The 144,179-nt window shown below is 38.4% G+C and overlaps 4 protein-coding genes across 9 annotated transcripts; all 4 read right to left on the bottom strand.

Annotated features, from left to right (window-relative positions):
- Positions 1-61,705: 61,705 nt before the first annotated feature.
- LOC115785321 (ependymin-like) lies at positions 61,706-74,499 on the bottom strand. The gene is made up of 6 exons (XM_030736862.1): positions 74,343-74,499; positions 73,906-73,940; positions 68,944-69,078; positions 67,208-67,391; positions 66,176-66,263; positions 61,706-63,789 (listed from the first exon to the last, which is right to left on the bottom strand). Exons 1-6 carry the CDS (start codon positions 74,482-74,484, stop codon positions 63,639-63,641), a joined length of 735 nt encoding a protein of 244 aa, XP_030592722.1. The 5' UTR covers positions 74,485-74,499; the 3' UTR covers positions 61,706-63,638.
- Positions 74,500-76,704: 2,205 nt separating this feature from the next.
- Positions 76,705-107,899, bottom strand: pnpla6 (patatin-like phospholipase domain containing 6). Of its 6 annotated transcripts, none has more exons than XM_030741978.1 (36): positions 107,753-107,899; positions 103,714-103,802; positions 101,034-101,087; positions 100,569-100,656; positions 100,373-100,455; positions 100,147-100,238; positions 99,877-100,017; positions 99,197-99,356; positions 98,246-98,326; positions 97,150-97,278; positions 96,867-96,947; positions 96,253-96,388; positions 96,050-96,121; positions 95,264-95,364; positions 94,849-95,028; positions 94,315-94,392; positions 93,892-94,097; positions 93,483-93,614; positions 93,213-93,336; positions 92,828-92,941; positions 92,661-92,736; positions 91,772-91,921; positions 90,380-90,443; positions 89,713-89,881; positions 89,449-89,631; positions 87,688-87,806; positions 87,305-87,461; positions 87,065-87,181; positions 86,902-86,971; positions 84,046-84,162; positions 80,282-80,430; positions 79,808-79,960; positions 79,243-79,359; positions 79,022-79,103; positions 78,598-78,743; positions 76,705-78,385 (listed from the first exon to the last, which is right to left on the bottom strand). In XM_030741978.1, the coding sequence occupies exons 2-36, from the start codon at positions 103,759-103,761 to the stop codon at positions 78,311-78,313; spliced, it is 4,044 nt and encodes a 1,347-aa protein (XP_030597838.1). In that variant the 5' UTR covers positions 103,762-103,802; positions 107,753-107,899; the 3' UTR covers positions 76,705-78,310. The 6 variants fall into 6 exon arrangements, with proteins under 6 accessions (XP_030597838.1, XP_030597757.1, XP_030597872.1 ...); XM_030741897.1 differs by lacking the exon at positions 84,046-84,162 and adding an exon at positions 82,224-82,340; XM_030742012.1 differs by lacking the exon at positions 84,046-84,162 and adding an exon at positions 82,224-82,340 and having other exon boundaries at positions 78,598-78,740.
- Positions 107,900-108,471: 572 nt separating this feature from the next.
- LOC115789091 (ATP synthase subunit d, mitochondrial-like) lies at positions 108,472-115,862 on the bottom strand. The gene is made up of 6 exons (XM_030742329.1): positions 115,767-115,862; positions 113,612-113,742; positions 112,173-112,269; positions 109,078-109,149; positions 108,755-108,817; positions 108,472-108,656 (listed from the first exon to the last, which is right to left on the bottom strand). The coding sequence occupies exons 2-6, from the start codon at positions 113,731-113,733 to the stop codon at positions 108,525-108,527; spliced, it is 486 nt and encodes a 161-aa protein (XP_030598189.1). The 5' UTR covers positions 113,734-113,742; positions 115,767-115,862; the 3' UTR covers positions 108,472-108,524.
- A 1,248-nt stretch (positions 115,863-117,110) lies between these two features.
- LOC115785086 (homeobox protein MSH-C-like) lies at positions 117,111-119,547 on the bottom strand. Its single transcript, XM_030736545.1, has 2 exons — positions 119,048-119,547; positions 117,111-118,481 (listed from the first exon to the last, which is right to left on the bottom strand). Exons 1-2 carry the CDS (start codon positions 119,466-119,468, stop codon positions 118,069-118,071), a joined length of 834 nt encoding a protein of 277 aa, XP_030592405.1. The 5' UTR covers positions 119,469-119,547; the 3' UTR covers positions 117,111-118,068.
- Positions 119,548-144,179: the final 24,632 nt, after the last annotated feature.

Here is a 144,179-nt window from a genome sequence, read left to right as displayed (position 1 = left end):
AAATTAAGTGCGAACAGTGTTTGTTTGCTGAATGCTTGGCCGAGATTTGCTTTTATGACTTATTGCTCACTGCTCATCCATTAGACTTTGGTCTGAAGTGTATTGTCTTTGTAAAACACACAGTCACAAAGGTGGAGGTGGGTAAATATACCAAGGCAATAAACAGAGCTGAAATATCTGACCTCCACTAAATTTTATCAAAACACTAAGGACAACTTTTGTGTTAAAACAGATGCACCCCCCCCCCCCCCCCCCAAAAAAAAGGGAAAAAAATGCAAGCAAGCAAGAATGTATTTAGTGAAATGTTTGTGACTCTGCATTTCACATTTTAACATACAATACACTGATGTCTTTTTACCATTGGACTCAATGGAAAATGTTGGGTAAAATAGTTTTGTGGTTTCAGTGAGGAATAGCTCCTATTCCAAAGGGCAAGGAAAAGCCTTTTTTCCCACAATGTAACAAATGCTTGGTTAAAAAAAGAAAGAAAAAGTTCAAATGTCAAAATAGAAAATCAAATCAAATTCTCGTAAGATTCCTAAACTGCACCGTTCTTCTGAAACCCTTTTGGCTTTTTCCTGTATTTTTCTGTCTCTTCATGACCTGAGGGCCAACAAACATATTATAGCTGACAAATATAATCTTGATGATGATGATGATGATGAATTGTCTTTATTTTGGACATATAAAACAACAAACCAGTATATACATATACCGCCATATACGTATACACACAGACATGCCTATGTATACACATTCACACATACCCAGAAACGTGCACTTTTCCATCATGTCACAATAAAATCTCAGCCTTTCATCAATACGAGCACATAAGGGGGGGATGGTGGGGTTTCACCAAGCAGATGGATATGGCCTGTCAAACCTTGAGAATGAAGTAAAGCTAATGCTGCAACCCTATGTGTGCTCTGTGTGCCTCACAGCTGAAAGTGAAACTTTCTCCAAGCCAATGAAGAGACATTTAAAAAGGACTAAATGTAATAAAAACCTAAGCTGTGCAGACTGCTATTTGTCAGATGCAGAGTATTTCATTACCACAGGATGCTCTATCTGCCCTCGGCATCACTCATATGCATGTGAACCAAATCTGCCAGAGAAAGATGATCAGAGGAATGGAGATGAATGCTCAACGAGCATGGAGGGAACACCTTTTATTGACACATCAAGTGTTTTTTGGAAATTACTTATTTAAAGATATGATTGAACTCTTTAACATTCAGCCCTGCATGGTTTTATTGTGTTTCAATAATGACCTCTGAAACTGTCAGATTTGGTACAAATGAAAGAACTTTTTGAATAGAAGAGTAATATAAAAAAAAGTGGGATTTCTTTTAATTAATTAATTTGAATTAAATAAAGTTCACAAAGTTTATGCTTTCACCTTTCACTTTTTTCATCCATCAGCAGTTTTATAGGAACTTCACTGGCCTGTTTTGCATAAATATTCACATTTATTTTTCTTTTTTAAGCTTGCTAGATACCTCAGGCTTCAGCTGTATTCATCTCTCCTGCTCAGACAAGTCTTTGTTGTGATGCTCTCTCTTTCCTAACACTGCTCCACAGACCTGATAAATTCTGCAAGGCGGCCTCTTCCTTTGCCCATTGATTTTCTGCAGCAGCTTGTGGTCTAATTGCCCTTATCAAAATCATGACCTGCTAAATGATGAGCGCCTTTAATCGCCTGCACCCTTGCCAGCAGCTATCTGACATTTAGTACAATTAATTAATGCAAAGACAGCAGGGGGTTGGTAACTGGTCCACTTGGCTATGATGGTAGCTTTCTTTGTATAAAAAGGCTTCAGAATGGGGGGAAGTTAGTAGCTGATATCTTACTATTGGAAAGTCTGTTCTCACAGAGAAAAGATGCTCAATCAAATCCAACAAAATAATAAACATAAAAAAATTATAATAAGGAACAACAAGCTTGGGAGGTATTGGTAGAAAATTGAAAAAAGGAGAAATGCTGAAAACAATAAACCAACAAAAACTGAAAGAAGGTACACACACATACCAGGGAGAAAGGTAATAAGGCACAGATACAAAAAAGGATGGGATGAAGGCACAAATGCACTGGCTTCAAAATAAAACAGGTAGTAACCAGGGGTTAAAGTGGGCCCAAATGATCTGGAACATCATTCCAGCAGTCAATTAAGCAATTAAGCAGATATGTTAATGCATAATACTGTCGAATGAGTTAACTTTTTGTGTGCTGAGCCTGGCATTGCTTCCAGCTGACAGCATAGAGATACTTGCTGAGTAATAAGAAAATAATGACATCACCTGTTGAGTTCATCCCTTTCTCCTTGTCATCACTGTGATGAGTTCATGGTGCAGATGTCAGTAAAGTTCCAGTTGTGGCATCTCGCTAGCTCTACAGATGAGGAGCAAGCACAGATGGAGTGACAGTTTTTAAAAAGTGGCTGGTAACACTTCTTTCACCACCACTTCCAAATGCAGCTTTTCAAACAGCTCAACAAATATCACCAAACACACAAGTTATTTCTGTGCAGTTTGCCACACAACACTAGCCAAGAGTACAATAGTTTTATTTTCAAGTGAGAGAAAAAAGTGTGCAAGATGAGGGATTCTTCTTAAAGGCAAGACCTGCCCAGCAAGTGACATTTTATAAACTGGAATTTTAAGGCTTTCTTCTAATGACCTCATTCTTTTTTCTTTTTTTTTTGTAATTTCATAGTAGAGTTATACATGATGAGTTGCTGAAGTTATGTTTTTTCATATTGTGAAAACAAATTGATGTATGGCAGTGGCAGTGGCGCAGTGGGTAGGCGCTCACCTTGCAGCTGGAAAGTTGCAGGTTGTCAAACAAAAGAAATTGAAGTATAATAATTTTGTGTTATTTAAATTGCATGACAACACTACCCTGTTTGGTAGTTTAGTCCTGGCTAAACTGGTCAGTTTGCAGTATTTTGGTGAAGTCTACAGTAATGGACTATGTTGGACTGGTGCATATCAGGTTGTGGTGTTCATGGTCAATATTAAGTTACATCAAGGATAGCAGACAACAAATTATATTTAATGCTGATTAGGTTCACTCACTGAATTCTATCATTTATTCTAGCTTTATATAACACAGGGGCTGGGAAGCAGCCTTGACAACATTTGTAACATTTGCTTACAGATTGTTTAATTCAGTTGGTTCAATCCACAAAGACCAGTAAATCTCAGAGCAGCAGCAGCAGCACAAATTAGCTGATCACAGCCTGTACTCAAAGAAAACTCTGCTATTGCTCACAATATAGTTTTTCACGTGTCTTAATTCACTCTTTTTCTGATGCTGCCCTACAACACCTGATCTCAGGGTTTCCCCACCTGACAAATCCCACTCCAACCACTGGTAGTAACCAGAAAGAATAAACTAATGCAGACAAACAACAGTACACAGACAGAGAACAAACATAAGGGACGTGAAAAAGAAAAAGGGATAAGCCAATTAAATTAAAGTTACAAGAGAAAGATGATGGTGACTAGCAAATAATATTCAATCACAGCAAAGCAACTAGAAGACCAAGCTTTGAGTTTTTTTGGGTTTTTTTGGATGCCAAAGTGGTGTACTGTAGGACCTACAATGAAACAAAAATGTAATCTAACTGCACTGCATGTCCATATTTCTTTTTCCAACATTTAAAGGTTCATCTATCCATCGTCTTCTGCTGCTTATTCGATGGGAGTGCTTAAGCCTGTCATGGGGCGAGAGGCAGGGTACACCCTGGACAGGTTGCCAATCTGTCTGTAACACATAGAGACAGACAACCATTCATACTCAGATTCACACCTGCAGTCAATTTAGAATCACCAGTTAACCAAACACCATGCATATCTCTGGATTATAGGAGGAAGCTGGAGTAACTGGAGAGAACCCGTGCAGATACTGAGGGAGAGGGGATGCAAACTCCACAAGGCCCTGAGAACTGAGGACCTTCTTGTTGTGAGGTGACAGTGCTAACCATGTCATACCTTTCTCAATCCTCTCCTGCACATACAAGCACAAAGAAAAACACTTACTGTATTGGAAATGAGACATGGCCTGAATTTAAATTATAAGGTCATAACAAATGGGAAGGATGAGAAAGGAAATACACTTAGACCACAGAGATAAACACATTATGTTTTAACAGATAAAGATTCAGATTTGAAAAATGGACTGCCCCCTCATATTCCTCAGAGTGGTTTGGTTCACTGCCTACTGTTTTCTAACAGCTCAAAGATAAACTTACTCACTGTTCATACTCATACTACAATGCAAGCACCATATTTTTACTGGACTTGATAAATGTTTTTGTCATTAGCAGTGTTCTAAGTTAGTACCCGAATGCAGGACACAGAGGTAGAGTTCAAAAGAAAGGGCGATTCTTTATTATGGCTGCTAAACCAAAAAACAGAGTGGCAGGAAACCCAAGGAAGCATATAGTAGAAAAAGGTAGATATGACAAGGAAATACAGGCAAAATGAGATTACTCATAAACACACACAAGGTAATGAGGGAAGTGGAAACAGCTGGGGCAAATGAGCACAGGTGTAGACAATGAAGACAATGAGGCAGGGGTGGAAGTAAAACACATCAGACAAGACACAAATGGTTATTAAAATAAAACAAGAAGTAAAAACTAAACAGGGAAATACAGATACAGAACTAAACTAAACATAAAGGAATGAAAAGGCAGATGAAAAGGCAGGAAACACTGAGGGAATACATAAGGTGAAAACCTAAACAATAAGCAAACTAGGACTCAAACACAGGATATTAAACAATAAACCAACATTGTAAGTCCAAGAATACAAAACACTGGGTCAACGACCCAGGACCATGACAGTTTTTGGAGGAAGGCCATCAGTCCACAAAAAAAGTCAATAAAACGTCTTGAGTTTTCAAGTAATTTAGTTTGGAATTTTTCTCTAATACTTCTAATTTCCCATTTCGTGTGACCCCTCCACCCCCTACCCTGCCCTCCGTGCTGTGCACTAAACTATGCATGACTGCTGTGCACGTGTAACAATACAAGGTCAACAAAGGGTCTCACCTCACATTGTGCAATGCAGTGGGTCTACATGCGTCTTTAAATTGTCATTGCTGTCACTTTGATCGGCGTTGTTTCATCATTACTGGTGTTGTAATATCCTGCAATGTTTCCATGTTGTTCACGTTCCCATGTTATTCCTTAATTAATCATCCAACAGAATTATTACAACATGAGTGATACTGTTTGCGCAGTTATTGACATTGTCATCACTGACATTTATCTGATGACTTGATGCAAATGACAATATTTCTGTGAAAAACTACTCATATGTTATTCTTACAGCCACTGCACATGGTGGTGCATTAATTACCAAATGTTATATTTGTCAGATAATAAATAATCCCATTTCTAGACACAAAGATTAATTAACCCTTTCATTCATTCATGCATTAATTATGACCACCAGAGGCAGTTGTGCATGTGTCTATGTATATGTAACTGTGAAAATGTAAATTCTTTAATACTCACATATTTGATATATTTCATAGCAACAACAGAGAATACAGAAGAACTGATAAATTATTACTATAGGTGAGGTGAGTAAAGTTTTTAGTTTAACAGAAGGGTGGACAGGCATCACTGGCCCCCATCCATCTCCTAAATCTCTCATATGTGGCTCCAAGCGCCACACCCCGATACACCATCTCAGCTGGCGGGCTAAACCATAAGAAGGGGTGATGTTTAAACTGCATCATTAAAGGACAAATCATCTACAACACTTCTTTCACCACCACTTCCAAGCTCTGTAGTGATGGGAATGGTGCAAAATCAGAAGGTGAAAGATGTCACTGGAAACCACGGTCTTGATCCTCAGGACCATGGGTCATCTGGCGCTGACCTGGAGATTACAGCATCATCCGGCAGGGTTCTAAGTGTTCAAGCAGCCCACTTTAGGGAGAGCACTGCTTGCCCCACATGAGAAGGAACTTTGAAAAGGTGATCTAACTAAAGCTCATCTCCCACCAACCCATTTGACTTTCCACTGTCAACGATCATCTTCCAAACATGGTCAAAGAACAATGAGAAAAAGGTGCTCCACACTCTTCTATGAAAGTGGGAACAGAATGAAACTTGCATATTGGATTGTGCTTTTCAGAGGAAGGCACTCTGAGGGAATGTGGTGCAGGATACACACTCTAATGGTCGGGCAGGCCGAAAACAAAGAGGTGACAGTGTCATGATCCGGGAGTTCAGTTCCTCCAAACTCTCAGAGCTACCTACTGGTCACTCTATCTAAATGTGCCGTCTGCTACAAGGGAAACAGCATGCAAGAACACCCTGAGGAAGAAATTTAAGGTTGCCAGTTGGCAACCTTACATGAAGTAAAAGTAAAAGTCATCAGGCCCAAATAGTTCAACCTACAAGTCTGCAGAGGAAGGCAGACTTCTGTCTCACATGCAGCAAGCTTCACAAGATCCAGAACAAGTGGTGGACAGATCTTGCACACAGGAGTCAGACTTAGGTAGACCCTGATGACTACAGGGGTTTCTATAAAGTCTTGAAAGCCATTGATGGCCTGTCTTGTCAAGCCCACAGCCTGCTTTCTATCTTGTCTATTTATATATTGTTTTTAATTTTTCCATATTTTTGTCCTCTATACTTTCTACCTCTTAATTTTGTATATAGTTTCAACAGTTGTTTGATATTCTGCTATTGAGATTTGTAATTTCTATATTGTCTATTTCTATATTTTATATTTCTATATTTTTGTTCTATATTTTATACTTATTGCTCTATTTTTATGTTTGACTACGAGAGAGCCCTGTGCAAAAAAATTCCAATGTGCCTAGAGTAGACCTTGGTTCATGCACAAATGGCAAATAAAAAACCTTGAATCCTTGAATCCTGCATAATGCAGATGGAAAGTCCTCACAGATAAAGCCTCTATTCTGAATAGATGGACAGACCATTCTGAGACCCTCCTCAGTACTGAGTGCTCAGTCCAGGATTTGGCTGTAATCTGTAAAGACTGAACTAAATAATAAAAAAAAAAAAAAACTGAACCACCACAGGAAACCATCAAAGCCATCTCCCAACTCAAATCGGGCAAAGCAGCAGAACTAGATGGCATACGTTTTGAAATGTGGAAGGAATGCAGGCCAGTGCGCCACTCAAAGCTACACAAGCTCTTCTCTCTCTTTCTGCTTGGGAACAAGGTAAGCTACTGCAAGACCTACATGACACAGTCATCATCACCCTGTACAACAACAAAGGGGAGAAATCTGACTGCTCCACCTATAGGGGAATCACCTTGCTCTCCATTGCTAGCAAGATTCTGGCACTTGCAGCTATCACTGAGATGTCAATCGTCACTTGTTTTGCAGAGTCAGTACAGCTCTTTGCTATTGAGATCAGCCTGAAAAAGACAGTTCTGCCTGACCCTGCACCTCATGCTCATTACCACCCTCCTTATATCTTCATTAACCAGACTGATCTGAAAACTGTCAACCAGTATTCATACCTGGGTTGCACCATCTCCTCTGATGCCAACAATGACAAGGAGATAGACAATAGGCTGGCTAAAACAAACAGCTCTTTCGGCAAACTGTACAGGAGAGTGTGGAATAACAAGGACCTCAGGACAGATACAAAAATCAGTGGTTACAGAGCTCTCATGCTGACCACCCTCCTGTATGGCTCTGAATACTGCATCACCTACCACCGTCACCTGCAACTTCTTGAGCATTTTCATAAGCACTATTTTTGCTCCATCCTTAACATACACAGGAGCGACTTTGTCACCAATGTGGAGGTCCTCAGATGCACACTAATTACTAGCAGTGACACCATGCTGACGAGAAACCAATTTTATTGGGCTGGGTACATCTCCAGAATGGAGGATTACCACCTGCCAAAAATCTTTTTTTTATGGCAAGTTCTCCTCCAAACACTGCAACAGAGGGGCACCCAGGAAGAGGTACAGGGACCTCTTGAAATGCTCACTAAATGCCTGTGACATTGATTCCCAACACTGGTCAGTTTTGGCTGCTGATTGTGATCGCTGGTGGAGCACTGTGCAGAGTCACTACCTTTGAGAGCATGAGGACAGCCAACCTGGAGGAGAAGCTCAGAAAGTGGAAGAAAAGAGAAGCAACCCTCCAATCATTCTTTCATCTGCAGACTCAGTGGCTGGGCCCGCCATCATAGGGCCTGCAGCACAAATGGAAAACACCCTTCCTAATCTTTGTTTGTGAAGCCAAGCCAGAGGGAGAGACAGCTGAAGTATGCAAAATGCACACCTGTTTGTCATTTTGTACTAATTACACAAAAACACAAAAATCTTTATTTGGTACTTCTGGATGTCATCCATTTAAAAACCAAGCAAACAAACAAAAAATCCAACAAAACAATAATGCTTTTAATTTTAATTCTAAAGATCTGTATTTTTTTTTCACGTTTTTTCTTTAGAAGTGCTTAACCAGCTTCTTCTCATTCACGTGCTGCACAGTACCACAGTATGGCATCACAGACCCACTTAATTTATGCCAATAGTGAAATAGATCTAATTTCCAACTGGTTACTTCTGGATGGTTTTTAAGATCTTCTGAACATCATATTTAAACAAAATATTTGTCTGTAGTGGGTTAATGTTGTGAAGAGACATCTTTTTCATATATAGGGGGACATATATTTTCAACCAATCCTATGTTATTTCCTAAATCTGACCAAATATTTTTTTGTGCCTAAGACTAACCAAGTGAGTGATAGTAAAAAGCCATTGAAAATAAAACTAATAATAGAGTAAAAACAAAGAGAAATAAAGTGCAGAACAAAAAACTCCTCACTTCAACAACAAAGAGGATTATTAAAAGAGGTTAACAGGTGAAGTTTAAATCAAAGGACACAGAAATAGCTTTGGCTCAAACAAATCTACTTTTAAACCTGTACTAACCTAAACAGGTCAGCTGAGCAAGAGCAACAGCTCTGAATATTTTTGATGAATGACATGTAAACATAACTTCCTTATTTACAAGAAAACTCCACAGGGACTCATTTACATTTTATAATGAGTTAGAATTAATCACTCTTTCAGTCTATATTGCACTACTTCTCCTTTGTTTCATGTATTATCACATCTCTCTGCAAGTATACATTTGAAATACTTTCACTCAAAATGAGCTGGATAAATACAAAAAATAAATACTGGAAATATTACTTTGAACTAAGTCACATACTTTCTGCTTGTACCTTTAAGGAAAAAAAGGGGAAACCTCCGTTATCAATCAAAATTCCTTTGATATGAAATTTAAGAGAGGAATGTGAGGCAACGCAATTAAAACAGCCGCAGAGCAGAAGCACAGACAGTATTCTTTTTTTAAAACCAAGATTAGATTGGTTCATATTGGTTACATGAGAACAGATATGAGCTAATAGAAATGACTCACTGGGGAAATTAATATGACTGTTCCATCCTAATATTACAGACAGGCTTGACACTGATGCGGTGCACACGTTTGTTCAGAAAACTAGACAACATTTGAAAACTCTAAAAAATCCCATCAAATTGTTATAGATTGTTAAAAATGTTGAACAGGTGTACGAAGCAATTAATGCTTCATTACTTGTGTGGTTGTTTCATTGTGTTCTGGCTGTGGCTGCTTCTGCCGCTGTCCATCTGTCATAAACAAACATGTTTTCCCTCAGGTGTGAGTGGCCTCTTGAGTTATCTCTGTTTGTGGTATCATCAGGTGCTTCGTTTATTCTCCTATTTGTTCTTTTGATCTCTTTTTACTGTTTTTCTACTGTTTGCTAGCTGCATGACTTCATTATGCAGTCTGTCTGTCCCACTCTCCCTCTGCTAAGTGTTTAATTGGTCTTTTATATGAATCCCAACATGTTTCTCCAAAATGAAGAGAGCATCTTACTCCTCTGGGCATGGCAGTTTGTTTTTTAATCCAGTACCCTGTGTGCTTACAAGTTTTTGAGCATTAGCATTTGTTTTATGATGAAAACAAATGCTAAATTCACATCTGACACTTGTCTCAAGACAGGTGCTGTAACGAACACAAATGCACTGTCACAGCAGCTTGCAGCTACAAACTCAACACAGATGCTGGCATAGCTTGCCAAATTCAACACAGATGCTGTTAAAGTTTGATTGCCTGCTGAAAGATGTAATCATACGGCGTGCTGCATCTCGTTCCTCTCTGAGCAATTTTAGTCTTGCACCACTAACCAAGGAAGAAGCAACCCGCCTTACTCCCAATCTTTGTTTAAATGTTTCAAACTTCTAGAAACACTCATTGCAGAAAATAAATGGAAAAATAGTCCCCATTGTGCACAGTAATAATACAGCAAGCATGGAGAGATGGATAGTTGCAGGATACAGTTAAACAGCCAGCAAAAAGCTAAAAACAAACCACATCAAAGCATAGGTAAGCTTTATGTATATAGCTTTTATTTGTTTTGTCATATATATATTTAAATATATATATGACAAAACAAATAAAAGATTAAACTAAAAACCCTGCTAATTTCCTCTAAAAGCTAAAATTGCTACATTTGAGGACAATCTGCCAAACAACAGAAAGTTAAAGATGTAGTAATCAGTTCTATATCAGCAAAACATCATGTTAGTGTATATAAACGGGGTCTCTTGTTTGTTATCAGTTTTCATCTAGACATAAATAAGTATTTTATATTGCTGTGTATTTTATTTGATCTGGATCAAATGTAGGCTATTTAAGTCTATTTATTGTTGATTGAACTGACTACTTCTAAAAAACAATATTAATGGAGATTCTGGGTTGTGAACATCTAACAGACTCTTTTAGTGTCTTTTACCACTTTTGCTGTTTTCATAACTTAACTGTTTTAATCACTGATTATTGTTTTCTGTGTCAAAGCAGTGGCTGCTGCTGTCAGTGATAAAATATTGAAACCTCCTGTACATAATATCAACCAACCAACAAATGGCAAAAAGACAAAGTTATTATTGGGTCCAGGGGAGCATTTGGCAGCCAAAAGATTTACCTCAGAGACTGGTGGAGACCAAAACCAGAGCTAAAGAAGAGGAAATACAAGACTGTTCAGAAATACAACTCCAAAACATAGGGACACCCAGAGAGCCCATCCTCCAAGATCAGCGTCAGTGACTGGTATTACAATTTTAAAGAAAGTGATCAAGATCTCTTGTCTTCATACAGAAAGACAAACTTATAATTAAAATAATAAGCTCAAAATAATTAACTTTTTTGCCAACATGGTTGTCATGATAAATTAGGAATCACATGACAATGTTGACTTTAGGGGTTAATATCAGTATAAAGTACCTTTTGGTGTCCTCATCAGAATCAATAAATTATTGTTAACATGTTTCAAAATAATGAAAATTTTAGGTGTTATTATAAATGTGGATACACTGACACATGCATCAGTACAAGAACAAGTTTCTTAAAATGAATTTCACTAATTTTATACCATTTTCTTTGGTTGGGTGTATTTGTTTTTGCTATGTCCCACACGCTGTCTGCTCCTTTCAAGCAGTGTAATAAGGCAGTAAATGGCACAACATGAAAATACTTTTTAAATGTTCTTATTACTCTTACCAAATTCTTGGGTAAAACAAACCATTTAGATTTTTTTGTCTCCATTTTTATTATTTTATTTAACATTTTGTGCACGTCCCTAAAACTACTGTCCACCCTGTCATCGTACTGTCCACCCTGCAATTTTTCATTTTTTTGAAAATAATCAAGTTGTCGTCACAAGTTAGTAAAAGTTTTTCATGTTTTCTTAATTAACTAATCACTGCCAAATAATATTGTTTGAAAAAGTGATCAGATTGCAGTTTTTAGAGATTTTATTTAAAAAGGAAAACACAACTATCACAGATTCTTTGAAGACACAAGCAATTTGCAATTATTTCACTATTTTCAAAAAGCCTTATTTTACCAAATAAATATTATTGAACAAGGGACAAACTAGCAATCTGAAAATATGCATTGTATAATCACATTGATATGAAAATGTATATATTTTCATTTGACTTTGTCCATGACAGGGTGGACATATTTTACAATGTACTCATTCTTTATTTGCTTGCAGTAAATTCATAAAAAGTGTGGGAGCTTGACCAACATTCATTTACAACAGCCTAAGGTCAACTTGATACAATAGATATGAAATTAGTTGGGAAATTGAAACTTTTTTTCGGACGATTTACAAAGTCCCAAAAGCACTTTTTGGTGATATTGACCCTTAGAGCTTGTTCTGGTGCCTCCAAGCTTGTTATACAAATTAAGTAAAAACACATTTGGACTTTTCAGTGTTTTCCTCACTGAGAGTATATTATATTGCCTCTCTGCTCCAAGGGTTGGAAGTGGGAGATTTATTAATGCCAGAGGAGCAACCAAAACCAATTGTTTCTTACCTGCATTGGGACCTAGCCTGCATGAGTATACTAACAATGAGGAAGCATGCCCATAATGCCACAGAAACAATAATAGTTTTTACTTTTTAGCATGCAAAACTTCATGTCATTCAGCAGCAGCAGCAGCAATTATTACATTACCTGGGGAAACAACACCCTGGTATTCAGAAATAATCTTGAATTTAAAATAATTTCAGTCAGTAAAGTCTGCATTAACACCTCCAAAAGGCTAACTATTAATTTACACACACAATGAGTGCTAAATGATTTTATATCCACTATATGTGGCAGAAATTCACGTGCTCAATTTGTATTGAATCAGATTAATGGCGCTAGTGGAGCTCAATATTTCTAATATGGCCTTGCTGTGGAGTGCTGGAAAAACAGAGGAAACATCCAAATGCCTTTTAATTATGTCAATACATTTGTCTTTGTACTTTGGCCGGAACTTCTTCTCTTTCCTTTCATCGCTATGTTGACTAACGTCTGCCTCTTTTTCTGCCTCTCTGCCTCTTTTTCTGTTTCAAAAATTCAATTGCTTGTAAAATATGAAAATTTCTTATTAAATGTTCATCCTTTGACCTGAAGTCACTTTGAAAAGTATTCAGTTCCTTTCACTTCACCTGCACATTTAGTGAATGCCCCATAGTTTTGCAAATATGAATTTAAAATAATAAATACTGAAAAAGTTAGCATTTCCCCCATCAAAATATACTCACAAACATAATGACAGAAAAACATGTTGTTAGTAATTTGTTAAAATTCAAAACTAAAACATCTCATTAACAAAATTTTTCAGATCCTCTACTCCCAATTTCTAGATGCATCCATTTTGCTTTACTAAGCACTGAGATGGACTAAATAGATTAGACAGAGTTTGGAAAGAGTTACATCTGTGTCCACAAGTTCCCACGAGTCAAGCTGCATGTCAGGATAAATCTCAAGACATGAATTTCAAGGAATTCTTTGTTGATGATGACAATGTGGGGAGACACAAATCAGGAAAAAGGTGTAAAACAATTTCTAAAGCATTGAGTTTGCTTAGGAGAACATATCCCTTAATAATTGTGATACAGAAAAAAAAACAAGAACCACCAGAAATCTTCCCAAGGTTGGTCTTTCAGCCAAAGAGCTAACTGGGGTTACCAATAACATAGCTGTCACTCTGTCCATGGCAGAGATTGGAGAAACTGCCAGAAAAGCATCTGTCTCAAAAAAAAAAAAAAAAAAAATTAAATTAATCAAACTTTTATGGCAGAGTAGCAGGAAGAAGAAACTAAAAGTGAAAGACTCATGACAGCCTGCTGGAAGGTACCCAAGCTTAACTATGCAAAACTCAGAGCACTAGCATGGCAGCAGCAGCATCATGCAAGCAGGTGGTCCCCAGTGGTAAGAACCAAGAGACTGGTCACAATCCAAGGGGTTATGCTGTAAATGCAGCCAAACACAGAAAGATCTTTGAATAAAATTTGCCCCAGATGACAAAATCTGAGACTGGGACTAGGGCTCATCTTTCATCATACAGTCATGTGAAAAAAAAAAAAAAAATCACAGACGGCATTGATTCGACCATGAACTCCTCTGTATACCAAAGTATTCTTGAGTCAAATGTGTTCAGCTAAAGGTTGACCAAAAGTGAATAATTTAACATGACATCTGATATAAAGCACACCAGATCTATAACAGAATGGCTGAAAAAGCAAAAAGTCATCAAGTCCAGACCTCAACTTGAATGAAATCCTGTGATGTTTATGTGATATTTATGCTTTGCATAAATTCAATGAACTGAAGCTGTTGTACAGAAGAGTGGGCCAAAATTCCTTCACAAAGATATGAGAGACTGATAAATACATGCAGAAGACAATGACTTATGATTACTTCAAGTTATTGTGGTAAAACTGATTCTATAAGCTATTAAATGAAAGGGTCCTGCAGAGTCCTGTGAAAACTTTCTTTTTCGCATGAGTGTAACAGTGAACCAAAGTACACAGCCAAGACAAAACTGGTGTGGCTTCAAGACAAGACAAGCCAGTCAAAACCAAACCCCATATATACCGTATTTTCCGGAGTATAAGTCGCACTTTTTTTCATAGTTTGGCTGGGGGTGCGACCTATACTCCGGAGCGACGTATATGTGACATTTATAACACATGAACCAAAATACTCCAGCCACTTGACATCTCCGTGAACTGCAGCTTTAAGGCAGTCTTGCGTAACCTGTGGGCGCAGTGGATGATGGATGGAGAGCACAGCTTAACGGCAACTGGGAGAATGCGCCACCCAACTTTCCTGGAAGTCATTGGATGGATCAAGAAAACATGGGCTTCAGTGACAAACCATCCTGTTGGGATTCAGAAAGGCTGGAATAATTGGAACTGCAGCTGACGACGAGTCTGACTAACGCGACACAGAAGAGGAAGCGGCGCTTCGTCTACGGAGTGTACGGAGTTGTTTAGAAGTGACACCGAGGATGAAGAATTCAATGGATTGATGGTTTGGTTAACTTGTTAGTATGTTCTTTCTGCTATGGTTATCTGAATAACTTAATGTTACGTTAACATACTGAACACGTGTTTGTTGTGCGTCATGTAGCTGAATGTGCTACGTTAGCATAACGTAGGCGTAACCGTGTTCGTCCTGTTCTTTAATCCATTATTATTTTAAATTGCCGTTCAAGATGGAATTTCTGCTCTGGGTCTCGGATTCTATCAAACCCTTCCCCCCCAAAAAAGTGCGACTTATAGTCCAGTGCGACCTATATATGTTTTTTTCTTCTTTATTATGCATTTTTTGGCTGGTGCGACCTATACTCCGGAGCGACGTATAGTCCGAAAAATACGGTAATCTGTGAGATCTGACCCTGGCAGTTTGCAGACACTTCTAATCCAATCTGATGAACTGACAGTAAGAATGTGATAGAGTGCCCAAACACATCCTGTAAACTTACCCAAGGAGACTTGAAGTTGTTGCCAAAGAATTGATTAAAGGTCTAAATACTCAACCAAATGAGAGAACTTATCGTTTGATTTTTAATATATTTGCTAAAATGATTAAACTTATGTTTTAGCATGATTTTATGGCTTACTGGTTGATGGGTAAAATTGTTATTCGTGGCGTCAATAGAATTTATGGCACTATAAGTTGTGCAAAAAATGTAGATCTGAATACTTTTAAAGCACTACAGAGACCCGTTGAAATGTCAGTAGACATTGCATGACACTCAAGACAAAAATACAACATTGTAAGTAAAAGTTCATTTTTTCTAAATCAATATAAGTCTTTGGAAAAAGAAAAAAGATGGAAAGAACTGTTCTGCCAGCTCAATAGTGAATTCATGTCAGGGAAGGTTTATCTTTCTTAGGAATGAAACATGAAAATACAGAACTGTCAAACTCCAAACCAACATAATAGCTCATGGAAAACACCTGAGCAAAAAAGTTTGCTTCTTTTCAAGGCATGTCAAGGCAACACTTTGCTTTTGTAGCAGAGAGAATCTGTTGAAACAGTCACTTTAAATACACTTGAAAATAATAATATGGAAACCACAGAAACCTATAATGATATAGAGCATAAAGGGCAGATATACCATTTCTAATCAGAACCCCCAAGTGACCAATGTGTTGGTCACCACCACAAGTCTGAAGAGAAAAGGTTTTTCCCAGAACGCCTCAAATCAGTCTCAGAGGAAAGGGGAGGGGGAGAAGGGGATCAGTGGAGTGGAGGAATCACAGAGAAAGCAAGTGGGGTGAGGTGTTTACAATGGTTTCATAAACCAAGCTAGAAAGTAATCTTGAGAATGCTCCACACATATAGAAAGGTGCCTCTGTTTTCACTCTGCTGGCTCTGCACAACACCAAATGGGCTGATTGCTGTGTTATGAGGTTGTTGTGGTCAGACAAGCCTTGTACCTCACCAAGGTGAAGATCAGAAGAGAGGTAGTTAAACAATACAGGGTCAGCGTGAGCTGTGGGAACGTGTTACAGTGTAAGATTAAAGAGAACGTGTCTGGACTATCGATAGTGCAGATGAACTAATGGGTGTCTGTGACTGAAGAAAGAAAAAAAAAAAATAAGACCACTAGTAATTATTTTCTGCATCACACAGCCTTTACATTTTAAAACCAAGGAAGGCAGTTTTGATGTTTATTCACTTTCTTTCTAAGAGTCAGATTTGAAGATGGAGTTTACTATGTTAATATTCATGTATGAAATATAATACTAAAGTCAATAGCTCATTATCTTAGCTCAGCATAAAGACTAGTAGCTGTAACATATTCCATGGTTGCTTAAAATGTACTTGTTTTCATTGGGAAAGTGACACCTGTTACTATTCAATTCATTTGGCATGAAACGTTGACAGCTAGGGGATAGTGGTGGGCAGGTTGGTTGGGGTCACAAGAGACTTCAAGAGAGAAGACATTACACTTATGAGCAGAGGCAGGAGATTTAGCTAATTGTGCAATCCAATAAGATCATCAACGTTATTAAATGGAAGAAATTTTAAATTTGGCACAGGCAGCTATAATAACCAGATGGGTTATTTGACTCATTCAGTGGTTGTGATCACACATATTCAATCCTTGAAAAAAGACTAACATCAGGTGTAGATTTAAAGAAAGATCCATCAGGTTTTTGCCACCTATTTACGCAAATAATATATCTCATTGCATGTAGCATGGTTAACTTACTTGTACTGGCCTTTGGAGTGTCACAGTGCAAATCTTTCACTTCTCTCACTTCTTGTGTTAGTTAAATCTGTGGTGTTAGCTTAATGATGCGTTAGTCCCTTAGATCAGGAGAATAAGCTGTGGCACTCAAAGTGAGAGGTCATCAGTGTCTGTGGTACTCTTGGCACAAGCTACATTTTTTGTGTGTGTTTGTTTCAATTCATAAAAGAATTAGTTGCACATTTTTGTACCAAAAGAAAAACAAGGATTCTGAGCAGACAGCCATCTAATACAAAGTCAGAACATGTGCAAGATTTTCATGGAACTATTTTTCAATCTACACTATCTATCTAGAAGTGACAGTCACCGATTGGTTATGCAATGTTAAACCAGAACGTGCTTAAGTTGAGGCTTGGAGTAGCCTCCAGAGCAGCCAGTCCACTTTTTTTTCCGACAAAACAAGTGTACAAAAATGTTTTCTTTTACTTTGTGTGACTTTACCATTAGTAATGTTCAGGTGACAGCTTTGGAGACAAGAAAGCCATGGTATAATTGTATGATTCATAGTCAAGCCCATTCACAGACTGCAACAGAAACAAAGGAACAAGACACAGCAGAAACCAAACCATTCACTTTTACAGACTTGCTGTTCTTCTACAGTGTTGGAACTTATAAGCTAAGTCATCATCATATCTTGAGAAAGCGCTGGTTTTGGCATCACTAAGATCTCCCTAAGGCCCTTGAGCAAAACTACGAAGAATATGCTCCATTGTTTGAGTTAGTTGCCATAGGAGCATTTGGTGTTTGTTGTTAGGTCCCACTTGTAGATATTATTCTTGGTTTTGCCCACTTGAAGCTGTGGTGGGATTGCAGTCGAGGCTCCATTTGATGGTGATTAAACAGTGGATATCATATGTCATTCAGTTATTTGTACTTTTCAGTTCTTGACAATGTTTCTCGTCACAAATTGGGAGATGCAATACCAGAGAGTCAGTGTAAAGCAGAAAGGGGTGTTGCATGAAGTATGCCAATGATGACTCAGCATGCAATATTCAACTCCGGGTCGAGCTTGCTGGCATGGACTGATCTACTCCATACCAGAGCACAGTATTCTGCAGTGGAACAGCTTAGTGCAAGCATCGTTGATCATCATTAGGGTCTTTGGATCTGCTCCCCACGAGGAGTTAAACACTTTGCAGAATGTTGTCCCTGCTATTCATTTTCAGTTTCATTATGTGTTCCTTGAATGAGAGAGTTCTATCCAGAGTCACACCTAGGTACACAGGATGCCTGTTGTTCTTGAGCTTTTTGCTGTTCCATCTGATTTCTCGCATATAGTTTGCATGTCTGTTGTGGAAGCTGCATCTTACCAGAGTTAGGTCGAGAGACCACTTAGTGTAATACTCTGAGAGCAAGTCTGAACTGTCACATAGTCTCTCCTGAATGGTATAAAGCGATTCTGCTTGGGTTGCTAAGCAAAGATCATTGGCATAAATCAACCTTTTGATGTTGACAAAGGTCGGCTGGTTGTTTGTGTATATATTGAAAAGAATTGGAGCCAAAATACTCCCTTGGGGAAGCCCATTCTTTTGGTCTCACCAGCAACTCTGTTTCCTGTCCATCTCAACAAAGAATCATCTGTTAACAAGTAGGGATTCAATTACCGTATTTTCCGGACTATAGAGCGCACCATACTATAAGCCGCACCTACAAATTTTTTGGAAAAAACTGGAAACGTACATATATAAGCCGCACCGGGCTATAAGCCGCTGGTATCTCCGCCGCTCTCGGTTTTCCACAATTACTCGGCACTCAGCAGAGGGGGACAGACAACCCCAAATTTGAGTTATAACAAGTCAATTCACCATTGATTCGTTCACGCCGAGCTTACGTGCAGCGGCTCTATTTCCCTCCTGTAGTGCCAGGTCGATAGCCCTCAACTTAAAAGCGGCATCATAGGAAGTTCTTTTTGTGGTTTCCATGATGAGGGAGTTTGAAAAAAATCTCTTTTGTGCCTGCTGCTAGCACTTGTTGGCGCTTTCTTCTTTGATTTCCAACTTTGACGTCCCATGATTCATATCCTGCTAAAGAGCCCCCTGGTGGTTAAAGAAAAATCCACAGAAACGCCGCACCGGGCTATAAGCCGCATGGTTCAAAACGTGGGAAAAAAGTAGCGGCTTATAGTCCGAAAAATACGGTATATGGATCATTGAGATGTTTTGGATGGTTTTTGTGACTTTGAGTAGAACTGCTGTGGTTTACATCGTTGTGGGCTGCAGTAAGGTGTACAAACACTGGTCCTGTGAACTTCTTTATCTTGAACCTATCCTCACTATATTGAGTATGATTCAGGACCTGACCGCAGAATGATCTGATGAAAGCCTGCTTGATCAGATCACATTTGATCTTCTACTTGTGTAGAAATTGAGCTAAAATCATCCTTTCATTTACCTTGCAAAGTATGCACAGGAATGAGATGGAACGTAGCTCTTCGGATCTTCAGGATTCTTGTCCAGCTTCAGCAGTACCACAACTCCAGCTTCTCTCCAGATCTTCAGGCATGTTGTGGCACAGTCACTGGAGAGGGACAAAAGCCATGGCACAAACAAGCACAGAAACCTTGCCATCTGAAATTATGTTCATACAATATTTTTTTTTTTTTATGTAGGCTCATATTGGGCAAAAATCTCTAGTCAAGGCCAGTATTTAACTGCTATAGTAAAAATACAAACGTATGTTGAAATGCATTTATGAAGGTCTAACTCTATGCATGTGACTATTGTGTAGGAAAAACTACACGAGCAGATTGGTGACATGCAGCTGCTGTGATAGGTCTGCCCCAACTTGCACTGGAATAAAAGCCCTAAAATACGGTACTATCCGAGGTGTGATACCTCTGTATCCGTCACAGATACGGACAATTTCCCGATGAATGTGCACCGGATCTTTGATGGATAAGTTTTGAGATTTCTCCGTTAAACGGACAAGATTGGAAAATCCAAACTCTGAATGAATTTCTGATACATATCCATATAATATCCAGATAATATCAATTTAAACATCTGCAACAGATCAGATCTTCCCGTATTCCAGAAACATTATAGATACATGGCAGATCCATAAAGTTGGATCTGCCACGGAACATTCCAGAGCGTTCCGTTTCCCTATACAGGCCGTCTTTGTCCAGTGTTGTTTAAATAAACATCTGCCACCACCACGCAAAAGATTCAGAGCAGCTTTTTAATAAAATGAGTTTAAGTACATGGGATAATAATTTGCTTTGTATCGAATTAGGTATTGAGAATTGTGTAATTCTACTATACTGGTAACGACTACTAATGTGACTACTGACTAATGGTATCATGAGATCCCTAATATCAGCTCACTCTGAGTATCATGAGTGTTGAGGTCATTTAACAACATTTAGTCTTTTGACATTGTGAACCACATTAGCCTAAATTAATTACTGTGACAATGTGTGTGGAAGACAGGAGAATGTGACTGGAGCTTTTGAACTGCTAAGTTATTATATTCTTCAAAGTTAGCCCCAGTTGTAACTACCATAATTGCATAGTAACTACCATATTTACTAGGACATACAATTAGAAGCCATTAAAATATCTCACAATACTACAGGACATCACATTTAAAACTCGTTAAGCTTCATTCACATCTTAAATGTTTCATAGCCCATGAAGACGTGTTTTTTTTTCCATCTGTTCTCTGGCTTAAAAAAGCTTAGACACATAGATTAAAAAAAAGAATATGAAACATATTAAAAAATAATAGTCAACTTCCAATTCTCAAAAAGCAATATTTTAAAATGAAATGAAAAATGAAATGAAAAAATCAGTATGAGCTGAACAGAAAATGTCTTCAGGTATTTTCATGTATTGAGAGGGTGATCAGTAATTTAGCTGAGTGAGTTTGTCTCTCATAGGCTGAAGGATGTTAAAAAGCAGGATTCACATCTTGGAACTGTCCACAGTCTCTAGAGTCTGTGAGGTGGGCTGCTTCGCTTTGCTGGCATGCCTCTGTGAATTTAAAAAACATATTTTTCATGCAGAAAGAAAATAGATTATAGAAGCATATTTGAGAATGTGGTGGGAGATGATTTCGAATAAGATATTATTCACTCACTCCTCACATGGCTTCCACGGCTAACAATACACAACTTTTTCCTCTTTGCACATTTGCATAATGACATGCAGACAGCAGATAATGCCGCATAAATTTTAAAAGCTCCTCTTTTGCTACGATGTATTAATCCCAGGCCGCTTCAGGATGGCATGATGATTGAGTATAAACTGTTTTACTGCTTTTTTGAAAATTTGTCTCTGTCATCTCATTCAGTTTTCAGGGCTGCTGAGTACACTGAAACAGTTTGTTTTCAGCTCATGAATGTTTTATTCACCCATGGTCAATTTCACCCTGGGGAAAATGACTGAATTACTACGTGTACAAAAGCGGGTCACCAGAACAGTTTTCTGACATACACTGGACAAAACCTGTGAAATTCATGACTTCATGTTCTCATTTAAATGAAGTATTAATGAGTTTTGTGGTAGCACTGCAGATGCCATCTCTTTTCAGCAGATGACACCTTGGTGCTGCAGTCAATATTCAGATTTAACTGAGGTCAGATGATTTTCAATTTAATCTCAAAACATCAGTGAAAAAAACAAAAAATCCCCCTGTTTACGTAACACCTTTTCTGATATCACATTTCTTGTTTGGTAAATGGATTGATGAAGCAATGCTAACTATGTAGCAAAGCAGAGTGAACATTATGACTGCTGAACATGACTGATGAAAGGCCGTAAAACTCACATTTGTAGTCCTTGATGTCTTCATCCCATTGCAATTTTTGAGACCTTCCTAAACACCCCTGAATAATGTTACTCTACTTTGATTAAATGTAGTAATCTAAAATCTTCCAGTATTATTTCTTTATTGTATATTTATTCTTAGGGATACAAGTTTCACATTCCTGTATAATCAAAGACCACATTACTATGTGTGACATATGATGACTCATATTTTTGAACCCAAAGAGATTTACAAAGACTGCAGATTCACTCAGTTATAAAGAGTCTTTCAGCCAGTGGCTGTGTTTTACAGCTCACAACTTTACTGTTTACTTGCTGTCTCCAAGAGGCCAGAAATGATGCTGCTTTACACATACAAAGCACTCAGAAAGTTTTCAATGTCCTGTACACTCATGTTTAAATAGTTTTAATTAGTTTTCACACAGGATCTGCATCCATCTTTCTCTGGATGCCAGGGCCATGTAACTGAGGGCCACACAGAAGAAATACACGCATCAAACACTTTTGTAATGTATCTTGTCAGAGGATGATGGTTTATGTTGGTAGTTTATTTATAATTTATAATCGGTAGTGAGATGATTTTTTTCTAACACCAGACTGATTTGTCATTTTTATGAAGATTTAGTCTACAATCACTCCAAGAATAGATGAGTTGGAATTGAAGAGAAATGCTCCTTGCTGTTATTCTGCAATGGCTACATTATTGTATGATGTGAAAATACATCATGCATGTGGGCCACAGAAAATATCATCAAGGACCACAATCTGAGAACCCTGCCTCTCTGTATACTGTGCCTGATGTATAAAAACATCCCCCAGCATGATGCTGTCTGCAATTTCTATGTTTGATAGTATTATATCATAAAGACAGTACCTGGTTTCCCCCAAATATGGTTTTGGGAATTGCGGTCAAATAGCTCAATCTTTATTTCATCAGACCAGAGGATTTTGCTTGTCATACTCTGAGAGTCTTTAGCTGCCTATTGGCAAACTCCCAGCAGGCTGTCATGTTCCTTTTAGTGAGGAATAGTTTCTGCCTGGCCACTCAACCATGAAGCGCTGATTTGTGGAGTGCTTCACTAGTGGTTGTCTTTCTGTAAGTATCTCCCACCTCTACAAGTGAACTTTGTATGTCAGTCACCATGACTGTTGGATTCATGTTACCACATCCTTGGAACTTTTGTGACCTGACACCATCCTGCCGCTTAGTTTTTATTCCACGTACACCACCAATGGTAAGGCCTGGTGCAGACAGGTTTGTGTTTTTCCCAGTTCCAAATTACTTCAGTAGGCACATGTGGCCTAAATTAAAATTGTAACGGTATTTCAAGGACCACTGATAAAAGTGGGAGACACCAGAGCTCTAGCACAATTGATCATGTGAAAAAAGTGAATTGAGTCGATATTAATATGATTCTGAAAGATACCAAAATGTGGAAACCTTGAAATGCTTGTCCTTTTTGTCAAGCACCTTTTATGCAAGTACCATCCTATGGTACTGTTGTACAATCAAGAAAACATTGTAATTATAGTTACCATTGCGCAAGAATCAGAATCAGAATCAGAATCAGAAGGTTTTTATTGCCATATGGGTGAACAGGTTCACAGCATTAGGAAATTGCTGCGGTACTTCGTGCTTACAGAAAAAAACAAATAAGTATAAAAACTATAAGACAATATACAAGTATACAAATTGCAAATATACAGAGATATTAGAGCTATAACTATAGCACAATATTACAAAATTACAAAATATACAGTGCAGAGACTAATTAAAAGATAGAAGAATGTAGACTATATTCCACTAATATGTACATCAGTGCAGTCAGACAGGTGCATAGACATAGGGTCATCAGCGTTTGTGGAGGGTGGTGGTAACAGTCTTAGGGTAATTGTTCATGAGTCCAACAGCAGAGGGGAAGAAACTGTTCTTATGGCGGGAGGTTCTGGTCCGTATGGACCGTAGCCTCCTGCCTGAGGGGAGAGGGTCAAAAAGTCTGTGCCCAGGGTGAGAGTGGTCGGCTGTGATCCGACCTGCACGCCCCAGTGTCCTGGAGGTGTACAGGTCCTGGAGAGATGGGAGGTTACAGCCAATCACCTTCTCAGCAGAGTGCACAACGCGCTGTAGTCTCTGTGTGTTACGAACAGAGATTTTCTGAGTTTACCATAATTAATTATTAAATACTTTTTTAATATGATCATCTTAGCTTCCATTTAGTACGTTTTCAGGAATGTATTTTTATTTTAACCCCAGAACAGCCTATTCTCACTGCTGGGGCAAAAATAATGCAGTTTCGTCAAAGTCACTGGGAGTGTCTCAGTCACTCCCAATTTTCATTTTTCATTGTGCAGGATTATTGTTATGAAGGAGCATACTTTAATTCAAACACTGGTCTTTTCCTAACCCAAACCCAGCAGTCTTTAATACCTGAATTTAACCAAGCAGTTTTAGGTGCCTACATGTGAACAGTGAATGAAAGTCAATGTAAAAATCAAGTGATAATTAAAAAAAAATCAGCAAGTGAAAAAAGAGTAAAAGCAGTGAGGTGGATAATCTGGTGGTGGAGTCTGGTGTCTGTAAGATGTCAGAGGGCATGGATGACACATTCTCTTTAAAAGGAGCACACATGTGCTTTGACTGGTATGTCACCTCTGTCAGAATACACTATATGTTAAAAACCAATTGTCTTTAGGAAAAAATAGAAACCATGTACTCTCAAAGTCAAAGATGAGACAACGTTATAAAAACAAAGAGACACCATACGTGGTTGTATTAAAGCTTTCAAAGGCTCCTGTGATAAACTGACAGTAGAATATGTCCATTCTCTGAAGTTCTGAACCAATAAGTTCTCAGACACAGTGCGGTGGAGGTCAGCAGTTTAATAAAGGTGCCAGTCATGGTGGGTGCATACAAAGTTTCAAATCACGAGTTCAGCATATGTAAAAGAAATCCATACGGCATGAGTCAAAAGCTCAGGCTTCAGACTGGTCTAAAGGCTCTGTTTCTGACAGTTTTTTCACCTCTTGCTATCATCACACACAGAGCCACGAATAAAAAAATCTATCCCCACAATGATAGGGGATATCTTTGAAATTGTCCTCTTAGACAATCAGCTCTGGCTGTGGGTAGCTCCATGCACTTTTTCAAACCTTCTGTTTGCGAGGGCTGCCAGTCAGTAGGTAGTTGGACTAAAGTGATAGTGTCCTTAGAGGAAAAAGAGCTAAAATGACTTGTAAAATGAACTGATGGGCTGCATATATTCACAGTATAAGATGAATAAGGATTTTTTTTGAACTGTGGATAATTCCAGCCCAATAAGTCCGGCCCTCCTGTGACCTTGAAAAGGATAAGCAGAAGATGGATGAATGGATGGATGGATGGATGGATCTTATGATCAGTGCTTTGTCTTGTTTGGTGTTTGTCATCTCTCTGTGCTTTTCTTTTTTCATTTTCTCCTCCTCCTAACTGGTCTGATGAGGGGAAAGGCATCCCTGACCCTGGCCATGCTGGAGGTTTTCTTGTTGTTAAAAGGGAGCTGTTTTGCTTTCTCTCCATTGCTCAACGGGACAGTGCATGCTCACTGGGGCTTTTCATCTTATCTTATACTGGAGCTTTTTATCTATCTTATATTTTCTATATATTTTATAGTTCCTGGAGATTTTTTTGGTGATTTGACACTATATAAATGAAATTCAATAAATCACAGATTTTTCTGGCCCTACACTTTATTTTTTAATGCCCTGTGGAGATCTATATTGGCCTTTAAAAAATACCAGGAGGCGAATACTAGAAAGCAATTACAAGAAAGCAGCGGGAAGGCAGCAGTGATTTTAAGTGTTGATAATCTTGTGGAATCCTCCCGTGTCAGTTCCTCTGAAGGCATATTAATGATGGTGATATGTCACACAGCATGTTCACATATTCCGTCTAATCCATGCTTATTAGTTCATCAAGCTCTCTCTCTCTCTCTCACACACACACAGATACAGACACACACACACACACACACACACACACACACACACACACACACACACACACACACACACACACACACACACACACACACACACACACACACACACACACACACACACACACTTACCTGTTATAGATGCCTTGGAGGACCATGCATTTGTCATATTGATGCTTCCATATAGGCATTAGCTCTAACTTTAACAGTTCTCAAATCCTGAACAACTTTTACTTAATGCTTTAAATGGTGACATAATCTGTGCATGATAGATTAAATTAAATTAATCAAATTAATCTCAGCTGTAAAACACTGACTTGGTTGCAATGCATGAAAGGGAAAACTATTACAGCTCCCCAATAAGGAAGTTCTCAAGGTAAAAATTTATTTCCAAGCTTGGCCTTGCCTGCTGTGATGAATACACGGGTTTCTAAGCATAATTTTGAAGATTCTTTGAAAAAGTACAAAGAGCATTTGAATGGAATTAATCAAGCTCTTTTTTCCCATCATATCTCTAAATTTAATAGGCCTTTGATGGCGAATATGAGTACACAACTTGATGAGTGACTCTGTAATAGCGTTGTAGTCAAGAGCACCTAACCCGAGATCGAGACAAGACCAAGACTTTTAGGGTCCAAGACCAGTAGAGACCAAGACCGAGACAAGACCAAGACCAGTGCCTGATGCTACATGACCCAATAAAATGTGAAACATGATCAAAATCACTTCTCAAATTGATCTGAAAGATCCACATTCCCATAAAATCATCCTGATATTAAACACTCACAGCTCAAATAAATATAACCATCTTTATTTAATACTCCTGGGTGACTTCTATCATTTATCACAGATTGTAAAACAGTTATTCATAGTTCATCACAATAGTCTTAACTTTTCTCTGATTTTCATAAAAAATGCATAAAGTTGTGTTGTTTTTAAACCAACAATATTTGTAAAAATGGGTGCTTTTTCCAAACCACATAGCTAAATGTGTAAAACTGAAAAAAAATGGCAAACACTCATCGACAGTAAGAACTAAAGCCTTTAATCTTATACAGATTAAAGCTGCAGTATGTAACTTTTATAAAAAAATCTGTTTTTTACATATTTGTTAAAACTGTCACCATGTCACGACAGTATGAGACCGATAATCTGCGAAAAAAAATGGAGCTCCTCCACCTCCTCCTTGAACCGCTCCCAGTCAAAAACAACCAATCAGAGCCAGGAGGAGGGTTTTAGCACTGTCAGTCACTCCTGGTGTATGCTGCTCAATGTAGTTGTGTGCAAAACTTCAAGATTTGTTATCGATCCTATGCCAAGTAAACACAGGGCCATTATCACCGATATTGATACCAATACTTTTTAATAATTATGAAGAATTTCCATGAAGTTTAACTGGTTTGAGATTTTTTTTCCTTTGGATCATTAATTAGTTAAAACCCAGGATAGAACTGGGCAAAGCTTATATGTAAGTAGAAAATACTTTATCAAAATAAAAGTTATTGTTCTGAAACAATAGAATATTAACAAAACAATTTTCCCCATACATTGATGTCTGGAATTTTTTTTTTCATAAATTAAGTGTACAAAATCATCACTCAAGAACAAATACAAACTTTTTTCCAGGTAGATTTTTCAGAAAGTATAATAAAAAAATGTAATAAAAAATGTCCCTTCATTCACTAATTTTCTACAAATTTAAATTTAAATTTGCTTTAAATGTTTCATAGCAAAATCCTTTTTTTTTCCCAAATAAAATATGTTATGCATCACATGACAGTATAACAAAACACTGTGGGGAGGGGAGGAGCAAAGTGCTCTGTGCTGTGACAGGAGCGATACTTAGTCAGACCGCATCTTTGATGAAACCGCAGCACTGCATACAGGAGAGAAACTGAAGCCAAAGTATCGATCTCATTACACTGATATTGATCAATACCAATACCAACGTTGGCATCCATATTATCGATATTAGGATCGATCTGCCCACCACTAGCTCAATGTACTAATGGCGGAGAAACAAATTACTTACTTCTCTGCCGTTACCATTGGTGGTGGCCATTCAGGGTTCTAGCAAGAAATATTTCTCACCCCAGCGCTAACGCTAATGCTAATTAGTAAGCTAATGCTAACCGCTAAACGCCGCTCCCACTTGTTAATTGAGTAATGGGGCCTAAGATGTAACTAGAAAGCAGTAATCAGTTTTTTTGGACGTGTAGTTTTAATTTCTCGAGGTGCATGTCAGGTTTGGTTCAGAGAGGATTTTCAGTTATACACAAAGGATCAATGCAGAACTCTAAATCAGGCCTTATTAGATCGATAGAATGATAATTTTTGCATATAATCCAGAAAAGTTACATTAATATATATGGCTTTTAATGTGTCCCAGAGTGCCGTTTCCTTCCACTGTGTTTGCAGAAATCACATAAAAAAACATACACAACAAAAACATGATCCAGATTCCTCAGCTGCTAAAAGCATTTCCTATATTTGAATATCAGCCACCATGTTGTGAGCATAAACTATCACGTTTTTAATGCAACAATAGGAAGTGACATCATCTTGCTGGGAACTGTAGTTATTTTATTCTTGAAGGCCTCTCATAGCTCTACTGGTGCTGAAAACTAATGTTTGAATATGGCTTTCTGAATACAAGTAGGGCTGCAACTATCAATTATTTTAGTAATCAAGTATTCAATTGATTACTCCATCAATTAATCAAGTAATTGGATAAGAAATAATTTTTCATTTTAACAATTCATCAGCATATCAAAGCAACAAATTTGTGTCGAGGATTTTTATTAATCGAATTGCGTTACTCCAAGAATCGTTGCACCCCTAAAACTTGCATTTAATTTGATACAAAGTTTGTGTATCAAATACATGAAGGTTGGTATTTACCTTTCATGCTGGGATTTTTTTTGTTGAATCAGAAGCCTGAAATTTTCCTTTGATATTCATTTTCCCTCTTACTTCTCTTCGTGTTCATGCCGGTTGTTATTTCGATTTATGCAGCACACGCATGACCATAGTGAGACCAAACGTGCACATTGTGAATGAAACTGTCCGTGCTCTGTGGTAGATTGCAAACTGCGGTGAAATGATACAGGGGTAAGCAGCGAAAATAGCAGCGACCTAGCCGGGGCGGAGTCAGCGAGGTGCGCTCCTTTGAGAGGCAGAGGAGCGCAATCTTTGTTGGCCAGCAAAGCAAAAATGTTAACAAATAAATTGAACAGTAATCTGGCAATTTAGTGATATTTCCAGAGCTGTGGTCTTGACTGGTCTTGAAATAAAATCCCGAGTCCATGACAAGACCGAGACCATCAAAAAGCGGTCTCGAGACCGGTCTCGAGACCAAGACTACAACACTATTCTGTAGGTGAATGAATGCACTTACAGTGAGATCTTGATTATGTTGTTCACAACTTGAATTTACAAGCATCTTGTGCCTGGATAAAAAGATAAACATTAGGACAATAAACTGTGAAACACTGGAAGACTAAGGCTGCAAAGAAATGGTTCGTGCAACATGTTGTGCAACCACATAAAAAAAAAAAAAGATAAAAAATAGATAATAAAAAATCATAATAAAAAATGATGGTTCCACATCTTGGGTGCCATGCTCAAAGGTAGACTGAAAAACTGTCCATATATTGTTAAAATACGGAGCACACTTTAAGAAGGTCTTCTGTGGGGTGTATTAATAGTGATTATTTATGCTGAAAGGTGACAGAGAGACAAATGAGCAGGATTAATATTCTTGGTCTGTGAATGTTAAGTCTGGTTTGGCCCTGCAGCAGTGGTTAAATAACATGCTACAACATGCATCTCGACTCCTGGTAGATCTCTCTCCAACACATTTCTTCCTTGTGTCTCTACAGCAACTTGCAACATATGCTCTGAGTCTGGATCAAAGTGGCATACCAACCAGCCAACTGCCACTGCAATCCTAATAGCCGTATCCACCTCCTCAGATATAAGATGCTGGAATTCTTTTTTCTCTTTTGCTGCAACTTAGAGGGGAAGATGTGACCCCTTTGCTATTTTTATCTGACATTCACATGTTAAAACGTCTTGCTCTGGGAATAATAGTGACAACTTTGTGCACGTTTGAAATGCTGATGTATGTTTCAAGCCTAATGTTTCTTCTCACACACACTGGATTTCTCATCATTTTCAGACCTGTAACAGTAATATATACTACATATAACTACTTCTGGAAAGTATGAAACTATGTTAAGCTGCAAGTCATTTGTGATCTTTAACTATAACCTAAAGCCAAGCCTCCTCCCAGGCCACTTAAGTGCTCTAGTAGATACACTTGTCCTGGATATGCTTGGAATAAAATTGTTAATTAATTTGTCCCTAAGCTTTATATAAAACAATGTGAAACAAGAATCAGTTTTAAATTTGGCTAATATGGAACAAACTGGCACTCTTGCATTGATGTATACTGCACAGAGAGACAAATCACACAGAGAAGACACTTCAGAGATAACGTAATTCAGAAAACTGCTTCATTAACTTTTTGAAAACAAATTATTAAGATTATAGTGACAATTTGTCTCCCACTGAATCATTTTGAAATATAAAGATAGTATTGTCAAGGTCATTAAATTAAGCAATTACATGGTATATAAAGCAATTTCTGGTATATGCACCCTTTGTGACACAAATGTCAAAATGTGAACTTCCAAAAAAAAAAATGCAACTGTTGAGGGAAGCTTATGTACATCCACCAGACACTTTATTAGGTACACTTTGCATATACTGGCTTGGGCCCTCTTTTGCCTTTCAGAACTGCCTTAATTCTTTGTGGCATAGATTTAGCAAGGTGCTGGAAGCATTCATCAGAGATCACACAGTTGCTGCAGATTTCTTGACCGCACATCCATGTAGAGAAACTTATGTTCCACCACATCCCAAAGGTGCTCTACTAGATTGAAATCCAGTGACTGTGGAGGCCATTTGAGTAGAGTGAACTCATTGTGATGTTCAGGAAATTAGTTTGAGATTATTTGCTTTGCTTTGTGACATGATGCATTATTCTGCTAAAAGCAGCCACCAGAAGATGGGTGCACTGTAGTCCTGGGATTTAAACATTCTGTCCAGAAACAGAACAGGTTCAGCAAAAAAAAAAAAAAAACCTCCTACAAATATACAGAAGATATCTCACCTATCAACATGTAGTTGAACATGAAACAGTGGAACACCAAGTGCTGACCAATTTGGGTAGTTTGATAAGTCACACACTGAAGAAAGATACACAAGCTCATGTGCAAGATAATACAACACAAACATGAAGTATATAAGTTTACACTGTCATTTTCTGACATTTTTTGTTTATTGCAAAATACACTCTGAAAAGTGGCTATAGGCTTAATCTTCAAAATGTAAGTATGAAGGTATTGTATTTTTGTGTGTTAGAAAAACAAAGCAGCAGACCCTGAAATCTCATGCCCCCCAGAAGAGGTGTGGTTGAAGCGCCTCCTCAGTTAACCGGCTGTAAATATGGCATATTACCGAGATTCCATTTCTCGTTGCAGCACTGATATGTACATGCTTACATATGAGCTCATGCCAAGCTTATCTACATTTTTGTTAACCTCTAGATACCAATGCTGAAATCTTCTGAAAAACTTCCCAGCTCTGAGCTGATTTATCTCAGATACTTTAATAATAAAATCCTATCATATGCTGCAGGCAAATCTATCGCACAGGCTGTCCCTCTTCTATTTTCTGCTTCCTGTTTAAATGGGGTTCAGGTGAGACTTGCCTCTTGCTCTCGCTCTGTCTTGCTCACAGTAGGAAAATTGAATTTGGAGAAATAAAGAATGGCATTAACACACTGATGAATCAAAGTTAGTCTCAAAGTGTGTTCACAAAGCGGTAACCAGAGAGTGTTACGGCATGATGCTGCCTGGAGGAGTGCTTTCATACCTCTCTAGCTACAATAATGGGAGATGGTTTCCATGACAATGATGCAGGTTTGAGGGGTAAATGAGAAGGAGCTTGAATATGAACTTTCAAATACCCAACCCCCCCCACCCCAACCCCTACCGCCCCTCCTGCCTCTAGGCAATGAGCTCCTCTTGATTGCTTTTGTCATTGTGTGAGGAGGAAAAGAAATGTAATTTGCAATCGTGATGACATACTGTACCATTAGATGAATCTGTGCACAGAGACACATTTTCAAGATTGCTTTTCATTTGAGTTTACTTTGTATCCAGTCTCAGTGATCAAGTGTATCAGTTTTCTATTCCCACCTCAATGTTTTAATGAAGCAAAATTAAAGTGATTTTCAACTGTTTGTATATTACAAGTGGAAACAAAACTGCTGCACCAATCAGTAATTTCATAATAGCAATAGGTTAAGTAATGATTAAAAAAAAACACCCCACCCCACTCAAGTTGTGGTTCTGTCCTCTTTTAATGCATTTTACCTAACTGTTTTGGGATTCAGTTCACAAAATTTGGGCTCAAATTTGACCCAAAAGGCAGACCCTGAAAACCAACTACAGAGTAAAAGTTTTTATTGAAAAGCAAAAATGAGTTAAATGAATTCAATTCAGTTTATTTATATAGTGCCAAATCAAAACAATCACCTCAAGGTGTTTTGTATTGTAAAGTATAGACCATACAATAATTACAGAGAAAAGGATGAAGATGAGTGGCTCAGGAGAGAAGTCTCACCAAAGGAGAATGACCAGGAGCGCTGCCAGAGTAAAGCGAATATGCTAGGGGTGGCCAAGGTGAGTAAGAAAGGATCTTGTAACATTTTTGATTTGATTCTGAGACTTTAGGCCAGCAGATGAGTCACAAGTAAGTACTTTCCTTTGCAGGTGCTGAGATCAGCTAGAAAGTTCAGGTAAGAGTAGCTGGCAGTGTTTGTAAAACTCCTCAGGTCAACTGGGATTCAAGACAACAGGTTTGACAAACTAGCTTCAGGCAGGCAACTGGGAAACAGATGGAGAAGCAGGGTTACAGTACAAAAAGCACAACAACTAGAAGGTTCCAAAGAAGGCCTGACCACCACCATACTTGTGACAACTACCTGGCAGAGAATCATCCAGCCCTTAAATATTATGCGCCAGATGAGTAAACCTCAGGTGGGCCAGCCAGCCTACAACTCCATCTGAGACTTTCAGAGATGGACTTGAGAGAGAGAGAGAGAGAGAGAGAGAGAGTTTCTTCCCTCCATCCATGAAGCCTCTAGCCTGCCAGGAACTTACAGATACTGACTTGAAATTAATAATGTTACTCTATGGGGTCTGAATGAAAAAAAGAACAACTTTGCAAAGAGCCATAGCACTTTTTTAATGTGACCATGTTAGAGTTGTGAATATACTTTCTTGCAAACTTACCAAATTAACTTTAGCTGGTCTGCAACATCCACTTTAACAAAAGAAAACTCCTTGCTATTCAACACTTCTCAGTTCTCATTCCAGCAAGAAGTGTGCTTAGCTACCCACTGCTCGCTAACAATCTCTGGAGAGAGTGAAGGCTCCTTGAGGACTTAGAGAAATGAAACACAGGGATAGGAAAGCTATCTACCAGGAGGAAGACAAGTGAAGCAAGCCAATGAAAAACAAGTGGAGAGAAGCAGGATGAAAAGAGGAGCAAAAGAAAGAAGAGCAAGAGAAAAGCATCTTCACTGCGTAATGCCGAATTTCTGTACTCATGGCAAAAGTGCAGGCAAGATGAATAGTTGTATCCCATATGTGCAAGTGGTTGATGGGTTTGTCCTGCTTGTACATCAGAAAGGAGAAGCTGCCCGAAGAATAAAAAAACTGTACACAAAACGAAATGGCACACAGAATCTGAATGTGTGGGAGGAAAAGTGAAGGAAAATCCTTTGGGCTAATAGTGACCACATTAGCTGACTGCCATCCACCTTGGCTGACCACAAGTCTCTCCACGGGAACTATCATTAAACCCTCCCAACAGGTGCCTGGGTGAGTGATTTTAACTTGAGTAAACAGAACAAGATTAATGGTGTGAAATAACACACAAGAGCTAGAAAGACAGTGATACAAGGGTGACTGTGTCAATGAAAAGGTTATTAATGTTTGGAAAGGTGCAGACAATATTGCTGTCACTCTGCTTCTCATTGTTTTGTTTTTTTCTGCTGTAATGTTTGGTGCCCTGGATAAACAAAGTAATTGTGTTCATGTAATGAATGACTAATAAGGAATATATTAGAAAAATGGACTTGAAGCAACATGTAGTTACATGATTTACAAAACATGCCATGTAAACATCTCGTTCAAGCATGTATTATTCTATAAGTTTTGCCCCAGCCTATCAAAGCAGGAGTCAAAGAGAATGAGACCATCATTTTCATAGCAAACTTAATCAAAATACTTTATCATTGTTCCCTTTCTTGAACCTCTAGATGCGACAGCAGCTGTTCAGCTCAGGCTGGTGCATCCAAATCAATAGCAAATTTAGGATGTCAGCGCTGAACCGGCAGCTTATTACACGAGGCAGTGTTATTTACTAGCTTTGGGCTGCCTACTCCTCCTCGTCCCTCCCTCTGTCTCACTCCTCTTCTCCTTCCTCTTCATGTTCCCAGATAGCAGTATACATACTCCACCACAGTAAAACCTCCACCCACTCAATGTCACCAGGGGATGCTTCAGAGAGATTTCCATCGCAACACTTTAATATTAGTGCTTCAACCCAGGTTTCAGATCTTACTTAATACAACATGATGTTCATTTAGTAAATTATTGTCCATGTTAGAGTCAAAACAAATGATAAAGCAGGGTACACATTAGAAATGGCATAACTTGTGTTTGATAAGGTGCTGACGTCTAAACGTGCAATGCCGCTTAGCTTCTCAGCCAGCCATTCCTTGCTCATCGGTTTCAAAAAGCTGGATGACAATGGCCAAAATGGCCACCTTGAAACATCACAGAGGAACTCACAAACAAGTGGGTGAGGTCATAGTGGCTACGTCCACCAATTATATATAGTCTATGGGCAGTAGGTATGAAAGGTCAGTACAAGGCCATACACTATGACCCGGTATGTTCTGATCCATTAGCTCATAATGTGTTTTGAGTATGAATTCACACCTACAAGGCATGTAGTAGTGGCAGATATTACTAGAGTCTATGAACTCAGTGTTCTCAGAAGACTAAAACTAGGAATATGTAGTACTTTCTGTCTTAGTATTTTTTATTTTTCAAATAACCCATGAGATGGAAATAAAATGATTCTGTAGTAGAAAAAGAGACATGACTGTTAAAACCAACAATGTCACAAACAAAAGCTCTACAGCATAGTAGTAGCTCAAGCAAAATGCAATTTTAAATGAGTTACAGGAAGGAAGACTGTAGTCAACATGTAATATTGTCCTCAGAGAAGCAGTTGTCTGAATGCAGCAGGACTGGGAGCCAAGCATCTCTGTCTCTAATCTCTGTCTTTACTGAGTAAAAACCTCAATTTATTTCATGGCATTTTAATAAATGGCTTTTTCAAATTTACTATACTCAAGTACTGGTACATGTACCCTAATTCAAATTATGTGACTGCAGAGCCGCTGTGTCATGTGCCAGAGAGTGTCAGCTTAAAGCTTGACTGAGTCCACCTCACTGCTATCCCCAGTGTTGCTAAATATAAACGGTAAATGCACTAGTTCTTATATACCACTTTTCTATACTATTTGAGCACTTAAAGCGCTTTATGCCAGTGTTATGTATGTCAACCAACCTAGATCATTAGACAGGAAAGGGAACAAGTAAAAATTGTGGGCTTAATTTACGTATACATATAATTTACGTGAGTTTAGTAACATATCGTAACTGAGAAAAGCATCTGGACACATGTCAAAAGTGAGTCATAGATGCATGTACCAGAGAGAATCTGTCCATTTTTCAAAATAAAACATTGTTTAGACTCAGATAATAAATTAAACGGAAATAATGTAAGTTATTTATTATTTCAGTGCGGCCTGGTACCAAATGACCCGTGGACTGGTACTGGTCTGTGCCCCAGGGGTTGGGGACCTCTGCTTTACAGGATGAATGCAAACGAGCAATAAGGACATCCTTTGCCAGACTGGACACTGTAAGGCAAAAGATCTTTTTGTTTTAACTGATGTCTGTTTTTGGATTTCACTGGTCAGGCTGCTATGTCTGTCCTGACTTAATACCCAGTCTTTGCTAGTCTTTAAACACATATTGATATAAGCCCATATTATAATGTTATAACAGTTTAAACTTCTCTATAGTACATAAAGAAATTATAATTAGCTGCAACAACAAACTGCTGAATTTCCATGCATCAGAAATATTAATATAACCAACTGTACATTGATAGGAGTGTTTTTGCTGCATAATGAGCAATATGCTTTTGAGGTTTTATGTATGTTTGTAAGATATGTGTCATTAGATTTGAATGAGTATCTCATTTTCATTCAGCTTTGTAGCATCACTTAAAAAGCAGTTTATGCATTTTGATTGTTTTAATTTAGTATCCCTTTTAAGTGACATCCAGTAATTTAATCAAACAAACTTCATGACTTAAAAGAAATCATTGATTAGAGACCATAGTGGATTCGTGCCAAATTGCAGTCCTACAATCTGTTTTATAGCAGACATATTCAGAAATAAAATGAGTCATCAATAGTTGCATGTTTCTTTTGGCTGTGTTACCTGAGCAGCTGGGCCTGCTGTGTACTGATCATCCAAATGTTACTGAAAGAGGAGGCGGCTGTGATTCTGCCTCTTCGATGTTTACACACAGCTGTTTAACCAGGGAACTTTAGCCCACAGAATGGCTTGCCAGCAGCATGGCAAAGGTAAGATTATACCTCCAAATGAGGCAGAACAGGCTAATTCTATTTGAGCTTGCTTGAGTCAACTTTACGGCCCAATTAGCCCCATGTAGGAGGGTGATGGGGACAGGAAACATCAATGTTCCCTTTTCCAGGCATAAATAAGAGATATTAAATAATGCTCTTGGTTTTTGCAATGGCTGGGTTTATCTTTGCATACTGGCCATATATGTTTATGGTCATTAAAGAGGAAATAATATCCTTATTTCCAGCTCTTTATTTTGATTTTAGTGCTCCAGTGGAGAAGCTGATTTATTAATTTATTTCATACTGCCAGTTTACTGTCCTTGTTTGTTTTAATGTTTAGTATTTTTGTCCCACTCAATTTTTTTGCAACCTTCTAATGGTGTGCTTTTGTAGTCATATCACCCTTGCTGGTTAAATAAAGTTCAGATAAAAACAAACTAACAAATAAATATATTAAAGGCTCTCATTTGAGAATCTGTCTGAAAAATGGAATAAGCCACCTTAATTTCACTGCTTGGTTTTAAGCCTCAGTGTTAGCATTTGGGCATTTAAATCAGAAGGGACATATTTTTACACAAGGGTTGCTTTATTTTGTTATCAGCAGCCTCTACCAGACTGAGTAACATACAATAAAAAATATATATTTTCAGGAACACCAAGTTTTACGAGGAGCAGTTTGTACAATTATTCAGACAGCAAGCCATATTACTTCTCAATATTCTCTAGATGCTCTAAAAGGCACCAACACCACAAGCACAGTCAAGATGACAAGGTGAATTCTCACAGACTGCTAATGACTGAAGCTGTGTCTATGTTAGCATCGGTCAAAGCCTAACTGTAATCTGTGGAGCTGTTATGAAGGGGTTTTATGAAGCTCTTTTATGAACCAGGCTGTAAATGTGCTTATTTCTTTTGTAAAGTTTGGTGTTTCACCATAGGAGTCTATGTACTGTACATGCTTTTGGAGCGAGCCATAAGTAGCCACTCAGTACTTCTGTATTTGCTTCATCTTCAGACCCAAAAGCAGGTATTATTAAAGCTAGACTCTTTAAGATACCCCTTCTTAAAACCTACTTTCATCTGATTGACCAACTTCTTGATGGCTGCCCAGCGGTAGCAGCCCAAGCCCATAAGCACAGACATGTCTTCTTCTCAGTGTTAAGTTCCTAATCACAGACTGAAACTCTACTCTAGGTAACATTTGGGTTTTTGTTGGACATGTTGAAATGTTTCAAACTCTAATCTAATCCGGAATATGAGAGTGAAAAATGCAAACATCTACAGCAACAAAGAATACAGGAAGATGTGTCTGTTTGGTAACTATTACTCTAATTACCTGCCTATTTTGTAACATAAAGGCAGATTAAGTCTTTCAGTCAGAAGTCATAAAGTATATCAAATTTTCTTCTTCTACTTCTTTTGGTCACCAAAGCAGCTTATCTGCCTCCATCTCACCCTGTCCCTAGCATCTTCCTCTGTCACATCAACCCTCTGCATATCCTCCTTCACTACATCCAAGAATCTTCTCTGTGCTTTTCCTCCTCCTTCCTGCTCCATATTCAACATCCTTTGTCCAGTAAATCCACTATCCCTCCTCTGCACATGTCCAAATCATCTCAGGCTTGTGTCTCAACCTGCTCTGTCCCTCTGATCTAAAAATGAGTACACTTCTTGTCCATTTTGGTCACTACAAATGAAAATCTACCATTTTTTAAACTCATCCCTGACACTTGTCTTCACCCACTCCACCCTGCCTGCACTCTCTTCTTCATCTCTCTTGTGCACTGTTTGTTGCTTTGGATGGTTGACCCCAGGTATTTGACCTCATCTGCCATCACTATCTGTACTCTTTGCAGCTTCCCTGTCTCTCACACACACACACACACACACACACACACACACACACACACACACACACACACACACACACACACACACACACACACACACACACACACACACACACACACTCTGTCTAGCTGGTTTTCATTCCTCTTTTCTCCAGAGCATACCTCCACCTTTCCAGACTCTCTTCTACTTGCTCACTACTCTCACTACAGCTCACAGTGTCATCTGCATACTTCACAGTCCACAGAGACTCCTGCTTCACCTCATTCATCAACCTGTCCATCACCACTGCAAACAGAGCAGATATCTGATGTATTAGATTTTCCTAAATATGTCAATTTTATGTAAAATTTCTTTGTAGGAAAACCTTAACATGCCTTCTTTTAGCATTAGGACAGCTGAAATTTACAAATAGAAATAGTTTAAAGGCTGTCTCTAAAGGTTTGGTATAAAGTTTAAGAGAATATAAAAAAATACTTAAAAACTTTTGAAGATTTGACGAGTAACAAACGAGTTTATCATTTTTTGTTTTTCAGATCAAATAACTACAGCCATTTTATTTTCCCAGCACGCCTTTTAATTTGCTTTAAACAAAGACACTTTTCTAATAATTGTATCAAAAGTCTAGCTGCACACAGAGCCTCTGCCTTTTCAAGTGCGGCAGAGGCTGTAGACACTTCTCTGAGCCAAAAGACCATGTTAGCAGCCAGTTGGAGGGTGTGGGCGACACACTGTTGGCTAGGAAGTCCAGCATCACTCATGATCCTTTTTTTGGCATTTTCTTGGTGTGAACAGAACTTTTCATGACAGCCATCATCTGAAGCATATCATCACATGCATTGCTTGGCTAGTGAACAATCTCCCCCCTCAACTTCTTTCCAAGCAGAATAGTTCAACAGAATAAAATTCTCATTGTTCCACTGCACAGTTAAACTGATGAGAGGTGACACTGCTAGTCCAAACATCAATGGTGAAGCTAAAGGCCCAAATTTCATGTAACAGGCTGTTGGTGCACATCTTCACAAAGGCATGAAATTTTGGTTGTATGAATTAATACAGATGGAGCCCAAATATGATATTTGGGCTCTAGTTCTCTGAGAAAACAGTAAGGAATTTAGCAGGTAAATTAATAGCTTGATCTGAGGTGTATAATAAAGATATATCGTGAGGGTAAATAGCATTTAAAGGGTGAAAAAAAAAACAATGGAATAAAAAAAAAGAAAATCTGTAAAAGCTAAAAGGCACTTACCATAAATCTAGAAGAGAGACTGACATGCTGATTTGTAAATGTTTAAGGAACAGTCATCTAAGAGCCTCCTTAAGTATGTTGTTTTTATCTCAATATACTTGAGGAGGCAAAAGACAACTGTGAAAGGATCTTGGAAAAGCATACTGTAAATACTCTCATGTGGAGAGAGTGCAGTGAGAGTACATTACATTTCTATTGGTAGCATCTTTAGAGTCTGTAGAAAAAGAAGGAAAAATGTACAAAGTACCAGATGGAATATATTATTATTGACATAATAAAATATTTCACTTCAATTTTATTTATATAGCACCAAATCACAACAGTCACCTCAAGGCACTTTAAATTGCAAGGTAAAGCCCTTACAATAATTACAGAGAAAATCCAACAGTCAATACGACTGACGGTGGGAAGGAAAAACTCCCTTTTAACAGGAAGAAACCTCCAGCAGAACCAGGCTCAGGGAGGGGCGGCCATCTGCCTCGACCGGTTGGGGCTGAGGGGAGAGAGACAGGACAAAAGACATGCTGTGGAAGAGAGCCAAAGATTAATAATAACTCGTGATTAAATGCAGAGTGGTGTATAAACAGAGTGAAAAGAAGTGAATTAAAAACAAATACTCAGTGCGTCATGGGAATCACCCAGCAGCCTAGGCCTATAGCAGCATAACTAAGGGATAGTTCAGGGTCACCTGATCCAGCTCTAACTATAAGCTTGATCAAAAAGGAAAGTTTTAAGCCTAATCTTAAAAATAGAGAGGGTGTTTGTCTCCCAAATCTAATTTGGGAGTTGGTTCCGCAGAAGAGGGGACAAGAAGCTGAAGGCTCTGCCTCCCAGTCTACTTTAAGTGTCTTAAGAACCACAAGTAAGCCAGCAGTCTTACCGATAACCCATTCCTGGACAGGTTTTCAATGTGGTATAGAATAATGACTCAAGTATATAAAATCTGCTTTTTAACAAGCTCTTTACATCAAGATGGTCACTAATTTCCAAATTAATAACATGTTTTTTTAAAAGTCACATGACGATATTTTAACTTAAACTACTCATTACTTGTCCTGTAAATACGAACAGTATTTACAGGACTGAGGATTGAAAATGTGCCACTACCAAACCCTTTAAATCTGGAAACAGCCTTAAAGCATCAATGTGCTTAAAAATTGCCAAGTGAGTTGCCATTGGAAAACTAAGCACAGCCATAAAAACAAGCAATTTTTACTTAGTTCGGCTTTCATTGTGTGTGAAGCGTGTGAGTCTGATAGACGTGGATACAAACAGCAACTTGAATGGCTTACAGAGGCCATTCCAAACAGTGGAAAAAAAAAATCAAATTAAACACTGGCACACATGGTAAAACAGACATTGTGGATTTCATCACAGTGCGCTTCAACATGTTTTCTTTTTAGCATTTTATATTCAAGTGTCCTTAATTAGATCAACAAAAAAAAAAAAAAAAATACTGATGGATTCAAGGACAGTAGTAGTAGTAGCAGCTTCTTGCAACTGTGGTGCTAAAATAAAGGCCCTGAGCTCATATGTGTGATGGAGTATTTGTCTCATACAAGATTAAAAAAGACTTATTCATGTAGCACAGTCTTGTGTTTCAACTGCTCTACATTTGCCACACAATGTAGCAGTAAATAATAAAGAAATCTTATGCAACTTTCAAGTCATTGCACAGTGATTTTCACTGCAAATTGAAACTGGTGAAATGAAAACAGGTCCCTGTAAGGAAATCAATTTGGTGTCTACTGTCTGCTCTGGGAGATGGTGAGCAATACTGTAAAATATGTAGGTTATATAAATGTAAATGGTATATAAATAAATAGATGTAAACAGGCAAAATGCCTACACTAATGGAAAAAGATTTTTGTGCAAGCATAGATATACAAACAGTAATCAGAGAATGCATTTAAATGATACTGTAGTGTGTTGGAGAGAATATAAAATATTTTAAAAGAATTGGAGCAATTTACTCACAGTGCGGTTTGGTAAACAGGTATTAATTTTATCATTAGATGAATAAATATCTGCTACCAGCACAAGTGAAAATTAGAAAAGGTCAAAGAGTCATGGCTAAATAATGGATCAATACATATTACAAAGATTCAGTGCCACAAAATATTGCAGTGTAATGTGGATGTACTATTGTCCTGTTTGCTGTTCAAATTGAATCCATGTCCCAGTTTGCTATATACAAGAAAAAAATCAACGCCTTTATGGAAAAAAGGTGTAGAATTGTATTTACCATCCTGTTTGTATCCTGTTCATTGCACCAATACTCCCAGCCCCTGCTGTTCACCCTAAACATTTATGTTTCGAAACTGGGCCGGGTGGGGCAGCAAGGAAAATAGTTTTGCTGTAAAAATAAGTGGTTTGCCACATGAATGATAATCATGGTGCCGTTTGTTGCTTGGTTACCGTCACTTGAAATCAGAGGTTGTGGAAGGACAGGAAAGGGCTTTTTTATCCTCGTGGGGGTTTGTGCGTTTCAGAGCCCAATGTCCAATGTGCTTCGGATAATGACAGTCATGTATAGGCTGAGAATTTTTGGAAATTTTGAACAAATTTATAACAAATAACCTTGTGCCCCTGAAAACACTTCATCATTAATATACATCACTTCATCACTCATTAATATTTACATTCCTTTGAAGAGCCAATATGTTCTCTTTTCTAAATGACTGATTAAAATTAAATTTCATTCATTAAGCTTTAATGACAAGCAAGCCTCTATATATTGCTCTTGCCCCTCTAAAGCATGAGCAGTGTGAGAAATCATCAACCAGCTGTAAAGGGTAAAATCAATCACTGTTTTTCATTTAAATGCCAAGCAAAGAAGCATAAAACCATAGCGAGTGGGTTGATTACACAGCCTTTGACTAACCATCTTTCAGGGGAAAGAAATCGTCCAACACAGTTCATTTCTCAACACCAATCAAACTTTTCAAGGGCTGCAGACTTTCAGTCACTTTTGACCTTGAAGGCGCTACCACCGATTAAGTGTAACAAACCGATGTACGGGGCTGCAAGGACAGCCTGCGACATATACGCTCTAAGAAGTTTAGTCTGAGAGTCTGTTGACTCAAAATTCTGCTCTCAGATCACAGAACTATGCAGAAATTTGCAAATATCTGGACAGGTCTAGGGGCGGGGGTTCAGAGAGTCGTACTGTGTTACGACAAATAGAGATTGAATCAGTGCAACAATTACTAATGGGATGATGACCTCTAATTGATAAATTCCAGTTTGAGTAACAGATCCAAGAACTGAAAACTTATCTGGCAGTAAAAAGTCCAAATAAGCTTACATTAATGTATGTTTCGGAGCAAAAATTGTGTTTTTGCTGTAGCCCTGCATCTGTACGTCCCACAGAGCCAATGCAGTGTCATTAAAATGAATGAGAGGCCTCTGCTTTTTCATGTAGAGCTAATGCTGGTTTCTGTGTAGCATTAGAGCAGGAGTATGCCCGGAAATAGTTTTGCATGACATGTTGTCTGACAACTGAAGGCAAATACATTTATAACATTTCTGAAGGGCTACACTGAAAAGTGAGGCGATACTGTCAATGCTGACATATTTTTTTTCTATCCAAAGCCATTCTTGGTGTCCTACTTAGTTGTTCCCATAAAAGTGGTGATCTCTGTACGATGGGGCAGTCTCTGGGTTTGAATGTTGGTTGGATGTGGAAACTTAAATAACTTTGGAGAGTAAAAATTTTATGATACAGTCTCAGACATTCTGTAGGGGTGGTGAAAAGGAAGGTTGAAGGTAGTGAGCCTGAGATTCTCACTCTCTATCTCTTTCACTCACTTTCTATGGCTATGGACATTAGCTTGATATTAGCTACAAACTGGAAAGCTTGGAAATTCATGTGCAGGGGCACCCTTGTCTACTTTACTTACTTTGTGAATCTTTTTATGAATATTGTTTTCCTTAAAGAGCAGTTCATCAGCAGTTACAAGGGGAATTACAAAATGGATGCAGTGAATCTATCCCTCATTAAAAACATGAATGCAAATTTGAAATCAGTGATGCAAAAAAATATAAAATAACTAATTACTTATTCCTTCCACACTAGTTGGAGGCACAAAGAGCTGAACACATAATACCTGTAGCCAAATTTAAATTCACATCAATTTAAATGTTTATCTGAGCTTCGTGAAGTCTGAGCTTAGTCTAAGCTCAGTGAAGAAAACAATAAAAAATTATGTAAAATTATGTAATTCTGTGTACTGCCACAGTTCAATAACATCAAAACAACCACATATAGATCTTGGCACATCGTGACTGTCAGTCTGTCACTACATTTGTAACTTTGGCAGCAAGCTTGTGTTAAGTAATGTCTTTTCTAACATGAAACCAGTTTGGCAATGATGAGATAAAATTTGCCAGTGTGTGCCAAAATCCACTTAACGGTGTACCTGACTGCTGCAAAGATTTTTGCCACTTAAACTAATTTCACAGTAACTTCTATTCTTAGTTTTCTTTTTGAAATTGAGCTTATGCAGCCGTCAGTGTAAGTGGGCATCTATAGAGTCTTCCTGAAAATGAAAAGATTTTTTTGTGGCATCACCCTCTTCCTTTGCCTCCATTATATCACCTGAAACACCTTGACAGCAAACAATTCAAAGGCTCTGGTGGCCCTGAGATGAAAACAGCCTCTGCGGTCCTCTGTCACCTCCGACTGTCTTTTCCCTGTGTCTATAAACAAACACAAGGCTGCTGACAGAATTTGTGGTCACATTCTTTCTGCTTTCCCTGAGCCGAAACTCAGCACCATCTGTGGCTGGATTGTGAGTGCAGGTGGGTGATTTCCCTGTAAATGTTAGTCAGTTGGCTGCAGACCTTCAGCAGTCTGCCAGGTCTCAGTGTAGAGGATTTGGCTGAGTTATAACCTGCATATGTATGCTGCTTTGCGAGACTGGACACCATCTGCAGAGGGTTAGCTGTCCCTCCGTGTGTGTGTGTGTGTGCACGCGCACTGTAATAAGACTTTGTGAAGGAGCTGGATTTGCATGGACTGGAAAATTATATTTAATTGAATGCATTTTTTGTCATTTTAAGTAGAGACCTGAATCACTTTTGTTTATTATACTCATAGAGGTAATTTTACAGAGGTAAATTAATATACAATTTTTATTCGTTCTCCTGAAAAATGTTTTTGGCCGCATCAATATTTTGTTATTATTTTCCTTCTAATCACATGTCATAATGATGACACCTGGTGAGAAAACACACAGCTTGTTGCTCAGTGCTTTTCAGCCTAATTTCAAGAAGCCACACTGGTACAATTAAAACTATTATACTGTGGATTCCCACAGAATGCAAAGTAAATTCTAGAGGTGGCGTGGATGTGTGTCAATGATTATATGCAAATATATACTTGGCAACTTGAAAGATTTGTCCATCTAAACTGAAAATGTTCCCACTTGAACAAAAAGATGTATGGGCTTTGTGAATCTGTGTCATACATATACAGTGGAAGGAATTAAAAAGAAAAGAAACTACAGGGAAATAAATGTTGTACAGATGACACACTGGCATTTGGGGTAACTTGACCTTGACTGAGCAGTCAAAATGCTGCAAATGATGTAAAAGTAGGGTTTGATGCCATAATTTGATGCGAACAATATGGGAACATCAAAACACAGAGAGACAGCAACAGGCTGGCGACCTGTACAGGGTGTACCCTGCCTCTCGCCCTATGTTAGGTGGGATAGGCTCCAGCTCCCCCGCAACCCTGAAAAGGATAAGCGGAAGCGAATGGATGGATGGATGGATGGTAACATCAAAACAATTCATTGCACCATACTGTGCAAAAGTCTTGAGCCACCCCTCAGACTTGTTATTTTTTTCCATTTTCTTAAGCAATAGTTGTCCAGGATTTCTGGTAGCCTTTCAAAGTTTTTCTTTGTTCATTGGCTGATTTTTCTCTCACTTTCAGCCCAGATCTTGTACCTGACCATTTGGGACCATTTGTTCCAGTTTCTTTAGTTGAACCTTTGAAAAATGCCAAAGACAATAGAGTTTGACAGGCATGATTTTTGCACCAATAAAGTGATTCCCAAAGATCTTTTAGCTGAAAACATGGCATGTCTCAGCATGGTATGCAGTGTGTCCTTAAAAAATTGAAGGAAACTGGACAAGTGGAGGAAAAAAGAACTAGTGTAAGGTCTATAAAAACAAAACAAAAAACTATATACAGCAGATGACCAACCTCTGAAAATCACATCATTGAAAAACAGAAAAAACAAAAATCCAGCAAGGACGTGACACTGGACCTGAGAGATACAGCTGGCCCTTCATAGGACATCTGGATGGAAGAACACACAGTGGAACACTATCAGTCATGGATTGGCCTCCCCAGAGTCCAGAAACTGGACTCTGAACATTACTGAAGCAGTGTGGAATCATCTCGACAGTGAATGGAACAAAAGGCAGCCAACATCCAAAGAAGAGCTTGGAATGCCTATAGTGAGAAAGCCTGGAGAACTATTCCTGAAGACTGCATAAAGAAATGAGAAGAAAGCTGTTTGAGAGAATTCAGGTTATGTTGAAGAATAAAGATAGTTATAGCAAATACTGACTTTTAAGCTTGTTAGAATTGTACAGGTTCTGTGTTTGTCTTATATACTGTATTTTCATTTATATTTCAATAAACCTATCTCAAAAAATATAAAGAAATGTGTGGTGGCTCAGGTCTTTTGCACAGTACTATATATTGATCCCCTAAATGTACGCCTTTGGAAAACCCCAAGACTACAAAAATTGTAATTGATAATTTATTTATTTTTGTGAAAAACACTAGGATCCTTTAAAGTATTTGTCTTTAACAGTGATTGGTGTCAGTGTTTTAAGAATTACTTTTTGCTGTTTTTATGTAAAAATTGTGCTTAATAACTATGCAGGGTGAGAATTATAAAAGGAAATGTTGCATTTTATGGATTTACTAAATGGTAGTTATGATGCCTAAACATAAATGCACCAGTACACACCAGTCATTTTCTGTCACTCTAACAGTAACGTAGTTCCACTGATTATGGGTTTGGTTCAGATATCTTGTTTTCTTCCTTGTTAAATTTTATTATTAAGTTTTGATGACAGTGGCTCTGCAATAAAGACACTACTGATGATGAAGAATTAGTTTTGGTGCCAATCATGAATCAGAACATTTTAAAGCCTCAACCACAGCAAGGAAAATTGCAACAATTCAAAAATGAAGGATGCTCTAACAGTCTATATTGTGTTCCACATGAAAAATAACTGTGATTTGTGATTATCACGCTGTATAATTTGGGTTTGCTGGGTGAAGAAGTTACAAAGTCAATATAAACATGAAATATTGAATCTACAGAGCAGACATGTTTTCCTTTCTGATATACGTAAAGGATTTTTTTATAAAGCAGTTTAATGCTTAATCCACTTTCAATTTTCAGAATGCAACAGGGAAGGCAAACTAAACAATGTGCGTTAAATAAACATACACTATGCACAGCAACAATAAAATTCAACAATGCACTAGAATATGTGCAAGTTCACAAACCTTTACTGGTTTATTCACCGCTGTACAGGAAAGAAGCAATTTTTGTTGCACAAATGTCCAGGTTTTGGCTCGTGTGCCAAGAGTATACATGAAAACACTGTCTGTCCACAAATTGCTTCTACGCAATCAGCAGTTGAACATCCATTCATTTTAAACCACTGAAGGTTAAGCTGCTCAAATCACTGCATTATTGAAAGTTATTCAAGTGGCCAGTCTGCATATCTTACCAGCTGCTGGACTTCTGGGAGAGGAATGTTGTCCTGTTCTTGTCTGATGTAGGATTGTAGCTGTTCAGCAATCTTTTGTCATATTTTTTGTTTGATAATGTACCACACGTTGTTACTTGGTGAAAAGTTTGAACTGAAAATAGGCCAGTTCAACATCTGGACTCTTCTATTGTACTATGAAACCCTGCTGTTGTAATGTAGCCGGGTGGTCTCTTTCCTCTTTAGTCCTGAGAATGCAGTGTCCATATTTTCCACAGGATGGTTTTCCATTTTCCCTCAGTCCATTTTAAATTACCTTTGACCCAGAGAGCATGTTCACTTCATATCTTCTTCTCTGCATGATAGAGCTTTAACCTGCATTTGTGGAATGAACTTGTTCACAGACAATGATTTCTGGTATATAAGTATTCCTCAGTCCATGCAATATTTTCTATGACAAAATAATGCTGGTTTTTAACATAGTGCTGCCTGAGGGCCCTAATAACCAGAACTATGGGCATCAGTACTGACCTTCAGCCTTCAAAGTCTTAGCAAGTCTTAGCAAGTTTACATTGAGGAACATTATTCTGAAAATTTTCCACAATTTGCAGATGCAGTTTTTGGCAGACTGGTGAACCATTACTACTCTAAGATGTTCTTTTTTATAATGAATCATGTTACTGACCTGTTGCCAATTAACATAAGTGCAAAATGTTCCTCCAGCTGTTTCTTTTTAATACCGCTTAGTTTTCCAACCTATAGTTGGCCCTCTCCCATTTTTTTGGAGACATGTTCTTGCCGTCAAAATAAGCTAATATTTTTCATGAAATACAAAAATGTTTCAGTTTAAACATTTGATTTGTTTTCTATGAGAATAAAATCTGGATTTATGAGATTTGCAAATAATTGCATTCTGTTTCCATTTGTATTTTACACGGCATCCAAACTTTTTAAAAATTGGACTTGTATGATTTTCCTTCTAAGTATAGTATAGAAAGTGTGATATACTTTTTGGTGATACAGCGATGAATCATGCAAACTAATGCACACATGAAATGGGCATTGTCACTGTTGATGTCACAAACAAAACGTGAGATGACCTTTGCAACATTATTAGAGAAAGGTGGAGAAAGGCAGTGAACACACAACTTCTGCAAACCAGGTTATAGAAAGTCTGATCCATTCCTCACCTCCTTCAGTCACAGCACATAATGGCCATAAACAATCTGACAGATCAGTGTAGAACATCTGAACAAAACTGGTTGCGAATAGAAGCGATGCATGTAATGGAGGTCAGCCATTCTTAACCTCAGCTCCCCATTACACATCCACTCAGTGAGCTATTTCTGCAGCAGTAGGTATGGGGACAAACACATACACACAAAAACAGAACTTAAAACGGATATGACAGGATTAACGGGTACATAATGGCAGGTGGTTGATAGCCTGGTTCCATTATTTCTTCCATCAACAGCTGCTTGGTGTTTGTATAACAGTCACAGTAATAGCAGGTGTTTTTATTCTAAACCACAGGCCTTTGAGGTACATCTTATTTGGCTGCGATAACATCCTGATATTCTTGTGATATTCATTAAAATAACAAAAAATAATAACAACTCTTGTTATTGGATATAGAATATCACATTACAATGTCAATAATTCAGTTCAATTTTATTTATACAGGGAAAGCCCCTGTATAAATAAGCCCCCCCTCCCCCTATGAGCAAGCACCTGGCAAAAGTAGGAAGGAAAAACTCCCTTTTAACAGGAAGAAACCTCTGGTAGAACCATGCTGCAACTGGTTGGGGGTGAGGAAAGGAAGACAGGACAAAAGACATGCTATGGAAGAGAGCCAGAGATTAATAATAATGATTAAATGTAGAATGGTGTATGAACAAAGAAAGAGTGAAAAGAGGTGAGGGAAGAATAAATGCTCAGTGTCTCAGCTGGAACATTTAATGTCATGGTACAGGTCCCTCAACCTATTCCTTAACATAGAAAAAACAAAAGAGATGGTGATGGATTTCAGAAAACCCGGCAGACAGGCATACAGTCCTCTGACCATCAATGGGGAGTAGGCCAGCACTGTCAGGTTTTTTGGAGTCCACCTGGTGGAGGACATGACCTTCACTACCAATACTGCAGCCATCGTCAAAAAGGTCCACCGCTTAGGAGACTCGTGAAGGCAGGTCTTCTCATCGTCTACTTGTCCATTTTCTACAGGGACACCATTGAGAGTATTATGACCTACAGCCTCACCTTCTGGTTTGGCAGCTGTAACAACTATGAGAAACATCAGCTGAAAAGGTTGTAGAAGACAGCCAGAAGGATTATAGGTGATCCCCTCCCATCGCTGCTGGACATCTACAGTGTGTCAGATATCCTAAAAGACCCCTACCACCCATCGCACAGCCTGTTCTCCCTTCTACCATCTGGGAGAAGGTTCAGGAGTAGATCCAGACTACTTTTCAACAGCTTCTTCCAACAGTCTGTGACAACACTAAAACTGTGACCAGGAACCTTCTTTGAACATTTGCACAATTCTTGTTTTGCACAATCCTATAATTGCACAGTATGTGCACTTCAACACTTAGGCTCTCACTACTCAGTATGAATAACTGCTGGCCTTATTGCTGTTTTTAAGATCTTAGTATATTTATGTTTTAGTTAGATGTCTTTAACTTTATTTGCACTGCTTCATTCCAGGCAAAACACCATTTTGTTTCTGTTGTTAGAGGCCATCCAGTCCCTGTACAACTGCCAGGGTTGCCCTTTGTCACAGATTCTGTTCATAATTTTTATGGACAAAATTTCTAGACATAGCCATGTCACAGAAGACTTTTACCTTTGTTGCCCCAGAATCTTATCTCTGCATTTTTGTGGATGATGTGGTCCTGGTTTCATCAGATAGTCACCCCCAGCTCACACTGAAGTTGTTTGCAGCTGAGTGCGAAGCGGCTGGTATGAGAATTATAAGTCTGAGGCCATGGTCCTCAGCTGGAAAAGGGTGGAGTGCCCACTTTGGGTCACAGACAAGTTGCTGCCCCAAGTAGGGGAGTTTAAGAATCTCAGGGTCTTGTTCACAGGTGGGAGGAAGGGAGAGCGGGAGATTGATAGACGAATTGGGACCATGGCTGAGTGATGCGGATGCTGCACCGGTCCATCGTGATGAAGAGAGAGCTGAGTGTAAAAGCGAAGCTGTCAATTTACTGGTCAATCTACGTCCCTACCCTCACCCATGATCACAAGCTCCGGGTAGTGAACGAAAAATCAAGACCGCAGATGCAAGTGGTGGAAATGAGCTTCTTCTGAAGTTAGCTGGCCTCTCCCTTAGAGATAGGGTAAAGAGGGCAGTCATTTGAGAGGGACTCAGAGTAGACGTGCTACTCCTCCACATCGTGGAACCACCTCACAGTTGAGGTGGTTCAGACATCTGACTAGGATGCCTCCTGGGCACTTCTTGGATGAGGTGTTCCGGCCATTTCCTACAAGGAGAAGCCCCCGGGGCAGACCCAGGACATGCCTGAGAGATTATATCTCTCAGCTGGCCTGGGAACACCTCAGTGTTCCTCTCGATAAGCTGGAGGAGGTGCCTGGGGAAGTCTGGGTTTTATTTTCTACTGCATGTGGAAGATTTGAGAAGCTGGAAAATGTATTTTTTTGGAATTCGTGCTTTAAAAATTAGTAAGGTGAAGTGATGGGCTGAGAAGATGTCTTATATTTTTACTTATATTTTGACTGTCGCAAAAAAACAAACAAAAAAACACCCAATCCTTTGAGCTGCAAAAACAGCCTTGCTTTCCTGCGATATTAGGGGTAAAAAATTTAAAAACCCAACTCATTTTACTGTTCATTATTGTGTTATTGATCAGACTTTATTGGAAGTAACCAGATTACTCATCCAAGAATTTTGATTCAACAGATGATAATGATCTTTTTGCTTAGAAAGATGCAATATCAACGTTTTCTTTTTTTTGGCCCACATCCACATGAAACCAGTGACAGAAACACATAAAGGCAGAAATCTTTTTTAATTTAAGTAAATAATAAATTGTTCAACTTTGATAGAAAATGTTTTGTTCACTCACAGTAAAAAATATTGCAGGTTTAGGACAAAGGCCTATGCAAGGGTTTCAATAATGACAGTTTGGTTTCTCATCACATAGAAGAAATTTGTTATTTTCTTCATGCATGCAAAGCAGAAAAGCGCATGTAGAAATTCTCTGTGGGAAATATTTATCACTAATCCTTAACTATTCACATGTAAGTATTTGAGTTTAAAACAATATCACTTTGTCCCCCATGAACCTAAATTTAGTTCATACTCAACAATGGTAATTTTACAGTGGCTAGAAAGATACAACACATGCACAAAATGTTAGACATAACTATCCAGCAAAATACTTGACTTTTTTTTTTTTTTAATGAACATGTATCTTGTGTGTAACAGTCTCCAGCAACTTAATATCACTTGTAAGTATCACTGAATCCCGTGCAGAAACTCTCAGTGCAGGTAACACCTTTATCATATAGCATGCATCCATACTTTAGTGTTTTTAAGAAAACTAAAGCAAAAAGGATAAACCCACAACATAACCATATATGGACACAACCTGGAATTTTCTACAGCATGGTTTGTGTTGCGATTAGGTACTAATCACTAATTAGATACTAAAAATAATTTTTAAGTGTTGAAAACAATGCCAGTATGCTTTGTTTGTCCATCCATCCATTTTCTTCCACTTATCTGGGGCTGGGTCACAGGGACAGCAGCATAAGCAGAGGAGCCCAGAAGCCCAGACCTCTCTCTCCTCAGCCACCTCCTTCAGCTCATCCAGGGGGACACTGAGGGGTTCCCAGCATGTCCTGGGTTTGCCACTGGTTTCCTCCTGGTTATTAACCTTCCTCAGGTAGCGCATCTCACCTGTATGATCAGGCAAGTTACCAAATTCAGAAGCTATTTCCTGCAGCAAAGACTGAAACTGCTGGTGACTAAAACCTTTGCCTCTTATAAAGTTCAGTGTCTGTGTTACAGTGTGTATGATGCATTCTGTCTTTAGGACTTTGTTGCACAGTGTTTCCTGGTGTGTGAGACGCAGTGATGCACTGTCAGCTCACCTGAGCAGGTCTCCCTCTGCATCTTCTCCTGGATCTGTCCCACCGATCTGCTCTTTTCCACACCATAGCCATATGAAATCATCTCGCAGGCCATATAAAATTAGATCGCAGGCCGGATGTGGCCCGCGGATCTTGAGTCTGACACGTGTCGTAGGTGGTGAAAAAAAATTCAAATAAGTATTCAAGAAAAATGCACATATAGTGTATTTTAGAACATTACAATAACAAATAAAAGTAGTCACTTGCCCTATAAAGGTTTAAGTAATCTTCTCATCTGCATTGAAATCTATGGCAGACTTTTCTAAATAATTAAAATGTTAAAAGTTGCATTTTAAAAGACACTTTTAATCTTTCACTCGCTGACTGACTTCGTACATGGTGTAAAAAATTTAGACACAGTTATCACAAGGATGTTTGTATTGTTAAAACAGAAACCTCCCACATGAACAAACAAGAACAATCATGATCAAATACACTCTTTCAATGCAAATATAAAGTGAAACCCAGTGCTGAACACATATGCACGCAAATGCAAACTCAGGTCTCCATGAAGATTGTTATCCAGCTTTGACATAATGAGTGATGAGACCTCAATGACGAATGTTGAACCGGATCTTTCATCACCAATTTGTGATACTGCTGTCTGCAGAGTAAATGTACATAAAACAAACTCCACAGTGTGTGAATTACAGTGACCACACAGGTTAATGGTGAGCTGCAGACAAAAGTATGCAGGATCACAGTGTCTGCACTCTGTGTTCATTTATCTAACAGGATCATCTGAGGGACAGTCAACAGTGAGCACCACAATAAATACTCTATATACACAATTCTCTCTCTTGTCCTTGTTACTATGTGTAGTCCATCTGAAGATGGAAATCTGGAAGAACAAGAAAGAGAAGTTGATAGTGTGTAGTCCCCTAATTTTAATCAGCACTTGACAATGAGCATTTTCTCTTATTGTTATTTGAAATGTATCCTTGATGACTCAACCTGCCCCGAATGCTGCTGTAACCTTTAAAACTGGTTTGAAAGTGAGTTTTAATGTGAGTTTCCTTTATATGACTTTCCATAGACAAGATTAAAAATTTGAGCCCTTTGGGGTTTGGGAAAAAAATATTCAGCAGCTTAAACTTGGTAAGTGGATCTTTTAAATACGTAAACCAAAAGGAAAAATTCTGTGGAATGACCTATTTTTGAAGGGGAAAATGTTATTTCTGTGATGAAGGCCCAAAATAATAACTCCAAATAATTAACTAATCATTAATATCCCAAAGTTTTTTACAAGTTCAAAGACACTTAACTTCTGTCCATGCGTATATGTAATGTCATTTATGCACACATTACTGTGCAGGGGAAATTTCATTGTTACTAGGATGCCTCTTGTTATATTTTGTTAGTTGGAAAGGTTACCTCCTTTAACTTTTGCATGCACCCATGCTCATAATAATGACACAAAATCCACCACTGGAAACACTGACTTTGAATATAATTTATAAAGATTAGACCTTTACCAGCAGTAAAATAAAAAAAGGCTCTAATGGAGAAACTGTGATTCTGTGTGTCACAGCTCAGCTGTCAGAGGTGGTGAAAAGAACAGATTGTGAGTTAGTGTTAGGTCCTCCCGAGTCCTGTCTTTCTGTTGCAACTATCTGTTATCTTTGTTCCATGTGCATAAACGTGCACATCAGTCACGTTTTGTGGATGCACTTCTTTTCTTTCCTGCTGCTGTGGGTATCTCTATAAAGTTGCATGAACAAAAGACCTGCAAACACCAGTAAGCAACAACTTAAACAACTTTTAAAGGTTCGCAAATGTGGATTAAATTCATTAATCTTGCTAATAATCTTTTACAAACAGGCCTCTGTTCACTGACATGATAGCAGGCAGCAGGGTGGAGGGGGGCAACATAAATCATCATTATTTCAAGGAAAAATTCATATCTCATATTGCTCATAATGGTCTAATGACTGCTTACTCTTAAAGATAGATAATCAATCCTTGTAATTCTTATGGTCTTATTTCAATGCTTTGGTGCACCTTCTGGTACTTAGTGCCCTGAAGACAGTGCATAATGTGCATGTATGTATTAGTGGTGCTGGGTATATAGTTGAATCTGTAAGCTTTTAAAATCATTGCCAAAAAGGGACTCTCTACTGCAATAACTTACAGTCATATGAAAAAGAAGGTACACCCTCTTTCAATTCTGAGGTTTTTACATGTAAGATCATAATAAAAAAAAATCTGGTCCTTAACAGGTTCTAAAATTAATTGAATACAGCCTCAGATGAACAAGAACACTTGACATATCACACCGTGTCTTTATTTATTTAACACGAACACGAACTAAGCCAAAACGGTGATGAAGCAGTGATCTTAGAGAAGCAATTGCTGTTACCCACACAATCTGGGTAGGGTTATAAATCTATTTCCAAATAATTGAAAGTCCATCATTCTACAGTGAGAAAGATTAGCCACAAGCGGAAAACCTTCAAGACAGGTGCCAAAATTCATGTTGAATGTCAAATTTTATGACAGTACAATTAGAAAAAGAACAGTACTGTACTTGGTTCACACTCTGCTTCTGCGGTTTGTTTTAGTTTTTGTTAAATCAATAATGACATGGTGTGATGTGTTGTGTTGTTGTTCATCTGAGGCATTATTTACTTATAACCTGGTAAGGGCCAGATAGTTGTTTTTATCATGTTCTGATATGTAAAACCTTAGAATTGAAAGAGGGTGTCCTGGAGCCTATCCCAGCTGCCATAGGGCAAGAGGCAGGGTACACCCTGGGCAGGTTGCCAGTCTGTTGAAGGGCTAATGCAGAGAGACAGACAACCATTCACACTGACACCTATGTTCAATTTAGAATCACCAATTAACCTAACCTCACTAACTGCATGTCCTTGGACTGTGGAAGAAAACCCACACAAACAGGAGAACATGCCAACTCCACACAGAAAGGCCCCAGCCAACGTGGACTCGAACCCAGAATCTTCTTGCTGTGAGATAACAGTGCTAACCACCGTGCTGCCCTCTTATGTTTATATCAGGAGCTAAAAAGGAGCATTATATATCATGCATAGTTTTGCATTAATGTTGGGTGGGTGTTTTCATTACCCTGGTTTCTACACTTACACATGCACAACCTGTGCTACACAAGTGTGAGCATCAATAATTACACATATGCCTCTCTTTTTTATACCTACAGCTAATGAAAACCCTGCTCAGACTCAAAAACCACACAAATTAAATACACCTTGTATGCCTGGGTCCTTCTTTGTAACTGATGACAGTGGAAGCATGTCCATCTGAAACAAGGTCAGTGCCAGCAGCCCATAAAGTGGTTTAATCAGATTCAGGTTGTGAAAGAGGTTTAGCCTTATGAACATTATATCTGTCTATAATCACTGTAGCTTTCAAATGCTGGTATGGAATTTTTTATGTGGGAAAAAGCTCATTGAATAGTTTAATAGTAATGTTTCAGGTTGAAATTAATTGTTTTAAGTCTAATCAAAAATGCTCTTAGAGAATTTTTTGTATCTAATACACTTATTCACAAACTAACAAACCTAGCTCTTTAAGAAAAAGCTAGTTTCAGGATGTCATATTTTTTTCTAAAACAAAACAAAAACAGAACTGGCTACAAAGTGGTTCAGTTTTTTTGGTTTGTTTTCTTTTAGTTTTTGTGTGTGTGTCTTTTTCTGTGCTTTGAGTGATTACAAGTAACATTAAAATGTACCTTCAAACTGCAAACAGAATAAAATTTTGCGACACTTTCAAACAATAAGTGAGCGCATACAGTGAGCAATCCAATATTTCAACTAATATAAACTGAAAGATAGATACTCACGAAATGGGAATCCCAGTACTGTATTAAAATGGACCACAGGAAAAAAACAAAAAAAACTCAACAGTAATTCTTTGTTTAAACCTTTTGAGCTTTCAGGTTGTTGTGTATAACTCCAGTTTGAAACAGAACTCTGTTTCTGTCACCACCCCACAGGAGGAAGTACCATTTTCAAATTTTGAAGCTTAAAAGAATCGATCATGGGCAAATTAGCTGAAATAGCCATGAATGCTTCTTACTTTGCTTTCATCAGGACTCCTGAATTTCAATTCCAGCTTAGTTTTGATTATAAATGCTATTTCACATGCATTTTTCTATAAATAGACAACACTTTTTGGTCCTATGAGAAACTCTTGCTGTGGCCTTGACATGTAAAGGAATTCATAATGCCTTCATGGGTGTAACAGAAGCATAAAAGCCATAAAAACGAGAGACCCCAAAACAGGTATGTACTGAGATTAACGCCCTCTATCAACAGGTTTTGCCAGTGGCTGAATTTAATTATACACTTTGGGAAAAGCTGTTTTAATCCTGTTTAACTTTGTGCTAAAAGTCACCCTCTGTGAAAAGTCAGTGAGCTCAGATGGGGTACACATGTGTGGAGATTTTCTTGGATAATGGTTAAAAAAAAAAAAAAAAGGGTGACAATATGTTTACTCCAGAGGACTGTCTGGACATTTTGTCAGCCAGTGAGACCAATTCTATTAAGTGCAACAGATCTCAAACAGACTTATGGCATGGTTTCCTCTATTTGTGGCGTCTTCAGCTATGGCTTTCATCCCTCATGTCCAATTACTAGTGGTGCATACAACCTCCACATCAGGTGTCTGTTTCACAGGCTCCTGAAGAAGAATTCATGTCATGCAAACTGAACACCAAGACTTTTGTTTATTTATGATGGCAGATTGTGTTTAAAAAGGTTGTTGTAAATGTCTGGGATCTTGCTTGTATATGTATATAAATATGTTCATGGACATATGTTATGCCTGTGTGTTTGAGCCAGTGTAGCCCTTTCATGCATGAATTATGAGAACCTTAGTCAAGATTTTTTTTTTTCTGAATGTTTTTTTTTTTCTTTAGGCAAGAAAAAAAATCCAATTAAAATTTTGTTTATGAACCTATTTTTCATGGAGTTACAAATATATCCACTCAGCTGGACACCATGCATTTGACTTTTCAACTAACAAAATGTGTATTTAACACACCAGTAACAGAAAATGATATTGCATCCTCAGATCGACTATCAATACTGCTAATATTCACTAATCCTGATTCTGTTAATTACATTCAAATAACAAATTAAAAAAAAAAAAAAAAAAAAAAAAGCAACTCCCCATGACTGGCCAATCGGTAGCAGTGGATGATGCACAAGCATCCACTGTGTTGACTGATATGCAACTATAACAACAAAACGCAGGCATATACAAGAGGACAGCTTTGAACAGCTGTCCACTGTAGTGACCACTATGCATGAAAGGGTTTAAACAAGCTGTGCCACAGACCTACTTAGTAAAGTCATAAAATGTGTTATCACAAATTATCTTCTGCTTTTTTTCCCATCACTTTGAAAAACAGTTTCATAACATTTAATGGACTAGCACTCAAGGGGTGTTAATAAGCACAAGTGTAGTGTATTTGAAAATGCTAGGAGAATAAAAAAACTCAATATCACTGTAAAAATCTTGTAGGCATATTCACCCACTGATGATGACAGAAATCCCTGACTTAAAATACTTTAAATTTAAAGTTAGACAACTGTGGGAAATGTGCATATTTGCTTTCTTGCAGAGAGTTAAGTAATTTTTACACCCTAGTCCTGCGCTTTTCTAATTCAGCCTAACTCTACATGAGAATGCTAATGTCTCATTTAGTGGGATCAGCCATTAAAAGGTCTTTACCCAGCCAGCTCCCTACTATCAAGTCTGGGTAATGTCTCATGTGAGAATTTCACAGGCAATTGTTTGTTACCATCCTTTGTCTATCCAAACGGAATATTTCCAGTGAGTGAGTGAGAACACTTCTGAAGCAGAATATTTCCTGTTGTGTCCTACATGTGGGAAAAGGAAACTCTGGAGAATGTCCCGACCTGATTCTTCAACAAGCTTTACATCTGAAACTTTACTTGTTTGCCACACACAGCAGATAATTTAATGACTGAAAAGGAGGATAAAAATCTACCCTTTAAAAGTTCCAGTAATCAAAACAACCAACCGGCACCTTTAAAGCTCAGTAATGTGGCACATGCATAAAACATTAAATTGTTGAGTTTTTTTTACCCTTTGGTTTCATAGAGGTTTAGAAAAAATAATGTTGAGCAGTACTGGGTGTAATGTGTTTAATTTACAACAGGTAACAAAAAGCAGTGATGCAGTCAGGTTTTTAGCATTGCAGCCTCCATTTCTACACCTGCACCTGTTTCCACAGTAGAATAACTCTGACCTTAGCATTATTCTGTGATGTCTTTGGGCTAGTTTTCAACTAGATAGGATTTGTGCTAAGGTTCATACTGTTAACTAGTACTTACAGTATGTGCCAATGCATTAAGACTATGTCACAGAATAATGCAAAAGTAGAACATCTTCCTCTTCAGTACCTCTGCAATCTCCTCAGACAACCTGCAGATTCAAAATCAGATCCTTCTTGCTGTGAGGTCACATTGCTAATCACAGCGCTGCCATGCCTTTCCAGCATCAGGGAACAATACATTTTGATTGCTCAGAGGCTCTTTCATTCAAATAAGCTTATAGTGTAAGACCCAATGGAGCATAACCTCATGAAAAATGTAATTTTCATGTAGATAAATACAGGTTTTTTGTTTGTTTTTTTATTATTTGAATGATTACTCATCTGTGTACTTGTCAGTGTATGTGGAATAGACAAGTTGACTGTCTGATGACAACCAAGTAAAATGTTAATAACATGTAGCATTAAAATACAAAGACATGTTTGCATTTTTATACCATTTATGTAACAGTGTCTATTCAATTTTGTAGTAAATTGAAAAGATATCTTTTCAACTTTCACTTTTCAAACAAATGTAGATGTAAAGGGGTGTCTTTTTAAAGGCTGTCACTGCCGGATCAGAATTACCCCAAAAACCAATGTCCATGAAGTTGTTTTTTTTTTTTTTTTGGAAGATATACATTAGTTGCAACAGTAAAATCTCCTGTATTATTAATATTATGTTGCTTGTCCTAACAAATAAACACACTAGGAAGCAGATAGAACATTACTGATAAAGAAAGAGAGAAAGCAGAGGAGAGATAGAGAAGTATCTAGAGGAGGAATAGCCTCTCTCATTTGCGTAAAGAGGATAATTGGTGGCTGACCCTCTGATGTCCATCAACCTCAGCTGAATAGCGAGGTGAGAATGACTAACAATGTTCTACTGCATCACAAGCTATAAAGCGCACTGCAGTTCACACTCACACTCCCACAAATTCTCATACACACACATTAAAACCTGTAACCTTGCATACAGAGTCTTATTTGTATGTGTAGTACCCACTCACTGGAGTCATCACTCACTAATGCCTGTAATTAGGGCTCTTTGATCAGGCTGGATGAGTACTCAATAAGTACACTGAGTAGTAATAAAAGAGGTGTTGTAGCCATTTGTCGTGTGTGGGGGGTGAAAGAGGGTTAAAGCATTTTATTTACTGATATATTTTTTTCTTTGTGGTACATGCTGTAAAAAAAGTTAAACTGTCAGAATTTATAAACTACATGCTTTTCTGCAATCAATTTTAATATGCAGTGACTGGATCACCTGGGAGTGTTTTATAATGTGAGGTGATTTTCTAAAGTCATGGAAATCTTCCTGGTATATAATTGAATAATGCGTGTTTGTGTATGAATCAGAGGGGAAAATCTGGTACATTTTGAGAAAAACAACAAAAAACAAACAAAACAAAAAACAGCCATCATAATGCAGCATGTTTTGTATTTTTAAATGTCTTTCTCCTGGATAACAAGTCCAACAGGAAGCAATATTACACCAAGACATTTTTTTTTTCCCTGTACTGTATGTGCATTGTGGGTGTTGGCATGAAATAGCAAGAGCTTCTGTGTAAACATCATGCAGATGACATATAGGCCTGATCAAACATTCTCCAATGGGAAAAAAAATTATGCTAGCAACATACTATAATTCCAAAGTAAACCAAAAGCTAAACCCAACTATCCCCATGAGCTGACTCTTCTCTGTGTTGACTTCTTTGTCTCACTGAGACAGATGAAATCCTAACTGAGAAAAAGAACTGGCTGCTCTGTAAGTCGGGTAAAATTCTCCAGATGACCAATTTGTCTCTGGACATATCTGATGAAGCATCAGTTGTGGATGGGAAAGCCGATAATCCCTGGAACTGCTTGGATTTACAACCAGACACCAAAACGTCATCTTGATTTGCAAGATAAGATAGAGAAGAAAATTCTGCTAAGTTTCAACAGTCTAGGTTAGAAATTACATGTTTTATACGTGCTTTTTTCAATAAAATAATAATTTATCACAGTGATAAATGTGGTCAAATTTAGAATATGTGCCCTTGACTCCCCTAACACTTTCATCTAACCTGATTTTCAGGTCAGAATTTAACCTGCCAAACAATATGGCATGGTTTGACCAAATGCCTGCAAAAGATCCCAATCAATTGCCTCAATTGTGCTTTGGTCAGCAATCATTAGCAGGGTAACACAACTATACCAGTTGGAAAGATAGACATAACCTTCTGGGCCCAATATCATTATGCTACCATTTAGGCTGGAAGTTGGTGCAATGATGAAAGACTGGTTACTGCTGCAGGGCAGATGTTAGAAAAAACTGCATGAAGCACAGGTAGACACACCTGCAGAGGATTGTCAGAACTGTTACCTGTGCTCCTATAGTGCCTCAGCAGTTTTTTTGTTTTTTTTAACATCTTGGTCAGTTCTTGTTGAGATTTTTATTAGCTTTGGCCATATTATTGGACCGTCGGCCTAAGTGACTGCCATTACTGCAGGATTAATAGTATAGTTAAAATGTATCTCTGTGTTGCAGCAGTTTAATACATTCATTACAATAAAAAAAAAAAAGTCACTTTAAACAAAAAACATGCTGCAAATCAAATATTTACCTTTGAGTTAGTTGGGATTTCATTGTGTTCAGCTTTTTTATTTTTTGTTTTAATTTAGGCCTTTTCATTTGACACTGCTGAGAGTTTTAAGGCAACAGGGTTTGAAATTGCCTCTACTTTCCAGTGACTTTGTCACTGACTGGCAGTCAGGCACAAAATTAACAAATCTGCATACAGCACCTCCTACATTAACATTTCGGCTCAACTGAATCTGTTAGACAAAATAAATAAATAAAACAATGTATTTTTTTTTTTTTTTTATCATCACAACAGGGACTTTAAACTCAGCCTCCTGCAAATTTCTAAGCCAAAGTCCCAGCATGCTTAGAGAATCATTAGACTGTTAATGCTTCCATAGCAGGTTGTCAACTCTTAAATCACAATGGACAGATGACTAATTTTTCACATTGGGGTTAGGTGGCCACTGGTGTTGATTATTAGACGGTGACTCACAGTTCTCTGAGGTGAAATAAGTGTGATGTGCCTCTAATAATAAAAACAAATTCTGTTATTATTGATGTTCACTGTGTAGACAGGTATTACTGTAAGAGGACACAGAGGAGTTATACAGTCATTCAAGAAAAGCAGATCAAAAGATATCTTTTAAAAAGATACATTATTTTTTATGTATGAGATACAAACTCATCAGCACTGGATGCTGTGCTGGTGTCACTTTAGCTATTTACCTTGGGTACCAGTCATATATTATATTATGCATCAGAGATAACCTTAACAAAAGGACATTTAAAGTGTTTAGTGCCGTACTTGTCAAAAAATACAACTTCTCCTGTGAAACACTGGTAGTGTATATAAAGCTGCATGGTTGATAATACATTACATGTGTCATATACAATGATACTGGATCACACCTGAACAAATGTGTGACATAATGACCTCAGAAAAAGAAGTTTGTCAAAAACCACTTAGATACATCTCATAGCTTTCACCATCCATTGGGTTTCTTCTGTTTTTATATTGGTTGAAGAATTAAAAAACAATAATTAATCATTTGTATTCAAATATGAGTATATATTGTAGAAATAAGGCCCTTAATATGCATATGCAATTACACTGAAATATAAACAATAAAGAAGCTAATGGAGGTTTACCGCCTATATTACTCAAGTAACTGATCACAGCCCATATGGTTTAATGAACATTTACTAGTAGGAAAAGGCATAAATGAAAGCAGTATCTGCTAAGCTAGAGAGGAACGCTGCCTCCATCTGCTGAAGGATGATTAGTACTACAGTTTCCTAAATGAGGAGTTAAACGCGAGCATGAGAAAAAAATGTGAAGAAAAATAACTGCAGCTCTTCTGTAGATCTTGATTCATTTTAAAATCAGCTCTCCTGGGTATATTTTGAAAAAAAAAAGGTAAAAAGTTGAAACATGACAGGTTTGTCACCTAAACTATACAGAGTATGTTTTCATTATAGAAAACTATTTCATTTTGACAGTTCTGTTTTATCCTTGTGTATCATTTAATTTCTGCTCTTAGGCACTCACCAATTTAAACCTCCACAAGTCCAAGAAAGAATGGATTGAATTTCTTTTATTGGGGAAAATAAAAGGATATAATGCAAAATTGTATTCCTGTTGGTTTTTTTAGTCTTAGTTTAGATTAATCCTTACTTCTCCAGAAGTTTGATGGAGAACAATGCAAATGGCAGCCTCATTCTTTTATAATTTTACTAACTTACCCAAAACTACACATTTTGTGCAAATCTATAATTAATTCTTTATGTTTGAAAGTGTGTTGTGTATGGAGAAAATATATAATTTTGCTACAGAATGTCTAATTGCCATAATTTTCTGGGAGAAATACTTCCTTTTCTAGAAAAATTTCAAGGGTGCCAACATTTTCAGCCAAGACTGTAAGCTCTGTGCATTGCTGGTGAAAATTCTTTTGGTCATGTTAAATATGTCTAAATCTCATAATTACTGGATCATTTGGGTCAAATTTGGATCTGCTGATCCAATCTTGCTGAGATGCTTAAGATGTTTACTCTTCTCTCTTGGTCTTCATGGCCAGAGACTCCATGACAGTGAAGAAGTTATGTGGTGTTTCCGTTTCCTCCAGTTTAGAGTTGGCACAGAAGGGTGGGGGTAAGTAGTCCATAGGGTTTGCCATGCCAATTACCCAGTTGAAGGTGCTGAAATAGAAGAAAAAATTATAAAACATACTGTTTGTGTTGGTAACCTAGTCAAGTGTACAGACAGATGAAAAGCAAAGAATAGGACATCTTGCCACCAGTGTCTTAGCTTGTTTGTGGCCCAAAATACTGTATAGTTTGTCTTTAAAATTAGTTATGACTCCAATTGTCTCAAGATTGAATATGTCTCTTTTAATAGGGTTTATACTTGATAACTGATTTTAGAGTTATTTGAGGAACTGTTCATTACGATTTTGGAGTTCAAAACTTTTAACTTGCTTTTCAACCTCTGAAACCCAAGTGACAGCAAAGCAGCCATTGCAGATTCATTACGTGTATCGCTTTTAAAACTCTGAAATTTATTTTACAAATTATGGACAGTGAAGAATCCACCAGTTTTTTTTGTTTGTGAATTCCAATCAAATCTGTTTGTACTGTAGACCTGTAAGTGACACTATGTTCAGATAGTGTCACAGTGTGTGACCGGGCTGTGTGGCTGTGTATGGAGGTGAGGACCCAATTGCAGGACGCAGGAGACGGCAGGTAAGAATGATGGTAAGTGAATGTTTATTGAGGTAGAAAGTGCAGCAGTAAAATGAACCAAGATACAAAGCAAACTGACAAAATAAACCTGAACTGGGAATAAAACTAGAAACACCAGGGAAACAAGGAGCAGAACACAGCCATGAGACAACAACGATCTGACAAGAGACAAGGGGAAGACTGAGACAAATACACAGAAGGGTAATTATGGAACAGGCAACAGGTGAGGGGCACAGCTGAAACTAATTAGAGACAAGGGGAAGCAAAACTAGACACAAAGCACCTGGGACAAGGGACTGTCAAAGTAAAACAGGAAACAATTCGACGAAGACAGAAACGCAGACTTGACACACTGCACAAGAAATAACACAACAAAACACATTAGACCAGAGACATGACAGAGGGACAGGAGAGACACAGGGGTACCACCCAGGGAACAGAGAAACACTATGAATAACTAAAACTAACAAATATGGAACATTGAACAAACTAAGACTCTAAGTTAATAAACTAAGAAACACAATGAAACCAAATCATAAGAATGAAAACATTACTGCAAACAGTGTGTGTATGTGTGTATATGTATATGCATTTGTATAGACATGTGAATGTGTGTATGTATGTATATCTGAGTATTTTTATTTCCTTTCTCTCCTTTCTCTCTTTTGTCCCCCCCCCCCCCCCCTCATTTTTTTGTTTGTTTTTGTTTTTTTCCTTTCTCCCCTTTTCTCTATCCCTTTCCTTATTGCCTGTCAGGCCTGGCATGAATAACTAAATAAAAAATAAAAATACAAACATTAACAAGAATAGCCTATAAAAAACTTATAGAGCTGTTTTTGTAAAAGCAAATATGTTTGGTAGATCATTGCATTCGGATCACAGCTAGACATGACAGGCTTTAAAATAAAAAAAAAAAGAATGAAAACCTAAAATGCTGGGCATAAGGCCCAGAACCATGACAGATAGTTCTGATGCTGTTGTAAAATTATGATATAGTATGTATTTGCATCATATTGTTAGAGTTTGTAATCCAGTATTTTTTTCCTCAAACCTAAAACGGTTGGCTGTTTTTTAATATTGATCTGACATTAGCATTGCTTTGTTCTCACAACTTTTCTCACGCCTGTTAATTTTACACACCACAGTATTTTGTTTTTTGGCATATGTTTATTTGCTGTGGTTTGTCATTACTAAGGTAACATTGCTTCTCTTACTATCCTGGGTTTGTTTGTGTTAGTTATTTGGTAGTTAACATCAAAACAAGTGCGCAGGTAAAAGCAGAGAGCAGAGTCATAAGCATCATGAGTTGGCCTCTTTTATTATGTTGCAGGTTTAAATATTGTTTGGTTCTTCTGAGCTTCCATGTATGTCAAGTGTTTGGGTGCCTGTTCAGCAGTTCCTGACTTTTTTGTGCTGGCGATGTCATGCTTGACATCACTGGGCTAAACCAAGTGGAGGTTTTTGAATCTATTGAGAGCCATTTAGCCTTGAGCTAATGATGGGTTAGTTGGTGAGTTTTAGGTGATGCTCATGTGGATGTTGATTTCTAGGTTTACTGGCTTGACCTACTGGTACTGGCTAAACTAACTGGATGTGAACTGACAGCCCTATATATAGTCAGTCAGAGGGCTGACTACAGATAAGGTGAGGTGTATTGCCTAGGTTGTGTTTCTTTTGTGCTGGTTATTATGAGTTAATTTTGGGGAATTTTTATTTAGGTCTTATTTTCATATGTCATGGAGAAAACTAAATAATCTACTCATCTCTCATAACTCAACATGTTTGCTCAATCTGACTACTTACCACCTCCTTTGACATTTGAATCCAGCTATCTTACAGTTACCTGACAGTGATCCACCCAGATTGTGGCGTATAGCTTGTGAAGGACACAGGTATACAACCGATCTCAGTAAAGACAGTTGTGTAAAGGCCTGAAAACACAAAATACAAGTTATACATAAACAGACTGTCTGAGCAGCACAAAATAGTCAGAATCTAGCCAAATTAGTCCAAATTTACTACTATTCATTTTTATTTTCCCATAAATAGGAATTTGCACTTCTTGTCACTGTGCTCCACATGTATGCACACCGAAAAGTTCATTTAGTTATTCAGTAGCACTTTGACCTAATCTAATAACATGTAGGATAGAAAGGTTTATTATGAGATACTACCAACCAAATACAAGTGAGGTGACAAAAAAAGGCAACAAAAAAAGTTGGTTGGTTAAGTTGAGGAAAAGATCATGGTTGTTGTACAAGTATTGTTGCTGACCATGTCCACCCCTTTATGAACACAGTGTCCCCATCTTCTGATGGCTGCTTCTCGCAGGATGACACACCATGTCACAAAACTCAGATCATCTTAAACTGGTTTCCTGAAAGGGTAAATGAGTTCACTGGACTCCAATGGCTTCCACAGGGAAGCCCTTGGAGTCATTATGGATGTGCAGCTAATAAATCTGCAGCAACTATGTGATGCTATCATATCATATAGACCAAACTCTGAGGAATGTTTCCAGCATCTTTTTGAATCTATATCACAAAGAATTTCTGAAGGCAAGAGTGGGTTCAACCCAGTACGAACAAAGTGTACCTAAAAAATGGCTGGGGAGTGTAGGATGTGGGGATAATTTGCTTTTAGGTGCATAGTCACTGACCAAAGGCCCATTCTAAACCAGAAAAAACCCTGTGCATAACCCATGCAGTCTAAAATAATTTTTTTATTTATACATGCAACTTTGAGTAGGAGCCACTTTGGGTGAACAGGTTAAATCACTGGTTGTATTTTTTGCAAGTTGTCAACTGCGGCCAGCAGTTTTGTCCTTTCAGCTTTAGCATTAGTATAGCACACATTTATTTCTACTTCTTCTTACCATTTTCTGAAAGACTTCCATACCAGGTGTTGGTTAGCACACCCATTCCCCAAGAGGAGGAGGATCCCATGATCACCTGAGCCAACAGTTTAGCATCAGAGGGTACTTGCATGGGAATGAAGGAGGTATCCAGCTTCATCTTCTTGCAAGAGAGTGTCTTCCAGTTGGTCTCATAATAGATTCCCTGAAAGGATGAACAAAGAGATTGAATGTCCTTTTCCCACCGTGCACATTCTTGACTGTAGCATTGTAGCCTTTTGATGGCAGCAACATGCCTCAAAAAAGTTTGGACGGGGGGTACCAAAAAGGCTGGAAATGTAAGTGATTTTTTTTTTTTTTTAAACAGCTGAAGTAACAGTTTAAAACTAAACTAAATAATTGGCAACAGGTCAGTACAGTAACATGATTGGTTATAAAAATACCATCTTAGTGAAGCAGATTTTCTCTAGAGGTTCACTAAAGTGTAAAAAACTGCATCTATAACATTGTGGAATAATTTCAGATTCAATAACGTCCCTCAACATAAAGTTCTTAAGACTCTGAATACCTTATCATCTACAGTATGCATTATCAAAACATACAGAGAACCTGGAGAAATTGCTGTGCACAAAGGACAAATCAGTACTGGATGCCCATGATTTGGCAGCTTGCACATTTGGAAAGGTACTATCAGTGCTGAAAGGTATATACAGGTTTTAGAGCAACATATGCTCCCATCCTTGCTTTTTTTTCAGCAAGACACTGCTAAATCACACACCAAATCTATTACAACAGCATGGATTCATTGTAGAATAGTTCAGATACTGAACTGGCCATCAAGATGTTTTTTTTGGCAAATGTGAGATGAACCTTTGTGTTCTTTTTGGTCAGCAGTGGGTTTCACCTTGGAACTTTCCCATGGATGCCATTTTTGTCCAGTCTCTTTCTTATTGTTGAATCATGAACACTGACCTTAACTGAAGCAAGTGAGGCCTGCAGTTCTTTAGATGTTGGTCTAGGCTCATTTGTGACTTCCTTGATGAGTCATCAATGTGCACTTGAAGTAATTTTGGTAGGTTGGCCACTCCTGGGAAAGTTCACCACTTTTTCAAATCTTCTGATTTACTGGTTTGTGGTTTGCTAGAATCCAACAGCCTTAAAAATAGCTTTGTACAGTATGTTCTTCTTGTGTTTCTTTAGATTGTGGCATGATGTGTTGCATTTTGAGATCTTCCTTCACTTTGTCAGACAGGTTCTGTTTACATGATTTCTTTGATTTAACAGGTCTCTCGGTAATCAGGCCTGGGTATGGCTAGTGAAATTGAAATCGGCTTTACAAAAAATGTGCTTCATCACAGTTAATTCATGATTTTAACAAGAGGGCCAATTACTTTTTCACATGGGCCCAGGGAGGATCTATTCTTTCCCTTAATAAAATGAAATCATCATTTAAAACTTGCATTTTGTATTTTATCAGGGTTATATTTATTTAATATTAAAACATTTTTTAATGATCTGAAAAAACTGTGTGATAAATGTGCAGAAAAAGAAAAAACAAAACAAAGAAAAACCTAAAAAATCAGAAAAGGGGCACTGTACATAATCTATTTGGTTTTAAGTGTTGGATAATTCAAACAAAACAAACAACTTGAGTGATATTTAGATCTTTTTTGCAGAATTTTTTGCTAAAACAAAGAGGAATTTTAAAAAAAAGAAAAAAAAACAGAAAAGTAAACAGCTTAATGAGGATTTATTACCTCGCCAAAAAGCATTAGCTGGTCCAGAGCAAAGGTCTCATTGCCACTAACTCCAAAGTTTTTAACTCGCATCCTCTGTCCAAAAGCATCATAGGTTATTAATCCTGTTGAGGTGATGAGTCCATTGCCAGTCATCTGAAAAGGAGAGATAAAAGCCATTGTCACACATGGTCTTGTTGGGCTAATTGAATTTAATCTGTCTTACATCAACTACTAACAGTCTGCTTTCTATTTAAAAACTGACACAATCTTTCATATATATTTTTTAAAGTAGTCTTTACTACTTAAAGTTCCAGCAGTGATTATTTCACTGTAAAATTCATCTTTTTTTCTATGGGCTACAATGACTACTGAATCCACAAACAAAATCAAGGACAATTTTCTAAATACAGATCTAATCTAGTCCAGGTGACCTCACATCCCTTAACTGAGACTGGATTTCACAGAGGTGCATGAATGTGCAACTCTTTGGTTTCACTTTGGAGAATGGCAGTGTTGTATAGCCAAACAAATTCGTCAGTTAGTCATGTACTGCATGCATGTATGTATATGTGGCTTTGTATTCTTGACATTATAATAGACGCTGCACTTATTCAGCATTCACCTAAAAAATATAGCCTTGACCTGGAAAAGCATCAGGAGACCCAGCATCACCCAGTAGTTCAAAGCATGCCTCTTGGAAGAATAACATATATTCATAATTCTAGTCAATAATTGTTTGATATGATTTGGAGACCTTTTATTAATTTTATAAGGGATGTGGGCCTATGAGACGGTGGACTACTGAGAATGTACACCCTGTGGTTCCATGTTTTAAATAAATCTATATTACTCAGGGGACCCCAAGAGTGTGTGAGTGTGTGTGAGTGTGTGAGCACATGATCAATAGAGGGTCATAACCACCTCCATGGGACTACGCCCACAGGGGTTTAAATACCTGGGTCTCTCCACCATTTGGTTGAGAACTGAAGAAGCCTTTCGGATGAGAGGTGAAACGTCTTCAAGAAACAAAAAGAAGTCCAGTCGCCTTTTTCAAGCTCCAGAGACTGTGTGAGAGACTGAGAAAGAGAGAGAGAGGATGAGTGTGAATCTGTAAGCCCTCACTGATATTTTAGGGGTGAAAAAGGTCACCTTTGAAGGAAGTGTTTCATGTGTCTTTGAGAAGAGGTGCTTGAGTAAAATTATGGCCTCCTGCCATTGATGTAATAAAAAAATATGTGAACGCAGCCAGGTGCATAAACAGCCAAAGATAAACATGCAGCTTGGCTGAGGGGTCATTTCATTAGTGAGCAAAGAAGGACAAGGATCTGGAGGAATAATGAAGAGACATTTCAGTACAGAGGAAACATTAGAAATGGTCAAGCAGCCTTTATCTACCACCGAGCTGCAGGACTCATCTGAAGAAGACACAAACTTTGATGGGGAGTCTGACACAGAATGGTCACAGGAGTCCTCCACTGCTGAGAGTGCCCCTGACCTTTCCTCTGAAACTGAAGAGGACACGGAGGATCCTGTGTAACAATGCCAATTCCTTGTTAATAGTGTTTACAGTTTACAGTTGTCTCTACCTATTATTTTCATGTTTATTTATGTAGAATTCCACAAAAGTTGTTTATTTGGTTTACCTGAGGTGTTTGGATAGCTCCGGTTGGTGTGCAGAACCTTTCATTTGTTATTGTCTTCGGTACCCCTACGTTTGGTTTTCTGGAACAACTCCTTCATATGGAGCCGTTTCGTGCATCACCCTCCCCCTTTTCCTGTGGAATTCGGTGGGAGCGTTGAGTGAAAGTTCATAAAGTTTAGTAATCGTAAACCAACTGTAACAGACAATAATGTCTTTGTGTGTTTGCTTTGTGTAGGGGCTTATAGATCGCTAACCAGAATGCTGTTTTATCACTACTTTGTGAGGTTTTGTATTTTTATTTGTTTTGTATTAGTGATTGTTGTATTCAATTTATTACTGCTGCACACCCCTTTCTTGTGGCATTTGGCGGGAGCAGGACTTAACCAGAATGTTGGTTTATTACTACTTTGTCTGTGAATAAATGGAGATTCCCTCCAATTTACACACACACACACACACACACACACACACACACACACACACACACACACACACACACACACACACACACACACACACACACACACACACACACACACACCAGAAAAAACGGGGCCTGAATGCACTGCTGGGCCTCAATCGTCCATCACTTCGTTACATTTTAGTGCTATTTTTTTATTATTAATCACTTGTTTTTACAGCAGCATTTTGAGGAACCTCAGGTGCAGTTCTTTGGACAACACAAACTCTCAGTGATGTGGAAAAATCAGCAGACTGAATTCAGGATGTAAACTCTCTTTGGTCAGATGAGTCTACTGCTTCACTGCACTGCTCGACTACTCAACCAGACATTTAGGATGTCAGGAGCATGAAATGAGCCATTTGAGGTGAGGAGAGGTATTTCAGGCATGTGGGGAGAGAATTTACAAAACATGATGCATTTACTGAACTTAAAAATCTTTACAGGGAATGTCCCTAGTCTTTAAATATACTTTTTCTTGTTTGTTTTTTTAATAGATAACTGGGGTGGGGGTGGAGAACACTCTGTTAGGTACTAGGAGGACCACCGTGAGGTGTAGATTGTGCAAAGTCATTAGTAATTAAAGTAATTCATTTTACAGTTAATTTTTAAATAGAATTTGAGGAGCCATTTGGGAGCGGAAAGATAATACCAGTCTAATGATATCGATACTTTAGCTTCAGTTTTTCTCTTGTATGCAGTGCTGCAGTTTCATCAAAGATGCGAGCTGACTGTCTAAGTGCCGCTCCTGTCACAGCACACTTTGCTCCGCCCCTCTCCACAGTGTTTTGATGGTATACCATCACGTGACACATAATATATTTTACTTGGGGGGAAAAATGCAATTTGCTTTAAATGTTTTAAAACGTGGAGTGATAATTCTGTACAGCTTGTTTATTTAGGAAAAAAATCCAGAAAATTAGTGAATGAAGGGATATTTTTTATTACACTTCTGTATTATATTTTCTGAACACTACCTGAATTTTTTTTTTATTTGTTGAGTGATTATTTTGTACACTTGTACTCATTTAAGAAAAAAAAAATCCAGACATCACAATGTATGGGTAAAATTGTTTTGTTACTGTTCTATTGTTTCAGAACAAAAACCTTTATTTTGATAAAGTATTTTCTATTTACCTATAAACTTTGCCCAATTCTATCCTGGGTTATGACTAATTAATGATCCAAAGGAAAAAAAAAATCACAAAACACTTAAACTTCATGAAAATTCTTCATAATTATTGAAAAGCATCGGTATCTGTATCAGTATCGGCAATACTGGCCCTGTATTTACTTGGTATTGGATCAATACCAAATCTTGCAGTATCGCACACCACTACTGATCACTATTACCCACAGCAAGAACCAATTCACTTACAAGAACAGTTTTATACAGGGCTAAAGAGGAATGGAATTCTTTGCCTATAAAAAAATTGCAAGAAACTAGTGTAATCAGATTTAAATAACTTTTAAAACAAAACTTATTTGGCATGGCTTTTGACTACAATTAAAAAAAGGTTAATGTCATGTCAAGCAGCAGGAGAAGAAGGAGACAGATTTTGTGCTAACTTTGCAATTCCTATGCTCCACTCTACTGCTCATTTATGGGGAATAGCAGCTTAATAACATAAAACTAAAAACACCCACAAACAGGAACAGTGGCCCGAGGCCATTAGCTGCCATGGCCATCTCAGTCATGGTGGCCCATTACTAGCCACCCTCAATACCGGACAACATGTGTAACATGTAATAGTGAGAGACCACCACAACATAACTGGAATAACTGATAACACTGTAACTAAACACATAAACATCAGCATGAACAGTCCCATGAGTCTCTGGTGGCACCTCCCTTTTGGCTGCCACAATATGATATGATAATATAATAATAATAGATAATTAAATATTATGTAAATGTGTTATCGATTCTTATTTTGATATGAGGCATATTTTGCATGGAAAGGAGCTGTTTTGTTGTGTCTGTGTGTTTTGTTTTAAAAGTAAATTGCAGGAAATCAATTAATAGGTAGTGACTGAAGCAAATAATAGGTAATTAAATAAATACATTAGACAGAGAGCAGACAGATGGTGGACCAGTAGTCAACAGACTAACTTCGCGGCCTTTGGGAGATATGTGTCACTTATTTATGGCCTTCCCAGTCTCGGAGAAAAATATGTTTATCTTATCCTTGAAGGTTTACCCAAAACACGTACGTCTGTGTCTAAGGAGTGTGTGTATAGGTCATTGCGCCTGTTGCTAGGTAGAATAAAACTGCTATGTCATGATTAGGGATGTGAGAGGGCAGGAAGGCATGTGTTTCTTTTACAGAGGTTTTATTGCTGATTGGAGGAAGCTGTGGCATGAGGATGATTATAGTATTATAATTAACCCAAAATGAGAAGGCCACGTCTAAACCATGGCTCTCTCCATCTGTTCTGGATTGATAGTGCTTGTAGATAGTGGTAGTATAAAGTGTTATGTTTAGCCTAGAATCTGCGCCCTTTCTGCTTGGATGGTCTGTGATTTCCTAAACTGAGAACTGATGTCTGATTGCACTCATGTGAGAATGGTACAGGCAACTGTCTAATTTATTCATAGCAAGCAAGTGGATGCCATGTGTCCATCCAGGCAATTCGACCGTTGTCTAAATTAAAGGGAGTATTTCCAGTTGTAAGAACTCATCTGAAGCGGATTATAGCTTCTTTTGTGCTTTGTGTTGTGAACATGTCAGAAAGTGCAAATTCAGACAATGTCTCAAAGACATTTTCCTTACATTGTTCCTGGTTGATGTGTAAAACCAGCTAGAGTCAAAAATAGCACAAGAAAAGGTTACTTAAATTAATATAGATTCTCTGCACACCAAGTCAATGAACTCACCACAGTGAGGCCTCCACTCAACAGCTCTGGAACGACTGTGGACCAGAAAGTCAAATTTCATTTTCATATTTTATTATAATGATCTAAAATTTAATACATAAGAATACTCACAGGAAAACCTTAGCATACTTACAGGTGTTCTTACAGATAAATAACCTTAATAACATTCTGAATTCAGTTTTGTCAAATTCCTGCTTCAGACACATAAAGCAGCTTTCTTAATACATGTACAGATATCAGGTTCACAGTGTTTTTTCATTTAAATATGGAAAAGACACTGAAACAACAGAGACAATTGAAACAACTATTGCTTGTACAGTTCATGTATTTTCTTTTCTGATGCTCCAATAGGCATTTTTTAAATTTCTGTCATGCATAATCAGGATGTATTTATAATTTCTACAGTAACATCTCTTTGGTTCTATCAACATACTCACCACAGGGTTTAGGACGCTGGGTGACACCCACTGCCAGCAAGATGCTGAGGCAGGACAGCACACTGAAGAAGTTCATGGTGAGGAAGTTGCAGAGCCAGACCAGGAGAACCTGTGAGCACTCTGGTTGAGGGAACACCTCCATATAAACAGGTGGCTATGCTAACGTCATGTTGACCTCCCCGTGCATTTTCTGGACTGCCCACTTTACCAAACAATGAACAGATTTCCTTTATAGCCGTTTGTATGACATGCCTGGTTTTTTTTTTGGTTTTTTTGATGACACATAAAGCTCATCATGAGCTACTATTTTTAGATGCAAGTATTCTAATATTCCATATATTTATCTTATATTTACTTAGCTTTAGCAAAGTATGGGAATAAATGCAGTTAGTAATAAAGTCTTATATATTAATGCTAAAAATTAATAATAAAATGATTCATTCTTAAACTATGTTTGATTTGCTTTGCATATGGAATTTCCCTGTTAAAAATATTTTACAATTTGTGCAATTCAAATCTGAAGATTTTGTGCCATTTTCAAAAACATATTTAACCTGTAAATCATTAGTTAATGGGTTAAATCCCTCCGGTCTTTGGACCACATATGGAAACATTCCCATGTTATGTAAAATAACTCCATCTGCTTCTTTCTCAGCCTTGATGTCAACTGCTTATCTCATGGTGGGAAAAATAAACTAGTGCCAAAACCAAACTGATTTTCAGATGATTTTAAAGAAGAAAAAAAAGAGTAAACCTTTGCAAAGAGATCAATACAGAAGTTTTGAACTAGTTTGAATTTAATATTAACCCAAATAATATATTTTATTAGCATTGTGGCAGCTTGGGTGTGTGTTGGTTGAATATTTTGTTCCAAATTCACTCTCTCCAATTAACAGTGGTAACTAATACAAACTACCCAAGCATAATTTTTGAGGCTGTTGTACTTTACTTGATTCTCTACTTTTCTACAACTACAACAGAAGGAAATATTGCACTTCCCTACATTTATCTGACAACTGCAGTTAAAGAACACACAAAAAGTGACATGCATAAAAAATAATGATTAGCCAATTAATAAATCTTCCATACAGTTTATAGAAACATAACTTTAACAATTGACTGATTAATAATTAACCTTCAGAATAAACAATATCTATTTTAATAGATGAATTAAGAACTTGATGGAGAAATAATGATAAATTTGATTTCCACCTTAAATACTGGAACAGTAAAAAGCTGTTTTTACATTATTGCCAGAGTAAATATTACTAACAGTCAGAGGTTACATTCTTCTTTTACTTAAAACACTTCAAATACTGTACATCTTTGTGATAATCCATGTTTTTAATCTAACATTTTCAGTATATTGGTCTTATTTGTACCTGGGCACTTTAACAAGTGATTTTACTGAAAACCTGACTTAAATCCATTAAGGTCTCATCTAGCACCAAAATTAGGGTAAAAACCAAACTTTTAAATAACAAGCAAACTCTAAACTGCTGCTAAGACAGTATAGCTGGTAGGAGCTTAAGTGGATTCAATTAGCCTACAGCTTTTCCAGTTATAGCTTTCACAAGATTTTCAGAACATTTGACTTCTGACCTTTACCTTCAGGTCAAGGTTGTCGAGATTCAAACTCCTACAAGATTTTTAATACATGAATCTCTGGTGTGAATTTGAAGATGCAAGGTCACATCATTCTCAGGTTATGAGCAAAAACTTGGCTATTTCAAATTATTATAAGAAAAAGTATGAACCCTATCTCTACATTACAAAGTATAATAAATGTAGTCATCTTTTCCCCCTCTTTTTGCCCCAGTCTGATTGTTTTAATTTTTTTTTTTATTTACTCATTCTTTCTTTTGTATTTTAACAGTAAAATAATCTACAAATTTGTCAGTTTTCAACATTAAATGCTCCTCTACCTGGAGAGGCTTCATATGCCTGTGTGGGGAAAAAAAAACACCTGCGCTGTGAACAAACCTCTGGTGTAGCCCAAAATCAACCACCTTTCAAAATAGGCTGATGATCAATTGATATGCTCATTATTTAAAGGAATTGGTTGAGCTTGCATATAAAAAAAAATAGAAGTAAATGTCATAAAATCCAGTCGTTTGAGTGATTTAAAAAACTATTCAGATTACACACAATGGGATGCATATTATATTTATTCTTCAATATGCATATTAAATAATAACCTCTTTTTATTCCTTAGATTCCCTTGGCATATCAAGGTTCATGGCAATCATTAAACCAAGCATCTTCTTAGAAAAGGAATAAACTCAAACATTTCAGTGCAAAGAGCTAAAGCCAAGTTAATTAAAGTAAAACATGACCCCCCCCCCCCCCCCCCCCCCCCCAACTACTACTTCCCAGTTTAAAAAGCAATTAGTTAACATGTATAAATAATAAGAAAAAACAAACAAACAAACAAACCAAAAATAAGTCTGGCAACCGTCCATAACAACTGAACCGATGTTAGGAGAACAACCCTTTTTTTTTTTTTGTTTAGGTGTTAGTTCCCTTGCTTTGCAGCAAAGCTTCAACTTACAAATTCTCACCTCATATACATATATGAATATTAACATTGTGTGTATTTTAATATAATCTTGTTACAGTTTCTACAAGAGGTCCATATAAATTAAATATTAAGTAAATTTCTGTCCATTAGAGGTTTAGGATTACTCGGGATTTCTGCGTATTATTCACATATAACTTGATTTCTTTTTTCTGGGTTTTTGTTGATAATGCTAGTGGCTTGTTTTGGAGATTATCGTAACTTAACAATCGGTAATGCACTCACGTGTACACCTTTGTTATTGCCAGAGGACACTATTGGCATAAATGTCAAGTCATACGCAGGAACCCTGAGTACTGTGCGTGTGACCTTGCGCAAGCAGAGGCAGACGCACACTTGTTTGTTGTGTAGTGTCAGTCAAATGATTGCTCTACAGTCTTGCTCATTCTAAGTGTGTTGAACACGGGTTGAAAAGGCATCGTCTTTACCTGGCATCATCCCAAACAAAACAGCTGAAACACCAAAAAGTGTCGTGCACACACATTCATCCCTAACTTCCACCGCACAGTCTTCCGATCGTCTGTTGGTTTAGTCTATCTACATTCATTCTACTCTAATGTGCACTGATTATAAATTAATTAAATTAAAATATCACATTGCTCACTGGTCCATCTCTTTGCCCATCTACCCACCTTTATGCCATTGTTTTAATTTTTGAAACCTGTTCACAGCATTAATTCACACATATTTCTCATTCAACAACTCCCCTTTGGTGATTACATAAACAGCCATTCTTCCTGTAGCTTTCCCTATCTGACTCTCTACAAGATATCTAGGATAAACTTAACATAACTAATTAGTAATTACAGATCTGTTTATATTCCTTACTTTTCTTTTTCTGTGACCATTTCAAGAAATCACCATCAGTACCAGTCACTCACACACAGGTAACACACACACACACACACACACACACATCAGAACAAGCGCCCATGAAACATGAAGACCATGCAATACATCAACTCATCAGTGACGGCGTATAAGGAAGGTGTACTGACATTAAAGATGTATATAAAGATTCAGACAAACAAAAGGGACATGCAGGTGATTTTATATGATGAAATGAAAGTTCAGAATCTCAGTTTTCATTATGGTAGGTATGGTGGTGGTGGGGGGGTTTGATGGGGAGTATGGTAAAATTGATGTGTCTGTGAAGAGATGAATTCTGGGTGGGGTAAACTTTCAAAGTCTGTTCTCAAACCACATAAATCAGTAGAAAGCCACTTAATGCAAAGAAGATTCAACAGTTCAGTGAATAAGTGACTACCCTCAAGACAGAAAACTTTCTGAGTTTTTAGAAGTTGCGAGGGCTGAGTGTGACATCCACATCTCTAACTCTCAAGATTTATGGACCCTCAGTCTGATCCTCCTACTCCTCCGTGGCCCACTGTCAGCAGTCTGAGACTTCAGAGGTGTTGGAGTCACTGGCAAGTTTCCGACGTTGCCTCACAGATTTCTCCTCATCCTGCAGAGAAGAGAGTGTTTTCACCATTTAGTACAAATAAGAAGAAAGGTGATTTCACTAAAACAGTTCCTTAATGTTAGGCAAAGTGAAGGAACAGAGGTATGCAAAACTCAGACTGAATTATGTTTTCATTTAGGTTTATTTAAACTGAATATTTTAGGGGCAAATCCTCATTATCATTCTTGTAAAGTATTGTTTTTGTATGTAGTTACTGTCTGAAAGACTCCATTCTGTGCCCACTCCCCAGGAGAGTGGTCTTCAGGGTACTCTGCTTCATCTTCCTCTTCCTCCCCTTCTTCCTCTCTCACTGTGTCCATCCCATCTTCCTCATACTCTGTCAGACAGTCTGACTCCTCTGCTGAACAGAAAGATTTAGATTTAGATATTATAGAAAGAATTTATTGAGACTGACCCATCCACTTAAGGTGGCACTCATAAAATATCAGGAACATCCCCTGCTCTATGTCAAGAAAAGAGACAAGGATACAATTCCTTACATATTACATTTACTGCATCTGACATGGTCACAAAGGGGAACAGCACATGGAGTGGATGAGACTGCTGTAAGTTCTGTTTATGATTAGAAATCAGAAGGAAAATATATTCCAACATTAACATTAGCAAGTGATTATTTACCTTCTGCAGCTAGGTAGCTTTGGACTGGCTCTATCCTTGATACAATCTCTGCAAGATCAGTGAAGTCAGCTCCGGTGCAGGACTAATGGACAACATGTTATTGTTATTATTATTATTATTATTATACATGGAAGTTCTACCTTTTGAAGGTGAATGGGTAAGTTGCATAAGCCATATAACATATGATTAATGGCTTAAGTGTGTGTATGCGTCCTTCTCACATCTGTTCTCTTGCTGTCATTGTAGTCGGCTGAGCGGTGGTCCTTTAGCATGTTCTCAATGATGTCACCCCGAGCCCAGCCAGTGAACAATAACTTGCCATGCTGATAGCCCACATCCTGAAATGCACAGTAGTTTAAACAAAAGCACTGAGTCTTTGTAAACAAGCTAAGTAGGTACATGAGTAACTGCTTTAAACTCTGACTGAAACACCGATGATTCCTGTGGTGTATTTGGAAAAATAATCAACATTTATATTTGTTTTCCAACTTGTAAAGCCTACGTTAGTTTCTGCTCACGATGGAAAATAAACTAGTACTTTTCTCTCTTTCGCCCAACAGCGAGATGACAGACACATGAATTTTAAGGCTAATCAATATTATGAGACCTAAAGGTTTACTTATTTGTAATTATTTTATCATTTCTCATTACAAGAAAAATGGTAGATTCACAGAGATATTTAAGTGAATAAGAGAGAAAAGTGATTTTGGAAATAGCCTGAATTCATGTTCATAATGAGCCAAATTTTTAAGTAATTAAAAACCCCATATTGGGGAAACAACTCACATAGATCTCGTCAAACTTCCCAAAGTCCATGGTCTTGAAGCGGTCAATAGGTGGTCTGATGTACTCACAATAGGCACTCTTCTTAACCACTTCTAGCTGCCGCACGCATGACACGTAGGCCAACCGTGACTGGATCTCTGCCATGTCTGGCACCTAAGGAAGGGGATATCATATCTTATTTAGACAACACACTACCAGAATTCACCACTAATATTGCAGTAAATTAAGATCAAGCTGATGATCCCATAGCAGAATTTTGTATGCTACACACTGATCAGATGGATTTAGGCTTGCCGAGTTATCAAAAGCTACCACTGCCTCATGCTGCCAACCAATAGGAGGGTTTTTCCTTCATAGAAATTTTTGAAAAGGTTTTAGCTCAAGCCAATAAATATTTGTAACCAGTACTGTTGGGCTCCACTTAATGAAATACATAAAGCATTTATGTTATGCCAATCTGAACCAATCCAGTACCTTTACTTTCTCTGCCCAGGGGTTGATCCTTTTCCACAGCAACCACCAGCCAGACAGGCAGTCGCCATAGTTACACAGGTCTGTCTCATCTTGACTACCCACGTCAATGGCAATGACTGTTCTGGCACCCGTGTTCCTTGCAATGTCCGCTGTTAGATGTGTAACACCAGTTTTCACACACAAGCACACAGTCACGCAGACGAACGAACATAGCATCCCAAAATCCAGCAGCAGAGATGGTAAGACAATAAATGAGGTGTTATTAAGCTCGTTACAGGACAATCTCAGTTGTGCCTCTATAAAGCATCATTTTTGAGGCACAGTGTTCTAACAGACCCACACCACAAAAACAAAAATCTTTCAAGCTGCGAGGCACGCTCCAAAGAATTTACGGCCAATTAATGAGATGTATCACTTAAAAGAAGCAAGAAAACTATATATAAACTATTTCCTGGCCAACTGTCTGGCCTAAGGTCACAACCTTTCTCATCAACTCATTAATAGTGAACAATAGTGAGCATTTTTGTGGTAATGAGTCTGTGGAAGACATCCCAAAAGCCTGAAGCACTGATCCAACATCCCAAGGGCAACTACAGAAGCAGCTACACAGAGGGAGAAGGCAGAGTAAAACGAAACACAAATACAGGATGTTAATTTGACAAAGTTCCCTTTCGCTGGATCAATCTTTCAGGCCCATAAAGCACCATATTTCACAAAGCATCAGCTGGGACATGAAGAGAAATGATGTAAATACTGAATAGAAAACTGCAATAGGCCAGTCTCTTTGTGAAATATGGCTTAGTTTCTTCAGTACGAAGTATAGTCTTTATTATAAGTACACATACACAGACTCAGGGGAATTTTTATCTCCATATCAAAATGAAAGCTCAAAGCAGTATGCATCTCAATTGAGTTTTACCTTGCATAAACAGTTGTGTGACTTTGGCTTTTTTGCCATTTTAAATGCTTTCAGGTAATGATGATCTATTTAAACAGCTCTTCCCCTGAGTCTAAACACAGACCACTCACTTTTCCTCTGGTTGAAAGCACATGATAAAAAACTTTTATGCTTTATTCTTACAGCTTAAATAGAAACCTTACCAGACAATTTTTAATGACAATTTGCCCGAAGCAATTAATTTGGAGGAAATGTGTAGAATGATAGTTGTATGATTATAATACCAAATATAATTTTGCTGAAGGTCAATTTAAATGAGTATCGCCCAGCCATACAAAAGCACATTTTCAACATGAGAGGAATCAGACTGTAGCTTCAAAGCAGACTGGTGTCTTTTGTCATAAAAAATGCATAATCTGGATTTGTTTTGTCTTCCCCAAATGTTAGATTAGTAGAAACTTCTCCCTGATATTTTAAAATTTATATCCATCTTATCCAACACCAGGCTGCTTGACATACAAATACACCCCCACCGCTCAATGCAATATTTCTTAGTTGTAGAAATACCCTCAATTTTATATAAAATTGAAATAACAGACTTTAAATGTTGCATTCTTCCCCCATCTGGTAAACCAGATTTCTTCAGAGTTTGATCTAAAGTATGGTTTGTTTCAATTTGGGCTTTTTTCTAAATTTTCTCATGATATAAATTACATTAATGATCTTAACTGGCTTAATATTCAGATGGGGAAAGCTCAGCACTACCACAGGACTTTCCTTCATAAAATTAAGCACTCATCCACTTAGGCAAGGCATAAATTCTAAATATTGCTAACTTGTTTAAAAAAAATCACCTTATAAAATAAATAAACAAAAGAAAAAATATTCAAAAATAAAACCACCATACAAAGCATCCCCATTACCATTCCACCTTCCCCCTCCACTGGGAGACAGGAGTTGGATAAACATTAAGGACTGTACAATATGTTGGTTGGGGGTGAGGTGGGGGGGGTGGGGGGGGCAGGGGTTACCACCTGTACTTGCCTGGCAGGTTGTTGATGTAGCCACCGTCCATTAGCAAGTTGCCATCTTTGGGGTCGCAGAGAGGCGGCAGGTACCCTGAGAGGGTCATGCTCGCACGTACATAGCGCCACAGTGAGCCTGACACCAAGGAGGGAAGGAGGGAGGAGGAAGGGGGGATAACATCTCAATAATGTGTGCTACATGTTTCAGATTAGTGTCGACACAGACCGCAATCCAAACACCAGAGCGAGGTCGGACAAAAGAAAGTAGTCGATCCCTGCAAAGGCTGGGACTGTAGTTCTGCCCACCTTTAGACTCTGTTGTACACCACTGCAAACCTCATTACCTTGCACAGAGACCCTGTGTGACTTGTGCCAAAGGTAAAAAAGTAAATGGCAACCATCACAGAGAACCAAGGCTGTTTAGTCTCCAAACTATGTCCCAATAACAGTGCTTCACTGCATATTATCCTTCTTTATACGTTCCTCCATAATCTGCAGAGGTATTGAAAAGTCAATATTACTTATTAACTAAATTGAAGCAGTAGAATATATTTTTAATTTTATTACCAATGTGTGTAGAGAAGGAGCAGTAGCAGATGCTGATGTGACAGTGTTTGGAGATTTTTCTCAGTGAATATTGCAGGGAGGCAACCAGCCTACTCTGTCCTGCAGTACAGTTCAGTGTCAGCAGGGGGCAGGAGCAGGCGAAGTGCAGCATGGGTTGGAAGGATAAGGAGCACCATAGCGAAAAGTGAAGGGTGCTACTAGAATATGTGAAGGCTTAAGCAGAATTATATTACTGAAACATGCCTTTAGAGAAATCACCAATAGATTTATTCACTGTAGATTACAGGAGGTTAAAATGTGCAACAGCAGGATCCAGAACACATATTTTCAAATAATATGTCATTTATATATATATATATATATATATATATATATATATATATATATATATATATAAAAAAAATTCCTGAAAAATACATAGGTAGGATGGCTGTAACAAACATACTGGCTGGCCTATAAAAGGAAGTAAAGCCAGGGGAGAAGTCAGCAGCTGGGTGGGAGAGACTGAACATGCTTCTGTAGGCAGACATTACTGAAATAAAATAGAAGCAGGGAATCAAGTTTCATTTCAGTCCATCTGACAGACACTTAGGTCCACTGGAACGCACAGTGATCTACATGTGATGTTAACAATCACATATAGATCACAGCCCTTCACTTACTCCAATAGAGCACATTCAAAATAGAGTACTGTCTTTTCTCTACACCTGATCCCCAGCTGAAAATCTATTAACATCAAGCTAAGGCTAAGCTGAGCTACATGCAAGGGATAGTTTTTGGGAAAAAAACAAAGGAGGAAGGAAAAAGCCGAGTACAGTGGTGCATGAAGACATGCCACATCCTGAATGTTAGAGGAGAAAGGAGAGTTTTAGCAAATAGATGGGGTCAGAGGAAGCCTGATCATGCATCTCTCTATGACCCACAGATGCCCAAACATGCATGGACAAAACCTGAGATCAAATAAACAGTGGAGTTCAGTGGGGTTTGTGATTTTTCAGGTGGCACTAAGCTAAGTGGATAAAATGTGTCCTCTATGTGAATATCAAATTCTATGGGAGAGACAATAAGATGCACTCTGGGCTTTAAGATGTATGTTGGATGTAGTTTTTCCTTCCAAACCATGGGCTCCCAATATCCACCAAGTCAAGGTGGGGTTAGTTAGATTGAGAACTTGAGAGGGTGGCGAAAGAAGAGGAGGGTAGCCAGGTGGTTGATTGTCAACTTGGGGATTGGAGGGAGGGGAGGTTTTGGTGAGCGGGTGTTTAAAATCTGACCTGGGACATTGTTAACATAGCAACCATCCACAAGCAAGTGGCCATCCTTGGGGTCGCACAGGGGAGGTAAATAGGGGGTGTAGGAGGCGCTGGCTCTAACATAGCGCCAGACACAACCTGTCAGGAAATGGAGATGGAGAAGGAGCAACACATCAAATATGGGCCGGACTCCACGTCACAGATGGGGGAAAAGAAATGCAAAGAATAGAGAGACGAATAGAGAAAACTACAGGAACATGAAGAAAGAAATGCCTGCGAGATAGTGAAGAAATGGTAAGAAGCTGCAGGGAGCTAAAAAGAGAAATGGGAGTATAATCTCATCAAAATAACACTGTGATTTTAAGAAAATGTCAATTCTAATGTGACCCCAATTTTATATACAAACAAAACTGCAGAAGTACTCAATAACCATTACAACCATTTTTTTGACATCAATGAAAACAGATGAAGGAGGAAAAAAAACAGAATGTGAGTGGAAATTTGAATGGAAAAAAAAAAAGAACATTGATGCTATCTGATGTGTTCATTAAGCATATAAGAAAAAAATAATATTAGCACTGTTAGGTGGCTGGTTCATCCAGCAAGATGCAATAAAGACAAGCAGACGGGATAACTGTAAGAGATATGCAAGATGAACAGACAGAAAGAGAGAGACAGAGACTCTTAGGCCTCAATTAAATCCTCTAAAAAGGAGGAAGAAAATATCTTAGGTAAATTAGTTTTTTCAAAAAAGATTTGCAATTTCTGTATAGCTTCACACAATTTTCTAATTTCTGTCTTGGCAGCGTTCCTCGCTGGATAAAACCAGAGCAAGTAATTCAAACGCTCTGCCTTATGATCATCAAAATGACATTCAATTCTGATTTCCTTTCAACGACTCAAGTCAAAGTGAAATATTCATGATAGCACCAAGCTAGGAATGCTGGACAAAAGCAAACCAAAAAAAATAAATAAATAAATCATACTACAGAAAGCACAAAATGGAAGTGAAGAAGTGATGGCTGCAGCATGGGATGGGGTCACTAAATGACAAGATAAGTTGTTCTGGAACCTACATGTTGACATGGGAGAAGATTCAGTATTTTGGGGTGAGTGACTACAGAGGTTATTTTGTCTTCGTTGTAAATTATAAATGGGTACATCTGTGATGTCTCTGCATGTTCAGAAAGACCAGACATATAGCTTATATCTAGGGCTTAATCAACGAGTTTTAAACATCTGATGAACATAAAATGATGAAAAAGCTACATGTTTATTAAATTAGCACATGGAGAATAGGAAGAAAAGAAAATCCAGATGCAAAGAAAGAAAGAAACTTAAGCAGGCACAAGAGGCAAATGATGGGAACAATGAAACCGAGTGAGGAGGCGTAGCTCTAGCGGTTAGTTCATCCACATGCCAAAGATGCAAACATGAGCATTCAGCGTGTTTTAGCTGCAGGACTCAGACCTGAAAACTTACAATTTCCTCAAATCCAGCAATCAGCCAATTTATTTAAAATACTGACATTGTCAAAACTAACCTAAATTAATGTAAAATTTCTAATTGAATATTAGAAATTAGCATTACACTGACTTTACAGGGCACAGAAAATGGTAAACTGGATTTAAGGGGGTTTTCACGGTCAGTCATTTCAGATTGCAGAGATATTCTTTGGCTGCTGTTAGCGATGGTGCATTTTTTGAGCAAGTCAAACAGAACACATTTTCAGATTTCAGCAAAATCTCATTGTTACCCTTTAACTGAGGCGTACTCCAAACAAGGTTGAAACTGGCATGGTTTTGCAGGAAAAATAATGCCTTTGCAAATAAATGAGGTTACATAGTATTTACCTTTAACAACTGCAACGTAATCACACATTCAGACATTTAGTTTCCTTATGTTTTTTTTATGAACTTAAACCTGCTTCCAGAATGACTTCAAGCATCCTCCAATAGGTAGTGGACATAGTTAAAGGGGACCTGTTTTGTTCATTTTCAGATCCATGCCTTTATTCTTGGATGCTACTTAAGTATTTTTGCATGATTTACATTACAAAATAACCCTTATTCATCATTTACTGGAAAAACAGTCTGAAACTAAGCATTCAGAGCAGCCTGAAGGCTGAGCTTTTGGCTCACAGGGATTACTTGTACATATGGTGACCTCATTATTTGAAAATTTGCCCTTGTATATATGATAGGAAGTAAGGACAAGTATCCTAGGTCCCCTTTAAACAAATAGAAATCTTGCCATTTTAGTCATATTATCAACCATATTAGCATTTGTTTAGGTGGAGTTTAAGAACACGCCAGCTTCAGTTTAGTTTGGAGTATACCCATCTCCAACCTCATTTCTGAGAACATGCAGAAGTGCCACTCTCATAATCCATTAGCCAGTTAAATGTTTGTGTTGTGCTTCAGGTCAAGCCTATACATATAAGATTTACAGATTTGCCATTTAGAAAAAAAGAGAAATTAAAATGCCTTTAGTAACTCCTGACGCTTTATTGAGTGGAACAACATGCTGATATATTCACTTAGATAACAGCTTTGATCACTGTACCATTTTATTCCTGACTGCTGCAAGCATTTAATTATATATGAACTCAATTTCACACATTAGTTTGCTTTCATTCAGGGCAGTAAAAATGGATTAAGTTGGGTTAAATTTAGAAAGAAGCAACTGTTCATTCCCACTTAAATGTATGTATGAATGCAAGCTATTACATAATCCTAGTAAATGCCCTCTATGTAAACATAATGTAAATGTAAAATACAAACACGCTGTAGTGAGCTCGACTAAATCTTAAAACATTTAAGCTATTAACACAGTAGAGGGCTAACGGCCCCTGCAGTCAGATCAGCTGTCACTTACCATCCTGATGAACACGCATGGCTGAGGCCGTGATGTCAGTGGTGACATTGAAGTATGGCAGCCACAGGTCCTAGGAAAGCATTAGTTTTTACCAGTAAATGACTAAAAAAAGAAAACATGATGCTTTTGTCATATGGCAAAGCTTGCTGTACCACATTCTCACCTCTATTTGCTTGTCCTGGAACACTTTATAGATGCTGGTGTTAAACGCAGAGCCAGAGAACATGGAGGTGATGGGATAGGTAAGGTCCAGGACTGTTTTAAACACTGAATTCATCGCCTGTTAAATAATGAGTTGCAGAGAATTAGTAGATATTTTCCTAATTTTCAGAACAAACTTAAATGTCAGCAGAGATGAGCGATAAAATTAATGTGTTGATAGTGGTACATATGTGTACTCTACCTTAGACCACTCTCTGGCTCTTTGTTTGGTTCTAACAGCACTTCTTTCTTCAGCATAAAGTGCACCAATGAATGAACCTATGGAGGTCCCACCCACTATGTCAATAGGAATCCCTGCTTCCTCCATAGCTTTAATTACACCCACATGAGAGCAGCCCCTACAAGAGGGAGACAACTTGTCTAAGAACAAGCAAGTACACAAGACGCTGAGGACTACAACATAAGTATTTAAAATGGGTTTCAAACTGGAAGATGCAGACACATTTTCCTAATGCTGCTTTACTTTGTATACAGGCATGTGTTCCCACATTATAAATCCTTCCATACATTACCACACAATGATTAACTGCACATTTTTTTAAAAATCTCACCAACTTTGCTCACCTAGCACCACCTCCTCCAAGCACAAGAGCAATGCTGTTTCCAGTCAAGACTCGGGCCAGCCGAGAGAAGTCACTGTGTCTGTCTGCCGTTTTCTCAAAGACCTTCTCATATACCTCCCTCTGCACAAACACAGAAAACAAAACACAAAACACATGGAAATACAACACAGGAGTTAAATGTTATGTGTAGCAACGTTAAACCTGCATTATACAGTTATGGAGAACAGCAAATAGGGTTCAATGACATGTCTAAAAAATAAATAAATAAAAATCCCAGCTTGCCCTGCGGGCAGTCTTTTGTCCACCAAGCTTGGGTCCTCTACCAGAGGCCTGGGAGCTTGAGGATCCCATGCAGTATCTTAGCTGTTTCCAGGACTGTGCTATTCTGGACAGAGATCTTGGATGAAATTATTCATGGAATCTGCTGGAGCCATTCTCCCAGTTTGGAGGTCACTGCTCCAAGTGTTCCAATTACCACAGGGACCACTGTTACCTTCACCTTCCACATCCTTTCTAGCACTTGTCTGAACTCTTGGTATTCATCAAGCTTCTTGTGTTCCTTCTTCTTGATGTTGCCATCACTTGGTATTGCAATATCTATCACTATGGCTTTCTTTCTTTCTTTGTCCATCACTATGATGTCCGGTTGGTTAGCCATTACAAGTTTGTCTGTCTGTATCTGGAAGTCCCACAGGATCTTAGTTCTGCTGTTCTCAACCAACCTTGGAGGTGTTTCCCATTTTGACCTCGAGACTTCCAGGTCATACTCGCCACAGATGTTCCTGTATACTATGCCGGCCACTTGGTTATGGCATTCCATGTATGCCCTGCCAGCTAGCATCTTGCACCCTGCTGTTATGCGTTGGCTTGTCTCAGGAGCATCTTTGCACAGCCTGCACCTGGGGTCTTGCTTGGTGTGGTAGACCCCAGCCTCTATTGATCTTGTGCTCAAAGCTGGTTCCTGTGCTGCCATGATTAGTGCCTCTGTGCTGTCTGTCAGTCCAGCTTTGTCCAGCTATATCTATATCAGCCACTTCTTCTATCTGCTGGTGCTACATGCCATACAGAGGCCTGTCCTTCCATGATGGTTCCTGTTCGTGCTCTTCTTCTTTTTCAGGTTTCTGTGGTACTCACTAAGCACATGATCCTTTCTGACCATCTTCCTGATGTATTCATGGATGTGACACGGTCCTTGTTAATCCGGGCAATGTCTGAGCTGTCATGTTTGGTTAGTATTGGGGGTCTAGCCTGGGGACCCATACTGGATGGATGCCCTGGCCAGGATTCAACCCCCAACCTCTTGTTCCAAAGATGGCAGTGTTACATCTATATATATATATATATATATATATATATATATATATATATATATATATCCTTAAGTGATATTGTAGTAAATTATGTGATGTAATTTAAAAAGAATAATGTTATAAAATCAGTATTTCAGATTGCAGAGATCTACTTTGGCTGCTGTTAGCGATGGTGCAAGTAACATGTTAGCACATGTCCTAATTAGCAAAAACTAAGACAGCTGTGATATTGTTTACTGTTAAAATGTACTTGCTCAAACCCATGTGGATGGTAACCTTGTTAGTCAATATCAATCAAGCATACTCAATATGCCAAATATGGCAGCTTATTTTGTTCTCCTTATATTATTCTACCTTCTAGAAATTGATATACTGATATTTGGAATTCTGCTCACCACTAACAGTAAATTAACAGAAAGCATCTAGAAATTATATAAAAGTTGGGTTTGTACCAGTTTGCTGGGACTTCTTCTGGAGAAGACCCTCCGAGGACACTTGAGATGAAGATGCCCTGAGCACCAGCTGCGCATGTTTAGCCATTCGACTGTCCTGGAAGGTCCAGGTCCATCTTCTCTGTGCAACAGGATCAGCTGTTTCAAAGCTCGGACTGCTGTGTTTTCCAGCATTTGCTCCAACTGGAGGAAGACAAGAGAGTTAAAGTTTAACTATTGCCATTAGATTTCTCTCTTCCCAGCTCTTTACTCGCACATACATACTTCTCCTAGTGTAGGTTCCTGGTCCCCAAGGCCAACAATGAGGATGCAGTCAGCCTGTCGGATGCAGCGCTGTGTCCATGGGGTCATGCTGTTGTCTGTCTGGTACAGGACGATCCGATTGATATCCTCCTGCTGGGCCAGCCAGCCGGAGAGACGATACTCATGGATACTGATGGATAGAGAGAAAAGAAAAGATGAGTGTGGTGTGGTACAACATTTTGATTGAATTGACTGGGAGGTATATACGCGTATATATATATATATATATATATATATATATATATATATATATATATATATATATATATATATATATATATATATATATATATATATATATATATGCACAAACATAAGTACGTAACATGAACCATGCCTACAGCATTTATAGCATTCATTTGTAATGGCTGTCGCTAGAAAACATAAAACTCAGTAACACCTAGGCATGAGTTAGAAAAAAAAAACACACACAAGATAAATGCATAAATAAATAAAAAACAAACAAACAAAAAAACAAAAAACAAAAGCCCAAATATACAGTACCAGTTAAAAGTTTGGACACACTCATAAGTGTGTCCAAACTTTTGACTGGTACTGTATATAACAAGAAAAAGGCCTCTGATAATGACAAAATTGGGTGAGATGATTCTCTGATTATTAGACTGACCTGTCCAAAGCAGAAGCACCCAGGCGCTCTCTGATTATGTCGCTGGTTAATAGTAGCGTAGGACCTACAAATGTCAAACAGATTGTATATCATGTAAAGCAAGACCCATCACAGATAGGGATATCCTCCTGCAATTAATGAAAATATAAAATAAATGTAGAAGTCAGGATAACATTACAGCCCCATTTCATAATAGAAACCCCTCCAGCAGACATCTTATTACCTTCTGTAAAACTATTTTACCCTAATTTGCAGGCCTTGCCCTAAAATTTTATCCAAATACTTTTAGTCACCCCTGGGTTAGTAAAGATACAAATAAATAGATACAAGTAAAATACATATTTCAGCAAAAAAATAGTTTTCAATATTAACAGTACTCATTAAATCAAATCAATTTTAAGCATTCTAAGAGACTGATATTCTGTGATTATCTTTAACATTTCTACAAATACTTATTGGTAACCATATCCTAGAATAGACACAAAAAATTTCCATGGTAAACAAATTAGAGAAAGTACATACTGCACTCTTGTACAAGGTTGTATACTACATAATGTCTTTCTATTTATATAATATATAACAATAAGCCAGATATACCCCTAACCCCCATCCGGTTGTCCAATCCTCCAATACTGCCGGGCTATGAATTTTTGCTGGCTAGAACCCTGATTATACTCATTTGTGTACAGGAATATTACTCCATAATGCACCCATACTACATAATCTGCTGATATCAATGCATTATGTATAACATCAATATAATCATGAGGCAACCATGATGTATAAACCATAATGTAACCATGCTGTTTACATTTGAGCAATATTGCTGAGGAGTAGGTATGTCTTTAATATTGCTCAATGATGAGTCATAGTACTATTTATGGCCAAGAGTCATCCCTGACCAACATTTTAGACAATGCAGAAGTTGACATCACAGGCTAATCAATCATTAAGGCTGATTCCCAGTTTCTCATTATCTAGCTACTGCCAGCTGTTCAGTAACCGAGGTCAGTTTCTAGATATGGGGAATCCCCATGTTCTCCATTTCAGTCAATAATGGTCAAGTAGGTATAGCTAATCAGCACAATATGATCACATGATTAGGCTAAGCCAATCAGACATGAGAAAGCTGCTGCATGCCATTAGCATATTATCATAGCATTATCAGCCTTAAATCCTACAAGTTGTTACTCTCCACTTTAAATAAATATAGCCAAATTGTACAAAGTGTACTAAGCAGCCAGGAATATGAATTGTGTTGCCCAGCTTTAAACAGTTATGCCAAATTTCATGGCTCTACTCCTTGTGGTTTTGGAGTCTATAGACCCTAAAGGTAAAACCTCGCAGACAGACGTCTGGACGATGGGCAGATGGGGGGGGGGGGGTGTTTACCAATGGCACTAAGGGCATGGCTGAGCTCCAGGTTGAATGCGTTGATCGGCACTTCATCACAAACAGGCAGCACAGCGACAGTAGAGAGGTTGCTAGCCGGGTTGGTGACATCAGCACTTGTTGTCATACTGGGCAGACTGAGGGCTGAACCTGGAAAATAGAGAACACATTCAAATGGAGTAAATAAGAAAAGCTAAAGGCTGTAAGAGCACAGCTGGATTGTGAGGAAGCACAGTGTGAAAAGGGATATGTGTATTGCTGCCCTCACTACTCAGGAACAGAAACAACAATTGGTTAAATTATTTAAATAGTGTTAATTACAACACCAGGAATCTGTTAGTTATAAGATGCTACAAAGCAATGCATCACTACCAGGGACTGCAGCCCAAGCAGACAGAAGCACCTCGCCCTCTCTGTGACATGAATGTTGATACAAACAAGGTAGAATGTAAAACAGATGACAGCCCCAGCAGAACCAGTGTGGTTCTGCAGTATTTTTATCTACAAAATCAACAGCTCTTTGTAAGCTGTGTCAAGGCAAATTAGCATACAACTACTCCTGCATAGGTGTGGGGACACTCAGCTGAAAAGAATAGAACACTGCTAACATTAGAAACACTAACCAAACTAATATAACTAACTAATCTGTGTGTGTCACACCCACAATGTGCAATAGTAGTCTGTGTGTGTGGGTCTGCAATGTATGCAACATTTAGAATACCATTCAATTTTTTGAATAACGTGATTAACAGCCTCAAATGACTCTGCTTTAGTTATATGAACCTTGTTCATTAGCTCATGCTCACTTTATGTCTGTTTTCCAAGTGTTTTCTTATATTTAGACTGATTGACCAATCAGATATTTTCCTGTTAAACTGACTTGACTCACCTGAGAATGGCCCACGACCCTGCTGCAGATTTCCCAGAATCTTCTGACCCAACAAGTGGATCAACCTCGTCACCACCTAAACACAAAAGTACAGAAAATAGAAAAGAAACTATGTTATTACGCAGTACATAGTACTTTAATAAGGTTTCAAGGACAAAGTCACAGACCTGTGGATATCGTCGTTTGATATTGTTTAGTGTTCCCTCGGGCAGTTTAACCAGCTCAGTGTCTCTCACAGCATGGACCGTCGTAGCTCTTGGCTGTTTGGTCAAGGCCTCCACCTGATACATGATTGGATTAATCAGTCACTCAAAACTGAGAAAATAAAAAAAATGTAATTTAAATTGTCCAGATGTGGTAAAAAATGCTGCCATCTCTCACCACAAGCAATGTTAAACAAAAACACTACTCTACTCCCAGTCCTAGCTCAAGACCTCAGCAAAACAGCTGTTTTTTGAACTTAATCATTTTAAGCTTATATTTATAGCAGGTATCCTTTCACACACAGGTAGGGTGAGACTTTGACTGACACTAAAAGTGCCTTGTTCTTACCACTCCAATAAGTTCTCCTCTACCATATTCCCCCACCAGTTCTTTCTTGCCATTTGCCTTGCGGATGACTGAACGCAGACGTCCATTCAGAACAATGTAGGTGCAGTCTGACTTGTCATCCTGTCTGTTGATGTGAGGATAAAAAAACAAAACAAACATATTTTACATTTACTATACGAATATTTTTAAGCAAATAATCCAAGCACTGTTTGCACATAGATGGGAAAAAAATTCACATCTTTGTCCTAGAAAAAAATAAGAGCAGAGTACCTGTACAAGGCTCTGCCAGCTTCTACAGCCATCCAATCAATAGCAAAGTCCATCTGCCTGACAAAAGGAGACATGCGGATGGCCACCGTGTGGGCTGCACTGAGCACCACACTGGGCTGCTCCCTCATGATCCTGCAGGGGGCAGCACGTAACAGTAAGAGAGAGAACTGAATAGATACACTCTGAAATATGGCCAAAGTAAAGAGATAACTAAAAACTGGAAGATTACTTAAGAAAAAAATACTGAACGTTTCATTTTTCTAAGTTTTAAGCTTTTATAGCCTCTGGATGCATATACGAATTGCATGATTGACTTTTGTCCTTTCATTCTGTTTGATATAATGTGAAATAACCTTATTTGCATCTCTTGCACTTTAAAGTTTACCCACGCTAAAGCCGAAAGACTCACTCATAGAACTCGGACTTTGAGATCTTCAGATAAGTACAGTCTCGGACAGCCTTGATGGTAAATATAAGAGGCTCTCCAGTGAGAACAGCAAGCTGCCCCACCATCTCTCCCGGGTGGGTGACAAACAAACAGACATCTTCCTGCTTGTTGATCATCCGCTGGTAGACATGCAGACAACCAGAAAGGACAAAGTGCAAACTCACGTCCTTTAGAAGTGAAAACAGGTGGGGGAAAAAAAAGCAAAAACAGAAAGACAAAAATAACTTTTACTTTATTATCCAACACATTAAACATTTTCATTGCAGTAATTTTGTTTCTTTTCTTTACTACATCTGATCTGCTTCTGCTTTACTAATACAATTAAGAGAGTAAGTTATAAAAAAGGTGAGGGGCGGGAGGTTCAGAATGTCTTGTATAAAGTACCTGGTCTCCCTGTCTTGCTAACACAGCTCCAGCTTTTGCCTGGTGCAGAGTCACTCTGCCATTTAACAGGGATGGGTCCTGGATAAAGAAAGACAGAAAGCAAAAGTCAAAAAAACATATCAAGCAGTGATAAATGATAGAGCTAAGTGGAAGAACAGCGTGGACGAAATGCTTTCATTCCACTTTGTTGAGCCTTGGAGGAAGATCATCCTGCAGGCAATGACAATTTCATCATACTTTGATCTAGTTACTCAAAGATATTTTGATTAAGTGTAGCAACCCCTGCTCAGGGGCACACATTGCTTCAACTTCCTGGAACAGCACAGAACTTTTGAGAGTTTATTTTTATCACTACAGACTCAATAACTTTGATTTTCTAAAGGATTAGTCAAGCATATGAAAGCTTATTAGCTTGCATCATTTGTCAAAACGAATTGTACTATGATCACAGCCTGTAAGATTCATTGTTTGGACTGGCATAGAACTACAGAAAAATACTAGCAAATACTGAACAATCAAAAAAGTGAAACAAACCTCGATCCTCATAAGTTTGAGGATCTCCTTCTGAGCTTCCTCAAAGAGAGCAGCACTGGGTCGATTTGACACAGGTGTGAAAATATTGTCCACAGCTGTTTCTTCCTCCGGATACAGATAGATCCCCGATGGAACTTCATCTACTGTCACCCTCCTCTCACGCTGCTCCTGTGATACAGACTGTAATAATATAATATACACATTTGGTCAATTTAAAACAGGCCTTCTTGCTGTTAAAACCAGGAATTCTGATTCCAAAAAATCAGTGAGATAACAGTGAGATATACTGCATAACTTTTTTTCCCCACTCTCAAATATTTCATATTTAGCTTAACTTATCTTTAAATGTTTTTTTCTGATTCGTTCAGTAATTATCAGTTTTATGTATACTTATATGTATACGCAGTGTACTGACCCGAGTATAAGTGGGGGGAGTGTTGCTTTCCTCTGCCGAGACAGAAATCCGTCCCCTTTCATACGCCATGTCAAAGTCTGATCTTAGACTTTTCTGTACACCTGTATAAACAGATCAACATTTAGGTGCTTTTATGATTAAAATAATTAATCTGAGGTTGATATGTTGATAAAGAACAATCCAAACAAGAGGCAAAATGTATTGTACATTTAAAAACTAAGTCACTGACCTACAGTGTACAGCTGTTTCCTTAATCAGATGAATATTTGTTTACATGTGAGTCCAAAAGCACAAAAATAAACACATCTTTCTTTAAGACATCTTACAAGCCTTTTTGTAAGCAAAAATAAGTGAAAGTATATAATTACTTACGGTTACAATTTGTTCTTAGAATTACAATATTTTGAGCACAAACAATAGCAGCAAAAGTTAAGATAGTTTTGCCTGCCTATTTAACTGCACTGTTTCTGACAAACACAAGTGTTTCTAAAACAGCAATTCTAACATGTCAAAAGGAGCCCATAGCATCAACAAACCTTTTAATATGACAAGTATAATAGTGCCCAAATATTAGGTGCATGTAGCATATTGGAGATGGATATAACATCAGAAGTGTTTACAGTAGCTTCGTGGTGTCACTGTCACATAACTCAGCTATTCATTCTCTGCAGGGTTCTCAGAAATCATTCTACATTCATTCTAGACTAGAAGGTTTCCTACTATCAGCAAAAAAATAAAGAACAGTAAGAAAATATAATCTCTCCGAACAAATGAAAGATCCCTCACCGGCAATGTCCACAGGCATTGAGATTGTCCTGCTAAGAGTTGAAGCTGCTCCATCCTTCCCTTGTTCTCCTGCTGTGAAAAATAAATATAGTTTGAAGCATTTATCTGTCACTCTGGTAAAAGAAAACTGAAGCTTTAAAAGAAACCTATATATGACTAAGATTCAGCTTTTCTAATACTTCAGCTGTTTGCTAACACCCTACCTGGAGTTTCTCCCTTAACAGCTGCTTCTCGGTGCTCCTCAGGTACCGTCAGGCTGCCAAAGCGTTTGCCATGGCGTACAGGACTGGTGCGAGTAGGATGTGGTGACTGTGGTGGCAGACGTGAGGGATGCATTTCCTATAAAAACAGGTGTAAGTAGTGAATGGTTGATGAGAGTGAGGAAGACCATTCAGCTGAGTGTGTGTACACAAGGTGGAAGGCACAACATAATATTAGCATTTAGTTCTCTCATATGTCTATAACCCCTGATACCCACATCACATCAAATAAGTTAGCTGAGCATACTACCAGATCACTACTACAGCCACACAGAAGCAATTCAGATTAATTGTCCTGCACAATTAAATTAAACAATAAAACTAATTAAACAAATTTCTAATTAAAATACAGTTTTGTGAAGTATTTTATTTTGCTTAATCAGGCATTTTTGCAAATTCACTGAACACTGCAGTTTGTAAGCTCCTGCTAAAGAAAGGCAGTTTAAAGTCTAGCACCAGCACATCAAAGACTTCTTAGCACATTCCTCCTATTCTTAAATCTTTACCCTGGCTAACATTTGATGAATATTCTTAGGAATAATACATTCTGAACTCACATGACTGAAGAGCTCATTGGTTAGCCCCAGATAGTTGTGCAGGGCTAGGACTGTTACTCTTTGGAGACGAACCATGATAATCTGAAAAGACACAACAAAGAGGCAGTCATTTCAAGTATGAAAGAAGCGTAGAGATGTCTTTCCTGCAAAACAACACTGTACGTGGAACTCAAATCCATAAATATGACTCTAAATTTAACCACATCCACAAAGTGACAAACAGAATAAACAATGGGCAATAAACACAAAAACACTGGGAAATGATCAGCATTATATAACTCACCTGTACTACTCGCACTAGACTCTCGGGATACTTCTCAAATATAGACAGGAAGGCTTCTACAGGCAAACGGAGAACAGTGGAAACCTCTGCAGCCCGTGCTGACACTGTTCTGTAAGGCTTCTGGTGGCCCTGCACACAAATATCCGAAAAAATACTTTGCATTTTCTCAATGTACCTGTATTTACAGAAGCTCTGGAGTGGGATTTTGCTGCTTTTATATATATATATATATATATATATATATATATATACATATATATATATATATATATATTATACATATATATATATAATATATATATACATATATATATATATATATATATATACATATATATATATACATATATATATATACATATATATATATATATATATATATATATACATATATATATATATACATATATATATATATATATACATATATATATATATATATATACATATATACATATATATACTATATATATACATATATATCTACGTATAATATATATACCTATATATAACGTTAATTATATCTCCTATATATTATATACGTCATACCTCTTATATTCTATATATCCTACGTTATATATATATTCTTTATATATATGTTAGTTATATATCTATATATCTATGTTATATCTATATATATCTATATATATGTCTATATCTATAATATATATATATATATATAGATCTATATATATATATATATATATACTATATATATATAGTATATATAATATATATTATATCTATATATATATAAATTTTCTTTTTTTTTTTACATTGGCCCACAACCTAAATCCAATTTCCTTAATTTCATTTCATTTAACACAGATCTAGAAACAGTTTTTAAAGCTATGAAATGAATGCTCAGTTTGAACCAATGAACAACTTCAGAGTGTCATCCTTGTGGAAAGGTTAGTGCAGTCAGCAGATGAATGTGCTGACGTAGGTGTGGCCAACACAGCAACACAAAATCTGATAATCTGATATAATATCTTACTCAGCATTGCGTAAATGATTGTTATGAGAACTGGGAGGGCCTGCATACACAGGCGTGGCCTAGCACCTTTCTGTGAAGTAATAAGTGGCTGTGACCTACTGTGATGACATCCAGAATGCTCAGGAGGCTATGCACACTGTCTCCTGGGTAAACTTCTTTCACCACACTTTCTTTGCCATCCTGGAAGACAGGAGAAACACATTCATATCTATGTACACAATAAAGTTTTTTCTAAGAACTTGAGTGTCACCAATATACATAAATCCTGTACTAATAGCTCCATCGAGACAAATATCCTTGGAAAAATTGGTAATTATATATCCAAACCGTAATACTGGCTAAAGGAGACATGATTAGCTACCAAAAAAAAAAAAAATTTTTTTAAAGCCTTCTTGTCTGGCAGGTTTTGCAATCAGAATTATGATCTGAATGCACCGTTGTGCCAAACAAATTTGCTCTTCCAAGATGAACTATATAGATTCTCTACAGGCTTGTTAGTGTTTTTTCTTTTCTTTTCTTTATTTATTTGTGTTATTTTTCACATAAATGTATACCTATTGTTGCAATGCCTGAGTTGGCAGGCAGGGGAAAAAAAGGGGGAGAATATAGGACAAAAAAAGACAAGAGGACAGAGAGGACAGAGCACAAGTAGAAAACTACAGCGTTCACCAACTGCTGCACCTGTATAAAAAAAAAAAAATAGAAGAAGAAGAAAAAACATACAAAAAACAAACAGTACCTGGAAAAAATATACACACGTTAAAAAACATGGCCATACAAACCAACAATCTTGTTGTGTTGTGTGTGTGTGTGTGAGTGAGTAAGAGAGTGTGAATGTCTGTGTCTCTGTCACAAAATGTACTTAATGAGGGTGGAAAGCCGCAACAACATCCCCAGAAGCCAGAGGCAGATAGGGAAACACCCAGCAGACCCAGGCCAACTGAAGCCCCCCAAAAATCCATTAGACTATACAGTGACAGTCAAAAACAACACTTTAATGGATAAAAGTCACAAGTAAACATGATAAACAGGACACACGAGCCTACATACCGTTCCAGTAAGGCACAATTCTAGTTTTCCATCCTGAACAACATAGATGCTGCTGTCGGGCTGGCCTGGCCTGAAGACATATTCCCCTTGTTGAAACTGTAAAAACACCATGTGTTTGCACAGCTCCAAGAAGAGTGGCTTCTCAAAGTGACCTAGCACCCTGCATGAAAGAAGAAAAGCAAAGTTAGGATTATACACATCTGCAAACAGGTGTGCAAACACTTGGTTTATTCAAATGACAGTTAATGTGGTCCTTCGGTTTAGTTGTGTTAAATCCATTTAACTAAGCTCTATAATATTTTCAATATCTTTATTCATGCAGTGTTTTTCAAAACAAGTTACAAAGCACTTTGCATTCAATTAAAATATCCATAAATTAATGAAATATTGTAATATTGACAAGAGAATTTATCAATTGATGGTTCATTAACAGCAGCAGGTAATGACTAGTGCTAACCCAGAACAACAGCCGCCTCAAGGCACTTTATACAGTAAGGTAAAGACCCTACAATATTCTGGAGAAAACCCCAACAATGAAGCAACCCCATAAGAGCCCTTTGCAATGGTGGAAAGGAAAAACTCCCTTTTAACAGGAAGACGCCTCCAGTACAACCGGGCTCAGGGAGAGACACCCAATTATATACCCTGTAGTACAATGCACAATCACACAGACAACTTACCGGACATTTTTGAGCATGTAGAGCACCTCAGAGGGGAGGTGGGAATTGGCCACATCAAATTCTGTGAGGTCTGCCTCCAGCACTGATGGAGGGGGCTCCTTAGCCTGAAGGGTGGGAACCTCCTTCTTAAAGCGCAGGATTCTACACAAGTCGCAAGCAGGGACATAATGAAGAGAAATGAAAAGATGGCAAGGAGTGTAACTGCTACTAATAGAATATTAGTACAGTGAGAAAAGGCTTATGCTTGGTGAGAGTTAGTTGAAGATGTACTTTTTGGCAATGTTGAGCATCTTCTGTTTCTTCTTTAGGCGTGGCCGAGAAGAGGAGGATGTACCCACCAGGGACGAGGTAGACTGGGAGACCTGATGGGAAACGATTTGGCTTAAATATTACTCTACCATTTTTCCTATTATGTGCTGTATACAGAAAAGGTACAGGAATGATGTGACTCTGTGAGTGAGAGCCAGCTACAACTTTCATACAGCCAAAAACTCACTTTGCGCATGATCTTTCGCCCGTAGAACATGACCTTGTCTCTCTTGCGGAAGCGGTATTTGGGAGCCTCTTGAGCTTCGAGGTCTATAAAATAACACAAATAGCAAATTACCACAGGTATACACAAAACTAATTTTAATGACTCTCCTTATGTGTTCTGGGTGCATGGTGAGAAATGCATGTCAGCAGTTACTGACTTCGAAGCTGGATCCTCCGCAAGATGAAGAAGATCAGGATGGCGATGAGGACTATGGCGATACCTGCACCAATTACCATCCCCACCATCTGAAAAGAGAGGAACCAAATAGGAGGACAGTTGATGACATACATGTAATGCCTTATAGTGATTCCAGTAGTAAAACCTTTATTTACTGGGGTGCTTTAATATTAAAGATAATAAATCAAGTAATATTTTATTTAAAGTATGTGTTTCCTAAATGTTACTGAGCTAAAAATTACTTTTTTTTTAATCACTTGTTTATTGTTTTCAAGACAAACATTACCAGCAGTACATTTGGTTACACCTACATGAGATGCATTTGGTAGCTTCTGTTAGTTTCCAACTTAAGTCAAAGTGTATGCATGCACAGTTCAATTACATGTGGGGAAAACTGGCTGCTGAATGAGACTTATTAACACATGAAATCACACTCAATGCTCACCATGCTCGTCTGTAGTTCTTCTTCCACAAAAGTCTTGATGTTATCAAACCTGTCCTAATATAACAAGAAAAGATAGACGTTAGGATGAATTTGAAAGAATAAATCAATACATATTGCTTCAAATTTAACATAGCTGTATGAAGCCTGTGTCTGGAGGCTCCAGTTTCACTAAAGTGTACTGGAATGTGTGAGGAATTTGCCCTGGAGGAAGGACTGGCTGGTGCACATGAAACAAGAGTCGAAAGAGATGAAGATGCGGCACCTCATCTGATCCTCTTCACAATTGCCCCCTTACACTTATGTTTCACCACACAGAGCTTCCCAGTTTTGACTCTATTAGTAGACTCGGCTTATCAGATGTAAAACTGTTGAGCTCAGAGGCAATAAAAAACCCAACTGTCTACTTTTCGCTTTTAGCTTGACTAAGGAAATCTTTATTGCTTAAGTTTAATAGCATCAAATTAAGCACTTACTTTTCAAATAAAGACTGTCAGCTCAAAGACTTCAAAGATCGTGTGTGTGTGTTTGGCCAATAATCCATCAGATACTGTATTGCAAGAGCAAGTGTAATAGGTTTTTAGTGCTTTGGCTGACAGCCAGACAGTAAGACTACATGTTTGTTATCACTAGTTATTGATTAGTGTGTATTGAGCTAAGGGTTGTTTGACAGAAAATGTCCCATGCTGGACATGTCACACTGACAGTGGGGATGAGAGTTGATAAATGCGTGGATAGCATGTGCACATGGAAATGTACTTCACCTGGAGACTTCAAATAGGTGTTCAATAATCAGATTAGAAATCAGTGAGTTGAGTGTGGAAAGTGTACATTGCACATGCACTTGTGTCAAGGTGATGACTATGACAAATGTTCATAATGTGCAGCTATGAAAAACCACATCCAGCTTTAAAAAAATGAAAAAGAGAGCGCATAAATGGTAAATGGACTGGTTCTCATATAGCAGTTTTCTACTCTACGTGAGCACTCAAAGCACTTTATACAACATGTCTTCATTCACCCATGAACACATCAGAGAGCAATTTGGGGTTCAGCATCTTGCTCAAGAATACTTTGACCTTCAGACTGGAGCAGCCAGTGATCGAACCACCGACCTTCCGATTAGCAGATAGTTTGCTCCACCTCCTGAGCTCCAGCCACCAGCTAATTTTATTTTTTTTTTAATCCGCACTGTCAGCAAGTTTTATCATTAAAATTGGATGAGAAGTAGCTCATTATACATGGTTAAAACATCAACATAATTTCCAGAGTCAAAAGTGGTGGCAGTAGGACAGCAAAAGCAGTAATGTAAACAAACCGATGCTGCTTTCATGGACAACAGTGGTAGAGTTAGACCCTCTCTTACAAAGCAAGAAATGTCAACCATATAATTACAATGATGAAAGCAAATCATGTCTTTGTAATTAAATGCATCAACATTTGATGGGAAGTTATGCGACCATGAAATGTTTGTGATCAGACAGCCACTGTACACAGGCTTACAGGGCATTACAGGGCACCTGTTTTTATTAAATATTAACAACATGTTCATCCCTTTTTTTCAGCATGTAAATTCTGTCTCACTGTGTGTTGCATGGCTCTCTGCGCCCTGACGCAGAGAGCTACAATGCCACGGTTGTGACATGTTTAGTGCATTGCTCAGTTAATCAAGGAAGATAAGTCATGGTCAGTCATCGTGGTTAATCATTCAAACTCATGATGTCATGAGTCTCCCTTGTTGCGGATTAGCTTCAATTAGGTTGTTACTCTTCCAACAAGTAAGAATATTTTGTTTGATTTTGTTCTAACTGATAAATGGATCATAGAAAAAACTTCCTCTTACTCAAAAGTTCAAGAAGGATGTCATGCAGATGTCAAGTTTACGTAGCTAACTTTGGCACAACTTTTATTTTGTAACTATTTTTCAACTAAGGCTAGACATAAAAAAAAAAAAAATGAAGTTCTTCACCATTGAAATGTTTGAATTGTAGGGTCTTTACCCACAATACAAAGCGCCTTGAGGCTACTGTTTGTTGTGATTTGGCGCTATATAAATAAAATTGAATTGAATTGAATTAATGCTAGCTTCAACTAGGTTTGCTCTCTGAGTAAATCTAAACACAAATTAATGTTTACTCCATAAACAATGTCCTTATGATTGAGGGTCACAACACTCCCAGCAGTGGCTTTATGTTTCTGCTTTAAATTTCTGCCATAGATACGTTGTAACTGCAAACCCTGCTGGAAACCCTATGCCGTAACCTAATGTCTAGCTCCCTAGAAATGTAACTACATGGGCCACAACATAGGCTCTACATAGATTCAATGCAGAAGACTAAATTAAGCTTAAATGGTATACAGTTGAGAAGGCTAAAATTGTGTCTAGACAACACTCAGCCACTTAGCTGAAAAATCAAAACTTATTGTTCCCACATGCAAGGGAAATAATGCAGTGATGTGATTGCTAATAATAAATAATGTAATCTGCTGGTTTCCTGAGGTGTTGAGGAGAATGAGAATGCCAAATTTAAATTTAAATGGACATGTTTTTCAAACGATTTCTTTTAAAAAACTTGAAAAGACAGCTTTTCACCTTTTTGCAGGTCAGTGTGCCTTATGTTTAAGACATCAGTGAGTGTTCTCACATTAAGATTGTCAAATAAATACTGTAGTCAAAACCAACCTCTTGACTGTAATCTTGCCCCTCTTGTTCGGAGGTACTCTGTCCCATTGTAACCCTGTTTCTTCATAGGGATGGTCCATCAACAGCCACTGGAAATAAAGACAGATATGTATACTCAACAGAAAGTTATTTCGACATGTCATCGTATGAAAATAATGGCAAGGATATTATTATGGAGGACTAAATTCTATTTAGCTGCTAAATTTTCAAGGAAATGCTATTGTACATGCTGGCTCAATGTCACACCTGAGATTTTCCTGCTAACACAAGTCAAAATACTGTATCTCTTAGGCTGATGAAAGGAGGATTATCGTTCATGCGGCAACATGTTTAGAAAAGCAAAAATCTTTCCTGACTTTATTCATGAAGCGATGGAACCTAACCCGTTGAAACTCAACATCAACCACTCATTGACATGTAGGGTATGCTTCCCAGCCGAGTGAGCAAACTACACCGTAGTTTGCACAATCAAGAGAATGTGTGTTACCGTGGACATGCATCCACACAAACAAACTAAACTGTTCAAAGCTGCAGAAAAAGAAACAAAACACACAAAAAAAGGGAAGCACAATGAGCAAATGTAGTTCAAAGACAAAGAAGTTGTTAGCACACAGTGTTGCACCAGTGCATCCTACAACTGCACACTGCTGAAAACACTGGGCCAGGTTTTTGTCTTTGTAACACACAAACATGGCAGGCCCTCTAGATAACAGATAAATGACTATCCAAATGGTGACCCATTCCCCTCTTTTTATCCTTTCCCATTCACCCAAAAAAAAAAAAAAAGGATGATCTTGTCCCACTAAATCTGTACCATTTTTACACAGGACAGGACACTATGGTGAAAAGAAATCAAGAAAGAGAAAATGCAGCTGAAAACAGCTTTGTTTTTGTTGGGTTTCCATGTTAGTTTTTGTGTGTTTATGAGTGCACAAGTGATAGGAAGGGCTTTTTTTTTTCTTTGCACAAACAATTTTCCTTGTCTTAACACTGCCATTTCATAAAGTAGTATTTTACTTACCCAGGGAAATATATACTGAGCTACTGCACAGTATATATCTCCCCGGGACACATACAAGTTCATCCAGGCGGATTACATACCACCTCACTGCTCACATCTGCCAGAGTACAGACAGATTCAGCTGACACAGGCATTTATTCTATAGCAGAAACAACAAGCTTCACTCACTGCCTACAGACAAATAAACAATTAAGCTCACTGAGGTCAACCAATTACCCACTCTAGCTCTAAAGCCTCAAGCAGAGAGTGATGCTGGAGGTTAAACAAGCTGATTCTATGTCTGCTGAGAGCATACAAATTAGGCTATTGCACAAAGATGGAGATGCCTATAAAAAGCAAGCATCTTATGGCTAAGAAAAGACATTACAATAGCAATGGAGAATTTATGTTCTGCATTTCAAAATCCTTAATTTAAAGGACATTTGATGCATGGCTACATTGATATATGAAGAAGAAAAATATCTTTATAGCTTTACAAATTAAGTAAACTATCTTAAAATGTATGATGTGACTGATTCGGGACTGTAAAAAAAACAGAAATACCAAAACCTTTTATTATTTTTCATAATAATAAAGACATGCAACTAATTCTGTTTACAACAAAACACAGTAGCATTAGCAAATCAGACTATTGAGAATGTTTTTACATTTCTTTAATAATTTCTACTTGGAAAATTAAATAATTAGTTAGCAGTCTTTTTTTTTTCCCCTGATGCACCACTCTAAACTGTGATTGACATTTTCAGCTCTAAACTGAGGTTGGATTACATTTTTCTACAAATACTGACTTAAAATTTGCAGAACATGTGTCCAAAGCAATCTCCTAAATGTCATTTTGTTTGTACAGGAAGCAACAGCACAAACTGCAATCAGCTGCAGCTTTTGTGTATACCATCAGTGACTGGGAGAGAGTGCTGAACTGCTGCATGGATGAAATTTAGTCACTGAAAAACAGAGTGAGGTGTTGTGCTACATGAAGTAATCCTCTGAGTCATAAAAAAAAAAAAAAAAAACACAGAACAGGATGATGCTGCAAAGGACCCACAAGGCTACAATTCTGCATAGGAACATCTTTAGCATTTAAAATGATAAGGTACAAACCTTGGGTCCTGGCATTAATGTGGATATTATATTGACAATTTACCAGCCACCTAAACCTTGTTGCAGACCAAGCACACAACCATCAGCCCTCCATACCAAAAACAGCTACTCAGGAACAGCCAGAGGAACATGACAAAGGATGCCACGGTAACCTGGCCTAAACTAATCAATGTAATTAGAACTATGACCATGAGGCTGCATGAAAATGACAAAAGACTGATAAACTAGACCTATGTGTAAAAGTTTTCTTGCTGCCTCTGTTGAAACATCCACTGTAACAAACTTTGCATAAGACCACACAAAAAAAAAGAAAAAAAAAAAAAAAAGGAAAAGGTCGACTGAAACTTGTACTTAAACTTGACACTTTATGCAGCATAGTTTTGTGTGGTAATAACACTTGTAAGAAGAGCACAGGATGGTGGGCCCATAGGAGGCATCCAGCCTCCAAGTAGTGCCTCCCTCCATGCTGCCCTACTCCTATTGTTCTCTATGAACAATGAAGCCAGTGTTTAACCCACTAAACATGGTCGGACCTGGACTGCCTGCAAACACAATACACACTATACCACAAGATTCATGGTAACAATAACAAGAGCCTGGTCTTACGAGGTCTAATGATGGTGACCTTGTAAGCCCATGGTTGGAAACTGTCTGATACAAGATAAAAAATGGTGTCACTCTACACTATCACGCTATATCTTAATGGTTAAACAGGATATTAAGATAGCTACAGAGAAACAAAACAGCTCTTTGGTTGCTATTTTCAGCCCAAACTTACACCACATGACACACAAATTGGGATTTTTTTTTTTTTTTTTTTTTTTATAAAATTCATGTAGTAGAGCCCTAATACATGCAAACTACAGCACTCTCACATGAAGCATAATCTCCAGGATTATACCTCTATTTCTGCAATAAAGCCAAAATATACAGTTTAATATATCTAGGTTTATTTTATAAATCTGTGGTCATGTTAAACAGGTGCAGGAAAGCTACACGTGACTAAATTTAATTCAAAAAGTCTCCATGTCAGCTGCGTGGCATCATGTTCACATTAGGCTTAATGTGCACTGTCCAGAGCCTGTGTAGACATCAGCGTTGTATTAAATTACATTCCGGCTCTTCAGGGGACGTCTTCCGGTTGTATCACTGCCTACTGGCTGAGGATGACATTAGCTCATATTTCCACCCTGCTAAAATTGTTCTCCGTAATTTGCGCCCGCAGCGGCGCTACCTTGCCGACCTCTGGTCGTTTGGTTGCGTTGTAAACAAACCATGATGGTGATGATTCCCCTTCAGCACAATACAAAAAGAGTGGATTTTGTTTTTACAGTAAGCTTGTACGGCATTTAGGTAGCTAGTACACACCAGCAGAGGGTGTTTTGTCGCAGTAGTGTACCGTTAGCTAGCAAACACTCACATGAAGCATGAAGTCAATACACTAGACGATAGTGGCTACACAGATTTCATTATAGTTAGCCCTCATTTAGCTCTTCCAACATGGACAACCATTTATTGTACTATTTCCACAAGTATCAGGACACCGTCGATAAGCCGACAGCATTAAAATCGTTCCCGCATTCATGGCAGAGGGCACCTGACAGACTATTGTCACGGGATAAACGTTAGCTAGCTGTCGATGTTGCTGATCCCGATTTACTTAGGTCATCATTACGGACGTGAGGGTGAAACAACTTCTAACCATCGTAAGTGTACTATAGACTTGGTTTTACAGTTGGTCTCTTTCTGACCTCCACAAGAGTCATCTGACAGAGCTATAACGTTTACATCAGTGACACACATAGCTCCTGTTTTCACAACTATCAGTAAACAAAAGCAGCGATACATTACACGGACATCTATTAAAACATATACCAAACACATGTCTTTAAATGATAGCGGTATAAAGGGATTTACCTAAGCTGATACACTCCGATCAAACGTCAGTTACAGTCAACTGAAATACAACGGAAATCGTCTTCAATGTAGCCCCTCCTGTTTTACTTCCACGGGAACTATGGCCAATCAACAATGAAGAGATTGTCAAGCCGGACCAATTAAAATGCAAGACAAGTATCGCCGGCCTCGGTATCTTTGCCCACATTTATGTAAATAAAACCTGTGTCCAATGAGCATTGAGAATAACTAACCAGGGATCCCATGACTGGATAACATTTGGAACGATTGACAATAGGTTAACTTATCACTAGACTTCACCATTGGACACCGTTACACCTTTGAGATTAGTAGATATAACAGGTAGTACGTTAATAAAAGGATCAAACGGCAATAATTAATAACTCGCGTGTCCACGTGAGTTCCACTACGTTTAAACCTGTCATCAGCTATATTTTTCAGGAAATCTCTGTGCCCTTCCTACATAACACACATACTGCCTGCCCACAAAAGCAGTGGTTAGGCATGTCAAAAAAGCACAGCCGATATTTTTACCCAATATATTTTACTGCAAGTAAAACTGAAACATTGCCCCCTCGTGGAAACTACCTGCAATTTAAGAAAGTGCTACTTTGTTTATCTTATATTAACTAGACAAGAGACAACACCCCCACCCCCCCACCCCCCCAAAAAAAACAAAACAAACAAAAACATACTGAAGAAATTAAGGCAGCAAACGGTTCTCCCTTAGAATAGATCATCTTTATTGTGAGGTCAGTGTCCAGTAATGAGATTACAATTCTGCAATGGGCTTGTGGGGCCAATAAGGGTATTTGACCTTGTCCAACTTTGTCACAGGGAAGACGCTGTTGAGGTCCTCGATGGTCATCTGATCGAAGGGGATCATGTTCTTAAATTTAGCCAGCTGACAACACATAAAGCAGAAAAAAGCAGTATGTTTTTAAAACATTACCTTAACACTTTCATGGTGTATTTCAGCAAATAATCCAACTACTGTCTTACCTCTTCTTCATACTGGGTAATGCGGGCCTTTGATGCTTCAAAGTAGGTTTGTGCACTTTTGTTCTGTTAGAGAAAAGTGAAATTATGACTTTGAAAGAGCAAAAAAGGATGTGGGATGCAGCTCCCTCTGAAATACCAGTTTGTGTTTGCCAAATTTTGTTACCTTTGGAATTTTTTTTTAGCACATTTACAATTCTTATAAGTATAAAAAGATACACACATATTACAGCTTCCAATACTTGTCTCACCATTAAATTTTCCAGTTAAAAATTTCTTACATTCAAGCAAAAATTAATGGAAATTTGTTTGATGTAGCCACTTACAGACTCAGCCTCCTGTGCATTGATGGCGCTTGTCTGTGTGTCAGTGGGCTCAGGAATCTGCAGTGCTTTAAACTGTGTGAAGGAGGAATTATGAAGGGTCAACCAATATGATGCAAAACAGCAAAGACCTAAACTGATAACACAGGGAATTTAAGCTGTAGTTTTCCTGTCAAACAAAGCTGGTCAATGCATAGACTGCATATAAAGATGCATTAAGACAAAACTGTATGTTGGGAGCCCCTTGTCATGGGAAAACACATCCTATTTGTGTTATAGTCAACAAAACTGGGAAACTAAGACATTTTGATGAGAAGTACATTTTGTACCCACAACAGCTAACAGGAAACATGAGCTTTTGAAGGAAAAAAACAAAACAAAACAATATTAACTAGAACTAAAGAAGTCTTTCAGATGAGAGGTGAAACGTCTTCAAGAAACAAAAAGAAGTCCAGTCGCCTTTTTTTCAAGCTCTAAAGACCATTAACTATTGTATTTCTTCCCCCAAAACAATTGTTGTCTAAACCTAGGAACTCGAGGTCCTTATGAGATTGGAATTGCAGTTTCTGAAGGGATGGAGATCAGCCGCTGAAATACAGACTTTTCTGCCCTTTAAAACAGGAAAAAAAAAAAAAACTTCACTTAGTGTACATGGACAAATCAATAGACAGAAGTTCATTTCAGTGGAAAAAGAGGACATATTTTTTTTGTTCAACTCCACGAAGCAATAGGCTGAGTTGAGGGTAAAGACATTTTCCCCACTCCCAAAGACCACACAACATCACATATTTTGTCTTTCTCGGGAGGTGTCCTGACAGATCTTTATATACAGTCTATGGTTCAAACAGCAAAGAATTCCAGGATTTCTAAAAGTTGGGGACTATTACTTGTCTTTGTGATGCTACCTTCCAGTCATGTAAAAAAAAAAAAATAATGTTTTCACAGGACTCTATGCAGATCTGTAAAAAATAAGTACACCCCTTGGTTAAATAGTCTATAAAACCACCTTTAGCAGCAATAACTTGGAAGCAATTTTTTTCTGTGTTGACTTTTTCAGTCTCTGGCATTTCTGTGGAAGAATTATGGCCCGCTCTTTACATCTTTTTATGCAGAGCTCTTTTAAGGTCACACCACAGCATTTCAATCAGGTTAAGGGCTGAGCTTTGGGCTGTTGCAACCCCTTGCTGGGTTCTTTTTCAGCCATTCTGTTGTAAATTTGCTGGTGTATTTGGGATCATTGGCCTGTTGCATGACCCAATTTCACCCAAGTTTTGGCTGTTGGAAGGCCACAGCCTCACATCTGACTCTAGAATACTTTAGTAATCAGAGGAGTTTATGGTACATTCAGTAACTGCAAGGTGCCCAGGTCCTGTGGCTGCAAAGTCCAAAAATCATCACCCCTCCACTGCTATGCTTGACAGTTGATATGAGGTGTTCGTGCTGACATGCTACATTTGGTTTTTGGCAAACATGGGATTGAATTATGGCCAAACATCTCCACTTTGGTCTTGTTTGTCTAAAGAACATTGTTGCAGAAGTCTTGTGGTTTGTTAAGGTGCAACTTCACAAACCTAAGCTGTGCTGCCATATTCTTTTTTAGATAAAAGAGGCTTTTTCCTGGTAACCCTTCCAAATTAGCCATACTTGTTTGGTCTTTTCCTAATTGTACTGTTATGAACTTTAAATTTTAACATGCTAACTCAGGCCTGAAGCATCTGAGCTATAGCTCTTGGGTTTTATGCAGTTTCTCTGAGCACTGCACAGTCTGACCTTGGGGTGAATTTCCTGGGACATCCACTCCTGGGAAGATTGTGGCATTGTGTTAACACAAAACTCAATGTTCAGGATGAACAAACTGCCAAAACTTCTGCTTTTTTTGAGGTTTTGCAGACCAGACTTGTGACAATCATGGTGACAGTGTAGGAGCAAGTAAATAAGGCCCCAGTAACACAGGCCTAGAGACTCGTCTGCTGACCATTTGGTAACCACCGGTCCCTGACCAGTTGTGAGTGGTTGTTGGAAGTTAATGGCAGTCACTGGGAAAATAATTGCTAAAGCCCCAGCCACACAGACCTACAGATGGTCAGTGATTCTCTGGCATCCACCTGTCGCTAGAGAAAAACATGCATTCCCCAAACTGTTGGCAAAAATCTCCTGGTGGTTGCTTTGGTTGCTTGCATATTGCTGAGGTTGTAGTTTGAATGGAAGTGACAAATTTGTCTACAGACATTGTCTAGCTATTCTCAGAGCTGTAGGGAGACTGAAAAGTGCAACACAAAACAGAAATGGAGAAGTTTTACCTTTAAAGTAAAAATTGTGCCAACGCGCTGCAGCCAACTTGTTGCAAAAGGCGCCACTTTTACATTGAAGGTGAACCTTCTCCATTTCCAATTTGTGTGAAGATCTACTACCACTGGGCTAGTGGTCAAATAATTCAATTATAAAAAAATCCTCAACACAAATTTGTTGCTTCAATGCTGCGTTTAAACTCTGCAGCGCTCAGATGTCTCAGTGTAAGCGGAGCGTTTTACCTGCATTAGCAGCATTAAAGTTCTCCGTTGCTGCAACGGACTCCCATCATTTGAAATAAACAACCTATAACACCGAGTGTATTGTCACCGACATGTTTTTCCACACCTCCATTGCTCTTTACACCGTGTGTGTGAACAAGCTCATGCAATGCCCAATTTTTCAACGAAAACACTGATAACACGGCAGCAGCAGTTTTACATGCAGTCTATCTGCACACACATGGCAAGCAAAAAAGAGGTGAAGCCGTTATCGAGACGATGAGCTCAGGTGGAGCGAAAGGAAACATTTTTCTTATTCAATTACTCGGTGGAATACCCGATTACTAAAATAAGATAAATAAGATAGTTGTAGCCCTAATGGTTAGTGTGTATTTGCGGAAAAACAACCTAGTAAAGGTGTATTTCATTTTTCAGTTGGCTTCACAGAGGTGTGTGAAAACTTTTTACAGACTGTACAACTTCTATAATGTTTCTATTACATTCTTTCTAGATTGCATATCTGGAAAATAATATTTTTTTTAAAATGATCTGAATATTTTTTCAGAGCAACTAGACACAATCACTCACCTTCTTCTCAAACTCATCAACCATCCCGGGTTTTGCCACTGCACTCCTGTAGTAATTCCAGTCAATGGCCACAGGTTTCTCTGGCAGGGAGGCTAGCCTGGCAGAGAGAGGGAATAAAAAGAGCAAAAAGGCAACAGGCAAATAAAAATGGATAACAAAGAATCAAAATCACAAAAGTTCAAATTCAAAAGTTGATACAAATGTATATATATATATATATATATATATATACACATATATATATATATATATATATATATATAATTTTTTTTTTTTTAAATCAACTGACTAAAAGGGATATTAATAGCTAAATAACTCTGTACAAGACAGTCTGTAGCTCAGTGATAATGCCTCCAGGAAACTGATTAATACAAAACAAATTTAATGTTGGGGACATGATAGGATAACTTGAAGTCTATGAAAAATAAAGTGACAACCACATCATTTTAGCAGCTAGTATCTGCAGTAAGGCTGCTTAATAATGAAAAAAAAAAAAGTTGTGGTTATTTTGCTCAATACTGTAATCACAAAAATTAACATTATTCATTAACTTGACATCAATAACTGAGGTTTAAAACATATTTGCTTCCCCCCAAAATGTTTTCGTAATAGCTGAAAGCCAAAATCATAACAGATTCAAACCTTATCATTCACCCAGCCTTAGACTGCAAGTTACACAAGATGATGAATCTTATAATGATCTCTTTTCTAAAACATCTTCAAACATGCTGCCAATAACTACATGCTGACTGGAGCCCTGACATGTAAATATAAAATCATCCACATGCAAAGAACTTCAGAGAGTGGTGGGTGATTTTCCCAGGTTTATGAACAGCTACCCAAGTATATTCTTCTCATTTTTGCTTTAATTTTATCTGTGTGAACAATCTCATCTGTCTTATTTTGAAAGTTGTCCTTGCAATGCACTGTGAGTTGGAGGACCGCTTCATCCAGAATCTACAGAAGGTGCAGAGTGGGCTCATTCATGTGTTACGCCAAGCTCACCGAGGCTACAGAACAGAACAAGGACTACTAGGTGCAGCCCAAGATGGTGGAGACCCAGACTAGAGATCAGTTAAACATTTTTTCCATTATGTGTTGTCACAGTATATAATACCCTACCCCTCCTATGCACAAACATGGGCCCTACTACTGCCACACATATGTACACTGTACAATGTACACTGCACAGTGTAAATTAATACATCCTGGTGTACTACAGAAACTTGTTTTGTATTTGATAGTCCTTCCAGAATCAATAGCCCACACATGCACGAGATGAGTCCGTCACCAAGCAGCAATACTTCTGTTAAATTGCCACCATTTAAATGCATATTTCGTGTTCTTTCAAAAGCACTGAAATATCTTCACACGATAAAGTACTGAATCTGACTAACACTAAATTTAATTCTACACACTGGAGTTAATGTATAACATACTTGGCAGAGATGGCATCACTGCGAGTCTTCAGTGCATTGAACATGCCGCGCTGGTTGGGTGGAATCCGCTCGGCAAATGACACCCAGTCAATGGCCTTCAGGGCTACACGACGGCCTGCCATCTTGACTGTCTGAAATTAGAAAAGAACACATTAACTCAAAAAAACAAAAACAAAACCGAATTAAAACATCAAAAATCATCCAGACTACAAGTATTGCCTGGTTAAAAACAAATAAGAACAACTCCAGTCAAAATGTGTTTTGGTAAATATTTAGTGGCTTTGTTGAGAGTTTGACATCAGAAAAGAGTTTTTAAAAATCATGTGCTGATGAGGTAGATGCCTTCAAAAGACATCACAATAAGAAGCCTGTGTTAGTTTCCTGTTGGATTGGAAAATCATCTGAGAACCAACTGTGACACAGAAGACATCTCATATGCAAACTTATATCCTAAACTTCTGGTATAAAAAAATATATATATACATTAGCATTAGGAATTTCTTCCTGAGTAACTTTTATTGTAAATACATATCAGACACTTTTTATTTAAAGCAACACTATATTCATACACTGCTCTAATTAAAGAAACACTTTTTAATCAGAGTATAGCATCAAGTCAATTAAATTTCTAGGATAATGATCTGGCCGGGCCATTGCCAGAAGGTTTGCTGTGTCTTCCAGCTCAGTCTCGAGAGCATGAATGAGAGGCATTTACTCTAGGAGAGCTGGACAGGGACGTAGAAGGTCCTTAATCCATCAGCAGGACTGATATCTGCTCCTTTGTGCAAAGAGAAACCGGATGAGCACTACCAGAGCCCTACAAAATGACCTCCATCGGGCCACTCGTGTGAATGTCTCTGACGCAACGATCAGAAACAAACTTCATGAAGGTGGCCTGAGGGCCCGACATCCTCCAGTGATGCTCACTGCCTGGCACCACAGAGCCCAATTGGCGTTTGCCATAGAATCCCAGAATTGGCAGGTCCACCACTGGCACCCTGTGCTTTTCAAAGATGAGAGCACGTTCCTCCTGAGCACATGTGACAGACATGAAAAGGTCTGGAGAAGCCATGGAGAATGTTATGCTACCTGCAGTATGCACCTTGAGGTGACCATTTGTTATGATTTGGTGCTATATCAATAAAAATGAATTGAATTAACATCGTTCAGCATGACTAGTCTGGTGGTGGATCAGTGATGGTCTGATGAGGATGGATGGTCATGTGGCGAGTTTAAGTAGGCAGTTCCTGGAGGATAAAGAAACTGATACCATTGACTGCCCCCAGGGATTCCTGACACAAATCCAATAGAACACATCTGGGACATTATGCTAGGAGCCATACAAACTACTGAGTACCATTTTGAGTTTCTGCAATGAAATTTCGGCAAAATGGACTAGCCATTTTTTTTTACTTTGATTTTTGGGGTCTCTTTGAATTCAGCCCTCTGTTGGTTGATAATTTTTATTTCCATCAAACGATGTGAGATAATTTAATTCCTAAGACATTACCCAGTCCATATCAGTATAGAGATCCAGAATGATTTTTTTTTCTTCCCCATTGAGATGCTCCAAAGACTATATGCACACGAATATAAAATTGACTGTCCAGTGATTATAGCATACGGATAGACGTTCGCATTTACACGAGGCTGAAAAAAAGTGCCTTTCATTGTTAAATCAAATATGTTTAAGGCACAGTAAAAATGCATACACATAGTCACTTCCAAATTTATGTACGCCGAGAAGTAAATATAGTCCTTCAATCAATACTCTTAGTTCTCACTATTAAGTTTCTCTTGGACCCCGGGGTCATGGTCAGACAGTATTAAGCTAAATCACAGATGGCGCATAATTAAGTACACCTAAGTTATACGTAGCGCGTTTTATTTTTAAAATAGTGGTAGTGGCACCGTCCTTGACATTCTACTCAATTCAAACCCTGCAAATCTGCCGACGGTAGCTAACTCTGTTAGCTTGCTAGCCAAGGTCAGGGGACGCCGTCTGCGACGCCGGAACTTTGACAAAACAGAACTGGCCTGTCAGGCCACTTCTCCATTTTGTGTCCACCGATACATGCATAGCCCCAACTAACCATTAATTAAAAACGTATTGTCAGATATTCTTTCAAGCACTCACCCCGTACTCTGTACTCACCTCGCTGCAGTGTTGTCTGTGACAGGACGAACCAACGGAAGAGCCCTTTCTTCATCAGCGCTGAGAGCCGCAGATCGCCGCCAGCGCCCTCTCCTGGGCAGGCTGAGTAATCACAACCTGCCTTCATTTTCTTTTCTTTTTTTCTTCGCAAAGCTTCGCAATTATGTGTTCCAGCTTCTGGAAACCAACTTCTATAACTGTGGCCTTTAACGGTGAGAGTTTATTAAATAAAAAAATAAAATAAAAAAACTCACTAACTATAAATCTTTTGTTTCTCTGCTTTTTGTGAGAACGGAGGCTCTAGCTTCATTTAATTAGAGGCAGATTAACAAGAACAAATTAAAAATTGAAGTAAAATGGGAACATTTGAGGGTTTGAACCAATTATGGGGGAAATGTTTCTATTAACTCTATATTCTAGGTAATTATATTGGCCTTAAGAGCTTACCAATGTGCCAGAAGTGTAACAGGCAAAAACTGGAAACAATAAAATGTATCAATTCCAAAACCAAAGGCAAAATTAAAAACGCTAGACTTTCCCAGAAACGTGGTGCAGGTAATTTGTACTCATCGCACTGTATGTCTGTAACCTATAGGTTTATATCATAGATAAATGTGCCTTGGCTACCGCTTGATGTGCGCATGCAGCAAAGATCGGAAATAAACAGTTTGTCACACTGATTTTGTTTTTGTTTCTAAATTGGACAGGCATGCATGACGTTTGCGGATCATGTGACACTTTTGGACATTTGTGTTTACTGTAGTACAACAGATTTGCGTTGGTTTTCAACAAAACGCACAAAAATGTGTTTTTAATATTTAAAAGAAAAATAAAGGTGTTCTTTCTCCGAGAAAACATATCGTTATGACAAAATGAGATTTAAATATTAAATCTTTTTAGGATTTAACTGAAAAGCGGGCTGAACTTTTTTTTCTCTTTAAAATGTAAATAAATGAATACGTAAATCATACCCTATACTAGTTATTTCCAAAGTGAGAAAAGTACGCAATGTAGCACGGTAAAAGTAAGTAGAAGTGCACTGAAAATCAAACATTTATGTTTCAATTCCCAAGTAAGATAATTAAATGCGGGTGAGGCGATGAGGTTGTCATATGCCGTTGGACGTTTTACACACTTATGTCTCCCTTAGTAAAATACATAAATAACATCTCAAAAACAACAGTGTATAGAATATCCTGTCTTTTCTACCTTTAGCAAAGCCCCCTTTGCGTTGCACTGCACATAAATCCGCACAAGACTTGGAGGCTCCTTCTCCACAGATTAATGAAGATATTTTAATATGAGAAACAGGGACAAACGTTATGAGTCAGGGACTTTCAGGTCTTGGATAATGTTTATTTACTAAAAATCAGTTTTTACAAGTTACTGCACATTTAGATAGACTCATATATGTACACAGTACAGATACAAAGATATTCAATAAATACCACTTCCCCTGCCCTTTAAGCTAGGGTGCAGGACTTTGAGAACACTACAAATTTTATTTACATTTACAGCAAAATTCCTCAAAGAAAATCTAATATCAAATATCACTCCCATAAAGGCCACGTTGTGAAGGTTAAAAAAAACTAATACATGTATTTTTTCTAAAATATAATTCTGTCTCCCCTTTAAAAAAATATAGAAATCGTGTCAGGAAATACAGATATTAACACAGCAAATATGGAAAACGTTACCAGATGACAGAAAAATAGTCAATGCTGAATGAGGACTTCAAGTGATGATAAAGAGAGTACACTTCATGGTCTTAAGGCACTGACACTAATTAAGTACTTTTCTGCTGATTTTAATAATATCCCCCCGCTTTAGAGGATTATTGCCTTTAGATTCGGACACATTTAAATGTCCAGTTGCTTTTGCAGAGGACGGAGGACAGGCTGGGATGAGACATTTAAGGCATGTCATTTAAAAAACCCTTGACATCTAGTTATGGAGTTTTGCCTAAGAAAATTGAGGCTGTGAATCCACGATCCGCAGAATTGGACACAAAAATGAGAGCAAGTGAGCGCACTCAGTCCGATTACGCACACATTTTAAAATCAACATTTGCCACATGTCTTATCTATCTTGGGTTTTGGAGTTTGGAAAACAATATGAACTCCAAATTGAAAATAAAAAAAATGTTTTTTTTTGTTTTTTTTTTCCCCGAAATGTTGGCTAAAAGAAGCATTATCCTTATTTTTAAGTGTACTGCAGCCATAACCAGACGCGCGCGCGCGCGCGCACACACACACACACACACACACACACACACACACACACACACACTCAGACTGAAATATTAAGACAAATAGTACATCCCATAAGTCACGGGTCCACTGAACAGTCCTGGGACCGGCAGACTGGGCCTCGGGAAGGCGTTTGAAGGGCCCCATGATGGAGAGCTCATGTGCGCTCCAAGGGGGAAAGGCAGCGCGAAGGCGGGCAGGACGGGCTTGGAGGCCAACTTAAACTTTTCCAGCTCGGCTTCCTGCAGTCTCTTGGCTTTGGCCCTCCTGTTCTGAAACCATATTTTGACCTGAGTCTCCGTCAGGTTGAGAGAGTTGGAGAACTCGGCTCGCTCTGCGATGGAGAGGTACTGCTTCTGGCGAAACTTGCGCTCCAGCGCCAGCAGCTGTGAGGTAGTGAAGGGTGTTCGAGGTTTCCTGTTGTTTTTGTGTTTCCTTAAAGTACACTGAGTTGGACTTGAGCTTCCTGTCACAAAGAAATTGTAAAGAGAAATAACTGAGGTTAGATTAAATTGGAGTTTAACCGAAGCGGGATTATCACAGCAGGTGAACTTAAGCGTGTTCGCCATTAGATACAAACACAAGCATAACGCAGGTAAATGCACATTGATAAAGAGACTTTAGTATGTTTTTGTTGACAAATTAACCTGCATCACAGACTGGTTAGGTACGTAAATGTGGAATCAATTGTTTGAGCATACGCTCAGACTTTCAACAAAATCTGCTTTCATATATGATTTATGATAAAAATACATTAAGACACATATAAGAAAGTAGGAAACAAACCATTTCTGGCCAAGAACCAGTGCTGCAGAACAACAAGCGCTTCATGAGCTCAGATGCAAACATTTTACTATCATTCCTTTATCATCGCTAATAAATGACACGTAAAATACAAGAAAGAAAAGCACGTATGTCATGCGCATCTAAGTCAACAAGGTATTTCATAATTAAACTTCATATGTAGCCCCTATAGAAAAGTGAGTAAACGTAGTTTATTTTGGTCTGATAACAGCAGAGTGACGGACTTACGGGGAGGTGTAGAAAAGGAGGACGTCTGGAACCAAGTGCTCTGATCTTTTTCACAAAACTGTGGACTGTTCTCGCTGGAGCTACAGGAAACACTCTGCGAGCTTTCAGCCGAAATCTTCCTCTCCGCGTAAAAAGTCCTTGGAGAGACATGTGCGCCTTGCCCTGCCACGGGCTTCGGCAGAACAAGACCTAAATCTGAGGGCGAGTAAGAAGTCCGACAGGTGGTCTTCTTGGAAATCAACGACTCAACGCTAAACGGGAGGCTGCTCCGCTGAAGTTTGTATCCTTTCTCGGTTGTCATGTCTTTAGGCTGCAGCTCCTCGCCCTCCGTATCCGTCTCCTCCTTTTGATGAAGCTGTTTAGCGTCTTGGGACGGAGATCCCTGTACAGGATTCATCATGATACAAGGGGATGGGGCCATGCACCTCCGTGCGGCCCGTTTAGAGGAATTACGTGGCTGAGGGGTACGGTGTCCAAAGTGAGTCTTTGCGCTGTCAGTGGTGCCCAGTAGCTTTTTACGCGCTGGACGGGGTCGTCTATAAAAGGACAGGGGCCATCCCCCCCGCCCTGCTTCCACCAATCATCTCGTCAAGTTGGCCTCGTGACGTCTCAGAGTGCGGTTGTGATTGGCCTACTGCCTTCCAAGAGAACATCAAGAGGCCTTTGAAAGGAAGGAGACGTTAATCATACAGACCCCATGCGGTGCGGGGCTATTGATGGGTCTCACAAAGTAGCTTAGACCAATTTTAGCGCAATTAACCAGTGGGGAGGACTCTCTTGACCATTTACATCCATTAGCAGGGCACATCCATCGGTACTTGAATTACTGTCCTACTGTAAAGCTGAGCAGGGACTAATGAATTACACGTCAATTTCAAATACTTTTATTAAAGATATCAGACATTAAAATATATTTCATTCACAAAATAAAAGCAAATGCATTCGTAAATAAATAACCTGCCTGTATAAGAGTACATAATAGAAATAGAAATAAGAGAAGCAGCTTAAAAGAAATTCCAATCAGAAAGAGTGCGGAGCCAGGATAGAAATTGATTAGGTATGAGTGTTGGTCACAGAGCATTGCAGCAATTTAAGGCCTGTCAGGAGCTCTTCTCCTTAACAATGGCCTCGGTTGAGAAGCAACAGGCGTTTTCTTTCTCCAGGTCATACTATTTAATAAGCCAGACAAGTTGTGTTTTGCAAGGCGCCAGACTCGGCAGGATCAAAAAGGAAGATACCTCGGGGAGAAAAGGCAACGGTTAACTCCACTTAACCAATTGTCCTCCGAATATTTCATAGTCCAGTGCATGGAGCTGGGTGGAAGCAGGCGCTGACAGTTAACTGTTTCACGTCTGGGTTCATTTTTCAACTCATCTGGACATATTTTGTTATGAGAAGAAAAAAAAAAAAAATCTCCAACAGCAATAAAAAAAAAAAAAAAAAACTCAAAAACTATTATGAACATAGAACAACGGCTGAAAAATGTATAAGGAGAGCCATAAATGACTAATTTCATGAAGTTAACCATAATAATAATTGGAAATGCCATTACTGCATTATTTAATCATTATTTGCAGAGCTCCTATAATGTCATAAAGGTCATTTTCTGAGTATTACAAATCCAAATTCATGAAGTTAATACACTGATCCAAGTGTCAATCACTATGTAGAATAGTCCATCCATCCATGCAAAGTCCTTCATATTATCAGCAAAAATGTACATAAACTGAAAAACATGATGACTATAGCTGGATGGACATGTAGGAAGCTTTTACTATTGTAATTACATTACTGGGTTCAGTAATGTGAGGTAGAGAGATGGTTTGAATAAAGTCTTAATCTGCAGTGCAATGAGTAAAATATGTGTAGGATAAAAAGTTCAGTCTTTTTCATAAATGTGTAGTGAAGTATAAGCATAAAGCTGAATAAATATGGGAATACATGAAGCACAACACTTCAAGTATCTATCACTCACAAAAATAACTACAGTATGAATCCCTTAAATTTAATGATGATTAACATCTAAATTCTTCTCCACTGACATGTCCAAGCTGATATCACATTAAACATGTCAGCAGCACACTGAGGCCTCCAAGCCAACACAAGACCCCACTGAGAACTCACACAGTCAGCAAAGCTATCAAATACACAAGAAGTGGATTAGTGTGAAGATGGACTGAGCTAGTGGTCAGTCTAAGAACTTAAGCCCTCCACTCCTCCACCCTCTTTTACTCCCTCAAATTACTTTAATAGGCCCCCTCCAAGATTAGTTGCTTAACTGGATGACAACAATGATATTTAACTGGCTTGACCTAACCTTCAAGTTCCACTTTTCCCAGCTGAACCTCACATATGAATCTGTACTGAGCTCACTGATGGTTGGCCCCTTGAAAGCCCTCAGGTGTAAAAATTTACCTCTCATCAGGTGAGAGGCACAGCTTCTACTTGATCATTCAACTTGAGTAAATCCTGATGTTGAGTCTGCTCCTTCATTTCCTATCTGACAAAACCAGCCCTCTGTCTCCTCACACACCGTGGCCTCTTGTCATCCAGCTGGTTTGTGTTTAAATGTGTGCCCCTTCCCTCTGTCTCATCTCCATGCTGTCGTGCAAGAAGGGGATGAGAGTCGGGCTGCGAGTGCACAACCTCATTCATCTGATACAGGTACATCCAGAAATAAATCTACATGAGAAGTACACTCACCTCTCCTCCCCTGGTGTTTGGTGCCGTGTATTTAGCTTCGGGTCCTCTCTCCCCTGCCTCAAAAGACATTTCTGTAACAGCATGCAGGCGAGTGAACTGTGTCAGAAGGTGTTAGTGAGTTTGAAAGCAGATCTGTTCTTCAAGGTCGATGCTAGCTTGATGGGAAGCACTTTCCTCTCAGCTGGCACCAGAAATGAATACTTTTTCACATGTATGAGCAAGGAGCTGTTTCCAATACTCTCATGCTTCAATTAAACCATTTATCCAGTTCATGAAGTGCAAGGGCCAAGTGGTAAGCTATGTGAGAAAACAGTTTAAGGCTGTAGATGTTTGAGGTCACTCGCATGTCAAACTTTTGTCTTTTCTTTTTTAACTCAGAGACCCCCATAAACCAGATTTTAAGTTTTCTTTATACAAACCCATTGGAGTGTGCAAAAGTTTATGAACTCTGATTCCGTGTTATTCCCGTTGAGCTGATGTCCGTCTTCCATCAACAATATGTGAATTCCCCACTGTAGCGAGGCCTTCTGACAAACAAACAGATCATTTATAAGGAGTGAGTGAGCTGTGGAACCCAATCCCTGTGAGATGTGTCAACAGTGGCACAAAGACCTGTAGCTACAGGCCTCAGCAAGATGGACACTTTGCTGACATGACAGAGTGTGGAGCAGATGGAGACAAGTGAGTGTGTTGCTCTCAGCAACATCCCAACACATCACTCTTGCTTTCTCTGGCTTTTCTTGTCTGAAATTAGCTGAAGAAAACTGAGATACCAAGCCAAAGTTGAACAAAGCTATCCACTTCATGTAATCAAACGGAACATTCTGCATGGAGATGCAGTCACCATTTCTGCATGAAACCAAGAACTATCTATTATTTAAAATTTCTACCTCAGTCAACACTTTAATTGGTTCAGCTCCCTCACATACGGCAACCAGCACAGCACTCTCTGTTTAACAGCAGTTTAAAAAGCAGTTATTTGTGTTTCTCTGTACTGCGGAAAATATCTTTGACCTTTAATTTGACTTAACAAGTTGATCCACTCCACATCAGACTGGCTTCAATCCTGCACTTAAACGCTGGTTTGACATTTTCTGCCAAAGCCACTTCCTCTTGTGGCATCAGAGTGCCCTGTGTTTGAATGTCGGGTAATGAGAGAAATATTCTTGCCGTGCTAAAGGAAAGGAAGCAAATTGCCTTCATCGTGGCTTCTTTTTTGGACTGTAAAAAAGCATGGAGTGCCCTGCAGTGTTATAGCTGCTCTTTTTGACTCAAACCAAGTCACAGCGAGGTTTATTTCATACATCACTGGGTGTGGGATTTGCATTTTGAAGTCCGTTTTTAAATTAATACTTGTTCATAAGCTAATACGGGATAGATTTTTGAGTAGCATCTCTAACACCGCTTGCCACTCTAGTATCTTCAAAAACAGGGTTCCTCCTGAGCTCTCTTGCCAATAGAGATTGTTAAGGAGGAAAAACCTCAAGAGGTGACAATGCAATTGGCAATTTCATCTGGCTTTCCATCGGCCATAGAAATCCACATTCTTGAGGAAAGTCTAGAGACAATGCAAGTGGGCGAGTTAGGTTGAGCACTGGGGACGAGGAACTTTGTGTGGCTACTCTGCGGTCTCATTCACAAACCGAAGAATGTCACCACAATCTCATATGCTCTTAGCAGCCAAAGCTGTGATGCAGTATATCTGAGGAAAAAAAAAAAACTAAGGCAGCAGCATCAATTTTCTCTTTTACTGCTGGCTTCAAATCCCCGAGAGGCCAAAACCAGTAACTATTGTATAAATTACAGCAATTTGGTAGATATTATATTTTCTGTTTTACGTAATAAAAAAGTTTTGGGGTGATATTTAAACAGAGTGATATGAAATATAGATAATTCCTTCCAAAGAATTTCCATTAAGTGTAACTGCGAGGATTATTCAATCATTATGGGTGAATGCAGGTACATTTACAGTGCTCATATGGTCAAATTATAGTAAATTAGGAACAATTTGTATCTGTTATTGTATTTCATTGAACTGGAAAACATTAATCACAATCACACCAATAAAGCAATGAGTTTTAAAAACAACTGATGTCAAAACGGATGAAAAACTTTACATTTTAATGGGGGTTTTTTCACAAAGTTAACACTTCCTTTTTGAAAATTGCCTCCAGGTGGAAAACATTTTTTTCTTTTTCTGTCAGTTAATATTTTTACCAGCAAATTAACCATTCCCTATAATTGATGCAAAATTCCTGTAATTGTAGCTGAGTTAAAATGACCCCATTCATTATTTCGTTTACAATAATGTTTAGAACTAATCTTTCTTTATTAGCTAATCGTGTGTTACATCTAATTAGTACACACCTTTGCAAGTCAATATTTTGCAGTCAAAAGTGTTTTCATACACTGTAGATCCAAGATGGCAAGGCTTGTTTCATAGTAATAATGTTATTGCAGGCACCAAAGGTCAGAACAAATATGTGTGTTTGAATATCCTGAGATTACAATTTCAAAGTCCTCCCCATGAGAATTCGAACAAAGGAGAGGGTGGGAAGTTTAAAAAGCGGGGTCTCTTTCAAATAAATAAGCATGGCTCGATCCTGAATAGGGCTGCTACCCAGCAGCCGGATTGGTTCTCAGAAGATTGAGAGCAGCGACTGTGCATGTGCTCCTTCTTCTTCTCATCCTCCTCCACTGACTCCCAAACACACTGATGTAGTAAACGCAAACAACCAGATAGAGTCTCACAACTGTAATTAAGAGTCCTACTCATTTCTTTATCCCGGCTTTTATCACTTCTGTTCACCCCCTTTTCACCCGCTGAACAGACCGTGGACGAGAAAGTAGATGGGGGGTAAGAGCTCCCCCTTTTTGTGCTATTGCTTAATGAGCCTGAAAATACAATTGCACTGTCCTGACTGTGAAGGTAGCCTGCAGGCTAGTGTAAATTAGCAGTGCAAGGAAGCCTGGAGGGCTGAGTCTTGCTGAGTAGCCAGAATAGAGAGATGTGGTGAGAGGGGAAAATCCTGTTAGGGCAGTGCATACAGGGGAATCATGGTGTGTTTTTGACCCAGCTGGAGTTTATAGGGCCACTTGTTGAATCCCACGGTGGTGAATCCCAAATACAATCATATACAATCTCACTGCTGATCTGTGAGATTTATTGAGACTGCACCACAGCCATGTGTAATGGCATCCATTATGTGAGATGTCAGTTGTTCATCACATTTCAAACCTATAATTCCATTTAGTTTCTCACAATGGCTCCTTTTGAGCCACTACTACAATCATCATTCAATTTAATTTTCTATTCTTTTGTAGATTCCAAGGCAACGCAGCGGAGGCGAGTCTCCCACATTGCATATGTCCTCTTATGAGCTCGAGATGCTCTTTTGACCGCTCCGCTAGGCATCTGCTGCCCATAGCTGCATTCTAATGCACATATCCTGCTGGGATGTTAACTTTAGGCCCTCAGTAATTGATGGCTTCCACACTTCAGCCGAGTCCCCCCTTTTTCCTTCTCCCTGCCGATTGTTGGTATATCTCTGTGGTTTGGGGTCTTTCAGTCAACCATTGTTCTTTTATGGAGGAATTATAATAGACTAAAGTAGAAAAGAAAAGAAAAGGAAAGGAGGGGGGAGAGAAGGGGAGGGGATAAAAAGAGAGTCGCTGCTGATATTTAGTGAACTCCAAAGGGGGAGTTTTCATTCTCATTCTGCAAGTTTGGCACATGCCTTCTGTTACTAAGTGGCAGTGCATTGAAAGAGCTTCTTGCATTTCCCATTCTGCAGCTCTGCTAGGTGCCTAGACTTACAACCCTGGCAGCTGTTGGGCCTTCTATGCAGCTATAGACTCCTCTCCACAGGTGAGCTCCCCTACCAAACTCCCAGTCTCCACTTCACTCAATAGGGCCTTTTTCAAGCCTTTTATCAGTGGGGAGAGGCTGACTTTATGTGTGTGCCCCTCACATAACTCCAATTCATGGTTCTCAAGATTGCAATTAATGTTATTCATTGTGTAACACACGCAGTTTGATTCCGCACCAGGGTGATTTATATCTTGTTTTAGCATCGTCGTCTCAAGCACATTTGGACGCGGGTCTTTTTGAAATTTGTGTAAATGGCAATTACAACATCCATGAAAAAACAAACATAAGCATCATGCAAACAAATCCTGTTTCTGTGGCAAAGAGATTTGAGGCTTTACTGAGGCTTTTTTTTCAGATAAACAACACACTAGAACAAATCAATGGAAATACAGCACAGTATATTTGAAGGAAAAAAATAACAATTTTGTGTCTAATTTCTCCCAAATTTGCCACATTATGATGCTGCATACAGTATGTGTTTATGTGATATGCTAGCCAAAGTGGCCAGTGGTTGGGTCTCTATTTCTGTAAGGCAACAATTACTTTAAGAGCTATCGGCTGGATTGGTAAACCACTCTAAATGATGTTGTTGTTTTGGTTTGGGCAGGCTTCAGCACCTTTTTTCTTCAGAATTCAGTGGCAGAATATTCACTTGTTTATTTTTTCTTCTCTTTTTTTTCTCCCTGTGATGCGAGCTGTTACATATTACTCCTAAGGTGTGGTGCCTCTTCCCTCAAAGGGTTCCACTGTTTCCTCCAAACTGCTGCCAAGCTGGGCTATCTATTCATTTGGTTACTTAAGTGTAATTGCTCCCCTTTGAAGCCTCAAAGAGGCAAATCATTTGCTTTGGCCCCGGGGCAGTAATGGTCACCGAGCAAGCGACCCCCTCCCGGTCCGAGAGCGTCGAAGAGACCGCGAGAGGCCAGCTCCCATACGGAGAAGAAATAATACGGCCTGGGCCGCTCAATTTCACCTCCCTTTTCATCCCATTCTTTGAAAACTTTTTATTAACAACAGCTTTCTCTCTCATACCAGGGCACCAGGAGAGGGGAGGAGAGGTGGGGAAGGAGGGGTGGTGGTGGTGGCATGAGAGGATATCAGCAGCGGGGGAGGAGATGGAGGGGGTGGAAGGGGTGGCTGTCCCCCTGTAGAGGTCTGCTGGATTCTCACACACTCACATGCACATGCATATACATACACACATCATCAGTAGTGACAGGTCAAGGAGGCATTGAGAAAACAGCCTCCCCTTCTCTCTCCCCCATGGCTCATACTGCTAAACAGGGACTCATGTTTCATATGCCACAGGCCTCTTGCGCACACACACACACACACACACACACACACACACACACACACACACACACACACACACACACACACACACACACACACACACACACACACACACACACTCTTGGTCCATAGCAGCTTGTCAGTGTGACTCAGGATGTACATTTGCCAATATAAGACAATAATGTATATGATCTTGTGCATATACACATGCATTTGAGTACCTGCTCACCTCATTGCAGACATGAGAATGACCCGCCTCCCTTCAACCCACGATAGGCCACGGGAATATATGGCAACATAGCACAAAGATCCCATTTAACGCTGAAAATTACTCCACCACTTACTGTAATTGTCACAGTTCTGACCACATTGACATTGTAATCTCATAATAAGGTAATGGGGGGCTGAAACTGTGTACAGGAGTGCAATTAGAAGGGTGTAATTCAGAAAAAAAGGGTTAAAATGTCAGAGGACAACATTTTCCTAGCCAGGCAGAGGCATATAGTACTGTACATTTGTGTTTTCAGGAGGTTGCATTGATGAAGACAAACTAAAAGCTGATAATGGTGCTCTGTTTTCTACCTTATCTTTCATGCATGCTGTAACTAAAAGGATTATTGGCAGTCAGTTTTTAGAACAAAAATAACAAATTTCAACAATTCCTCTTTAACGCAGGAATTGCAATGCTTCAAATCTTATAGTCTATCTGGACTCTCTACCATTATAGAGATATGGTGAGACCTACTTTTAGAAAGAAAAATGATTACTTCTAAATAGCGCGAGTTATCTTCAAGACAGTGTGGAGCCAAATCAATGTAGACAGGCATCCATAAAAAGCCAACCTGGTTATGAATGCTGCATTTTACTTGTATCATTTTGACTTTGAGGTTTTTAAGAGAGAAGCATTCCCTGCAGTCAAGCCAGATGGTAACAATTCTTAGACATATTACGAGCTGCTCTCTGCCAAATAGCATACCTTTGGGCTATGTTTTCAGTGGGCTATAAAAGCCAATAATGTAATTTTGATCTATTTTATCAGATATCACCCCAGCTCTGGCTGCGTTTATATAAGACAAAGTTTTAAACAGTACAAGAACTCTCTCTGTTTTCCTTTTCCCTCTATAAGTGCACAATTTTCAATATCTGACCCGCTGCGTGGCTTTGCTTATTTGACTTCTGCACTGGACTGAAATATGGAGTGGGCCACAATGGAGAGGTTAGCCTCCATGTCGTCAGGCATATGGCACTCGGTATATGTAAAAATACACTTAACTATAGGTGCGCGGTTGCCCACAAGATGACTTGTGCTGGCCAGCCACGGGAGAAAAGGGGATTCTTTGTGGAAGTACTTAAAAAGTCTGACCCTGACATCCCTTAATGTAACAATGACACAGTAGCAAACCATCCCAGCACTACACCACACTCCCCAGTGGCCTGCCATCAGCTCCATGACTCACCAGTGACCTTGCAATAAGTTCCCAGCACTCCTCCAGACCCATTTAGGAAATCTTATGGGACACAGTATTCAGTATGACACGGTGTAACACTAAACACACCTGAAAACAGAGCAAGTTTACATAAACACGCAATAGAGCCAAAGGATTATATCCCATCTGTGGGTACTTCTCCCTCATAATGTCTAAAAAGTGTAATTGCCCCAGAAAAAAAAAAAAAAAAAAAAAAAACACAATAAAGTTGGGACGATCGAAGACATTAGCTCAGGTTTTCCATTGTGAAGCATGTTGTTTTCTCCAGGTCCGATCACATCCACAACTGGAAGCCTGCTGTGTGGAATTACTCGCACTAATGGCACTGCACACTTTTGTTGCAGGAAATCGGACAGCCACGCTGTAACTGCTAAAACGGCGATTAAAAACCCCAAATTGCATCATGATGTTGGGCAATTCAGCAGAGGTCTAAAAAGCTCTCCAAATGAAGTGAATGGGATTATTGAGCAGTTACGGTATGTGTAAAATTGTCTCATGAAGCTATAGCTCTGTCTAATGTATTTCTTTGGAAAAATAAGACTTAAAAATAACTAAATCTAAATCTGAAGGCAAGCTAGTAAAGACTAATTAAAGTCTGCAATAATAACTCTGTAATTTGCTCGTCTGTGGGGTCATTAAGTGTCTCCCTGGCTTGGTTTAATGGGATACAAACTGCAGTTAATGAGACAAATAGTTAGCTGTGATTATGCCTGGCTGAGTGTTGGCTATAGATGCTCTGAAGACTGAACAACTCAATTTGAGATTTCTTTGTACTCTGTAGGTGCTGCTCATTTGCTGAATTGCATGTATTATGAGTGGTTTAGATTAGTTTGTTTAATAGTAATTGAAAGTTGAGTATAAATACCTGAGCCATGAGGGGAAAAGAATGATTTGCTGGTTAAAAATGAGAAAGGGGAAAAACAGTTTATGATCAAATAGCTCCACCAGCTTTTAATTACATGTGACCTTTTTAAAAATGTGGTCTTAATTTAACATCAGAGGGAGGGAAGTACAGTGTGCATTATTTTGAGGTTTTATCTCCTCATAGTCATATCCCCTTATTGCTTGTGGTGCTTGTTAAAAGTCATTGTCAATAACAAACACAATTTTTCTGTGATAAACTGAGTAAGACAGGGGAGCCTCAATGAGCAGTCTGCACAAAACTGTCTTTGTCTCTCATCTCCAGCAGCCAGTTACAAAGCTGATCTTCCCCCCAATGACTGAAGTCTGACTTAACTAAACATTTTTTTCTCTTCATCCCCTTTTCTCTCAGTGAATTTGTGGTCGTGTGCAATCTTTTAATGAGCTCCATCTTTGACCTAGGTTGTATGTTTCCAGAGATGTCATGTCTTGTAAGTCAAGGAAAGACTTTAATGTTCACATGATTTAAACTTAAAGGGACAGATACCAAAAATGAGGCCCAGTGCCACAGAGGAAATAATATTCCTGTAAATGTGAAATTGTAAAAGCAAAGTACATCCTACCGATGATGAGAATATGCTTGGAGCAACACTGTGGATCTAGTTACAGGAGACTTTGAAGAGCTTGACCAACTTTTGAGATGAAAAGATGATTTAAAAACAATGCCAAGTAAAGATGTGCTAATACAACTTTAACATTCCCAAAATTAAAGCCATCATGTGCCACCTTTCCAATGTATTGTTTCCAATGTATATCCAAGTTTTTTTTCAATGCAGCTTTTTTTTTTCTTTACCGTAAATTTGTTGCGCGTGTTTCCTGTTAAAACACATGACCTATGTGTTTATTCTTAACTTCAGATCATAAGGATGAAAAGAAGGGAAAGAGAAGGAAAAATAAACAGCGAAGGACTTTGGCTTGTGACCGTAAGTGACATGCTTGCCACGGCATTGTTTGAGGTTTTTGCAGACCTGTAATCAAATTTGGGAAGGTTTGGAAACCTATCGTCATGGTGTGCTCTCCAAGACAGAATGATGTCCAGTGAAAAAAAAAAAAAGAAACGCTCTCGCACACATTCACCATGCTGTGCTAGACTATGAGAAAATGTCTTTCTGCAAAAGAAATATCCCCCACAACAGCAATTTCCATGCGCCATGAAAAACGTTCCTATTACAAATACAGTTGTTATGTCCTTAAATCTGTTTGTTTTGTCATATTGCTCCAGGGTTGTTTCTTTTTAAGGAAATCCTGCTTCAATTATGTGTGATGGAACACATGTGTCCCTTATCGGGGGCCAGCATCTTCTACTGTTGGCCTTTGAAATGACACCGGCTCCACGGGATAATTGGGTTTTAAAGGGGTATTCTCCCAGGTTGCCACTTCTTGTGCCTGTTGGCATGGATCAGCTGATGTCTATATACTTCTTAGAACTAAGCATAAATTGGTTATGTGTGTAGCTGCAGGGATGATACCAATCCTAGGACCCAACTCTCTTTAATGTTGGGGCCCTGACATGCAGACAGACACACAGACTGACATGCCACTCATAGGTGCGTGACTGAATCTGATCAGATTATATGGCTCACCTTTGAAGTTTTACACTTTCTGCAAAATTGATGATTGTGCTGATTTAATGTGGACCTCACACTAAAGAAAAGCAGCTACAGAAGTGTTGTTAGTAATAAAAAAAAAACTTACTGAAGAACTAAGTGATACTTAGTAATGTCTCTCACAGACTCAGCTTATGACTCAGCCGATGCCCTTCCTGCCCTTCACAGAGAATCTGCATCAGTGGAAGTTTTGGTGATCTCCAAACCTCTACCGACAATGAACCAGTGTTTACTGTTATGCTCAGCTTGCGTCACATCACCAAAACAACAGCCTGTATGTGAACAAAAGACTTCATAATAAAGCTTGTGACAGGGAACAATTATTTTCACTCAGAAGCAAAGGGAAGAAGATTAAAAAGTTTATCCTCCTCATTGCAGAAGATAGGTTTGCTCTCAGAGGAGATTGTGTCAAAGACAGACTGAGCAGACTGGAAAACTGATTCCCTGCAATCATCTCCTGTCATCCTTTGCAGCACTTTGAACCACTCCAATCATCTCTCTACAAAATGCTCATTTGAACAGCTGAACTTGTTGTAACCCTTTTTGATTTTGTTTATTTCTTTAGATGCTGTGTGTTTATCTTTATGCATACACTTCTAGTGACTTAAAAGAACAGAAAAAAGGAACTCACTGATTTGCATTGTCTGCAAGTCTCTTGCGAACACACATGCTTCAACTTTATCAAAGTAATGTCAGCTAACTATGGAGATCTCCTGAAGCACTGTCTTAAAGGCACTGGACTTAGTATAAAATTTTACACTGGCAGAGTGAGCAGCTGCAAGGGGCTCAGAATAACTGTGTGAGCCGTCAACAGGAAAAGCATGCTTCATGACTACAGGCCAACAACTTTAATTGGCTTTCTGCAGGAATTTCTGCTTTGGCAAACTAATTGACCCACAACTCCCTGGTGCTTTATCACACAGGGAAATGCCACTGGGCTGATAACCAGCCAGCCTTGTAAACCAATCTATAACCAATGGCCAATTTGAAACATGTGTTATTGGCTATTTTACAATGGGTCCCTACTTCTCCTTGACTTGGATGTTTTGGTGTATATGCAGGACCTTTTCATGTTGAGTGTCACTCTTTGATTGACAAACTCAACAGAAATGGTGGTAGAGAAGTTAGTGTCAGTGTACCTCACCTCAGAAAAGTCTTGGGAAAACTCACTTTGGTTAGTTCACCAAAATGACAATGTGCACATGAGCTTTGTTTTTTATTTTACTTACCTCTTGTGGTACGGTATGAAACTGTTAAGCTTGTCCAAGTATTGTCTTGTTGAGCTTTCTGCCGTTGCCTTTGTGCTTCAGAACTAAATGGAATTTCTCTACTAGTGCTCTCAGCATTGGAAAATTAAACTCAGTAGAAAGTAGTTTTCCTTTTTTTTTTTTTGAAAAACATCTCTCAGCTTGTTTTCCTGCAGAATAAGTTGAAGAGGATTGTTAAGCAGTTTTAAAGTGCAAAACAAGCCTTATTTAAGATAGCGTATATAGAAAATAAGCATAAGAGACTCATGTCTCATATATAGGCTGCTGTAATGCTTGAAAGACATGATCTCTCAGATTTGTTCATGAAAGTGGCCTCTTTTGTATTTTTATGTTCATATTAAATGTATTAAATGTTCCAGTGAAATCTAAAGAATTTAGCTTCATTTTTTTTTGGGGGGGGGGGGGGGGGTAGCTTTAAGTAAGTAAAAAGTAAGTAATATTTATTTTTATAGCACTTAACACAGATAAAAATCATAAAGTGCTTCACAATAAAAGACAAAAAATGAAAGTATAACAATATAAAGCAATAGAATACAGCATAAAAGCAACAAAGTATTTTGAATTCAGTACAGCCAATGTTAAAAGGTCCCGTGATCTGATTTTGTAAGTTCTGTGTTTAAACTGAATCAAAAAGCAAGCAGGCAGTCTTTCAGTAGAGGCTTGGAGATAAACATCATACAATGCTGCTCTCTTCTGTTAGCTAAGGAGGACCATCCCACTTTTTCACATAAGATATAAATGGGAGTCTGAAAACAATCACCTGCAATGCAGTGAGATACAGAGAATCAATATTTTTCAAGGTGGATGGAGAAGCATGCATATAAATAACGTCACCATAATCAAGCACAGATAAACTGTGTACTGCCACAATTATCTTATAACTAGTGAATGGGAAAGAAAATTTGTTTCATAACTTTTTGTCTTTAATTTCCTGAGAGGTGTTTCACATGGGTCTTAACTGTGAGGTATGAGTTTTTCATACCTGTACTGTTCTCTTTATCTGTGACTGATATTCTAAAATGTTCTCATATAATCAATTATGGTCTTTATTCATTTTCATGCAAAAAGGGCTTTTTGGGCATCCCAGTTCCACTAGATTGTTGAAAGAGACTTATTGCCTGAAACTGCACCTCCCTCTCAAAGGTACAAACCATCCATCCACACAGAGATCAGCATCAGTGATATGTACAATATTTAGCATGTTATCCATGGTATACTGCAAAACATTACAATGTAGTGATTAGAAGTGGGAAATTACAATAAAATCAAAAACTATGGTTTTAGCAAAAACACACACATATTTCCAGAGTAATAAATGAGCCTATATAACTTTCCAATATTGTTGCCACACCAATGGGCCACTTCCTGTTGAAGAAGTAGGTTGACAAATTAATAGTAGGAAATGTTTTTATGATTAAAAATGTCACAACAGCATGGATAAATATAAGGTATAATGACCCAGCTTGCTCAGTTAAAGGTTAAAGAATGGCATATTTCATTTTTTTTTATTCTTAAAAATGTCCCTCCTAGTTCCTTCGATGTCTCTCCAGTGCTGCAGTGTAGCTTACTGTTGTGTTTACAGACTATAATGACACCTTATGCCAAAAGGATGCCAAAGATATATAAGACAGGTGATTATTAAGACCACTTCATTGCTGGCTTTGGTTTTTCATGGTGCTCAGTAACAATAAGATAAATATCGTCAGACCTGCTGAGTAAATTTTAAATGTTTTGCACTCTTTTCTACTTTTTTAATGGAAAAAAAATACAATGTTAACTGCATTTTACTTAGAAATTGTTAATCAATACACCATATGGAAGATATCTGAAAATTTCAGCAGTTAACAAATATTTGAAATTGTGTTTACCTGGACCACCAATTGCGAAATCATGTGTCAGTGTTACCTTTGCTTCCGTAGTAACACTTTGGCACACGCATTGCTGTTAACACGAGTGATGAAAAACAAGTGAAAGGAACAGTCTTTCCTCATGGACCTGTGTTTTGCTGCAAGATTGAACTTTTCCAATTGACTACAAAAATTAAGCCATAAAATCTTTCAGTGAGTGTGACAGGTCATGATCAAAACCAGCTGCCAATTAACTTAATGACTGAAGCTATCACATCAATTAGAGTGAGCATATGAGCTGTCAATCCAGCTCTTGCTCGATCCATTAAACAAAAACACAGGCAGAGAACGATCACTTTAGGAGGTATGTCTCCGTCTTTGTGATCCTTATTGACGGGCCCTGCATCATATTTGAACCAGTAGGCCCTGACAAGTCCCACAGATAAACTGCTGTATGAAAGGGGTCACCTCAACCTCTGAATCCATCGTCAGCTTTCTGTCTTGTGCAGCTGACAAATGGTTTCAAACAGCATCAGGGGGCTTTATAGAGGTATTCCCTGATGTATGTCTGTGCAAAGAACAAGCGAAAAGAAACAAAGAGAGGAGAGTGAGAAAGAGGGAGAGATGAAGGGGAGATCCAAGCAAAATAAATGAAGCAAACAAAACAAAACAAAAATGAGAACCACTTTCTCTCAGTTTGCCCCTTACTCTGGTAAAGGGCCTACTGTAATCCCCCAGAGGAGTGGCTATCAGGCATGAGTTTGCTCTGTGGTCAGTGTCTTTAACCCCAGATGATAACACTTAGCCTGGCCATAAAGCATAGGCCCCTTTAACTGATCCATTAGTGTCCGATCCCTGAGAGTGGACCCGCTGGTGTCTACTGAAACTTACCAGGAAGCCTTGAAGGAAAACAGCATGGCAGACATGCATTGAGATCAAAGACAACACCCCCTCCTCCTGACTACCTCTGCTCCCTCTGCTTCTCCACATCCAGCTCTCTGTCTTTCTCTCCTTTTCTCATTCCATACTCTAAAACTATGTCCAGCTTTTAAAGTTTAAGCAATTAAAGATGACCCAACATGAGACATTTATGTTTTATCCATTTTCCATTCTGTAGACTTTGAATTTTGGGTGGAGGCCAATGAACCCCTATTATGATGAAAATAGATAACCATTTTTGATGCTGGTGTTTTGTTTCTTCTTTTTGTCTGGAAAGCAACCTAGCCAATGCAGTTAGACTTCACCCCACCCCTAGAGCCAACCACCACACACACACACACACACAAATTATTAAGCTGTGTTCCATTAAAATAGTTACCCTAGCTTGCTAGCTTCACCAGTCAACAATAATTTTGTTTTTTAAAGTATAATTGTCACAATCATTTACTGAAGCATGTCAGTCCCCATGGACCCCCACGTTAAAAAGCCCAGAAATGGACACGTTCACAGACCATTAAATAGTGGACATGTGCCATGTTCCAGATACCTTAGAAGTGTTCCAATAGTAAGTCAGGAAAGCAAGGAAAACAGGAATTGTCTGGCTCCTGAACAAGGTAGAACCATACATGCATCACTAGCAATATAGCACAATACTTCCACTCAAAAACATTGCTGCAGTATGTTCATGGGTAGCTGAAAATCCGAGTTGAGACTATGTTCCAGATGAAAATTCTGACTGATTCTGAGAATTCCAATTTCATCTGGAACACAATAATAGCCACTGTGTTGCTGACCATGCTGATTTTTTTTTTAGCCTTAAGTTATATTTGGATGAGAAGGTTGCGTGCTAAGTTATCAGCCAGCTTTTGAAGCTTGTTTAGCAACCTGTATCCATAAACTGGAGACTCAGATACCCTAATTAGTGCTAACTAAACTACAAAATAAACTGGAGCATACACAGAAGCTTGGGCTGTTGTGTTATGTGCTCTACAGCTGTGTACTGTACCTCACAGCAGGCCATATTATTTGTCAGATAATTCCATCAAAATGGTCCAGAAAGGTCCAAAAGGGACCAAAAATGTAAACTTGGTTGAGAAGTGCAGTTCAGTGATCTCGGTGCTGTGTTCCATTCTATTCAAATAACAAATAAAATAACAATAACAACTTCCCATGACTGGCCAATAGGTTGCAGTGAACGGGATGATGCACAAGCATTCACTGTGTTGGCTAATGTGCAATTATAACAACAAAAGACATGCATATACAAGAGAACAGCTTTTGAATAGTTGTCCACCGCAGTGACCAGTGTGCATGAAAGGGTTAAATCAGGGTTGTGGGGCTGCTCCCGTGTCGGAAGTCCAATTTCTGACTGGGAACTCAAAAATTCAGACTTCAGATGGAATGCACCACAATTAGCAGAGGTGAAACCCAACAGCGTTCAGTGATTCTATAATTAAGGATACATTTCATATCAATCAAAAAGTGAAAAAAAAAAAATTGTTCCTTTTTGTGGAAATAATCAAGTAGTGTCCAAAACATACCCCAGTAGTGTGCAAAATCCATTAACTGCCAAGCTTAAGCTATCATGATTTTGGAAACATAAAACAAAATAATTATTTTTGTCAGTTGTTTTACGACAAAATTTAGTACCTCATGTATGTTTTCTGTGACACAACAGAAGACATACATGAGGTACTAACCATTTGAAAGTTCTTGAGCGTATTCATCAGTGGTTTTCTGTCTAACTGATCAAATTACACAGTTACACAAATGACACTGTCAGCAGTAATCCATTCTTTCAAACCACCTCTGTATCCACTAAGCTTCTCTCTTTGTTTCATCTCTTCCTCCTCATAGACCTTCTAACTATTCTCCCTTCAGCATATTCTTTTCCCTCTTCTCCTAAAATAAACCTCTTCCATCCCTCCCTGACATTTCTGCTTTCCTCCCTTTCTTTACTACCAACATCCCTCTGTCTTCCTCCCCTTGTGTTTTCAATTTAGTGCCACTACGAAGCAGTTCAAATTGTAACGCTATCAATTAGTTAGCGACTCCAGCACATTTATTTAATGGGACCAAGAGCAGTGATTTACAGGCTGCAAGGGAGATGTAAGGGAGAGATGTGCAGACATGTGCTGATATGGGTCTTTTAGGTCTGTGGGAACAGAGTCTATGCAATGTGTACCTTGAAGATTTGGTCCTGTGGTTTAAGGTCCCTGTAGTAATGCGGCGAAACCTCAGTAAGATGAAAAGGTTTGCAGAGGAAGAGAAGAAATGTAGAGGAAAGAGAAAATGTTTGAGATTTTCTGGACAGCTAAATGCTTCTTTTCATATGTATTGGATTTCAACCACAGCCTTTTATTTTGCTTGAGCTGCAGTCTTGTGATAGGTTACAGAGATGTTTTAAGATAAAAAGCAGAAGGTAAAAATGCATTTTGATTTGGGACGTTTGTTTTCAAAGGAAAATGCACTTTTGACAGTCACTGTCACTGACACTGTTAAAAATGGTTAACAATGCTATACCTATATGCTATATGGATGGATGGGTGGATGGATGGAATACAGACGAAGCAATGACATTTCTAATGCAGCTAAAACTTTTTGCAATTGGTTTTAATTATGTTTAGCAAAAAAAAAAGAAAAAACAAAACTATTCATACTTTATATGCATTCTTGTTGTTCAAACAATTAAGGAGGCAGGTGATAAGTTTGTCTACTTAAGTCGCAATCCAACTCACACAGAAACAATACTTTGATTTAGTGGCATTTCAGTCATTTTATGCCACGTTTCCACTAGTACCTACTCAGCGCGCGAGTCAAGACAACTCGCCACGACTCGCCACAGTCTTGTTTTGTTTCCATTACAATTGAGTACCACATCAATGTGGGTGGAGTCGATATAGCAATGCGGGCAGTAGTCTCTTGACATAATCTGTATGTGACTCAAAACACAACACAACAATGGATGAGATAGAGGCAAGCTAACATAGCTAATGCCAGTTTACTATCATCATCATGCATAAGTCCCCCGTACAATGTTTTAATGGATGAAGGTTATCATCGTCAAGTATTAAAATATGTATGCTGTGTGCACGTTTCAGATGGCTCTCTTGTTGCAAAACTACAGCTAAAAACCATCGGTCTGGGCCAGGGTTATAATAGTTTTGGATTTTACATTATAGTTTAGTTTTAGTTAGTTTTACTTTTTTTTCTTTAATTCAGTTAGTTTTAATTAGTTTTCAGAGTGGTTTTGCTCGTTTTTATTAGTTTTTATTTTTGGTTTCATGCTTAGTTTTAGTTAGTTTCAGTTAGTTTCAGTATTAGTTTTAGTATTTTCATACCTGATCAGGTGCAAGATTCAAGGCGCAAAAGTGACTATTGTGTAATGAAAACTTGACAAAAGATACAGTTTAAAGAAATATATTCAACAACCAACTGTTCACAAGACATGCTAAATGTGTGTAATATTAAGGACACACATGGACATCAACAGGGAGAAACAAAGAAAAACATGAACTCCCAAACTCAATAAATTCTACAATAAACTCCACAATAAAGTTCAGCATCAGTGCAGTAGATTAACAACAGCTACATGTGGTGACAAAAACAAACTCTTTGAAGGAGTCAAAGCTCAAATCCAGCTGCATCCTGATGTTCTCACCACCTGAAGCTGCTTCTGTTTTGGAGCTAGCTTGGTTAGATGCTGCTAATTAAACCTGCAGGGTCTTTGCGGCCTCTGTACATAGCCTACGGAACTTGCCGACCTCATGTCCACATTTATGCTTGTGTAGCTGGATTGTGAGTGTTAATTACCTTGTGGTCGTGTGCAGGTGTTTGTACTCAAAGAACCTCCATACGGGACTCTGCCGCTTTCTCGGCAGACCGCAGCTATTACTTTGCGGACCAGCGCGGTGAGCGCACGCACATGCGCACTCACACACACAGTTGTCCTGTGGCGCTCCCAGCTTAAACTCGGAGAGCGGAAAAAATGATTTCATATCAATCCACAAGGCTTAAAAAAAAAAAAAAACAAGTAAATGAAAGTCAGCTTATCGATAATTTCAGTTAGTTTTAGTTAGTTTTGTAAACTCGCAATTCAGTTTTAATTAGTTATCGTTTTTTCCTTTTAATTATAGTTTTTATTTATTTCAGTTAACGACAATGTTTTTTCAATTTCAGTTTTCGTTATTTCGTTCGTTTTCGTTAACTATAATAACCCTGGTCTGGGCTTTCAACCGAGGCTTCTAGTGGTTTGTGTGCCTCCATTTTCTTGCAGTCAATTTTTAAAAATGGCGCCAGGGATTCTGGTGAAGGAGTCACTCTCATGACTCAGCTAGTGACGACACTCCCTGGCCAATCAGTGGCCAATCTTCTGAAGTTTCAGTACACTTTTTTATGATTTGTGAGCAAATTTCATTAGGTGAAAGAAAGTCCCTATCAATGTCTAATTCCTACAACTTTTTCATGTGAATAAAGTACTCTGAAGCACTCTGGCCATTCTCCTCTCACCTCTGACATCAACAATGCATTTTCAACAGGGAAACTGACACTCACTGGATATTTTCTCTGTAAACCCAAGAGATGGTTGTGTAGGAAAATCCTGGTAGATCAGTAATTTCTGAAATACTCTGACCAGTCCATCAGGCACCAATAACCATGCTACATTCACAATCACTTAAATCACCTTCTTTTCCAATCTGATGATTTCTCAGGTTGCCATTTGACTTTCTATGTTAACAACATAGTGAGCACGTGCATGATCTTGTGTCATTTGATATGTAACACATCAGTGCCTCCACTGTTATAATCTTCATTCAAATCCCCACAAAAGACTCGTTTTGGCACTGCCTCACCGATGGGGGGTGTGGGGATGGGGTAAGAGGGGAGGGGGGAGGGGAGGGGTTGCTAAAATAATGACTCGGAGATCATTTTTATTAGCATGCAAGGAGAAAAGTAGTGTACTTTTTTTTTACTTGTTACTTCAGAAAAAAAAATTGTACTACAATAATTAGTACAATAATAAGAAGTACAATAATTTCAGCTAATTGGTACTCAATTTTAGTCACCATTTGAAGAGAAAATGTACCTTCCAACTTTAAAAGAGTGGGCAAAAGTATTAAAATACTGTTAGACAAATCTTCGATAAACTCCAATACACACAAAAAAACCCAGAAAACAAATATTTCAGTGCATTTTTAAAGTTGGTGATAGAGCTACAGTTCTGGTGTCAGGCAGGACAGTCCATTGAGGCTTTCAGAGCGAACGCTGATGGCCCAAAAGCAGAGTAAGAACAAGGTATAGTTCAATCATTAGTTGAAGATATCCTTGTAAATTTTATGGATTCTTTAATGGATTCTCTTGGGTGAACGTTAACAAAATAAAGTAGTGGAGGACGGGCCAGACCATTTAAAATCCTAAAGACCAAACACATGTTGGAAAATAATTCAAAATTTTCAAAAGTCATCAAATGATGCCTCTCCAGAAGCTTACAATGGTGATATTGCACTGATTTTATTTTTTTGTCCAGCATTTTTAACATTTGTTTATAAAGAGACTGGTTTGGTTTCCCCAGCTCTGGTTTATCCTCCCTTCTGACCATAATTTACAAAATGAGCTTTATGTTGTATTCAATATGACCTGAAACTAGTGACAGATCCCATAAACTCATCAGCAAAGTGTTTACTGAGGTCACAGAGGAGAGGAGCAGAGGGCTGTTTTCCTGTGGACTTCTATACAACTGGAAGTCTTTTTGTGACCACAGGAGCTGCCTCCTGCTGGCCATTCAAAAGACTGCTGGTTTGCTATGTCCACCTTTTTGTACAGTCTGTGCTCCAACAATGAGTCACTCTGATATTTTCAGCAATCAAAATAACACGTTTACAGCCTAGTCCAAGAAACTGTAATAATAATTTACCCCTCTATAATAAATATAAAGGGGTGAATTTGTTTTTTAATAACTCGCCCATTTGGATTTCATCAAGACTTCACCAATTCAGGTCATTTTTATCTGACAAACATGGTCAGCTATGATGTACAGTCTATCCAAGAAGTCTGTGCTTCATTTTTGGTGATTGAAATTCAAGTATGTTACTTAGCACTAATTAGCAGGTATCTGTGTCTGTGTGTCAAACCCATAGAGTTTATGGATGCAGCTTGCTAACCACGCTGCATGGCATATGCCTCTCACTGTTCTCTAAATACTGCCACTCCTGGCTGAAAAAACAAAGAAAGAAAACATGTCAGTTGCAAAAAATGCCAGAAGTAAATGGTTCTTGTCATTTTGGCTACAATTATCATCATAACTGATTTTTTATTTTTTTTAAAAAGGAAGAAAAAAAAGAGAAAAATAAAACACAATTCGAATAAAATTTAACCAACTAATATGTCTGTTTTTTAAAACACACAGTGCACTCACCGCATACTTATCACTATGTGGTTTGTAGCTGGGGCAGCAGGGCAACAGCACCAGTGTGTGTGTGTGTGTGTGTGTGTGTGTGTGTGTGTGTGTGTGAAACAGAGCTGGAGACCAGTGTGTTATTGGAGAACCAGAGATGGGTTTGTTGGCTTGTCAGTACACACAGCCAATGGCCTGTTGCCTGTAACCGAGCCCCCACCATGTCTCTCAGTGTCTTCCTCTTAATTACCCATCATTCCTCTCACGGTAAGGCCCCTCACAAATTACAGCACATTGTCTCCCGCCGATCGACCTGTCATCACGCGGCTCCATGTTTCAGAACGCGGCTCATTTTCGATGGAGAACAGAGCTTGTGGGAGGGGGGAGCAGGGAGGGACTTGCTGTCACACACAGACACACACATGCATACACACAAGACCTTGATGTGTCCACATTCACATTCACACACATGCACATGGAGGCCAGGCCCATTAGCCCTGGTGCCAGCTGACTCTGTGACCCAGACAGGTTTCTGCCATGTCAGCAGGACCAAATGACAGTGCCATGGTAGTAATACCCCACACACGATCACAAGACACACACACACACACATATACACTATAGAGCTTAGCAGAGTGTCGCTGTGGAGAATTAGACATCTTTCTGTTGATCAGCTGGATGACTGCGTTTCCCCTGGCGATAAGAAGAGGAACCCCCCTGTTTGCTCCATCAACCAAGATGGGACCACAACACAACAAAAGGTTCAGTGTTTCCAGGAGGACTCTCCTCAACAGGGTAAAAAAAAATACAAATATTGGGTCGGAAAGTTAAAAATTTTGAGTCAGTAGTTAAAAGTTAGTTTTTCTATATTCTTAAATAAGTAAGTAAGCAAGCAAAATTTACTTATGCAGCACCTTTCTAGATAAGTATGACAAATTCTTATTATTATCAGCAAAATTGTAAATTGTTTAAAAAAAAACAGGTCACAAAGGGATATATTCTTTCCTTTTTAAGAAAAAAAACAGCTTAAAATTTCTTTGATAGAACAAAGGAGATCTAAGAAAGCTTTAGTTACACATTCAATATGTCATGGTGACAATAAGTTACTTATAGAATATAACAGTTTTACAATATAGATGTCATCATATAAATAATGTTGAAGGGTCATACAAAAAATGTTTTCTTAAAAGAAATTATCATCCAAAATATAGAATTCAGTCACTGAATTGTCGTATTATATCAGTCAGCCCAAAAAATAATTTATTTAATAGTTTAATAGTACCCCCTCATATTTTAGTTACTGTAACTTTATTCCTATTACAAAAAACAGATGTGAGCACTTTCTTTCATCAACAGGATGCCATCTAATACATTGCTCTTAAAATTGTGCTGTAATTTATACAGAATATCTTAAACACAAGAATAAAGTGCTTAAAAAATTATGCTTCAGTGAGGTATGGATATATTAGTTTAAATCCCAAACCAATTGCTTGTTGGTGCTGCTGCTTTGTTCATGTTTAACCCACGTTTTTACCTTGGAATAAAGGTAACATTTGCAACTTGCTGTCAGTCTGTCACCTCGACTGGTTCACATTCGCAGTGGCAACATCTTTGAACGTCGCTCTTCTCTGTTCGGACTCGCTCCGCAGCTCTGTTCATCTTGCAGGAAGCGAGGAACTTTAGCTGCTCCGTGTGTATGTCTGCCAAGCTGTTGCATCAGCCGAGCATTAAAAAAAAAAAACTATTGAAAAACAAACACATAGTAAACTTTAATTGTAGGCATTTGCCTTGGGTATGAGGGTGAGGGTTTTTACTGGTTCTCCCTCTTATTAAAATTCAGGCAAAACACTAATTAATAATCACTAGCATATGCTGGTTGACGTGTGGAATTCTTTAACTGTGGCATTAGGTGCAAATGAGATTAAAAGTGCAGTAATGGTTGCGCAGTCCATCCATGCATCATGTTCCCTTTAAAGGGCACCTCAGAAAGATTTTTGCCCTTGAAATGGGCAAAGATGTGCTAATGTATTTTACTTTCAAATTGCATTTTCATAATCACACGATTAAGATATCTAATAGAATATAGAACTAGCACTTTTGTGCTGCTAATATGACAATGTGCATTAAGAATTTAGGACCCCGCAGCTCCTAAACAAATGCCACTCAGTTATAAGCAATCGGTCCTCTTTTCCCATCAACCACTGACTGGGACACATGAAAGCACTGGTAATTGTAAGAGTTGCTGCATTTATGTGGAAGGTGAGGAGGGTAAAAAATCAAAATGGAAGGCTTTCATTGAATACAATGATTTCCTTCCTCTCTCTGTCTAGCTGCCTCTATCTTCTAAGCCGAGGAAGAGAGGGGAAAAAAAATCCCCATTTGGCATTGATTAGGGAAGACACAGATTGGAAGGAAGGGGCTTGGAGACCACAGGGGTTACACACATGTATCTGAAGCCGCGACACTTCAGGTCCCCTCTAATTTAGATGTCTAAGAATTTGCTGTATGTGTTGCCTCATGCCAGTAAGTCTCAGCCTCACTGTAAATAAATGGCACAGGGCAGTGTGCAGTCACCCCCATTTGTAAGTCATTAAAATATTTTTTGTGTGACATATTAATTAGAGACCTCTGTTCATCTTCTCGCCTGTGCATGAGGAGTGCTGAGGTTCTGCATGCTTGCTAACAAATGGGTTTTGCGTGTGTGTCTGTGTGTGGCTTCATTCATGCTGTACAGACAAGATAGTTGTTTATCGGTCTTAACCATCTGTAACACATCATCTTGCCAATTTAAAAAATGAC

Source organism: Archocentrus centrarchus, chromosome 1, assembly GCF_007364275.1.
Source record: "Archocentrus centrarchus isolate MPI-CPG fArcCen1 chromosome 1, fArcCen1, whole genome shotgun sequence".
In the NCBI taxonomy this organism is placed as follows: Eukaryota; Metazoa; Chordata; class Actinopteri; order Cichliformes; family Cichlidae; genus Archocentrus; species Archocentrus centrarchus.
The sequence above is the reverse complement of the archived record's forward strand: the minus strand, read 5'-3'. Positions and strand labels throughout refer to the sequence as shown.

Coding starts and splice junctions, on each gene's coding strand:
- LOC115785321 (XM_030736862.1), bottom strand. CDS start 74,484: ATGGAGGTGTTCCCTCAACCAGAGTGCTCACAGGTTCTCCTGGTCTGG. Junction 66,264..67,207: donor TGGAAGTCTTTCAGAAAATG/GTAAGAAGAAGT, acceptor TTGTGTTTTCAG/GCCTTTACACAACTGTCTTT. Junction 63,790..66,175: donor TCTGGGTGGATCACTGTCAG/GTAACTGTAAGA, acceptor CTTCTATTTCAG/CACCTTCAACTGGGTAATTG.
- pnpla6 (XM_030741978.1), bottom strand. CDS start 103,761: ATGGGACAGAGTACCTCCGAACAAGAGGGGCAAGATTACAGTCAAGAG. Junction 100,456..100,568: donor GCGGAGGATCCAGCTTCGAA/GTCAGTAACTGC, acceptor GTTATTTTATAG/ACCTCGAAGCTCAAGAGGCT. Junction 94,393..94,848: donor TCAAACTTATGAGGATCGAG/GTTTGTTTCACT, acceptor TTCTTTATCCAG/GACCCATCCCTGTTAAATGG.
- LOC115789091 (XM_030742329.1), bottom strand. CDS start 113,733: ATGGCAGGCCGTCGTGTAGCCCTGAAGGCCATTGACTGGGTGTCATTT. Junction 108,818..109,077: donor ATGCACAGGAGGCTGAGTCT/GTAAGTGGCTAC, acceptor TTTCTCTAACAG/AACAAAAGTGCACAAACCTA. Junction 108,657..108,754: donor TTACCCAGTATGAAGAAGAG/GTAAGACAGTAG, acceptor ATGTGTTGTCAG/CTGGCTAAATTTAAGAACAT.
- LOC115785086 (XM_030736545.1), bottom strand. CDS start 119,468: ATGGCCCCATCCCCTTGTATCATGATGAATCCTGTACAGGGATCTCCG. Junction 118,482..119,047: donor CTCCTTTTCTACACCTCCCC/GTAAGTCCGTCA, acceptor TCTTTGTGACAG/GAAGCTCAAGTCCAACTCAG.